The following is a 144179-nucleotide window of genomic DNA, read 5'->3' as shown; positions in this document are numbered from 1 at the left end:
GGATCTTAGATATCAAAACCAATAAATATCAAACTCTTGTCTTTTGAACTTCAATAAAAATCTCACCAAGCTAAAAACTGACAAACTCTAGGCCCATGACCTCTCTACAATATTTCTATGAAGAGACAGTTGATCTCCCCTGAAGTCCTAGACCAGACGTATAAAACTGCTCACTTTCCCCAAACTGAGGCTGCATGGTTCAGAGATGGAAGTGATTTAACGGTGGCAGTGCAGAGATTTTCAGAGAATGTGACAGCAAGAATAAGAGAGGTCACAGAAAATGAGGTTCATCCAAGTAGTTCCACGTCAGTCCCAAAGAGGAACTAATTCTTTTCCCTAGAGCTCTCTAGCTGGTGGAAGGAATGAGTCACAATGCATTTTTACACAGATTATACCTATGCTTTCCATGCAATACATACCCATGCAGCCATCTAGAAAGAGGTCTTCTTTTCATTGCCTATAATACTCCAAATAAACCTGTCCTTGAGATTTTGGCCTTACTGGAAACCATTTAGTCCAAATTATGTCACTATTATGCATTGCAAAACCCACCAAAAGGACCACTCTACATTTCTCTGGATAACAACCAAGCTGATCAATAGGCAGCCTGGCTTCCACTCTAAGTGGCCTTAGTTCTCAGCTTCAGTCTCTGTTGTTTCCAGTATACTCCCCCAGGAAACACAGCCACTTTTAGAACAGGGCTGTATAGTCTCCTTAATGGGATGAAGGCTGGACCACCCAGAAAACAAGTTGTTACTCCTTGGATACATTGTTGTTAAAAGTATCACCTGAAATAATCAATTTAACAAAAAGGGTTTATTTTGGCTCACACTTTTAATCCCATTGCTTTAGTATCATGCTACATCATGGCTGGAGTACATGGTGGAGGAGTCCGTTAATCTCATGTCTGGGAGCAAAACAAGGAGAGGAAAAGATCAACATCCCACAATCTTATTCAAGAACAACACACTCAATGATCAAAGTCTACTATGACCTACTTAATGAAGGTTCTACTACCTCCCAATAGCATTGTAAACGTGAGACAAAGTCTTTAATACATACATTTTTGGGAAGCATTCCAGATCAAAAATGTAGCATTTCATTCTCTGAGAATTCCACTGTTATTCCATGAGGCTAACCAATTAATCAGACATGTGGAAAGACTACACATGTCTCTTATTAATTTCCACATGAGTAAGCTTGAAAGAGAACCTTCACTCCTAGCAAATTTTTTAAATGACTACACCCTTGGTCAACAACTCAGCTGAGACAAAATGTCAACAGAGTCAAAATTAATCATTTAAGCTTTCTCTGAGAAGTGATCTTCAGAAAACTCAGATAACAAGCATGTCATGTTTTACTATTTTTTAAGACGATTTTTTTAACACAGCTATGGATTACTGCTATATATCAGCTCTGGAGTGGCCCAAATCTTGGGAGGGAATAGAAACTTTAATGACTGGAGCAGTGGGAGGTTCTTAGGTCACTGGAGGTGAGACCTCAAAGGAATTTGTGATTTCCTGGATCATTTATCTTTCTCTTTTGTGTTCCTGCACTATGAGATGAACTATTCTGTTCCATCACATATATCTGTCTCCCACGAACCTGAAGGTATATAGGTATACAATTGCTCATCAACTGAAAGCTCTAAAATTGTGAGCAAAGTTAATCTACCCACTATATTAATCTTTCAATTTTCTGAGTTGATTATCTCAGAAATGTGTTATATGCTTGTGGAAATACGTAGACGAAATTCTAAACAGTCTTAGTAAATAAACACAGAGCCAAATACAGTGGTAAATAGCCAAAGAGATCAGAGCAATAGCCACGACTAACTTTAGCTTACCACCAGAAGTAGCTTCCCCAGAGAGAGAGAGTTTCTTCCTGTCTGACTTGTCTTTTTATTGTCTTTCTCTTCTGCGTTCTCATTGGCTCTAAACCCAACCACATGACTTCCTCATCACTGCCTGTCTATACAGATCTTCAGGTCTCTATAGTTGGTACTGGGATTAAAGGTTCGTGTCATCAAGCTTGGCTGTGTCCTTGACCACACAGAGACTCTGCCTGCCCTGTGATTGGATTAAGGGTGTGGGCTACCACTGCCTGACTGCTGTCCCTGGCTTGCTATGACCTCTGATCTCCAGGCAAACTTTATTTACTAACATACAAATAAAATCACATTTCAGCACAAATAAAATATTACCACAGAAATACGATGAACAATGTTAACTAATATCTAGTTTGGTTCTGGGAGTAGGTATTACAACATAATAAAAACAAACTTTTGAAGTAGATTTAGAAGCTGAAAAACATTTAAGGAAAGTGTTTGGAAATAAACCATGACATTTGAAGGGTTAATCACCTTTTTAATGATATTTCAATGCTTCAGATCGTGATTTAAAGACTTAAAATATCACTGGAAACTAGAACCAGGGTGATCTTTGCTAAGACATAGATGTTTGTAAAAAAAAAAAAAAAAGTCACTGGTGATCATGGAGATAATAGAAAAATGCCTGAGTGGTCTAGCCATACAGACTGTGTTTGGTTGAATGAGAAATGTTCCTATAATCACTTGGTCAACAGTTGGTGGCCAATTTTTGGGAGTTTGGGGTGGAACTGCCTTGTTGGCAGAAGTATGTCACCAGAGAGGATGGTTTTAGGTGTCTACAGCCTTATTCTACTTACAGTTCCCTCTCTATTTTGTGATAATGTGAGAGATGTGAGCTCTCAGGTTCTTGCCTGTCACTTGCTGGCATACTTCCCAGTCAGGATGGACTCATATCCTTCTGGAATGGTAAGCTCAAATAGTTTCTTTCCTCTATAAGTTGCTTTTGGTCCTGGTCCTTTGCCACAGCAATAGAAAAGTAACTAGTAAACAAGCTTCATGACAAAGCATTCAAATGCCACCTGTTAGTCTCAATGCTCATAATAAAGTATGAGAAAAGAAATGGTAAAACGAATGGAAACTGTACACTGTAGACAATGATTCACCCACGTGCTGTTCATTTAGTTTTGGCAAGTAATTTTCCAAAAAATAGTGCTGAAACATGCAAATATTCACATTAAAACACTATTAAATTGCACCTGTATAAATAAAAATACTAAACATTTTTGTAAGTTTTGGTTAGGCAAATAGTCTTTAAATTCAATACATATGAATTGCAAAATGAAAATTGATAAGTTGGACTTTATTAAGTTTAACTTTTATCAAAAATAAATATATACAAGAAGGACATTAAATTGGCCTAATAGAATTATTTAAATTTCATGTTAAGAACTTTTAGAATATTATTTATTTCCAGTTTTGTTGAATCCTGTGAAATATTCTGATTGTAAGAATTAACATATGTGCTTCACATGTTCCCACATACTTAATGCATGTTTCTTTTGTTCATGTGAAGAAATAATATTCTATTTTTAAAGTATTTAATTAATTCTTTGAGAATTTCATACAATGTGTTTTGATCATATTTTTTTATTTGGGCATGATGTATTTGATATTTCTTCAGACAGTCTACCTTTTAAATGTTCAGTAAGTCTATTTGCTTGTTTAGATAGTTTCTTTGGTTATTTTAACACAGTCTTGAAGAAAGTATTAGTTTTACTTAGTGGTTTTCTTCCACTTATCTTTATATAATTCTTAGATTTTACAATAAAAAATTGTTCTATTGCTTGCTACTCTGTTACTAGATAAATAGATTTTTATACCTGATAGATTTTAAGCATTAATTTTACCATTTTGTATTATAAGAATGCAGCCATTTCTTTTTTTCAATTACTATTGGTATTTTACAATTTCATATATGTGTTCAGTAAACTTTTACCTCCCACTACCCTTTCTCCTTTCAGTCCTTCTCCCATTTATTCTTCTCAATTAGCTCTTTTCATGGTTTGAGGTCTTATTTGTGAACCACTGAGTTTAATTGTGGTTGTTTGCTTGAGCATGAGTGTGTATGTCTGGGGGAGTGTTATTTACTAGAGCACAGGCAATTTGTCAGTGGCTACACTAGTTAAGAAAATGATACCCTTTGCCTTAGCAAGAATTAACTTTCTGAAGATGTCCAGCAAAGGTGGAGCTTCATGCTGTGGAATAACCCTCTCGTACACTGTAAAGATTTGTCACTCAAATTGGTTTAATAAAACTGAGATTGACCAGTAGCCAGGCAGGACGTATAGGTGGGGCAACCAAACTAAGAATGCTGGGAAGAGGAAGGGTGGAGTCCAGATAGCTCAGTCGGTAGAGCATGAGACTCTTGATCTCAGGGTCATGTGTTTGAGCCCCACGTTGGGCGCCAGTTGCCCCAGCCAGTGGGGTCTCAACAGGGGCGACCCACCTGCGGGAGAGAATGAAAAGGATGGGAGACATGAAGGAAGACAGTAAGACAGGGTTCTGATCAGGCTGCAAATTTTATTTTCCTCAGCAAGGCTTATATAGTATTGCTATATAAGGAGGGGGAGGGGTCAGGAAGGAGGAAAGGGGTGCAGGACGTGCAGGACATGCAGCTGAGGGGGGACGCGCAGGTTGTGAAGTTGCAGGATGTTGTGCTAGGTGATAAGGTCACTGGTCAGGGCCCATTGTTCTGTTGCTATGCTACCTGACCACGGGATGTTCTTTATCTTTAGGGGCATCTGGTTTAGGGCCTGTGGCTTGTTTTCTGGCCTAGCTAGTACTTTTCCATGGTTCATGTTTGGTCCCTGACATCACGCAGAGGAAGCAAGATGAGAATGTCATACAGAGAACAGATACCAAGCCACATGGCTAAACATAGATAAGAATTATGGGCTAATTCAAGTGTAAGAGCTAGTTAGTAATAAGCCTGAGCTACTGGCTGATCATTTATAAGTGATATTAAGCCTTCGAGTCAATTATTTGGGAATGGCTGCCAGGTATTTGGGAGTTGCTGGCAGGATAGAAACTTCTGTTTACAGCCTCATGAACCCCTTTCCCATGCTTGGTGGGACATTGATGGCCTCAGTCATAGCTATAGTGAGCTGATGTGTACAACACCAATGTCATGTCCAGAAGACACTTATTCCTACCACTCATTCCCCTTGTTTCAGTTTTAATCTTTCTCTACCACCTCTGTCATGATGTTTCCTGAGCCTTGGGTAGGAAGGTGGTATACCTGTCTCCTTTAGGACTATGGTATTTCTCTTTTTAATGTAATAAGGCCTTGGTCATTCCTTAATGTTTTAACATTGAACTGGCTTAATCATACTTTCATTTGCCTAACACTATTTTGAACAACACATAAATGTTGTTTTCTGTTAGATCCTAATCACTGAGTCAATGAACACCAATAGATATATTTAGTCACAATTCTTAGAAACACTTGAAGGGGGATCTTATTTTAGATACTTAAAATAAAATTACATCATTGTCCCCTCACTCTTTTCCTTGTAACATCTTCCACAGCTCACCTACTCCTGCTCCCTTTCAAATCACAGCTCTTATTCTTTATTTTTGCTACATCTCTGTGTGTAAATAATGTATAAATGGACCTGCTGAGTTTGTTTAGTGTTGTTCATATGTATATGTTCTAGGACTTACTACATAGTGTTGGATAACCAATCAGGGGGCTCATTGCTAAGGATGAGTAATTCTCCTTCTCTAGGCAGTGTTCTATTGCCTGTAACTTTTCATTTAAGCCTGGGGTCCCATGAGATTTCACCAGTTAAAGTTGACATGTCAACAGGTGTTTCCATTGTTCAAGTCTTGTTTAAGCAGCCGTATTGTTTAGATGCCATAGATTTAGCTTCTTTCTCATGTTCTAAATGATACAATTTCATGACAGACTTTGTTATCCTCTGGCTCTTAGAATCTTTCTGCAGCCTCTTCCATAATATTCCTTGAAAGATAAGGGCAGAGGTTCTTTGTGGATGTGTCAACTGGAGACAGGCACCCCACAGACAGTTGTTCTCTGCATTTTGACTAGTTGTGGCTTTCTATCATAGTCTCTGTTTTCTATAAAAAGGAGCTTTTTTGATGATTGGTCAGACCTAAAATTGTCTGTGAGTGTAAGAAAAAGTACTTAGAATGCAGTTAGAAGTGTAATGGCTAAAGAAAGCTGTATTAGTAGGTTATCCTCTGAGATTTATGACCTCATAGCACAGGCAATTGACTACATTTACATTACCAGGCATGATTTCACTCATGGTAAATAAAGTCCAATTAGACAGCTATTGGTTACTGCCAAGATATGAGTGCCACTGTTCATTTTATAAATATCTTGCAATGCTGGTCATTGTAATGCTTCATAAGCATCATAAGCATCTGCTTAGGACTGTCCAATGTTTTCTTTTCTTAGCAGCTTGCACAACATCTTCCAGTATCATGAAAGATAGTCCTCAAGAAGGAGGCTTGGGGTCATATCCAGCTTGATTCTTCTTTTGTTCTTATGCATGATGTCTTCAGCAATGGGTACTTACGTTCCACCTCTGCGAGGCAGCCAAGGGTGGCAGCAGTAGCTTATATTACATTTTTAATAAAAGGCCTTAATTCATTCTTACACAAGAACATATTACTGTCAAAGTGAAGGGAGTCCTCTGGTAGCCATTGGCAAAACAAACAGAAAGAAAGTGAAACATACTTCCTTTTTTTATACATTGAGAGAAGTAACATTTTTTAAAAAGACTTTTGAAGTTCATGCATTTGAATTTTTCTATTCTTTTTAAACACTTTTTTTTGAGGTCACAATATAATTACAACATTTCTCCTTCTAAACCTTCCAATATATCCCTATCCATTCTCCTTCAAATTCGTTTCCTCTTTTTTCACTAAGTGTTACTGCAAGCACTTTTTTGCTGGGCATGTGTGTATGTGTAACTTGTACATTCACAGCCTGCAGAGGGCAGAAGAGGGCAACAGATAATGAGGAAATGCAAGCACAGGTTTTGATCATCCTGGAAACCAAACTTTACCCTCAGCTACAGCAGCAAGTGCTGACTTCTCAGCCCTCTCTCCAGCCCCTCTAGAAATAATTTTGGTAAGTTTCTGGACTGTGTGTCTTATATTGTGACTTTGCTAGAATTCTTCCTGCATTGTTCACTGTTACCACTTCAAAAAGGGACGATCTCGAAAGCCTGAGACAGATTTCGTTACTTGCACTTCAAAAGAGAAGTTAAGTGGTCAAAACTATAACACCAACACAATGCTGTCTGAAAAGTAAGAATTCACCTTTTTCATGTGACAAGGATATTGTCAAAGGGAAAATAAACCTATTTCAGTGTATGGACAGCCAAAAATTTAGAAAGCAAGTGAATGTGTCTCTTCCTTTGGTTCCCTGAGATAAGCAGGTTTGTTTAATCAGGTTCTTATAACACACCTTACTGGGTGAGTTCTATAAACCATTTCACCATGGATTAGTAACTATTGGTAGAGGCCTGTAATACCACTTCAAAAAGCAATACTCCCAGAAATATGAGAGTGGGTGTGTTAGCTTCACTCCACAAGGGAAGAGAAGTGTCTGAGCTGGGGATTCTATTGCTGTGCTAACCCACCATTGGGTTAGCAACTCAGGGAGGAAAGGTTTATTTTAGCTTACAGTTTATGTTCCATCAGCCAGGGAAGTCAGGGCAGGAACTCAAGGCTAAAAACTGGAGGCAGGACAAATTCCTTCATGCTGAGGCCATGAAGAAATGCTGCTTACTGTTTTGCTGTGCCTGCTTTTTAACAGCACCCCAGACCACCAAACTAGAAGTAGCACCACCCACAATGAGTGGAGTCCTCCCGCATCAATCACTAATTCAGAAAATGCACTACAGACATGGCTGCAGGCCAGTCTTATGAAGACATTTACTCAATTGTGAGTCATTCATGACCCTAGCACAGTAAGTAATAAAGCTCCAAAACTCAGCACAGATATTTTCAGGATAATAAGCCATAATTTCTTGTTGCATGCGAACACAGTTTTGTCAACAGGAAAGAAGTCTTTTGATAGACTTTGAAAAAAATCAAGGTTAAGAATCAAATGAACAAGATTTATTTGGTTGGTTGGTTTTTGGTTTTGGGGTTTTTTTTGGTTTGTTTGTTTGTTTGTTTGTTTGTTTGTTTGTTTTTTTGAGACAGGGTTTCTCTGTGTAGTTTTGGTGCCCTTCCTGGATCTCGCTCTGTAGACCAGGCTGGCCTCAAACTCACAGAGATCCGCCTGGCTCTACCTCCCCAGTGCTGGGATTAAAGGCATGTGCCACTGCCACCTGGCCAAGATTTCTTTATTGACACTTTGGCATAATAAGTTCTTGGATGTTTCTTAATGGGTGACTATTCTATATAAGCATTCTTTCCTTCCGATTTATCACACATGTTCACTGCAGTAAAGAGGCCTGGGTGATTACTTCAAAATGCAGTCCTTTGAGAGTACAAGATTAATTTTTGTCTGGATTCATTACAAGAGAGAAATGGACAAAACTCGAAATTTAGCACAAACACTCCCTAAGGAACAACCCATCATTTCTTGCTGCATGTGAACATGTTACTGTCAAAGAGTAAAGAATTCACATGTGGTGGCTATTCTTGGTTGTCAACTTGACTGTATCTGGAATGAGCTATAATCCAGAAATGGAAGGTAGACCTGTGATCTGTATCTTGAGGCAGAAAGACAACATGCCTTTGATCCAGATCTTGAAGATGGAAGAGATGGGATTTTGATGTGGATTTGAGGTGGCACACCTTTAATCTGGGCCACACTTTTTGCTGGAAGCCTATATAAGGACAATGGAAGAAGAAAGGGATTATTCACTCTTTGCCTGCTTGCCCTTGCCTTGCCAGGACACCCATTCCTTCACTGGCATTGGAGCCTACTTCTTAAGGATTCCAGCATTCAGAAAACCAGCTGGGATACTCAGCCTCTAGGGATTGAGCAACTATTGGATTCTTGGTCTTTCCATTCACAGCTAGCCACTGTTGAATTAGTTGGACTGCAGCCCATAAGTCTTTCCAATAAATTCCATATATATACATATATATACATATCATATACACATGTATATATGTATACACACACACATAGAGAGAGAGGGAGACAGACACAGAGAGAGAGAGAGAGAGACAGACAGACAGACAGAGAATCATTCCATAAGTTCTGTAACTCTAGAGAACCCTGACTAATACACTGTGGAACTGGAGTTATAGGCAGTTGTGAGCCATCACATGTGTGCTGAAAACTGAACCTGGACACTTGGCAAGAGCAACAAGTTTTCCTACCTGTTGACCCATTTATCCAGTCCAAAGAAAAATAACTTGAATAAGTTTCTTTAACGTCTCTCAAAGGTTGATTGTTTTACAGTCTTTCCTTCTGATTCATGATGCATTCTTTACTATACTACCTCTTCAAAAAGAAACAGTCTTGGTATCCCAAGATTGAGTTTGTTACTTGAAATCTCAAAGAGAAGGTAGAAACATAAAGCTGGATCAGCCAGTACAGATGCTTTCTGAGTAATAAACCTCCATCTTTTATTGCATTTGAACATGCTATCACCACAGAGAGAAGAAGCTTTTTGTGGACTTTGAAAAAGAAAAGAGACAGGAAATAAGTGAATGTGTGCCCTTCTTTGACTCTATGAGAGAAGACAATATTTTAAAAGATTTGTTTTTATTCATCTTTTTAAAATTTTGTATGAGTGTTTTGTCTACATACACACATACACACACACACACACACACACACACACACACACACACACACAAGCATGCATGATATGCAAGTACATTGCTCACTGCTGACCTGCAGAGACAGAAAAGGGCAACAGATCCTGTGGAACTAGTTTCAAGCAGTCGTGAGCCACCGTGTGGATATGTGGAAACTAAATAAGAATCCTTGGCAGCTACACTTACGTATGATTTAAAATAAGATTTAGAATATATTAAGTAATTAATGTATGTCTAGCAAAGTGGTGGTAGCAATTGATTTTTCTAAGGTCCATGACTTTATCAGCCCCAGGAAACAAGATGGGCTTCCAGTAGTCAGTATGATTTCCCTCCATTTTAGTGAGTCTCAAGTCCAACTAGACAGTGGTTGATTACTGCCAACATGTGAGTGTCATTTATTGCTCCTTTGCACATACCTTGCCATGCTGGTCATTGCCATCCATGGTCTGAAGGTGTTGCAGTTAGGTAGGACTTTTTAACTGTGTCCCTCTCTTGAAAGCATGCATAGTATTTTCTAGAACCATGGAAGGTGGATCACAGGAAAGAGACTCTCAGGTCAGATATAGCTGAAGCAACCTGAATCATGTGTCCTAAATGTGTGGTATCCAGCTGCAGGAGCTCACTTTCAACCCCTGAGAGGCAACTAAGGGCTACATCAACAAGGGCTATATTGTTTTATTCTAAATCTTATTCCAATACCTAGATAACCTATCATAGAAAACCATTACAGGACACAACACAGAGATCAAGAGATTGTGGGGGCCCCAGCCCCAGGAGATACGTCACAGCTCCTGCAACAAGGTCTCAGGAAAAAAATCTTAGAAGATGGGGTGGAAAGACTGTAAGAGCGAGAATTCCAGAAAGTCTCTGTGAAACAGTCCCTCTTCTAAATAGCTAGATAAACAGTATCTCTTAGATATGCCTACATAAGCCGGGCAGTGGTGGCGCAGGCCTCTAATCCTAGCACTGAGGAGGCAGAGCCAGGCAGATCTCTGTGAGTTCAAGGCCAGCTTGGTCTATAGAGCGAGCTCCAAGACAGACACAAAAACTACACAGAGAAACCCTGTCTCGGCACCCCCCCCACCGCCAAAAAAAAAAAAAAAGAAGAAAGAAATGGCTACATAAACCAGAATGAAACAGTAGTAATATCAATGGACATGTTAACGCAAAAGGGGAAAATTTTCTTTCTCAGAGTCCCACTTCTAGACAAAGAACTACAGGTAACTATTGACTGCTGGGAGGACAAAACCTCTTCTGTGGATGAGCCCCATTATTGGTTGTCCAATGTAGAGTAATCAGACTTGAAACCATACACACATAAACAACAAAAATGAACTCAGAAAGTTTAATATAGATTTACATATGTGTATAAGTATGTAACAAGTACAATTTTAAAAGAGGCTACCAACATTAGAATGTAGGAGGCATGGGAAGGATTTAAGGGAGCACAACTAGGAAGGACTGGAGGGAAGAAAGGGAGAGGAGAAGTGATATAATTAATTCCAATTAAAAGCATTTTTAAAAAGAGTCCTGGACAAGAATGATGAATTGCTAAGCCATTTCTGCAGCCCCTAACAGAAGTCAGTTTAATAAGTTGATTTGATGCATATTTTATAAGCAGTACTTTTATTTCATCATTTTTTTAGTTGCTCTTGAAAGAGAAATGGACATATCTCTTATAGGTAACACAAATACTTTGTGAGTAATAAGCCTCTGTTTCTTGTTTCTTATGAATAGGTTCCACAAAGGGAAATGAAGCCTAATGAGGCAGTTGAACATCATTCTTTCTTTGACCCCTTGAAAGGAGTAAGTTTAATAAGGTTCTTGGATGCACCTCAAAGGTTGAGTGTGTTATAAATGGTCTCTCCTTCCAATTTTCCATGCATTGTGCACACCCAGTGAAGATGTTGATATTATCACTTTAAAAGGCAATTCCCTGAAACCTGAGATTGACTTTGTTAGACGCTCTTCAAAGAGAACTTAAGTGGATAGCTCTAACAGTCCACTCAAATAATTTCTGAGTAATAAGCATTCGTTTCTTCTTGGATATGAGCCCATCATTGTCACTGGGAAGAGCAGTCTATTAGTGTAGCCTTTGCAGTAGCAAATAGAAGGAAGCAAGTGATCATGTTCTCTTCCTTGACACCTTGAGAGAAATACATTCAATGAATTTCTTGAATGTACATCAAAGGATGGCTGTGTTATCAGCAGTCTAACTGTCCAACTCACCACACATTTTTATTGTGGGTGATGTAGTCTATATTCATAATTCAAAAATCAAAATGTGTGTGAACCTAAGGGTGATATTGTTAGATGCACCCCCAAAGAGAGTTAGGAGGACAAACTCTAATACCTGGCACAAGTACTCTCTGAGTATTGGGGCTTTGACTCTTGCTGCATATGAATACATTATTGGCAAAGGTATAAAAGCCTCTTGTAGACTTTGTAAAAGCAAGCAGTTAGGAGCTAAGTGAACATGTTGCCTTGTTTGACTCCTTATGAGATGTAGAGTTAGTAAGTTTCCAGGATAAGTGTCAAAAGGTGTTTGTATTATAAGCAGTGTTTCCTTTTTGTTCATCATGGGTTATTTACAGTAAGTAAAGAGAGCATTGCCACTTCAAAAAGCAATATTCCTGAAAGTCTAAGACTGATTTTGTCACTTGCACTCAGACACAGAAGTTTCATTCTTTGGCACTTTGAGAGAAGTAAAGGCACAACTATTTTTTGAGAAATAACCATTCATTTCTTGTTGCATATGAACATGCTACTGTTAATGGGAAAGGAAATTTTAATAGCCTTTTAAAAAACAAACAGGAAGCAATCAAGTGTACTTCCTTCTCTGTCTTATTGACAAAAGTAATTTTAACATGCATGAAGGATGCGGTCTATGAGTGACTGTGTTACAAGTTATCTTTCCTTCCAATTCACCATGCAGAATAGACTACAGGAAAAACACCTACATTTCCAATTAAAAGAGCAACACTCACAGAAAATGCAGACTGATTTTATTAATTCCAGTCCAAAAAGAAATTAAGTACTCAAAGTAGCCATCACAAATACTTCCTGAGGAATAATCCTTCATGTCTTACTTCACATCATGAAAGAGAAAAGATGCCTATTATAGCCTTTGAAAAGGAAAGCTGTTGGAAAGTCAAGGGAAAAGATTTTACTCTTTGACTGACTGACATATAGTAAGTTTTGAAAAGGTCTTCCATATATCTTGAAGGGTGGCTATGTTAGAATCAGTCTTCCTTCCTCTACACTGTCTTATTTAGCATTTTTTTTAAAAAAAGAGGACCTATACTGCTACTAGAAAGCATTAAGATTGATTTTGTCAGTTATATTTCTAAAAGAAGTTATGTTCAGACAACTCAAATAGCCTGCACAATTATTTTCTGAGTAATAAGCATTCATTTCTTGTTGCATGTTAATATATGATCGTCAACGTGAAAAGCTACATAATGCAGCCTTTATAAAAGTAAATCATCTGCCTACTTCCTGTTGAGCCACTCAAGCCACATGGAATCCAACCTGTACCTATAGGTCGAGAGCTGCCCCAGAGAGGATCCACCAACCTATCAGTGACCCCACCTACTATGCCACTCTGGCACCTCATGGAGTCCAGAAACCTAGAACACCAGTTAGGGATCTCCAGAGCCAATGTGCTTTCCTGCCTGGCAGTTACCTAATCCACCATGCCACTCCAGTTCCACATGGTTTCCTGTGACTCAGACTTCAGATAGAGACCCTCATACTTTATCCACCCATCCATCCACCCAACCTCATAGATCAGCCCAGGAAACTACATGGAACCCTTCTGTCCCTTTCCCCAGATAAGGAATGTCAGAATAGCTTTCATTCCACCTAACTCCACCTGAAGTTAGCATGGCATCCTATGCCCCACCCCCACATACCACAAACCACACTCCAGTGCAAGATCATGCATCCAAAAATATTTGTGCAGCAAAAATTTGTCTTGGAGAAATTTTTTTTAAAGACACTAAGTTAGATGGAGAAGAAGGTGTAGATCTGGAAAAACTGGAAGAACAGGAAAGAATACAATAAACACCCAAACAATGAATAAAAATGAATGGATAAAATATCTTGAGATAAATCTAACTAAGGAAGTGAAAGACTTGTACAATAAAAACTCTCAGACACTGACAAAAAACCTAAAGAAGCATCAGAAGGTAGAAAGACTCTTGGGGTATTACTCAGCTGTTAAAAAATATGACATCATGAAATCTGCAAGCAAATAAATGGAACTAGAATACATGATGTTAAGTGAGGTAATCCCAACCCAGAAAGACAAACATGGTGTGTACTCACTCATAAGTGGATATTAGCTGTTAAGTAAAAGATAATCACACTATAAACCACAGACCCAAAGAGGCTAAGTAACAAGAAGGGCTGTAAGTGGGATGCATGGATCTCCCTGGGAAGGGGAAATAGAATAGATTTCATGCATGGACTAGGGGCAAGTGTGTATGGAAACAGGAGGGATCAGGTAAGGAGGACCGTGGAGGGAATGATTACAGGGAGAAACAACTAGAATTGGAAGGCATCTTGTAGTCAGAGTTTCTCCAGTCTAGCCCAGCCCCACAGTCCAGCAGCCACTTATAAAATAATCACTGAGAAGCTTATATTAATTATAACTGCTTGGCCATTAGCTCAGGCTTATTACTAACTAGCTCTTACACTTAAATTAACCCATAATTCTTATCTATGTTTAGCCATGTGGCTTGGCACCTTTTCTCAGTTCTGCCTTGTCATATTGCTTCCTCTGTGTCTGGCCAGTGACTCCTGACTCTACCCTTCCTCTTCTCAGCAGTCTCCTAGTTTGCTCACCCGCCTATACTTCCTGCCTGGCTACTGGCCAATCAACATTGTATTAAACCAGTGTACAAGAGCATTCTCCCACAGCACCATCTAGGGGATGATGTAGAAACCTAGTGCAGTGGGAACTTTCTGGAACCTATGAGGGTGACCCTAGCAAGGATTCCTGGTAATGGAGGAGATGGAGCCTGAACTTGCCATCTTCTGTAACCAGGTAAGGTGTTCATTGGTGGCCCTGGGACACCCAATCCAACCATAAAACCTTAGACCTACAACCTATCCTGCCTGCAAGATGTGATGGGGCAATGGTGGCTCAGAGCCTGTGGGAGTGGCCAACCAATGACTGGGTCTAACTTGAGTCCTACACTACAAAAGGGAACAAGGGAACCCATGCTCAATACTGCCTGGATGGCCAAGAACTGGAAGCTGGATGGCCCAGAGACCTGAGGTAGAACCAAACACCAATGGCCAACAAAAAGGAAAAAAAGAAAAAGAAAAGAAAAACGTCAATGACATGATTCTAAATGATATTTGCTATACTCATAGTTTGGTGCCTAGTCATCATGAGATAGATTTCCTCTAGCAGCTGATGGGAGAAGATATAGAGACCCACAGCCAAATATTAGGTGGAGCTAAGGGAGCCTCATGGAAAAGCGGAGGAAAAATTGTAGGAGCCAGGGTTAATGATACCAGGAGAATATGGCCCACAGAATCAACTAAGCAAGGCTCATAGGGGTTCACAGAGACTAAAGAGGCAATCACTGAGCCTGCATGAGTCTGTATTAGGTCTTTTGCAAGCATGTTGCAGTTATTTGGCTTGGGGTTTTTGTGGGACTCGTAACAGTTGGAATAGGGGTATCTCTGACTGTTTTGCCTGCACTTAGAACCCTCTTCCTCCTACTGGGTTACCTTGTCCAGCCTTAATAGGATTTGTGCCTATTCCTATTGCATCTTCTTATGCTATGTTTAGATGATATCACTGGGAGGCCTGCTCTTTTCTGAAAGGAAATGGAGAAACAGAGGATATGGGAGAAAGGGGAGGTAAGAAGAGGCTGGGAGGAGTGGAGGGAGGGGAGGCTATTGGGATGTATTGTATGAAAGAATAGACTTTTTAAAAAAGAAGAAGTCGGGCAGTGGTGGCGCACGCCTTTAATCCCAGCACTCGGGAGGCAGAGCCAGGAGGATCTCTGTGAGTTCGAGGCCAGCCTGGGCTACCAAGTGAGTTCCAGGAGAGGTGCAAAGCTACACAGAGAAACCCTGTCTCGAAAAACCAAAAAAAAAAAAAAAAAAAAAAAGAAAAAATTCAAATAGTAAAAAAAGACAAACAAAACAAAAATAAAAACAAAGAAAAACAACAACACAAAAGAAACAAAAAAGACCTCCTATACTCTGGAATTGAATTGATAAGATTAGTATTCTGAAAATGGCTATTTGACCAAGACCAATTTGTAGATTCAATGCAATCTCCATCAAAATTCCAATGCAATTCTTTAAAAGAACTGAAAAAGATAAGATTAAATTTCATACGAAATGCAGAAACACCAGGGCAGCCTAAACAACACTGAAGAACAGAAGAAGAGCTAGAGGTATCGCTGTCACCAATTTTAAGTCACACTACAGAGTTATGGTAGTAATACAAACATCAAGGTACTGGTATAAAAATATACATGTTGATCAAGGGAATAGAATTGAAGACCAACATGGAAGTTTATATACTTGTGGCCCCCTCAAAACACTACAGGCTATTGCCATCACTCTTTACTCTCAAGAACTTGATTATAAGAGCCTGTTCCTGAAGCCACTTGAGTCATAAAACATAGAAAGATCAGATGGATATTAATCAGGTAGTTTCATCTCTACTGGCTACCCTTCTTAGTGAACGATGGTACTATTCATGTTACTGGAGAAGACAAATAGTCATTGATCTTACCCATCTATGAATATTGGGAGCTACAATAGTAACTGACCTGGTAAAATATGCCCTGTGGAATGATGGCATAAATGTTGTGGGAGAAATTACTGCTTTTTGATTGAATCTAAGGCTCACTCCACAAGATGGAACTCATACCTGGAAGAGTTAACAGGGCCAAGAACCTGTAGCTAAATATGTCATAGTATCTTAGGAAGAATCTAATACACTTTGAATCTTCTTATGTCATGTTCAGAGGATATCCCTTGGAAGACTGCTCTTTTCGGAAGAGAAATGTACGAGAAGAGGATCTGGGGGGAATTGGGGTGGGGGAGGGGAAGATTGGGAGGAGTGGATGGAGGGGAGGCTGTGATTAAGATGTATTGTATGAGAAAAAAATGAATATTTTTAAAAGGAAAAAATTTAAATAGTGAAAAAAAGAAAAAAGTTTTAGCAATAGTTTTGCTAGATGGACATAGCATTAAAATGACTCCTAATGACTTGCTATATTCATTTATCAGTCCATCCTTCAACTCTTGTCATAAAAGCTTCTTTCTGCAGTAGGTGACAGTAACACTGAGATCTACAACTGGTCAATGTACAGAGAATGGGAATCTCTGGAGTTCTCAGACCTAAATAGGATGACTTGATATACCTGTGCTGGTTGGTTTTATGTCAACTTGATACAAGCTACCATCCTTTAGGAAGAGGGACTCTCATTTGTGAAAATACCTCTATAAGGTGAGTGTAGTTGATTTTCTTCATTGATGATTGATGTGGGAGGGCCCAACTCACTGTGGGCAATGCCACCCTTGGGTTGATGGTCCTGGATGCTGTAATAAAGCATATTGAGAAAGTCATGAGTAGGAAGCCTGTAAGCAGTGTTCCTCCATGGTCTCCACATCAGCTCTTGCCTCCAGGTTCCAGCCTTAGTTCCTGCCCTGACTTGCCTGGATGATGGAATACAAGCTACAAGCTAAAATAAATGCTTTCCTCTCCAAGTTGCTTTTGGTCATGTTTTATAACCAGAATAGAAATGCTAAGAGAGCATTCCTCCTTCCAAAACTTAAGGATCTTCAGAGAAGAGCTTGGGAATATTGTAAGAGCCAGAGATTGTAGATAACTGCATGGTAACAGCATTTTCCAGCCACATAGAAGTTGCACATATGATCTGACAGTGATTGTGACAATATTCACAAGACCTGCAAACACTCAAACCAGACAAAATCTCAGCACGGGGCAGGGTGGGGGTATTAGCTAGACATGTAGTCCCATGCCAATCTTAAGAGAGATTGATATTTGATAGTTGCTGGGAGAAGAAAAGCTAATTTTCTTTAATAGTGTGACCCCTGGTAGGTTGACTACACTACAACACAGGTCCACACCTGAGAGTGTTTGCACAATTCAAATTGGAATTGATGGGTTAAAAAGAAAAAAAATAGAGGACATGAAATTTAGTGGATAGGTGGGTTAGGGTAGATCTGTGAGGAGATGAGGGAGATGGGTATATATGACCAAAATACATAGAATGAACTTATCAGATAATTAATAAAAATACCATTTTTTATTTCTTTAAAAAACAAAAAGCAGATTGGAAGCAAGTAGATATATTCCCTTTAGTGACTCCTTATGAAAGTTCAGTATGATTATTGGACATATGTCAAAGACAGGCTAAATTTTAAGCAGTCTTTCCTTGTAATTAACCATCATATTACCACTTAAAAATCAACTGTCCCAGAAGCCAAAGACTAATTTTATTAGTTTACTCTGAAAGAGATTGTAAGTATACAAAGCTCTAAGCCAGAAAATAAATTCTAAGTTGTAATCCTTCATTTTCACTCCATATATGAAGAAGCCTATTGCGACCTTAGAGAAAACAAACAGATAGGAAGAAAAGTGAATACTTTTCCTTCTTTGATTCCCTAATAGAAGTAAGTTATGTTTCTAGGATGCATCTCAATGGGCAGCTGTGATATTAGGAGTCTTTCTTTCCAATGCACCTTGCATTTTCATTGTAGGTAAAGGAGCATTACTGTTACAAATGGTAAAAACAGCACTTTAAGAAGACTAAGACTGGTTATGCTAGTTGCATTCAGAAGATAAGTGGACAAAGCTCTAACAGTGTAGGCAGAATTTTCCTGTCCTGGGAACGGCTTCCAAATTACCATACACAGGCCTATTGTAATTGGCTCAGCTGATAGCTCAGAGTTCATACTAGCTAACTCTTACATTTAAATTAACCCATTTCTATTAATCTATGTATTAATCTATGTATTGCCATGTGGCTCATGACTTTACCTGTCCTCTAGCATCTCTTGCTTCATCTGTGGCTAGCTAGAGTCTTCCCAGACTCTGTCCTTCTTCCCTGTCCTTAGTTTGGTTTTTCTGCCTAACTGTATCCTGTCCAGCTATTGGCCAATCAGTTTCATTATTAGACCAATCACAGAGACACACATTCACACATTGTAAAGTAATATTCCACAATATAACAACTACCAAAAAGAGTTTCCAAGCAATATGCCTGTATTTCTTGTTTTATATGATTCCATTATTTTCAAAGAGAAAGGAAACCTGTTTTGAAAAAAGTCAATTAGAAATCAATTAAATATGTTCTGTTCTTATACTAATTGAAAGAAGTAAATTTTGTGGCGAAATATTGTTTCTCCCAATATATTGTGCACCCTAATAAAGTTTACCTGAGGATCAGAGGAAAAAGCCAGCCACTATAGTAAACATAGAGGTCAGGCAATGACAGTACATGCCTTTAATCCTATCGCTGGGGAGGCAGAGATCCATCTGGATCTCTCTGAGTTCAAAGCCACACTTGGAACAGAGCCAGGCATGGTAGCACATGCCTTAAATTCCAGTACTAGTTAACCATAAAGGTCTGGAGGTCTGTACAGACAGACAGGAAGTGATATGAGAGAGAGGAACTGCAATGGCAGAACAGAAAGGCATATAGGCGTGGGTATGCAGGAAGTAGGTTTCTTTGGAGACTGAGGTGTTGATGAGGTGAGCTTGTCTGTGGCTTGTCCTATTCCTCTGATCTCTCAGTTTTTCACTCCAATATCTGGCTCCAGGTTTTTATTAATAAGACCAATTAGCAATTTGTCTTACAAATTTAGTGAGTATCTTGGATGTATATCAAATAGTGTTATAAGCAGAATAGACTTCTAGTCCACCATGCATTTTCATAGAAAATAAAGAGGCCTGTGTGAGCATTTCATAAAGCAACTCTGCCGGAAGCCTAAGAATGATTTTTAGTTGCACTCTAAAGAATAAATTAAATGGACAAAACTTTAACCACTAATAGTAATATTTTTTGAGTAATAAGCCTTTATTTAATGTTATTGTTAAGTGTTACAGAAGCCTACTGAGCCTTCGAAAACTTAACAGGAAGCAAGTTAATATGTAGCCTTCTTGACTTCTGGAAAATAGTGAGTTTAAATAGTTTTGAAGCATCTCAAAGGGTAGCTGTGCTGCAAGCTGTTTTTACTCCAATATTCCAATTTACCATCCATTGTTCACTATAGGTAAAGAGCCTATATCACTCCTACATTAAAAAAAAAGCGTTTCCAGAAGCCTAAAACAAATTTTATTACATGCACTCCAAAACATGATTACATGGTGCCTTAATTAATGTTCTATTGCTATGAAGAGGTACCATGTCAACTCATAAAAGAAAGGCTTTAATTGGGTCTTGCTTACAGTTTCAGAAAGTCAGTCCATTGTCATCATAGTGAGGAGCATGGTTTCACACAGGCAAGGTTGATGCTGGAGGAGTATCTGAAAGCTACATTCTGATCTGTGGACAGTGGTCAGGGAGAAAGAGAAAGACTGTGACTTTTGAAACCTCAGAGCAAACCCCAAGTGACACACTTACTCCAATAAGACCACATCTCCTATTCTTTGTCATAGTTCCACTCCTTGGTTACTAATCATTCAAATATCTGAGCCTATGTGGTCATTCCTGTTCAAACCACCACAGGTAGACAAAGCCCCAACAACTAGCCCAAATATTTTCTTTGTAATAAGCCTTCATTTCCTTCTGCATATAAACACATTATGGTCATTGAGTAAGAAGCCTATCGTAGCCTTTGAAAAACCTCTGACTTCTCAACAGAGAATCTAAAAGCCAGAAGGGCCTGGAAAGATGTTTTGCAGAGTCTAAGAGACAACAAATGCCAGCCAAGACTACTATACCCAGCAAAACTTTCAAACAACAGAGATGGAGAAAACAAAGTATTCCATGACAAAGTCAAATTTAAGCAATATCTATCCACAAATCCAACCCTACTTTCTAGAAGAAACTAGAAGGAAAACTCCACCCGAAGGAGGTGCCTTAGGCAGGTCAGGAAAGACAGAAACACACCTTTACATAGTGTACAAAAGATTATCCCAACACACTATTTATTCAAAGACCTAAGATAGAAAAAAAAGTTATCCTTCATTTCTTTTTTTTTCTTTTTGTTATGGCCAAACCATCCTGAACATTCCTGATGTCATTTATTTTATCCTTTATGTGATAATGAATTTTGTGCCAGCTTGACTAGGTCACTAGTACTGTTTTATTTGACTGCTTTTCTGGGTGTGCCAAATAGGCACATCCCATCTTGGTATTAGATTAGCATTTGAATTAGTAGGCTTAGTGGGTTCATATAATGTAAGAGAAGTCTAAACTGAATAAAAGGCTGAGTAATAAACATATTCTTCTGTGCCACATTATCTTCAAAGACCTCTATCTTCTTTCTCAGACTTGTACTAAGATGGGAATTTACCCTTTTGGTCTTAAGGATCCTCAAACCTTTGGCTGGAACAATATCATTAGTGCTCTTAGTTATCCACCTTTGAGACTTGAGCACTGGACTTTCAGCCTCCATAACCATGCAGCAACTCTCTTATGTTAAATTTATTTCTATGAAAAAGACATATGCATACCCTCTCAGTTCTTTTCTCCTGGAGAACTGTATTGTCTCTGAAGTTGTAGGCAATGGTTCTTGCTTTGTTTAAACTGTGTTCCTCCAACATTCCTATGTTTAAAGTTAATTGTAATATGAAATATCAATGGATGAGGCTCTTTGGTGGGTGATTAAGTCATGAGAATTCTAGTGATAAATATTACTGGCACTATTATAGAAGAAACTTAAGGGAGCATATTTGTCTTTCCCAAATGTTGAGGATGTAACAGGAAAATGCCACCTTCAAAGCAGAGAATGAGGCCTCCACAGAATTGAATTTCTTGATTTTATATTTTCCAGGTTCCAAAAATGTGAGAAAATTTTCTACTGTTTATAAATTGTTCTCTATGAAATACTTTTATTACAGCAGTCTGAATGGACTACAACAACGGTTGGATACCACTAAACTCGAAGATACTAATCACTCTAATTCTATTAGTAAAGAGGTGATGACAATCTATCAAATGATCAAATGATCGGGAAACAGAAGTATGCGAAGTATTACAAATAAGTATCTCCAATTGTCAGACTAAGGAAGTTGCTGCCATGCTGGTTATGATCATTGATCCTAGCTCCCAAGAGGAAATTAACCCTAGTACACAACAGCAGAGGCAAGGAAGAATGAGTTTGAAAGTTTCCTAAACATTTTTATTTTATTACTATTACTATGCCTTACAAACAAAAATAAAAAGATCAAAATATGATCTACTAAAATCTAGTAATGATCCAGTTTTCCTGGCAAGAAAGACTTGTATCACTGCACCAGGTAAAGAAACATGTCTAGCTGCAGTGTTTGTTGAAGACAAAGGAAATACAAACTAGATAATTGAATAAAGAACGTTATACACAGAGCCTACAGCAACATGAACAGTTACTGGAATGTTGACTTAGATTATTATAAGCATCACTTGGTTGCTTGGTTATAAATATCTGTGTACCATCTACCTATGTACCATCTGTCTATGTATCATCTATCTATCATTATTAATCATACATCTATCATCATTATCTATCTCTATCATCTATCCATCATCAATCAATCATCTATCATCTATATCTGTTGTTTATCTATAACTATATATACTATTATCTATATTTACCTATCCATCATTTATCTGTGTATCACATATCAATCATGTATACCATCTACATATCATGTATCTCATCTATCATCTGTCTATATGTCTATATCTATGTATCTCTATATATCATCTATATAATCTATCATCTATCTATATTTTTCTATTTATCATCTATCTGTCTATCATGTATCAATAATTATCTATTGATAACCAACTATTTATTTATCATCTATCATCATTATCATCTATCAACTATCTATTTATCATCTATCTACTTATCAATGATTTATCTAGAGATTGATCTATTTTTTATCATTTACGTATCTATCTGTATATATAAATAGATGATAATCTATCTCCATCTTTTAGTCTATCTATCTATCTATCCATCTATCTATCTAAAATATACTGTTTATGCAATACATTGTTAAACTATTCTTCTAGAGTTAACCACTTGATTCTCATATTCTATAGAAACTAATTGTATTGCTTCACTTTTTATTAGTATAATAAAATACTTGGGGCTGGGAAACTTGCAAGGAAGGGGGGTTTATTGAGTTCATAGTTCTTGAGACTGAAAGTCCAAATATCACCACGCAAGAACTTGTGAGGAACTTGTGTCACATCGCAGTCTATGGCAGTTTGGGCAGAAAGATGTCTGAGAGGAAGAAGGCACATCATGAGAGAGTGTAAAGAGTGAAGGAAAGCCCAGACCTGCTGTACCTCTAGCCATCCATTCTTAAGAACTAACTCAAGTTCCCAGGAGAGCAACCTTCATTTCCTCTGATAACAACCCAGTGATGTCACATTAGGCTCAATTGCCTCTTATATGACTCATTGCTTTGAAGACAAATCTTCCAACATATGAAAAGTGGAGGGACAAACCAGGCCCAAAGAACAACACTTACTTTGCAATGGTACTCTTTCCATGCAAATTGCTTCTTTGAGATTATGTTTGTGAGGAGATTGCATTTCTGTGGATGCATTTTTAGAAGAGAAAATTATAAGTCAAAAGAGATGAATGTTTTATGGTACTTGAGTTACACTGCCAACTTGCCAGAAAATGTGTCGTCTTTTAGAGTTCTTTTTGAATTATTATCTTTTACAAATATTTTACATTAGGTCCAATTTAATATAAATTTTAAAATATGACTGGTAATAGAAGGATTAATAGTATTGTTTTCATTTCTTTGATTACTAAAGCTATTAAGAAAAATGAGTATTTTCCTGTTGCTTTTATCAATTATAAATTTGTGAAATTTTTGACTTTTACTATTTCTTAGTGTTTTGCCGACATATGTAATATTGTATAAGGTTGTTAAACCTATATGTATTTTTATCTACACAAATGTTTTCTTTTAAAAAATGTATATTTTTAAAAAATGTGTATATATATATATATATACACACACATATATATATATATGCATGTATGCATATACCACTTGTGTGCCTGGTGCCACAGAGAACAGAGGAGGGATGTTGGATCCCCTGAAACTGGAGTTATGTAGGCAGTCATAAGCCACCATTTGGCTCTTCATTTGGAAGAGCAACAAGTGCTGTTAGGCACTGAGCTATCTCTTCAGCCTCACAAATGTTTCCTTATGTTCTATTTACATTTCAACTTTAGCAGCACATTTGAAATGCGATAGCTTGGTTGGAGAGATGATTCGGTGCTTTCGAGCACTTGGCGCTCTTACAGTTTCTTGCATCTAAATCTGCAGCTCACAACCGCCTGTAGCTCCAGCTCAAGAAGGTTGAACTGGCTTCTTTAGGCATCTGCACATACATATACATATATACATAGACACAGTCACTCACACGTAAACGGTTAATAAAATAAAAGGTTTAAAGAATTTGAAGTGCAATAATTTACTTATCAAACATTCTAATCCATTAATTCACCTCTTTTGTTATTCCTTCAAATGTGTCTGTACTTACAAAGCTGCACTAAATGTAAAAACCAGATTTCAACCCCTTTTCTCTGCAGAATTTTAATATTTATTCTTTCTTTGTTCTGTATGGCAAATGTGTTGCTGATTGGTCAATAAATAAAACACTGATTGGCCATTGGCTAGGCAGAAAGTATAGGCGGGACAAGGAGGAGAATAAAGCTGGGAAGAGAAAGGCTGAGTCAGAGAGACACTGCCAGCCGCCACGATGACAAACAGCATGTGAAGATCCCGGTAAGCCACGAGCCACGTGGCAAGGTATAGATTAATGGAAATGGATTAATTTAAGCTGTAAGAACAGTTAGCAAGAAGCCTGTCAGGGCCATACAGTTTGTAACCAATATAAGTCTCTATGTTTACTTGGTTGGGTCTGAGCGGCTGTGGGACTGGCAGGTGAGAGAGATTTGTCCTGACTGTGGGACAGGCAGGAAAACTCTAGCAACAGTTTTCTTCTCATTTTAACATTTATTTTTGATGGTTCTGCTTTTGTGTTTAAGGTTTTAATGTTCGGCCTGGGTAGAAAACAGATTCCAGCTCATTGGCAGAGTCTATTTACTGAGCAGAAATGTATTTGTTGTTTGTTGCACATCAGGCACAAGGCTAGATGTGACTACTGGAGGCAGATGTTGGAATAAGTATTAAATTATCTGAAAAGTGCACTTGACAGAATATCAGGATGGGTATTGTGGCTAGAGTTTGAAACACTCCCCACAGACTTGCACTCTAAACTCCTTGCTCCCAGCTGATGTTTATGGAGGCTGTGTAATCTAAATGGAGCCGGGATAGTTAAGCAGATCTCACCAGGGCTGGGTCTTTGTAGACCATAGCCAGGCAGCAGCTCTCAGTTACTTTTTGCTTCCTGATCCATGTCCGCTTGAACATGTGCTGCCACTACTGTGACACTCTGTCAGGCCTTCCCCAAGCTAAAGAACTGGGACCCTCTGAAACTGCACACTGAATTATATCCTTTTTCTCTTGCTTGGCTTCTGTTAGCCACTTTTTTTCCCTTAGAAAGGGAAAGAGGGAAATGTGTGGAATAGTAGCCTAGGTGCTAGGAACTTCGCCTGTCATTTATATGCTATGACATTAATTCATTTCTTATAGAAAACAGGTCTTATAATCAAGGGTATGCTCAATAATGTTAAAACTGCAAATGAGATTAATCTATTATTCTTTTGGACAGAGTGGATTTGCATAGGTTACTGATAATATTATTATTTTTATCTCTTCATAGAATTGCCTAAATGTCTTAAGATTGAGAAAATACTTTTCTACATTATTAATCATATAGTTCCAAAAAATAAACATTGAGGTTGTTCCCTTTAATGTGGTGAAACATTTCCATACATTGCACATGAAGAAGTCTCACCTGAGGATTTTAAGTGCCTAGTCACTGTTTCAAAGCAGATTTTGTTTCTCTTCTGTAGCAGGAATCTTAAAAGTTCTTATTAATAAAATCAAACCTGAGGCCATTTATTGGGGTGAATGCTGGAAGATCAGAGAAGCAGAACAAGCCACAGCTACCTCACCTCACCAATTCCTCAGCTGATCCTGTTTCCTCAGACTGGAAGTTTCTGAGTCCTCATTCAAATGGCTCTCAGCTGAACTGCTGCTCAAAGCCTAAAGGCTTATCCAGCCAAATCCTGCTAGTTTCTGGTCTTCACACCTTATATATCTTTCTGCCTTTTGCCATCACTCCCTGGGATTAAAGGTGTGTGCCACCATGCCTGGCTGTTTCCAATGTGGCCTTGAACTCACAGAGATCCAGAGGGATTTCTGCCTCTGGAATGCTAGGATTAAAAGCGTGTGCTACCACTGCCTATCCTCTATGTTTAATATTGTGGCTGTTCTGTCTCTGACCCCAGATAAGTTTATTAGGGTGCACAATATTTTGGGGAACACAATACCACCACACTCTTCTTTAGTGGAAATGTTGGGCAGATCTGTCTTTGTGATACTGTCACTCACTTATGCCTCAAATTGGGTATACATATTTAATGAAACTGAATAAATACAAATGTCCAACACTTTAAGACATCAAAGTTTTTTTTTTCATTTTTTCCAGGATATATCTTCAATTTGATCTTGTTAATAGTTTTAAAATAACTTCTTGTAGAGCTTCTAGCATAAAACAAAAACCAATCCATACCAGAATGGTCCATACATTGTAGTGTTCACTTCTTAAAATTTTTATTTTGTTTCTTTTTCCTCTTTGTTTCTCTTTAATTGAAAATAGTTTTACACATTATATTCTGATCACAATCTCTCCCATCTCCTCCCAATCCTCCTTACCTTCCCACCATTCAAACTCCATGCCTTCTTTCTCACTCTCTTAAGAAAACACACAGGAAAAAATGTTTTCAAAGGAGTAAAACAAAATGAACAAATTAACACACACCCAAAGGTAGAGAACATGAATTGCATACACACACAAGAAATACACACACACACACACACACACACACACACACACACACACACAGAGAGAGAGAGAGAGAGAGAGAGAGAGAGAGAGAGAGAGAGAGAGAGAGAGAGAGAGAGAGCTCATAAAAACACAAAATCTGAAACCATAATACACAAGAAGATCAGTAAGGTAAAAAATTTAAAAAAAAGAAAAAACAAAGCAATATGAGATAAAATTTCTCCAAAATACTATAGAGTTTGTTTTGTGTTGGCCATCCACTGCTGTGAATAGAGTCTGCCCATAAATGTGTTTTTTGTACACAGTGTGACTCCTTTGGAGAAACTAATTTTTCTGTTGTAAGCAGTTGTCAGCTGAAGATAGTTTTTTGGTTAGGGATGAGTGCTTGTGTCCACTTCCCTGTCTCAGCACAGAGAACACATCTGTTGACCTCTGCAGACTCTGTGCCTGCTGTCACAATCCCTATGAATTCATGTGTTTTAGTCTTGTTGTGTCTCAAAGACACTGTTTCCTTGGTAACATCCATCCCCTGTGGATATTACAACATTTCTGCCTCCTTTTAGGCATAGTTCCTGAGACCTGAGGGGAGGGGTTTGATGATGACATCCTACTTAGCATTGTGTGGTCCATGGTCTCTCACTCTCTGCACATTGTAGATCTCTGTATTCTCATCTACTGTAGGAGGAAGCTTCTGTAATGCTGGCTGAGCAAGATAATGACATATGACTACAGAAGAATGCCATTAGCAGTAATTTTATTGCTACATTGCTGTAGCAGAACAATATTCCCCTATGTCCATGACCTATCTACTCTCAGGTTCTTGGCTGCCCAAGCAATGTCAAGAATGGGTTTAATCCCATGGAGCAGGCCTTAAATCCAATAAGATAGTAGTTGGTTATCCCCACAACACATGCGCCATTATTTCACTATCATATCATGCAGGCGAATTACCCTTATAGATGCAAGAGTTTATAGTTTTGTTGGTGGTTATCTTTTTCTTCTATTAGTGTGAAGAAGACCTTTTATTATCATGAATAGTAGTCTTGGTATAAGGCTCTAGGTACGCACCAACTAGATGTCTACATGTTCAATGAGATATGTTAAGTATCACCAGCAGTGATAGGTCCTTACCTATCAGTAAGAAAGAATAGAGAGCAACCAATAGCCTTGGTATTTAGCATGGGTTGTTTGGGACTTTTCATGGAGCCACTTTGGTAAACAACCCAGTTAGATTTAACACATTTCTTCCACTGGAGGTTTCACTTGGTGGATAAAGATGTCCACATGGCCCTTTGTCTCTTCCACCACTTGGTGGCTTTATTTAAATTTATTTCATATATGTATATATTTTGGAAGCTTCTATTCAGTAGGTCTCTATATGAGCCTTCAAGTGGCCCTTCATGTTAACTATTTCTCCACATATTGCCTCCCTTATTTCCCTCATCCCTCCCCTCTGCATTTAATACTCCCATACCAATCTCCCTCTGTCTCTCTAACAATTTATTCAATTTCCCTTCGATTGGAGATTATCCCCTTACCCATAGTTCTTTAGCCTATGCCTAACCTCTGTGGTTTTACAAATGATAGTAGGCTTAGTGAAGGTTGAAAAGCTAGCATCCACATATCAGGGAATGCACACAGTATTTGTCTTTTGAGGGCCAAGTTACTTCACATAGAATTATTTTTTTCTAGCTCCATCCATTTACTTATGAATGTCTTGATTTCATTTTTTAAACTGCTGAATAATATTCCACTGTGTAAATGTGCCACATTTTCATTATCTATACATCTATGGATAAACATTTAAGCTCTTTCCAACTTCTGGCTATTATGAATAGAGAGTAGCAATGAACATGGATGAGCAAGTGTCTCTGTAGTAACATGTAGAGTCCTTCGGGTGTATGCCCAAAAATGATATAGCTAGACAATGAGGTAAGTTTATTCCCAGCTTCCCTAATGAACACCACACTGACAAGTGTTCCTCTTACCTCACACCCTTGTCAACATGGGCTCTATTTGTTTTATTGATATAGGACATTCTGACTGGTGTCAGATGAAATCTCAAAGTAGTTCTTATTTGCATTTCTCTACTGACTAAGGATGGTAAGCATTTCTTTAAGTATTTCTCATTTATCTATGCTCCATCTTTTAGAACTTTCTGTTCTCTGTACCCCATTTTTAAACTAGGTTACGTGTTTTCTTCATTCCCAGCTTTTTTAGTTCTTTATATATTTTAGATATTAACCCTCTATTGGATTGGATTTGTTACCATTCAATAGCTGCCACTCTGTCCAGATACATTTTTGCCATGCAGAAGCTTTTTAGTTTCATGAGATCCTATTTATTAATTGTTGGTCTTAGTGTTTGTATTTTCTGTGTCATGTATGGAAAGTCTTTTTCTGTGCCAATGAATTCAAGATTATTCTCCACTTTCTCCTCTATCAGATTCAGGGTATCTGGCTTTATATTGATCCATTTGGAGATGAGTAGTACACCACAGGGTCAGAATATGTAACTATTTGCATTCTTCTGCATGCAGTGATGCAGTTTGACTAACACCAATTATTAAAGATATTATCTTTCTTCCAGTGTGCATTTCTGGCTTCTTTATCAAATTTCACATGTTCATAGTTTTGTAGATTTATGTCTGGCTCTTCAATTTGGTCCCGTTGATCAATATGTCTGCTTTTATGCTAATACCATGGTAATTTTATAACTATAGCTTTGTAGGACAACATGAGATTAGAGATGATATATTTCCAGAAGTTTTTTATTATTCAGGATTCCTTTAGCTATCCTGTTTTGTTTTGTTTTGCTTTGTTTTTGTTTTTTGGGGTATGTGTATGTGTGTGTGCGTGTGCGTGCGCGTGCATGCGTGCGTGTGTGTGCGTTTGGTGTTTTTTTTTTTTAATGTTTGTATGTGTTTTCATATGAAGCTGAGAACTGTCCTTTTAAGATCTCTAAAGAATTGTGCTGGAATTTTAAAGGGGATTGCATTGTATCTGTGGATTGTTTTGGGTAGGATAACTGTTTTCATTATGTTAATCCTACTGATCCAAGAACATGGGGGATCTTTTCATCTTTTGACATCTTCTTCACTTTCTTTCTTCAGTGTCTTAAAGATTTTATCATATAAGACTTTGACTTGCCTGGTTAGAGCTACCACAAGTTATTTTATATTATTGATATTATTGTGAAAGATGTTGTTTCCACAATTTCTTTCTAAGTCTATTGGACATTTGTGTATAGGAAGTCTACTAATTTTTTTTTTAGTTAATTTTGTCCCCTGCTGCATTGCTGAAAGTGTTTATCAGTTCCAGGAAATCCCTGATGGAATGTTTAAGGTCATTTACGTACAAATTGATATCACAAATACTTACATAAAGATAATGACTTCTTCCTTTCCAGTTTGTGTCTCCTTGATCTCCTTCCATTGTATTATTTCTCTAGCTAACACTTTAAGTACTATATTAAATATGTATATAGGGTGTACATCCCTGTCTTCTTCCTGATTTTAGTTAAAATGCTTTGTGTTTCTCTCTGTTTACATTGATGTAGGCTGTGTGCTTGTTATAAATTGCCTGTATTAACACTGAGCTAAGTTCCTTGTATTCTTCGTATCTCTAGGACATTTATCATGAAGAGATGTTGGATTTTGTTTAAGGCCTTTTCTGTATCTAATGAGATGATCATGTGATTTTTGTCTTTCAGCTTTTATGTATGTAGTGGGTTGCATTTATCAGTTTACATATATTGAACCGTTCTGCATTTCTGGAATAAAGCCTACTTCATCATGGTGGATCATATTTTGTTGTATTCTTGGATTCAGTTTGCCAGTACTTTATTGAGAATTTTAGAATCTATTTTTATTAGAGAAATTGGTCTGCACTTCTTTTGCTTTGTTGAGTCTTTGTGTGGTTTCAGTATGAGGTTAATTGTGGCCTCATGAAAAGAATTGGGACAGGCTCCTTTTGTTTCTATTTTGGGGAATGACTTAAGGGTATTGACATTAATTTTTTTTGAAGGTCTGGTAGAATTTTGTGCTGGATCAATCTGACCCTGGACTTTCTTTGTTTGGGGAACTTTTAATTACTGCTTCTATTTCACTAGGGGTTATAGGCCTGTTTAAATTGCTTACCTTGTCTTGATTTAGCTTTTTTACATCATGTATATCAAGCAATTTATTCATTTCTTTTAGGTTTTCCAATTTGGTGGAGCACAGCTTTTTTTAAAGTATGTCCCCTGGATTTCAATGACATCTGTTGTTATATTCCTTTTTTTGTCTCTAATTTTATTGATTTGGATCTTATTTCTCCATCTTTTAGTTAATTTGGCTAAAGGTTTATCTATCCTATTGATTTTCTCAAAGAAACAATTCTTCATTTTATTGATTTTTTTGTCTCTATTTTATTTATTTCATCTCCCAGTTTGATTATTTCTTGCTATGTACTCCTTGGGGGGTGTTAGTTCTTTTTCTCTAGAGTCTTCAGTGTGCACTGCAGTTGTTAATATGAAATCGCTCCAACTTTTTATGTAGGCACTTAGTGGTGTGACTTGTCTCTTAGAACCTCCTTCATTGTGTCCCATAGGTTTGGGTACCTTGTGTTTTACTTTGATTCAATTCTAAAAAGTTTTAAATTTATTTCTTAATCTGTGTCTTGACCCATTTTTCATTCAGTGTTGAGTTGTTCAAGTTTTCATGAATTTGTAAGAATTTCTGTTGCGGTTGATCTCTAGCTTTAATCCAAGGTGATTAGAAAGACACGTGATATAATTTCAGTATTCTTGTATCTGTTGAGACTTGCTTTTTGTCCAAATATGTGGTCAGTTTTGGAGAAAGTTCTATGACTTCTGAGAAGAAGGAATATTCTTGTTTGGGTGAAATGCTCTGTAAATATCTGCTAGAATCATTTGATTTATGACATTATTTAACTCCAAAATTTCTGTACTTAGTTTTTGTTTAGAAGACATGTCAATTGACAAGAATTTGGTATTGAAATCACCCATTATAACTGTATGGGAAAACATGATTTCAGCTGTAGTAGTGTTTCTTCTATGAACTTGGGTGCCCATGTGTTTGGTGCCTATATGTTTACAATTACAGTATTCTCTTGGTGGATTTTTTTTCATTTGTTGAGTATATAGTGTCTTTCCTATCTCTTTTGATTAGGTTTGGTTTGCAGTCTTTTCTCATGCATTAAAATGACTTCAGTGGCTTGCTTCTTGGGTCCATTGCTTGGAATGTTTTCTTCTGTCATCCTTTCACCCTGAGGCGATGTCTGTCCTTGATAAGGTGTGTATCTTGGATGCAGCAAAAGGGGCGGGAACAGCTTTATAAACCAATCTGGTAATCTATGCCTTTTGTTGAATATTTTCTGTGCTCTGACCTGAGTTTCTTCTTCTAATTTTATTATTTGTAGGTGTATTCTTTTCATAGTGTCCCATATTTCCTCAATGTTTTTGCTTATAATTTTTAGATTCAAAATTTTCTTTGATTGAGGTATCCATGTTTACTACTTTGTCTTCAACTCCTAAGATTTTTTTCTTCCATGTCTTATACTCTGTTGATGAGGCTTACCTCTGAGATTTTTGTTTGACTTTCGAATATTTCATTTCTAGTTTTATTTCAGTTTGAGGTTTCTTTAGTGATTCCAATTTTTTGTTAAATTCTATATGGTTTACATTATTTTCATTATTTTGTTCCCCATTTCATTGTGTTTTCATGTACTCAATTTAAGGATTTATTCATATTTTCTTTAAGGTCCTTGAACATAGTCATAATCGATATTTGAAATCCTCGTCTTGGGCTCCCCCTATATTGCATTTCTCAGTGCCTACTGCTACTGAGGGTTACTGAGTTCTGTGGGGACATACTGTCCTGACTGGTCATGTTTTTGTTTTGTGCTGGTGTTTAGGTATCTGAGATTAGGATGACTGTGATAATTTTAAGTGTTGGTATGTCATCGTGTCTTTGTTGGGTAGGTGCTCCATTTCTTTGTTCCTGTTGCTTTCTCTGGGTCTTAGGAAAGTATGATGGCTATGGTTTGCCTGGTAGGGAGTGCTTCTGGAGGTCAGTGGGTAGCAGATAGAAATAGAGGTGGGCTAGGAGAAAAGGCTGAGAGAAGCTTCAGGAAAGATCTAAGGGGATCTTGTTCACTCCTGGGGATAAGATCCCCAGGGATTCTGGAGGTTCATTATAAAGAGGGGATCTTGCATGTAGGTTGTGGTAAGGCACAGAATTGTCTAGAGAGACGAAAATGAAAGGACCAGGGGGTGCCTGGCGGTGGTGGCACACGCCTATAATCCCAGCACTTGGGAGGCAGAAACAGGCGGATCTCTGTGAGTTCGAGGCCAGCCTGGTCTACAAAGTGAGTTCCAGGAAAGGCACAGAGCTACACAGAGAAACCCTGTCTCCAAAAACAAAAACAAACAAACAAAAACAAAACAAACAAACAAAAAGGACCGGGGGACCCTGGTTCTGAACCAAGAGTTGGGGTCTCCAGTGGATGGAGCTGAGGTGGGAGGAGGGGCTCCTGCAGGAATGTTGTTGTGGGCTGAGCATCTGAATGGAGAGATCTTGTAAAGGAGGACAGCAAGGACAGTGTGACTCACCTGCCTGAGTCCCTGACAGTGGTGGACACTGGACATCTTGAGTAGAAAGTGTTTCTAGGTGTGAGGCCTGACAGAAAGGAAGCAGATGAGCTAGAAGGAGTGGGGGTGGGGCCAAGAGAGAACACTGGGGTTAGTAAAGCTGAGTCCACACCAAGGTTTGGGGTAGCCACTAGGGGATGGAAGTTGGGATTGAGGAGAGGCCCCCAGAAGCAGTCTGCTATAGAGCCTGGGAGACACTGGAGATATTGTAATGGCAGACAGGAAGAAGATGAGAAATCGCCTACCTGAGTCCAGGTCCAGAGTCACCACGGGAGATACCAGGTAGAAAGTGTTTCTAGGTACAGGCAGCTGACACAAGGGAACAGGGACACCTCAGAATATATAAATGCAGCACATGGCATCATTAATCTGTCCAACTCTACTTACTACTTCCTCCTTTTCCCCAAATCAACAAATATGTCCTATCTACCAGCCAAAAGCAAAGGGAAAAGCAAATCTCATAAAGAAAACCCCAAACTTTCTCTTAAGCTGGTTTCTTCCTGAATCCACACTCAGTTTTCTCCCCTTTCAGTCAAGAACCAGAAAGGTAGAGTCTCTGCTACCCCTAAATTCCTACTACCTTACATACCTTTGACCTTTTCATTCCTCAATCCTTTTCAATCGTTTATATCACCCATAGACTTAGCTTTTGTTTTAAAAGGCTTTAGTTTTCTTTCTTATCAGTAACATGCCCACCCCTTTCCCCTGAATGGTTCTCTTCCCAGTCTCTTTGTGTTTTTGCTTCCTTCTTTCCCTCTTTCTTTCTTTTTACATTTTATATATTGTGTGTGTTTACATGCATGTGCAACGGGGAATATGTGCTTACAGGGGACAGCTATTGGGAGTCAATTCTTTAGTCCTGTTACGTAAGTCCTGAGGATCAAATTCAGGTCATAAGACTTGGTTTTAACTGTATTTCGTTTCTGCATCATCTTGGTGGCCCTCTCCCTTCTTCTTCATTATGGTGGTATTTTACTTGTACTGAAATGTGATTTTAATTGTACGTTAATAAATAAAGTTGCCCGGGGGTCAGAGCTATTAGAGCCATAGCAAGAAGTGGCGGTGGTGACGCACGCCTTTAATCCCAGCACTTGGTAGACAGAGCTAGGTAGATCTCTGTGTGTAAAAGGATACAGCCAGCATTGGAGACACACGCCTTTAATCTCAATTCCAACCATAGAAGACCTGGAAGTCTTTACAAACAGGCAGTGATGAGGCGGTCATGTGGTTGGGTTTACAACCAATGAGAAGGCAGAACCGAAAGTCTTTATAAAGACAAACACACAGGAAGTAGCTCCCTTTTGGAGAGCTCTCTTGGCTGAAGAAGGAAGGGTAAAGCTCTTAGCTCTGACCTCTTGGCTTTCTTCTCTGAATCGGCTCTGTGTTTCTTATTTAATAGACGTTGGTTACATCTACACTTCATGACTGGTTTATCCCTTTACCTCACTAGCTTGCAGAGTAAGGGAATAATTGCAGGATATAACTCCAACAAAGCAACTCATTGGTTTAAAGGAGGTTCTTCCCTATGTGGTGAACAGGTATACGAATCTTCTCCAGAAGACCACTGAGGACCACAGAAGGCACATCAACTAAAACCTTTAGGGGCCTGTACTTTCCTACTGAGCTAGGTAGAGACTGCTGATGCTCTGATAACTGATTATGTAATTTCACTCTCTCTTAGTTGTGTGATACAATTCAATGTTATATAAAGCAAGAAGTTTGGAAGTGAAGAATTAGTTGTTCCTATAGAAATTCAGATGAATGTTTTGAAAGCTCTACAGAACTGGTAACTTGAAAAAAAATCACAGCCAAATTAGGTGAAAAATAAGACCATGAAAAACAATTTCAATCTGGCTTCATTTTGCACTTAAATCATCTTACTGGGGACTACTCACGGAAGCTACAACTAGAAATCGCGAGTGACACACTAAGGCTGAGAAGACTAGGCTGAGTTTTAACTAATGATGGATTCAAACCTGCAAGCCAAGGCTTGGCCTCATATTAGAGGAAAACTTAATGAAAGTACACATATATGTTTTAAGGTGTCTGAATGTCACTTTAATGATCCTTGGCTTTCACGGACCCTAATTAACCAACTGTTTGTGCTAATTGCCATGCCTCAGAGGCTGCCTTCCCAGGAGACCCGACTGCACCATGAGGCTACTTCTGTTGCTCTTCTTTTTCTTTGAATGATTAAAATCCCAAGATCTTCAACACAGCATTGAAGATATAAACCCCACACCTGAAGGTTCCTGGTAACAAAGCCTCACTTCATTCGGTCACCACATCCACTACTTCCCTTCTGTCCTTCCACATGCCATGCACAGTAGCTGTTTTTAAAAAGTTGAGATGTAATGTCTACTGAAAATATCAGTCCGTATACTGAAACCTAAAAATTAGAGGTCCAGCTTTTATGAATAGAAGTCCCACGTAAATCTTTGTGTTGTGAAATGACACTTCCACAAGTGAAGAAAAGATGCTCAGTTATGGAGTAGCATTATCATTTTGATTGGCAAGTTGAGCTTAATTTTCAAAATATGGATTTCCAGGACAATTTAGATATGGATAGATGCCATTACAGCTCTTAGTTCGATCTTCAGTCTGAAGATTTGCTTCCATCTTGATCCCTGTGGGTCTTCTGCAGTGCATATGGGAATATTCTTTTTATTTTATAAACCCTGGAACTAATTGTCTTAATCGTTACAGACTTACTCATGATGTGGCAGATAATGTGTGACTAAATGAGGCTTGAACCTGGCACTGTGCATCTCAAGCCGCCTTTGAAATGTTCCCAAGCATCTTTACAACTGGCAAGGAGCATTGTCAGGGACTCAGTAAGAAACCATTAAACCCTATGATACAAAAACCATTGCTTGTCTATTTTCTAGCTGTTTTTAGTCATAGCAGAGTTTAGCTTTTTATGTTCTGCAGTGTTCTTTGTGTGTGGTGGGGTGGGGTTGGATAGATGCATGTGGGTTCCATAGCATACATGAAGAGGTCAGGGGACAACCTTAAGTGGAGGTCCTCTCCTTTCACCATTTTTGAAACAGGCTCTCCTTTTTGTACCTGCGTAAGCCAGGGTAAGCCTATGAGCTAGAGAACTTCCTGTCTCCACATCCCAACTCAGTGCAGGAGTGCAGAAATTATAGATGCGTGCTACTGATCCTAGTGGCTTTAAGTAGGTTCTGGACATCAGAACTCAGGACCTAATTCCTAAATGACAAGTGCTTTACCCGCTGAGCAATCTTACCAACCCAGGTGGCTACTGAAAAGGACTTGACGTACGAGAACTGATTACCCCTTTACTCCTTTTCCCTCTTTTAACTCCTCACATAGTTGAAAATTACAAAGATAGCCATTCAGAAAACAAGCCCAAGAAAGGCACCAAGACATGCTGAGCAGGATAAACCACTCAGTTATGCCCCCAGTCCCGTGCTTACCTTCTTGCTTCATTAATGTACTGACAGTTACTTCAAGGTCATTAACACAACCTTGAGAAAAAGGAGTTTCAGCCTATTTCTCACAGAACCCTCAGAATGACAGAATGCCCTTATTCCTAGAACAGGTCTTAAAGGTGACAAGAAAAGAGGTGAATGTACTAGTTAGGTGTCAACAAATGGGTGAAGCCGCAAAAAAAGCAACAAGACACAGGGTGAAAGTTCTGGGAAGAAAGAGAGGAGAGTTATTTCTGTAACTGTTACATGACACAGTTCAAACTGTGAGTTATTGACACTTAAAAGCCATGTTGCATTTTGTGGACTGAGCTACCAGCTACTTAGTTACTGTTCTAGTATCCTTTGTCTGGCTGTGATAAAGCACCCCAGCCAAAAGCAAATCTGGGGAAGAAAGGGCTTATACTTCCAGGTCATAGGCCATCACTGAGGGAAGTAATGGTAAGAACTTAAAGCAAAAACCATAAAGGGGCACGGCTTGCTGCCTTGCCCACTGCTTCATGCTTAGCTAGTTGTCTTACGCAGGACAATCTCTGTAGGGATGTCATACTTCCTATGAGCTGTGCTGTCCTGTATCAATTAGCAATAAAGAAAATCCTCCACAAACCTGTCCAGATCAATCTGAAGTAGGCTTTCCTCTCAGATGTCAAGTTTCCAACTAGACTAGGAAACATAAATGCTGGAAGTGGAGCCCCCAGGTCTGCATATGCTAGACAAGCATGCTAACAACAGCCCATATCCTGACTCACCATTTTAAAGTTGAATACTCAGCACTCCTTTTGGGTGGTGTTTGTTTCTCCAACAAGTTAAAACGTATTGAGTTCTATTTGTAGGAAAGATATTTCAATAAAAGTTTTCATGCAATGGAGATTACTCAGACTACATTACTAATGATAATTAGATTATTCCAAATTATGCATCACCTACTTCTCTCAAATTTATTTTTCTTAACCTCCCCTCTTGGGAACATAAACATATCTGAATACCATGCATTTAAGGTAGAGAACATCTAATGTTCTCAAATGGATGTAAGGTTCTGGTTGTCTTTTTCCTGACTTAGAAACAAAATACTAAATGGAGGAAATTCCTCAGTATTTGTAATTTCTAAATTATATCCATATACTATGAAATATATTGTCTATGGATATATAATTATGAAGGGTTGTTCTTTAAAATACTAAAGAAACAAAATAAAATAGAACTAACAATAGATCTTCCAAGACTAGTGTAAATAGCTCATATATTATAAATTCTACCCAAAGGCAGTGCTATGTAAATTTAATTTATAGGCCCTGGATGTTTCCCATGTTAGCTGCTCAAAAGCACTATACTTGTATATTCAAGAATCCAGAGGCAATGTTCACCTTGGAAATGTAATATTATAAAGACACTGCCATTAGTGATTTTATGTTCTTCTGCAAACCCTTCTTGAATTTGAAATAATGAATAAGTTGAGGTAATAACTTTCTTCTCTTTCAAGTTTTATGACTAAAATATTGAGCTGTGTTTTATGGCCTTCATTTATTATATTCTATAGAATCAGTTGTCCGCTTAAGGCAAAGAAGACCTTAAGAAAGTGAAATGAAACTGATGTTAAGAAATCAGAGGTTTAAAACAAGGGATCATGAATTTAAGAAGCTCAAGATTTTCCAAAGGTTGGAAATACAATTGAATACCATGTACTGTGTAACTTGTGAACAGACTTTCCACACCTCTCTACTATACAATCCTCTCTCTCTCTCTCTCTCTCTCTCTCTCTCTCTCTCTCTCTCTCTCTCTCTCCCTGTGTGTCTGTGTGTGTGTGTGTGTGTGTGTGTGTGTGTGTGTGTGTGTGTCCAGAATAGTCTCATATTCGAATACAGGCTAAGATTATTGCTGAAAAAATCTGAACATTTCATTTCCTTTAGAGAAGTTTGCACAGAGATTTTGGACAGCTTATGAGCAAATTTAGTTCTGAGGAATTCTAAAGGAATCCTACTAATTACTCCCAATTTCTGTGAGTAAAACAGAAAGAGGAAACCTTAAACAGTGGGAAATTCCATAAGACTCGTGACCATGGGAGTTACACCATCACCATGGAACAAAACTAAGCTTCTTTAGTCGGCTTTTAAAAAAAAAATTGGGCATTCTTGTCTTTTTTTCTGGGAGTGGGGATTGAAGTCAATGTCTACTATGTGCTAGGTAAGTGTTCTAACACTAAGCTACCATCCCTAGCTTGTTTTTCACTTTTGATTTGAAACAAGAGCTCTCTAAATTGTCCAGGCTGACTTAGGAATCCTGTTGCCTTGATCTTGCCAGTAGCTGGGATTACAGGTTTGTACCATCAGGCCTGGCATAGGTTCACATTTTAACAGAATACAGTTCTTGACTACATGTTTAAATGGAGTGACGGTTTGGTTTTTGTAGAAGAACAAGGTGGAAAGGGCAAGATTCTGATAGATTCTCTTGTTGTGAGTAACTTTTCATGAGAACTAGATAGTCCTAGAACTATTTATGTCAACTTGGTCAAATTTAGTTTGTTTCCAACATGTAACTAGAATACCCTAAGTATCCCTGTAAGCATTTTGAACAATGTAACGTGCTTTTTATTAGCTAAGTGCATATACCAATTCTGCTTATTTTTCACAGTGAGATAAATGCCCCAGCCTGCCTGTGTGGCTCTTGTTAACTGATGACTTCATAGTTGACCTAAAAACATTCAGGACAGGGACTATCTTTATGAACCTGGCTTAAGCAGATCTTCCTTCATCTTAAGCATTCTCTCTCCCATAATTGATGGCGATGACTAAAACCCAGTCAGGATATCACAAAAATTATGCAGAATGTAATAAGTGCCACTGCACTACTGATTCTTTTCAGAAATAATGTATTTCCCTTAGACTCCAGGTCAAGAGGGGAAACAAAATTATCATTTATGTGTAACCTCAATTCCACACACCTTCTCATTAGATGGAAGAAGCAAACGCACCATGGATTTCTTTGAAGCGGTTTGGAGTTATTATGCTTGTCTAGCTTTTCTAGTTAGGATTTTTTTGTTGGCCCTGAAAATGTAATTTTAAATTGTAACTGATGCATTTCTGTCACCATTACGAGAAATACACATAGCAAAATGAATGCATACTCATTTCAGCCTCTGAGATTTGTTTTTAAATTATTCCATTTGAAGCCAGAGGAAACATATGAGATCATTTCTTTCCCTCTGCCAACAAAGTGATTTCCCCACCCCACGTGGACAGTCAAGTGAGCTTCGGGGTTCCAGCTTGCTTCCTACCATCTATGAACACAGGCTAGTGTCCATGATGGGAGAAGACTCAGTAGGCAGCCCTTGAGAGATTGTGCCTACTGTGCAAAGAACAGCACTGTCTGCAACCTGAGCTCACTCTGTAGGATAAGAAGTGAGCAGGACTTAGCAGAGTGCACGCCCTGCTGCTTTGCGGTCGCGTGTGTAAGCACTGTACTCTTTCTCCACGTGCATTCCAAGTGCCGGCACACACATGCACACACATGCGTACACGTGCGCAATGAGCATCACCAAGCCTCAGGCCAGGACAAGTCCCCAGCACTCCCAGCCCGGCTCCTCCGCCTATTCCCACCCACCCGGGCTCCACGTGGGCGCACCCAGGCGCCAGGCAGCCGCGCGGCCCACGGAGCCCAGGGCCTGCCCGGAGCTGAGAGGGAGGGCGCGGCCCGGGGCGGGACAGACAAAGCTGGCGTCCAATGGAGCCCAGCACTGACTCCCCGAAAGGAGGGAGCGGCGGCTTGCGCGGACCCAATGAGCTGGGAGCCCGAGTGAGACTTCCTCCCGGAATCCCGTTGGCCATGATAGCGGGGCCGTGGGTGACACGTAAGTTGGGTGGGAGGTGGCGGACCACTGGAGCCGCCAGATCAGTGACACCGGCCCTCCGCCTCCCCCTCGCCCTTACCCGATCAGAACAACCTGTCCCCCATCTCTCCACCATCCGAGGTGGACCGCTCGCTGGGACACCGCCGGGAGCCAGGTCCCTTTGTTGGGTGCGCGTCCCCTACCAGCGGTAGCCACAAAGTCCAGCAGCGGGAGCCGGCGCGAGGGGCGGGGACAGACGGTGGGGACAGCGAGGCCAAAAAGTGAGGAGGAAGGAAAGCGGGGCAGGCGGCGCGCGTGGAGACCTGCAGCAAGGGCAGCGGGCTCTGAAGTATGCAAAGGGACCCCACGGGGCCCCAGCCACTCGCAGAGCTCCGACGTCGCAGAAGTTTGGTGGCCGCTGCCCGGGTGGCGTCGATGGCCTGGCGGCCCGCCGCGCGCGGGGGCTGAGCGGCCGCCTCTTCCCCTCTGGCCCCGCTTTTGTGTCTCGCGTCTTTCTGCTCATGCCGCGTCCGGCTACTTCCCGCGGTGGCCGCTGCTGAGCCGCCCGACTCCGCCGAGGACCCGAGGACACGACGGCGCCCGCCGCCGCAGCGCGGGGCGCGGGAGGGACTATGGGAAACGGGATGTGCTCCCGAAAGCAGAAGCGGATCTTCCAGACGCTGCTGCTACTCACGGTGGTCTTTGGCTTCCTCTATGGCGCGATGCTCTACTTGGAACTGCAGACCCAGCTGCGCAAAGCCGAGGCGGTGGCGCTCAAGTACCAGCAGCACCAGGACTCGCTCTCTGCCCAATTGCAAGGTACAGGGAAGGGGACGCGCGCCGCCAACTTCGCTCCACGCTAGTGCTGGGGCTGGAAAAGTAGTTTGATGTGCAGTTGGCCTTGCAGGTGTCATCCGTTGACCTTCTGGGACAGCAGCACGGGGCTGTTGGCTCTGAGTGTGTGTGGAGAGGTAACATCCCGGTTTTCCTTCTTCCTGGCAGGAGTTATCTTTGAAATCCACAGCACCAGCCCATGATCCCGCTTGGCTTTGTGGGGGTTACATACAATACGGGATATTTTGCCCGAAGCACTTGTCAAAGGCCCAGCTGCAATCTAGGCAAACAGCCCTCCTGCCACATCTGCCAACCCTTTCCCAAGAGGCATGCCCTGGTTTGTAGATATAGAGAGTTATGCAGACACTTAACTGGTTCGCGTTTTCAAGAAAAAAAAAAAATTAGGCTGTACATTCGTGGCTGGTGAATGGAACTGGCTAGCTTGTATTGTTATTATTATTTTGATTTAATAGGTAACTTGAGAAATACCGGGTGTGATGGAAAAGTCCACACTACTTGACTAATTATCCTCCAGATGATTGTTTTTTAAAAGGCTGGTCTTCTGTGGATGCCTTTAGCTGATCACAGAGTTCTGTGTGTGTATATGCATGAATGCACATGCGTGTTTCACAGTTAGCTTTGGGAAGTCAAAAAGAAGAAACCTAAGATTTCACGTTGCCAACCACAGAAGACACAACTTGTGCAAGATGTTCGAAGCTTGTATCCTTCTCTTTTAAAAATCACACGGACTGTGAGTTTCTAAGGCCGAAATGATTCGTGAGTGAGTGCATGTAAACCCTTGGTGGTTCCCTTAGGGACCTGCTCATTGTATATGTTTTTTATAAATGCTTCTACCTGTCCTGCTCGTTTGTTTTCAACACTCATGCAACTCTCTCTCCAACACAAAGGAAGCAAGAAATAAAAGGCCCTATCTAAACAGTCATACCACAACTGTCCTTGTTGATAATGCAGATATGGCTTACTGATTCTTCCTGGGCGCTTATAAGCAGAAGGGGTGTTCCTGACAGGGGAAGTGTATACACATATAAAACAGATGCTTTTGCCTTGATCCAGCTATACAGAGCGTTTTCTAGTAAGACTTTTCAGATAGGAGAAAATGATATGCAGCTATTTGCTTGGTCTGATTTGTTCTTCCAAACTTAGAAGAAAAGAAAGTATTTTTAGCTTCTTCAAACTGCACTGCCCCAGGCAATGAAAATATGTGGCTGGGCTTTTTTTCAAAAGGAAAGCCTGTTTTGACAGTCTCTTAGATTTAAAAAAAAAAAAAAAAAGTATAGGTATGGGAATTTACCTGTGAGTTGTTGGTATGAGAAGGGTGGATACTTGGTTTATTTATTTAGAAAGTATCAGTGGATTCCCCATGAGCTTCAGTGTGGGTGTGCTTGTGTGGATGTGCCGTTTGCACATGTGAGGGTCAGAGGTTGGTACTAGGAAGTCATCCTCGATCGAGTCTCTACTTTATTTTTCTGATACGGGGTCCCTCACTGAAAGTTGAATACCTGTTTCGGCTAGATTGACTAGCCAGCTAGCACCTAGGATATGTGTGTGTGTGTGTGTGTGTGTGTGTGTGTGTGTGTGCACTAGCCTATATGTATGCTCCTGTGTGGAGGCCGGAGATCGATGTCCAGTGTATTTGTTTTTCACTCTCCACCTTATTTCTTGAGACAGCCAGACTGTCTGGCCATGGAGCTCCGTGGATCCTCTGTTTTCAGCCCCCAGCACCCAGATTGTAGGCATACACCACCATACCTGGGTTTTTACATGGGTCAGAGGGATCCAAACTGAGGTCAGCAAGCAAGCGAATGACTGGCTGAGCTGTACACCCAGCCCCTGAAATATTTATTTATTTGTCTATTTCTTTATTTATTTTTTATTAATTTTGGTGTTTTCAAGACCGGGTTTCTCTGTGTAGTTTTGGCGCCTTTCCTGGATCTCCCTCTGTAGACCAGGCTGGCCTCGAACTCACAGATCCGCCTGGCTCTGCCTCCCAATGCTGGGATTATAGGCGTGTGCCACCACCGCCCGGCTGAAATCTTTCTTAATAGATGCTTTTTTGCCATTTCCTTTTGGCGGGTAGCACAACAGTTGCAATGATTGTGTAGAAAGGAATTAGTTCACAAGCTGGCTGGAGTTTCTGCTTCTTTCAAAGGAGGCTTCAGACTCGCCTTTAGCAACATCCATTGTCACCTCTGCAGGCTGTTTAGTAGTGAGCATTTTCTGGGGGCATATGGCTTTTGTTTCCTCTTCTCCAGGACAAATGACATTTTATCTAGTGATGCTACGTCCTACCTTCATACACAAGTCTTTAGAGCACCTCACTCTATCGTTTTTTGGTTTGAGTGTATACGTCTATGTGTGGGTGTGCATGAGTGTGGAGGCCACAGATTGATACCAGGTGCCTTTTCTCATTTACTCTCCACCCTTACTTTCTGAGATGGGGTCTTTCTCTGAACCTGATGCTTACTGACTCAGCTAGGCTGATTGGCTTGAGAGATCTGCTTGTCTCTCCTCCACAGTCAGTGCCTTACAGAACAAAAGGTAGGTCTCGGGGCTGCACAACAGGGACTTTACTGACTGGGCCATCTCCCAACACTCTCCCTCCCTCTCTCCCTCCCTCTCTCCCTCCCTCCCAACTTTGTTCCTTAAGACCTCTTTAGTTCAGGGAGATCGCTTTATTTGGCTTGGATAAAAGTCAGAGTTAATTCTGAGTGGTCTTTTAAAACATAACTCTTGAGCAAGTGTTTCTCTATCAAATGGTACACATTTGTTAAGTGAGCACGGTTGGGTTATCTTCATTTGAAGAACAGGGTGTACTCCAGGGTCCTTTGGACAGATTACTCTTTTGTATAATAGCCCTATAATTGGAACTGGAGAATGACATGGAAAGGCTCAGAGACCAGATGACCATCTCCACAAAAATCCATGACACTATCTTCTGCATCTATGTATGTATGTATGTATGTATCATCTATCTATCTATCTATCTATCTATCTATCTATCTATCTATCTATCTATGTATCTATCTATGTATCTATCTATCATCTATCTATCACCTACAATTCATCTATCATCTATCTACAATCTATGCGTCTATCAATCATCTATGTATCTAGTTCTCATATTAGTACCTTAATTATACCAAAGAATGGGGCAGAGATCACACACTAGTAGCAGAGGTCGTAGCAACCTTTGTTCCGTGCACAGTTTAGTTAACATTTCTAAGTTTCCTCTTGCTGCTTTCAAATGAGCCGCCTGCCACCCTGTTCCGCAAGCAGCCTGCCTCTGGCTACACTGCCCGTTTGGCGCACCTTGCAGCTCCCACATCAATTAGATCACATCTGCGGGGGTGGAACCCAGGCTTCAACCAACAGTCTTTAAGGCTCCTTAGGTGATTGCAGAGGCAGCCATGGTTAAGAGCCCCGGCTCTCTAATCTTAAAGCTAAGCCACTTCAAACATCCTCCTTTTCACTTGCGTGGCCCCAGGGGTGTTTCCATCGCGTATCCTAGGCGTGTGATTAAAAGCAGACTGGCTTCTGGACTGCGTTCCAATTCAAGTTCTCCATTTTATGTGTGTGTGTGTGAAGTTGGGCCTAATTTTTCTTACTTATCAAATGGAGATTAGAGTGACTCATTTCATCAGGGTTATTGTGAGGATTAACCAAAATAATTCCCAGGGAACCCTCAGCACCAGGAGAACTGTGTGATCATCCGGCTCCCCATTTGAGGTCGACCATCCATGTCTTTATCTCTCCCCAGCTTGGCCCTGGGCTGTTTTGAGATTGACTAAATTTTTTGTTTGGTTATCTACCCTCCTTTGTTTCTAAGCAGGTATGAGAAAAGTAGATAAACTGACATGAACCGGTGCACTCTACCCTGGAGAAGGAACGGCTCTTCCCTGACAACTTAAAACTCAGAATTCGAGTTTCGTTACTGATTAACCGCTCTGTGCCACATTAGATTAGGAAAGGTGTGCAGCTCCCGAGGCAGTGACTATGTGCAGTAATTTCTGGAATAAGATGTAACGAGCACATGTTTAAGAATATTAAGGGCCGGGGAGATGGCTCAGCAGTTAGAAGCACTGGCTGCTCTTCCAGAGGACCTGGGTTCAATTCCCAGCACCCACATGGCAGCTCACAACTGTCTGTAACTCCAGTTCCAGGGGATCTGACACCTTCACACAGACATGCACGCAGGCAAAAACAAAAAAAAAAAAAACAAAAAAAACCACCAATGCACACAAAATAAAAATAAATAAATTTTTAAAAAAAGAATGTTAAGTGTACTCTCCCGAACACTGTGCCACAATATGACATTGATGACCAGATACCACTGAAAACAATTAATACAATGTCTTACATGCTCTAAATTCAAACAGGTATGTTGTAATTACTTAGAAGAAAAGAGTTTGAGAGTTTGTTGTTCCTTAAGTGTGCTGCCACCGGGGACAACACCCTAGCCTGACCAGGAAGGTATCACATTGTGTTAACGGCCTTTTTGTTTTCCAAAGCTCCTAGATTTGCTATAAAACAAAAGCCCTTCAGTTCAAGCTCAGGCCTTTGAAGTCCTTCCTCTTTGGTGCTGGGCATATAATTAGTGCTCAGTAAACAGCAGGTGTATGTCAATAGACATCCTTAATGACGGTGGGTGGGATAGTGGTCCTTGATACTGGCTAGTGAGGCAGAGGACATCAGTCTGTTGTGCTTTCTTCTAGCTGTGTGATCCTGGATAAGTAGTTTAACCTCTCCATGGCATTGGTTTCTTCTCATATAGTTATCAAGATAGCTCTCTTATAGGTCTCCATGTGGTCCATTACCGAGTGTTCTAGGCCAGATGAGTGGAGCTCGCATTTGGACTACCCTTGAAGGCTTCTGGGCAACAGAGTCCTTGAGAGACCTTGATAATTCGGTCTTTAGGTGTGCGAGTAGGGATAATGTTTGGAAGGTAGAATCATTTCCGTGTTAACGCAAAGTTAAGGTGTGCAACAGCAATCAAACATTTCTTTTAAATGACCATCTGTAGTAAAGTATATCTAACATGTAAAAAGACACACTTTCCTTAAAAATGCTGATGTGGCTGAAGTGTGAAATGTGCCCCTTGGGTTTAGGTGTCTGAACAGTTAGTTGATTGTCAGTCACTGTCAGTGACAGTGATCTTAGCAGGTTGTGAAACTTTAGGGAGTGCAGCCTAGCTAGAAGTGGGTTATTGTGTGGAGGGGATGAAGGTTATAGCCCACTCTGATTTCAGGGGAGGTCTCCCTGCTCTATCTATGGTTTGTGGGATAGGAGGAGTCCCAGACTCTCTATCCCATCACCAGGCTTTCCTGAACTTGTTGGACCATGCTCTTGCTAACCGTGAGGCAAATAAATCCTTTCTCCTTTAAGTTGCTTCTCTTAGATCTTTTGCTACAGCCACAAAAAAAGGCATTAATAGATGTTTGCATTTTTACATGTAAAATTCATTCCCTAACTAAAAGATAAAACTTTTAAATATTTTGTGCAACTGCCAAGTAAAGCATTCTGTCCCATGTAAATGATGGATACAAGAATCTACAGCCATATGTCATGCTAGCCTAGCATCAGCCATCCCTGCAAAGGGAAGTGAGCCTGCTCTGTGATAAGGGAAACACTGGTTGAGTATGTCAGAATTGTGCATGACACAGAGACCTCCTAGTGTGAATTCCAGAGAGATGGAAAACCTCACCTTAATGTTGCTCAGTTTTCCTGTCTTTGCAAGAACATTGTCCCCTAGACACTGGCTGAAAGACTAGAGAGCTGGAGTTGGGGAAATGAGGACTAAAGATGAAGTGAACTAAAAATCAGAGCTTTGGAGAAGAACCAGCATATGGGAGAGAGTGGGAAAGGGATTGGTAGCAATAGGACGGCAGTTGCTCGATCTATTGGACTTTGTTGACTAGTCTGCCTTTTACTACATGTACTTGGTGTGACTAGTTCCGGTTTAAATGGAGCAATTTTGGAACTTTGTGCCCAGTTTTGCTGTAACTTTATGACACTCTTGTTATCTTTCTTTTTACTTCTTCCTTTTTTAACCCTATTTAGGGGAAGAAAAATACATGAAAGCATTATATACAACAGTGACTAAGAACTATTGCTTTCATTTTGACCAAAAAGTGCTTGTGTTCTATCATGGAGGACAAAAGGTATTTGTGACTTTTGTTTGTAGTTGGTTTGTGCGGTTCATAGCCTTGTTTAGTAGTGAAAGTTTCATGTGTCTATCATAAGGTCAACAAAGAATGGTAAACCCTTTGCTTCTGAGCATAAATTTGTTCTGGTAGAATTTCAGAGTCTATTTCTACTTTATTGAGTGCCCATCATGCCAAGGTGCTCCATTGAGCACCACTTCAGACTGAAGGAGCAGTCTGGGATTTGGGGGGATAAGTACCTTGCTGTGTCAAGATGGCATCTAATGAAAGCAAGTGTGGAACACTGCTAGTGATGTCTTTCTGTATGCTGTGAATGTGTTGCTCTGATTGATAAATAAAACACTGATTGGCCAGTAGCCAGTCAGGAAGTATAGTATAGGCGGGATAAGCAGAGAGGAGAATTCTGGGAAGTGGAAGGCTGAGTCAGGAAATGCTGCCAGCTGCTGCCGCTATGAGAAGCAAGATGTAAAGTACCAGTAAGCCACGAGCCGCGTGGCAACTTATAGATTAATAGAAATGGGTTAATTTAAGATATAAGAACTAGATAGCAAGACGCCTGCCACGGCCATACAGTTTGTAAGCAATATAAGTCTCTGTGTGTTTACTTGGGTCTGAGTGGCTGCAGACCCCAGCAGGACTGGAGAAATCTCCAGCTACAGAATGCTAGTATAACTTCCTGTCTTGGTTGCTTCCTCCATGATGTTAGTGCTTCTCATGATGAAATGAATGTGTTTTGAGAAAGTCATTTCTATGAAGATTGAAATAAAATTTAGACTAAGAAGTAAGAGGTGTCACCATCCTCGGCAGCATGTTAGGGTTTAGGACATGGGCTGCCACTTGACTTTAGTTGTTACCAGATGTAGCAAATACTATCTGAAATAACACTGGATCACATGGTACAAAACTTACTATTCCTACTTAATGCTTTCTTGACAAGTCAAGGAGAAACTCTTGGTTTGATGTTAGCATCTCTCTCCAAGATTGAGAGTCTCCTGTTTCATAAAAGGAAGCAGACTTCAGTCAAATAACAACCTGGAAGCCAGAATTTGTTTTATGATATGTAATCTTTTAATTAAACAATCTATTAATTGTCATTCATTAATGCTGTGTACATCACAGTTTTCATTTACAAGGCAATGGGTAAAGTTTTCTTTTCAGAAGTCTGTTGTAGGGCAAGACAAACACTTGGCAACCCTCTTTAGTTGACAGGTATAGACTGTCCTGGTGAGAACTCATGTGAGGTGGCCTTCATGCTTGAGATTTAGGAATGCAACTAACTGAACAGATCTGATAGGAACATGAAATTTTGCAATTCTGGAAATTCTGAGATGGGTCACTCACTCACCCTGGTTCAAGCTGAGCCCAGAGCCAGATCCCATGACTTCTAGTTGAAGGCAGCATTCTTCATTGGCCTGTGCTCTCTGAGGACCACCAGCATCCATTTCTCAGCTTCAACTCTCTTGGCATTGCTATTTTTTAAAAATGCTGTGCGCTTCTGAATGGAATGTTTATGCTCTATGTTTTCATTGGCCCATGAATGCTTATGCTGAAAACATGTCTGTCAGTCATTGCCCTTCACTAATAGGCCTTTACTAAATGGCCTTGTAGCCTAGAGGGACAAGGCGATGAGATAAATTGCTCTGTGACTGTCTGACATTTAGAAAATATTTCGGTAACTATTTTTCACACATGAAGTGCCACAATGTGATAGTGAGTGGAACACTCAACGATGTGGTGTCATTGTGAAGGATAGACACTGTAAAACATGTGAATGATATAATTTGCTTTCCTTTGAGGATAAGTGAATCAAAAAATGAGAATCACTTTAAGGGAGTCAAACACTCCATCTTCCAGTTTTCATTTCATTAACCATGCACTTTTTAATTGAGGTTTTTGTTACAAACCACAGAATCTTTTATAAATAATGATCTCCAAGAGAGCTTTGATGTGGCTTACGAGCTCTCTTAAATATAGGTGCAATGCTAAAAATGAATATAAACAAATTACAGTTGGGCAGATGATAATTATTTGGTTACTTAACTTTGAATACAACAATTTATCATGTTTATATTAGGGTGATTTTATGTTATAAATCTAGTTTCTGTGACACTGATTCAACTACTCAGCCATTTTGTGTGTTTGTCTCTCTCTGTGTTGGGAGGGCAAATGTGCACATGTATGTGCCTGTGTGTAGAGGTCAGACCACTGTACTCAACTTTAAAAAAAAGTGTGTGTGTGAGTGTGTGTGTCTATGTGTGTGTGTGTACACATGTTTGTGATCTCTGTGTGAGTGCAGGTGCACATGTGCTACAGCACGCCAATAGAGGTCATGGGTCAGCCCTGGGTACCGGTCTGTAACTTCTGTCTTGTTGAGGCTGTTCCTTTTGTTTTGCTTCCGCATTACACTAAGCTGGCCGGCCTTCAGACTTCTATGGTTTCTCCTGTTTCTGCCTCCCATCTCACCATAGCAGTACTGGGATTACAGGTGTGATCTACTGCATCTGGCTGCATGTGGCGTCTGTGGAGTCCAACTCAAGTATGTATGCTTGTGTGCCCAGCATTTTCACTCACTGAGTCATCTAGTCCTTGTCTTGTTTGCTTGCATGGGTTTTGGGGGATCAAACTCTGGTCTTCATGAACGTTACCAACTGAGTCATACATCTAGTTTCAGTCACTCAAGCGTTTCATCATCATGGAGAGAGATTTTTTTAAACAGGCTAGAAGTTCTATTTAGAGGTCTAGATGATGCTGTAAGACAAATTAAGTAATACTGATGTCAAGGATCACTTTTATCCAGGCAAATGTGCCACCCATGCAACTTCCAAAAAGCAATCCTTCCTATTGTATAAATGAGCAATGCCTCCAAATTCAGAAACCATCCAAGTTCCGTCTTGGCGTGGATGAGGCTCCTTGGGTATCCTTTGATACAGTTCTTCAGTGCAACACCTACAAGTTTAGTCCTCTTCTCCTCTGGAGTGTCAAAACCGAAAAATGGCCAATTCTTAACCCCGTCAACATTAAGAAGACAGACAGGAGACACTGAGATATTTGCATTCTGAAGTGTCAGTGGAGGTTAGGAACTAGGAAGTCATAGCAATCCTGAAACCCAAGCTGACATCCTCAGTTAGGTCCCCGGGCCTCCACATCACTCTCCAGGTGTTTTGTAGCCGGAGGCTCTTGATTGTACTTGTTAATGCTTGCTGCTGCTCTGGCTTTACCACAGCATTCCCTGCCAGTGAGAGGTGGGTGGGTCTGTAGTGTCCTCTCATCGAGCCCTGCCTCTTTCCCCTTCCCTCCAAGCTGGCAGTATTGCTCCTGATAAAATCTTCTCAAAGACTTTGTGAGTGGCCTGTGACATTTTGTAAAGTTTTGTTCCCTGGAGCCTGCCCCATCTGCGCAGCCTCTAGAAAGGAGTCCTTGGCTTTGTGCTCACACCAGGACAGATAGAGGCAGTTCTCTTAAAGGTCTGACTTTGCTTTGAGCTCATCCATAGTGCACAAAACTTCTTAAAACCCAAACATCTGGGAAGAATGTGAGCCAAGCTTGTTACACTTCTGTTGAGAGGATCTGTGACACTCTTGGAGGTCATGTAGTATGGCATTCTTTTTTAAACTTTCCATGACCTTAGCAGAATGATTTTGTAGCTACAAGTTGGGCTTTTATCTAATGTAAAGGTTTTCTTGTAGTGCTGTGGTATGACCTTTTTTCTGATCCTGTCTTTCAAAAAAAAATAGGTATTTCATTTTCTCTCTCTCTCTCTCTCTCTCTCTCTCTCTCTCTCTCTCTCTCTCTCTCTCTGTGTGTGTGTGTGTGTGTGTGTGTGTGTGTGTGTGTGTGTGTGTGTTCCAGAATATGTATATATACACCAAATGCGTACAGGAGCTATAGGGAGCCAGAGAGTGAGCCAGATCCCCAGGAACTGGAGCTAGAGATGGTTGTGAGATGCTATATGGGTATGAGGAGCCAAGCTGCATCTTCTGCAAGAGCAGCAAGTGTTCTTAACTACTGAGCCCTCTCTCCAACTCTGGTGTTGACTTTTTTATTTTTACAACTATTTGGCTGTCTAGAGGGACTCAGAATCTTAAATTCATCAAGCCATGGATTTTTTTTTTATTAACTATCCTTTCAATTTATCTTTTCCCTACAGTTTCTTGTAACACAATAAAAAGAAATCTAGTGACATTTCAATATTTTTTTTTCTAGGAAATCTCTTTAATTGCAACATTCAATTCATTTGACAATTTTTTGCTCCCAATATACTTGCAAATGACTGGATCACATAACTACGTGGAAGTGTGGGCCTTGCTGAAAATTCTATGCTACATCATTTCTAATTTCCAATGAACTTTTTCTTACATTAAAAAAATGGCTGTCTGTCCATCCATCCATCCATCCATCCACCCACGCATATATCAAAATTAAATTTCAAATTTCTCTAAACCATGTGATTCAAACTAGCACTCTTATTAGCATACATAATTCTAAGCCTCTCTCACATTTATATTTATTTATTTTGGTGGTAGGGTCTTACTGTGTAGCCCTGGCTAACCTGGAACTTGTAGATATCTGCCTGCTTGTGCCTCCCGAAGTGCTGGCATCAAAGGCGTGCACCATCATGCCCAGTCTCCCACCTTTAGATTTTTATGGTGGCATAAAAAATTATCTTTTTGCAAAGCACATTATCCTCAAACTAACTGGTTCCAAAAGATAACCATTGGCCCAGGAGTTCTGTAGGAATTGAATGAGTCAGTCGCAGCCATATTGTTAAGCAAGACATGGGTCCTCTCAGAACTCCACTGGGATTGGGGCCAGCTTCAGGGTTCACTTGGGTTGTTGAAAGGCAAATTCGCTTCCAATCTTATGCTCATCTAGGCCCTTTCACAGCGCTATCTCAAACATAATAGTAAAAAGAAATCCTAGAAACCCAGAACAAGTGAGGCACAGTAAAAAGACAGGCAAAATTAATGGTACATGGAAGAAAACCAAACTCTTTATCTTGGTTTGTGTTTCCTGCTGGCAGAGGGAGGGTCAGGAACGTCAACATAACCAACAGACTCAGGCATTCCCTTTTCCAAGAGATAGAAGGTCTTCCAACCAGGACCTTATAAACAACGGAAGAACTATACTTGTTTAGAACTAGAGTGTTTGTGACCTATAAGTGTAACCATACCCACACACCTCCTTCATCCCTCCTGAATGATGTGCCTCCTGAAGCCACATTTACACAGAGGAAACACATTAGGAGAAATAAGTAAACTCGCTCGTACTTTTGTACCTAATTTCCGAACTTCACGTAATCTTTAAACCACAGTGTGAATTGCATCCTTTGAGCAATGCAACTTACGCCACAGAATCACATATATATAGCTCTTACAAAGATGTCTACGTGTGACACTCATAACAAGCCTGTAACTACACTGGAGTGCACACTCTCCTTTCTTGCATGCATCAGTTACTCAGTGCTGGCTCTTAAGTCTAAACCAGGCACCATCCTTGATTTCTGCTGGAAAAGTGTGTGGTAGTGCCATTCACGTTTCTTCCTCATTTGTCCTGGAACTCTTCCCTGTGACATATTCAAAGCTTTGTCTTTACCTGGACTAGAGTCCCTGCAGGCAGAGCACCGCAGACTACCTGCAGCAGTGCTGGATGTGTGTCCTCCAGGTACCCAGGATGAAAGTGGAGGCATTTCCATAACTTCGCATCATTTTGCCATATTCTGTTAGTTTGAAATGGACTCTTAAGTTCTGCTTACAGTCGGGGGGGGGGGGGACATGACTGAAGGATGTGGGTAATAGAAAGCCAGGGCCATTGGAAACCAGCGTAATGTGAGATTTATTTAATTATTGCTTGTTGTTATTTGGCAATATCAATAAAGCTTAAGCCATCGTGAGATAGCGTTTATGGAGCTCTGCATGGATACCAGTCACTGTTCTAAATCATTTTCCTGGATTTATTGACAAACGTTTTTGTAAAAATACTTTAATATGCGCTACAATGTGGATTTTAATTAAATTTGAAGCATATTAGCAATAAGTGGATAAGGAAATCTCACTTTAGAGGGCAAGTATTTGATGTTTAAAACATTTAGACTTAGAAAGTTAAAATTCTGCGTGATTGATTGAAGTTTTAACACAGATGGTAGGTTTTTGCAGTAAATATTAAAGGGGAGGTCATCGCATACCTGGAAAGTCCATAGTCCCATGGTAACATGTGTGTGAATATTTGTCATGTCTAAATGTGACTGGATTACTTTGGCAGTAGAGAGGAAAGCAGTGTTTTGTGTGTTCGCTGAGGATGATCTTCTTCTGCTTCTGGCTTGGGGATTACAGTCCTTGGTGAAGATCTGATTTAGCAGATGCTTTTAGAAAGACATCTTTGTCCTGAAGAAATAGCATTAGTTGCATGACTAGTAATTTCAGTTTATTCATTTACCCTTACTTTGAAAAGCAAGTCTAAAATTTTGTTATAAACAGTCTTATATAATATTAATAGAATCAAAAGTTCAGCATAAAAGCTTATTAAGGAAAAAGTCATTTGATGTTTTCTGAGTAGTTGTAATTCTAGGTCCATAGTTTTCTCATTCTCCTAAGCATATTTTTATAATTAAGAACATGTGAGATAAGTGTTTCTACTTTCCATTTGACCTCTATTGAACTTCCTAAATATATTTTGCTCTTTCACTGCTTTCGGCTCTGCTGAAATGTTTCATCTGTTCTTATCAGGTTAATATCTGATACGTCCTTTATCTAAAAGTATTCTTTTATTAATTTTCACGTCATCACACAATGTAATGGATTTCAGTATAGCATTTTAATAATAAGGTATATTTTGGGTCTGGGGAGACAGCTGAATGGATAAAGTGCTTGCTGTGTATAAGCCTGATGACCTGGAGTTCAAATCCCCACAACTCACTTTAAAAATCAGATACAGTGATACATGATTGTAATCCTGTAGCTGAATATGTATTTCTGATCTCCACATGTATGCACACACAGAAACCTGTATACACACACACACACACACACACACACACACACACACACACACATCTATAAGCTTTGAGAAGTGAGTAGATGGTATTTTGTTAAAAGTTGTATGGTGCTTCATTCTATTCAAGACTCAAGGAGAGTTGTACTCTAGTCAGTGAGAAGTTGCTGTTGGTTTTCTGTAGTATCTACCATTCAACTCCTACCAGATAGCACTGTGTCTATCAGATTGTTGCTATGATACCAGGTGACACCAGTCTTTGGCTTGCTGTGGTATTAACATGGATAACTTAGGTTCCCCTGTGTGGTAATCTTTCTTCTGTTCTGTATTCCAGAAGTGAAAATTGGGAACAATTCTCTGTTTTGTAATGTTGTAATGTTTTGTAATATTGTATTGAGATTATGTAGTATGGCTTTTAGAGAGACTGACATTTTTCTTCTTGGTTCTGTAGCTGGCAAGGGTCCACTTGGCTTAAGCTCCAGGATGCTTGGATTTGTTGAAACTGTCCAAGGAAGAAGTAGCAATTAGCTAGCTGAGATGATGGTATTTGTGAATGCATGTGAGATCTTGTATGTAAATTCCAAGAAGTCAAGTCACTCGAGGACTCTACAAGAATGATGTTGTGAATGGGCTTTTTGGGTGGGGCTGGGTCTTTATAAAGCAAGTCTGTTTGGTTCTTACCCTTGGCCTCCAGATATTCTCAAAACACCTCCTATTTCAAGACAGCTATTGCATAAGACCATTCTGAGTGTCTGACCTATAACCTTCTCTCCCTTAGAGGTGACATTCTCAATGTAGGATCTGTGAGAATCCTTGAACCATCTAAAAATATGTGTCAGTTCTCTATAGGTGCCCTTGTCCAAGACAGAAACCGATGTTTCAATCAAATCCTAAAAGCATCAGTGACCTGAAGAAGGTTAAAAACCTACTGCTTTAGGGCAAATTCCTCCTTCTCAGGTTTTTCAAGTGCATCTTAGAATTTTACCTCCTCTGTGTCCAGCCTGTGGACACATTGGACATGGCTTCCTGGAGCCCGAGTTTGTAATGGATGGTTAGTGTTTTCTGATATTCATTAACTCAGAGCCTTAACCATCTAATTACCATTCCTATCCCCAGTTAAATAAGAATCCTGATGAAAAATTTGCATGGCATTTAATGAACTGACTGCCTAGAATTGATCAGTAACTGCTTAGTAATTTAATAACAATAAATAATAATGAAAGAATTGAAATTTCATGAAAAATTTATTCTTTCAAGTGATGTTATTTGACTTGAAAACAAGCCCCTACATTATTACTATTTTTAAATTTAGGAAAACTGCAAACACACAGCAAGATACTGACATGGAAAACTGCTGTGCAGGCTGCCTAATTTGTAGTAAGGTTCCTTACTAATAGAATCAATCCCCGGTTTCCAACACTCCCTCATCCTGGAACTACAAATGAACCTGTAATAGTTTTCACAAAAATGAGATGGCTTTCTAGCTTTGACTCCTCTGAGACCATGTTAAACTTCTCAGAATCTGCCAGGGTTAAGGATATTCACAGAGTGAGGTAGGCAGAGCACACCTACACATACCCTCAGCCTTTAAGAGTTGAAGGAAGGAGGGTTACGAGTTTATAAGTTACATGCAGTAGCCTGAATTCCATGGTGAGGCAACTCATCTGCAGTTACGTTGAGTGCTGGTCTCCTGGGAGACCCCTTTCCATTTTTAGTAGCTGCGTTCGTGGACAGTGCTGATGGGTACTCCAGCTTCCAACAAGGACTCACTTCCATGGCTTTTCACTTCCTGTTTCATCTATGCATGGCTTTTCTGGAGATCCCATATGCCTTCTAGGATCCAAGCTTGCTTCCTAGGGACCAGGTCCTGGGACAGCAAGGGTAAGAGTCCCTCTGGTGAACTCAGCTTCACCATCCTTTCCCTCTCCCTCCAGTACGTTCTTCTTGATCCAGGATTTGTATAGGCTTAGACTGTTCTTTAACAATAATTCTCTTTCAAACACCTGTCTGCCCTGTCTTGTGGTCAGGCATTCAGCTCCTCCTTATAGACAATATAGACTGCCAAGTACCTTCAACTTGACACTGAGTTCACAGGGGTGCTTTGAAGCTCACCTTCAACTGATTGTCCTGCTTATAAGTCCTATCACTGGAGTCTGTCAGATTGGTAGAGTAAGAATATTTCTTAGAGCTCAGGTTGCAAATGCCAACTCATATGGATAGGTTTGGGTTTAGTCCCTAGAGTACCCTGAAAATTTCACATATCATCTTGATGTGGAAAAAAAAAAAGAAGATTTTTAAACACAAATATCTGGCTTTCCAAGTTCACTGGAAAAGCCATGATAACCTTGTAGCATTGTATCTGCGTTCCTGTGTAGTAAGCAATTGTCTTTCTGCTTCCTTTGGCCAAAATCCCAACTGCCATTACTTGGGGTATTTGTATGACTGGCTGAGCCTTCCTAGGCACCTGCATTTGAACCTCTGTGTCTTGACTAACTTATCAGTGGAGACAGTGAGCCCGAGAGAGATGGAATGACTTAACAACTGGTTTTGTATTTTAAATAAATGTGACTGAATGACATGTACGCGTACCTGTCTCATCTCTCTTATGCTGAGAGATCCACCCCAAATTGCAGGTGGTTGGTATCTTTTGGGATGCCACTGTGTAAGTCTGCCACATTCTGTCTGTTTTATCCATTGATGATGTTTGGATAATATCAGCTAGTGCTAAGATGAATGCTGTTGTTCTTTTAAAGGCTAACAGCGTCTTCATATGCAACCATTTTGTGGAAGATAATGCCACTTAAGGATTGCCTTTGCAAGTTATCTTAGTGTTCCCTTGCTAGTAATGCAACCCCATGCATTATGTATACAAGCACAGGGCTGTTTATTAGCACAGGTTTTAAAATATGATAAAAAGGAAAAACAATTAAAACTTAAATCACAAAACAAGCATGTATGGTACTTTTAAGCCAACAGATAAATTACCCTTGTGATTGCCTGGGTATGAGTGGCTTGTGTGCTCACTATTTACCATTGGGCATACTCATTCTGTATGTGGATTTTCAACTTGTATGTAATTAAGAGGTCATTTAAAAATTATGTATAGGACTTATACAATTATTTATATCTATGGGCTTAAAGAGCTGGGGAAAATGCCTAGTTGGTAAAGAGGACCTGAGTTTCATCATCCAGAACTCATATAACAGAAAACTGAACGTGTTGGAGCAGGCTTGTAAGCTCCAAGCTGAGGGGCAAGAATAGAGGAGGGTCCAGAGAGTGGCCTCAATCTTGCAGTGGACCTGAGTTTGGGTTTGAGCACCCACATCAGATGGCTCACAACTACCCATGTAACTCCATATCCAGGAGATCTGATGCTGTCTTCCGGCAAATAAATAAAATAAACTAATAAAATAAATAAAAATAATAGAATAATTCTTTAAAGAAAAGAAATAGAGTATAAACCAGACCTTGTGGTGCATGAGTGTAACCCCAACCATTGGAAAGCTGAAACAGGAGGACTGTGAATTTAAGGATGGCTTGAGCTACAGAGTGAGTTCAAGGAAAGCCTGGCCAATTCAGTGAGACTGTGTCAAAATAAAAAAGTACAAAAGTTGCTAGACTTCTCACGCAGTGGCAGTGGCCGAGTACTCACCTAGTACAACTGAGGCCCTGGACTCAATCCTAGGATGAAGAAAAAAAAGTAACTAGTTAAATGCTTTCCCACGGGAGTTTACAACAATTCTTTTAGTGATAGAGAGTAAGTGGAACGTCTTTTCCCGATTATTCTGTCAATTAGTATTCTGATTTTATTAGCATAAGATTTGCTAAGGCATTGGGTTTATTTTATATGCGAATATATAAAAGATAAAAGAGAGTGTAGAAGGTTAATGCGTGTGTCTACAGACAGGTTTGGACATTGGAAAGTTATGCAAGATTCTCCTGGGTAAATGCTCTGCTTTCCTTTAAAAGTAAATATTCACTGAAATTATTGATGTCATTGCTGTTTATTTATCGTTTCCGTTCCTATCGCGGCCGTCATGTCTGCTTACATGCAGAGCCTTGGGGAAGGATTGTGGGAAATTCAGACATGATGAGGCCTTGACGTTGTCTGTCTTTGAAAGAGCTCGGTTGATTTCGAGCATTTCTGCTTTTCAAGTTGTACATTTATTCTTGGCATTTTCTGTGAGAGTTCTTCGTGTATCTATGTAATGTGTGTGTACACCAATGTGTGGTTATCATTTTTGTATGTTTATGGCAGTTATTCAGCCATCACATTAGCTGGATAACCCTAACAGCAGTCTGTTTACCATTTCTTTGTAAACTTCAGTTCTGTATGTCTCAGCCTAAGAATGTCAGAAGCTCAGTGCTGCTCTCGGTAGACAAATAGAGACTTGATTTGTAATGGATATTTCCTATTAGTCATCATCATATGACTTTTGTATATGCAATGAGAAACTGTCTTTTTAATGTCCTTTTTGTGAATACTGTCTTCTAAGAATGCTTTCAGAGTGGGAACATGTCTGTTCTTGTTAAGCCCCACTGTGTGGAAATCTTAAGTCCTTTATCAAAGCAGGAGCGACTCTCCCAGGACTCAGGGTACTGAACTCTACCTGGGAGATTCCTGTCTTTAATTCAGTTCCTTAGAAATGCGCTGATGTGAAAAGAGAAATCTAGCCTCACCTTTGGTATCCTTCATCTTTATTTTATTAACTTACCTTTTCCCTCCTTCCCTTTGCTAGTTTTTCCTTAAATGTTTATTCAACAGTCTGGTTGGCACCAATTACAACAGACTCGAAAAAGCACTTTTCTTTAAACCTTTTGTATACAGAGGTCTTTCTTTCTATGCCCTACAACATTTTAATTACAAGAGATAAGTTCCCATTACCACGTCTACAACTTGTTTGTGTGTCTCACGGAGTGACATCTAATGCTAACGTTATCTAGGTTTATCTTGTTGACTGAGTCACGGCAAAACCAGAACCTCTTGGCTGGGTAGAGGCTACTGAGTGAGATCTTCATATAATTATATTGCACTTCTTTTAAAATATAGATGTATCATATGCATGCATGGAAATGACTGATAAATCCATTATTTTATGCAATAAGCTAATAAAAATAGAGGGATATGTTGCATATTACCAACCTGTAATATTTTTACTGATAAGATTTTATATGTTGGTCGGGGAGAGGCTGGCATGTGGAGGCCAAATGAGAATCTCAGGGGTCCTTTCTCAGGCACCATCCACCTTGTGTTATGAGACGGTGTATTTCTCTAGTCTGGAACTTGCTAAGTAGGCCAGGCAGGCTGATCACTGAACCTCAGGGATGTGCATGTCCTCGGCCTCCCCGGCGCTGAAATAGCATTGTCACACCTGGCTTTTTCCTCATATATATGTGAAATTGAAATATAACCACATCATTTTCCCCTTCTTCTTCTTCCCTACATCTCATCCACTGTACCCCCCTTGCTGTCTCAGATCCATGGCCTTTTGGCCTGTAACTAGGTATAAGTATTCCTAAATACATAAATACAATCTTAATAATCTTGCTTGTAAGTATATGATTTCAAGGCTGACCACTTAGCTTTGGAGAACCAATTTATGTGACTCTTCCCTCAGGGGGACTATTTCTCTTGCTCTCAGTATTTTGTTGCCTGTAGTTCTTTGTCTAGGGTTGGAGACCCATGAGATTCCCCTCTTCCCGGTTAGCATATTGTCTATTGGTCTAGCAATGTCAGGGAAGCTACACCCATGAAGTCTCAATAAAATGGTTGCCTAAACCAGACCTCAACATGAATATCTTGCTTTTTTACCTAGGTTTTCAGGACTTAATTCAGGTCTTCAAGCTTGGAAGGTGAGCCACTTTACTGTCTGATTCAGCTTCCCAGCCTATTTTTAAGGTTTTATTCTGAGTTAATGAGACAAGTATGATCATCTTTCAACTAGACTAAGCAAATAGGTGTCCACATAGAGTTTTTTTTTTTCTTTGTTTATTTCCATTACTTCCCACATAGTACCCCAGGACTTTATAACAATTGGTTATAAATATAAAATAGGTATGCAATTTTTTCATTTCTCTTTAAAATTTATTTTGAAGTTTATTTTACTGTATGGTTTTATTTAACCAACATGATTCCCTCAACATAAATCTGTCAGCTATTTCAGGAACTTCCGGAGCTCGTGCCCTTCTCAAGATCTTAAGACCTACTCCTTGGTCTTTCTAGAATGTTCTTCCCTGTTAACCACTGGCTCTTTAGCCCTCAGCTCCGATTTCCACCACATGGGCCCTTCCTTGCAAAGGAAGCTGGAATGATCCATTGCTGCATAACAATTACTCCAAAATATAGTTCTTTCAAACGACAAAAAGTACCACATTTGTTATTTCAAGCACTGCTTTGGTTTTTGTTTTTCTCATAAATCTAAAAGTGGCATTTCTGAGTTGTCCTAACTCAGAGATTTTCATAAGGTCATCTTACTTGTTGCCTATCTTATTTGCTTTCACCAGGCTGCAAGGACTGTCAGTGTGGAAGACTGATATTTCATCTCAATATTCCACAGATCAAATTTAGAATAATGTCTAAAATATAGTAGGCAATTAGTACTCTTGATAAATACATGTATGTAGGTTTATATTTAAGCCCAATTTTATTTTTTTATTTCTAAGGTTTTCTTTTTTACTTTATTGAGAATAGATTTTTTTCATACAATATATTCCAAATATTTTCCCTGCCCCTACCTCCTCACAGTTCCTTTTTACCTCCTTTTCCATCAAGATCCACCCTTTTCTGTCTCTCATTAAAAAACAAGTAGGCAATAATAAAACAAACAGGATAATAATAAAATAAAATATAATAAGACAAAAAAAGCCAATTGGAATAGGACAAAACAAATAAACAGAAAAAGGGCAAAGAAGAAGCATAAGACATATAGACACTGAGACACTCATGTTCGCAGCCAGAGGAATCCCATAAAAAAACAAAACTGGAAGCCATAATATAGATACAAAAGACCTTTAAGGTTTAAAAAAAATGCCAATACAGCATTATGAGAAAAATACTCTCTAACGATGTCATTGAGTTTGTTTTCTTTTAATTCACCCCTGCTGGGTCTCGGGTAAGAGAAGTTTGTTTCCACAGTGAAACTTCCTTCTGGAAATTTTTTTCACTTGCAAGTGGCGATAGCTTCTTGGTTAGTGGTAGTGGTATGTGCCCTTTCCTCCTTTCAGGTCTAGGTACAGACACTTGCTGGCTTTCTGAATGCTCCCACAGTCGCTGAGAGTTCATGGGGCTTTTGTCCTGCTGTGTTCAGGCCTTGTTTCCTTGGTGTTTTCTATCCCCTCTGGCTCTTACATTCTTTCCACCATCTTTTCAGTAGGGTAGCCTGAGTCCAGAGGGGAGGGATTTGATGGAGACATTCCATTGAGGGCTGAGTGTTACAAGGTCTCTCACTCTCTGCATTTTGTCTGACTGTAGATATTTGTATTTGTTCCCATCTACTGCAGGAAGAAGCTTCTCTGATGATGGCTAGGAACGGCACCAAATTATGAGTATAACAGAATGTCACTAAGAGTCTTTTTATTGCTATATTTCCTTAGTAGAATAGTAGTACTTGGTTTTTCCCTAGGTCCCTGGACTATCTAATCTCAGGTTCATGGTCGCCCACGCAGCAACAGAAATGGGGACTGTTGTGGATATCACTCTGTGTAAATAAAATGCTGATTGGCCAGTAGCCAGGCAGGAAGTATAGGTGGGACAAGCAGAGAAGAGAATTCTGGGAACAGGAAGGCTGAGTCAGAGAGACGCTGCTGGCCGCCACCATGACAAGCAAGACGTAAGGTACCAGAAGGCCATGAGCCACGTGGCAACTTATAGATTAATAGAAATGGGTTAATTTAAGATATAGAATAGTTAGCAAGAAACCTGAGCCATTAGGCCAAACAGTTTAAATAATATAAGCATCTGTGTGTTTATTTTATAAGTGGGCTGTCGGACTGTCCGGGGCTTGGCGGGACTTGGAGAGAAAACTCCAGCTACAGGGGACCATCTCATGGGGTGGGCCTTAAATCAAATCAGACATCAGTCGGTTAGTCCCACAAGCTTTGTACCATCACCGCACTAGCCTATCTTGCAGGGGAGACACCCCTGTGCAGCAAAAGGTTTATAGCTAGGTTTGTGTTTTATGTTCCTTCTTTGTTAGTTTAGACATCCCTAGATCAGTGTGCCTTAAGAATTAGATCGCTGAGTGATGATTTTAACACTATTCTGTGTATTCACTAACTTCTTATTGTAGCTATCTCTCCTTAAGATGATTTGTCTACTATAGCCATGAACTGGAAAGTCACATAACCATTCTTGATGCAATTGTATGTAAGAACACACAAAACTACCCCTCAAAGTTTCTTTCAAGAAATAAAGTTAAGGGAGATGAAGTCTTTAGTTTCTCTCTTTGTAGGCCATTTTTACATTGCTATAGAACTCATTTATTTTTTATTTTTTATATTTATTTATTTATTTATTTATTTATTTTTTGGTTTTTTGAGACAGGGTTTCTCTGTGTAGCTTTGCGCCTTTTCCTGGATCTCGCTCTGTAGACCAGGCTGGCCTCGAACTCACAAAGATCCACCTGCCTCTGCCTCCTGAGTGCTGGGATTAAAGGTGTGCACCACCACCGCCCGGCTCTTTTTTAATACAACGTTTTTATTAGAATTTTATACATTCATAAAACACATTTCGATCATATCTTCTCTACTCCTCCAATTTCCAGACCTCTACCACCACCACATACCCCTCCCAATTTTGTGTCTTCTTCCTTTCTTAAAAACAAACCAAAAAACAAAACCAGCTCAGTGCCTGTATGTGTATGGATGTAGGATCTACCTTTATTCTATTTTTAACATCGTTTAGCAGACAGATGTAGGAGGCACAGAGGTCCTTATGCTCACAGACAAGCACTGGGGAAACCGGGAATATTAAACACTGTCTCTTAAAAGGGAAAAACAACATATAACCTGTTTTCTGCCCAGAAGGCTGGGAGTAGAGGTAATTTATAGTCTGGTGACATTTGCATTATCTGTGTGCCTGAGATCACACCAGGTCCTCCCACAGACCCTTATCATTAGCTTGTTTTTCTGAGTCAGTCTATAGAACCTATCTTTAAAGAGGCTGTCACGTGTACTTTACATAGAGTTTCGTGTCTTAAGCTTTATTGTGCACACAGAATTGAGTTAATTATCATCAGGAATCTTTTTCCACATCGTGTTGCACTTGAATACACCTAAAATAAACTACTGGGCGTCAGAGTCAGAGTTTGAACCAACCAGCTACTGAGTTGTACTGAACCACATTTTCTTTTGCCTTCCCTGAGTTGACAGTCTACTGGCCATGGTGTTGGCAGAGAACCCCACAGACAAGGTGTTATCCTATTGAAGTTTTCTGTTTTACCTTTTGTCTCTGATCAGTATCATCCTCATAGCTGCACCATGTTCAATTAATTGTCTGTCCTCCACAACTGTTGAATCTTTCTGACCTTCATGTAAAAATACCCAGTGGTATAAATAGTAGATGAGTAAGTGAAGGGCAGCATTCTTTTGGGCAGTTCATTTCCTTCCCCATTAGTTCCCAACCAGGGTGATCTGAATTTTGCCCTCTAACCTGATGACTAGTGAAATACCTTCAGAAGCAGCATCCCAAAAGCTTGCCTCCTTGTTCTGCAGGGATGCTCTGCTTTGTATCCTGCCATGTAGGGCTGGACCAGAATACTTGTCTGTACGGCAGCTTTCTTTCCAAAGACTGTGGTGGTCAATGTTGATCCACTCGACAGGATCTAGACTCATTTGGTTCTGTCTGTGAGAGATTATCTGGCTTGGGTTAGCTGAAGTGTGACGCCAGCATCATCCTACGGGCTGGTGCCTTGGGCTGAATAAAAACGAGAAAGGAAGTACAGCACTAGAATTTTTCCTTCCCCTCCCTCTTCCTGGCTGCACAGACCCTGCGAGCAGCTTGCCCCGAACTTCTGTTGTCTCCACTTCTGGGTTGAACACTGAGCCACATTAAACCCTTTCTTCGTTACGTTGAACGTCTTGAGTGTTTTGTTAGAACAAGGAGAAAAATATGAACACAGGAGCCACTCCAGCTGAATTTCCCTGCGGTAGTATCAGGCATCTTACCCTATGCAAAATTCCAAGTTCGGGGCTGACCATGACATCGGGCTCACTCTTTCCCTTACCTTCAGAGGGTAGAAGCTTGTTGAACAGTTGCATAGCACTTTCGCCTCCCCTGGCGAGAATAGCAAGGGCATTGGCCAGGCATCCCAGGCTCTGAGAGTAAACCCATGAGTGTTTCTGTAGGAGGATCTGCTGCTCACAGCAGGTCCACAAAGTCAACAAAACATTCAGGGGAAGGAATTTTTTAATTAAATTTCCACACTATCCATTAATTACCTACATTTTCCCACTCCCTTCCCATATTTTCTCATGGTTCCCACCTGCTTGACTCACTTGGGAGTGAAATCAAATGAAGTCAGCATTTTCTTTGGGTCATCAAGCTGAACCGGGTTCATCCGTCTGACTTACTGGATCAGCGTGTCTACCTGAGAGTCTCATCTCTGGCCGGTCTTCTTCCTGCTGCCATGTTGCCTTGGTTTCCCTTTGGTCCAGTTTTCATCACCCCTCAGAATGTGTCACCATGATTACCCCCCTTGAGAACGTGGCATTTCTTAGTCTTTTGTCCCCTGTGTGCTAGGGACAGTGTTGAGACTCTGTTCTTGTCCCACTCTAAATTTAGCTGAACTTCACTGTGTATCTGTTGTGGGTTGCGCAAAGAATGAGAAGGTACTGGAGACTTACATCTATCATGAGGAAAAAACAAAACAAAAAGCAAAAGCTCAGAAAGTCTATGTCCGAAATCACAAATATCTAAGCACAAAATTACAAAAGGCACCGCCAAGGAGGTGTGCAGCTGGATTCTTGGCACAGGGACCTTCTTGAGGCAGGAGATTGGATTTGAGACCAATTTGGCCTACATAGCAATACCCATCCTCAAAAACTCAGAAGTATAACAAAACCAGCTGTAGCATGAAACTTTTCCTTGGGAAACAGGTCACAAAGAGGTCCTAGTCACCCCAGATGGGAAACCTACAACAGACCAAAGTAATAATTCTAAGTCCAACCTGTGTACCAATGAGTTTATTGGAGTTACTTACAGAAGTCTGCATGAGGAGCTCCTTACAGGAGGAGGAATAACTCAAAAGCAACTACATCGGGGGAAAAGTCTGCCCCAAGGCTCGTGATGATTCACAAAGTTTCAGCCATGAAGTTCTCTACACAATTTTCAGACAGGCAGCTAGACAGCGCAGAGAGTATCCTCCAGGCAGCTAGGCTTTCCCCCAGCAGCTGAGGTGGCCAGAGATTCCTCTGGCAGTTATTTACTAAGTCCTTCACCTTGGGAAGGGACTCTCGTGCATCATCATATGTTTCCACCACCTTAAGGTAATTTCCATGGGTGGAAAAGCTGACAAGTTATTTAACTGAGTTAGTGAAAGATAATTGTAACAATATTTCATTCTGAGTTTCTTTTGTGTATGTTTTTAGTTCATCTTTGAATCTGTATTTGGCAAGACATATCACTTCAGAGATTTTGCAAGCTTCATATGCACTTAGCCTGTACCACTGTCCACTAAGGTAAAGACTGTGCTTGTTTTTCTAGAGTTCTGGGTATTGTAACAGCACCAACACTGTGCATAACCAGTGATCGACAGAAAAGCCAGTCAGCAGCCCCCTTCCCGCCATCGCCCCTTCTAATTCATACAGTACAACTGAGGAAAAGCCAAACCAACAGCGTGTATTAGGAATGCCCCATGAGTTAATACCCTCATCTTTCTGTTCTGGAGCTTCATAGTTGCCCTTGAATGTTGAACACTAGCCATTAGATGGAATGGGTTTAAGTGAGAGTGGCTTAGGAAGTAAAATGGAGATTCCACAGAGCTCTAATGATGTCTTAAGATCTCCCTTAAGGATTGTCAGTTTAGTATATTCTAACACATGATGTCTCCAGCTGCATATCTGAGAGCAATCTTTGAATGCCTGCTGTTCCTGTCATTAACTCACTTTACTCATTGTGAGCATCAAAGCAACAAAACTCAATTAAGTAGAGTACTGAGGAAGTGGAATATTCTGATGAATTTTGGTATCTGTATTAAATAATAAACATACTACCTTCTGTTCCTGGACAATTTCTGTCTCAGTGTTTAAATAATTCTATTGCATTTGAGTTTATATCGAAAGTTGTGTGACATCCTTTTATTCTCACAAGTCTTAGTGAAAATCCTTAGAAGCTTTATTAATTACTTTGTGTCATTGGAAGTAAGGCTGTTATCAGGAACATTGGTTCTCATGTTGTTGTGTTAATATAGGTCAGATGGGAAGGTTCAACACATTGTGGATTTTCCTCTGGGTATGACACTTAACTGGCGTTGTTAATAGATAGACATCAGTCTTTTTCTTTCTTCTAAAAATTGCATGCAAGAAAATTAAAGCCAATCAGCTATAACAAAGTTAGAATGACAATATTAACAATTCAGTATAAAGTCAGAGCACTAGTTTATGCTTGCATAGAAATTTTAATGGTCTGGAGAGTTCTAAGAAGTAAAGGGTTGTCACTGTATCTTCAAAGAGCTGGACTTTTGGTTAAATTTTAGGGTTTGTTCTACTTTTTATCTCCAGAATAAAGTGGATAAATAGATCTTCTTCTCACCCCAAGGTAGTGTTTTGACTTATGTATCTTATTTCCAGTTTAAATTGTAGCAAAATTATGGTGAGCGTTAGAAGGACAATGGAAATAAAGCATCTCTCTGGTTTAAATGTCTCCACTTACTCAGTACTGCAATGCGCTGTTCAGCGTAGGGAGAAAAGAACAAATGCGGGGTGGACACTTGGATCCCACACTGAGTTGATAGACTAAAAAAACGATACTTGTTTCCAGAATTCCAAAAATAGTCATTCTGAAAGTGGCGTCATTCAAAAGCCACATTTTAATACTTCTTTTGTTTTCTCTGCTGGGAGTGTTAAGTGAGCAATTTTAATCCTCACCTTCTGTTGGTTCTCTCTTGTGCTCATCATGGCAAAGAACATAAACCTTGCAGGAAAATTATTCCCACATTATGAATATTTGGGGAAAGCTGTTTTAAGTTTTTGGTGCAGTATTAAATATATGCCTTTCTACCTGAGAGTGATATTTTGTAAACATATTTAAATTGAGAATGAAAAATTTTGATAGCATCCTCTATTTTTTAGTTCTGTAGTTCGAAGAACTAAAAATATTTTGTGTATTTCTAATGAAATACCAGGATAGAATATATAAATATATTTCGTTAAATTTCATCTCTATTCTTTTTTTTTTGAGTCATGAGACTCTGGACATTTGATAGAAATATTGCCCTCTGCCCCATCCATAAATGTCATATATATTCTGCATATTGAAAATGTAGAGCTGTCTTTCCTGCCTTAGAGGAATTCTTTATGAGAACTGGTCTCATTTTTTGATTTCTCAAATGTCTGTCATACCCTCTGACAGGTTTAGTGTCAGTCTTATTTACTGAGTTCTGTCAGTATTTTGACAACTACTTTAGATCAAAAGGTGTCTTCATCTTTGTGTGTATGCGTGTGCTGCAATAGTGGAATACCCGAGGATGGATAATATATAAGGTACACAAAATTATTTCTTAAAGTTTTGGAGCCTGAGAAGTCTTGAGGGGACTGCATATGGTGTTGAACTCCATGCTATATAGCATACCACAGTGGAGGGCAGAGATGGAGAGAGGTGGGAGATGGAGAGAGGGGGGAGGAGAGGGAGGGAAGAAAAGGGGTGGAGGGGAGAAGAGACAGAGAACATAACAAACAAACAGAAATGAGAGACTGAAGCTTCGAACCCTTTCATACTCACCAAAACTGTATGCATGAAGTAGGGAACACGTATGACCTAAACTTGTTAAGATCTTCTACCTCTTCTATTATAGAATTCATGATTAATTATCTAGTACATGCTTTGGGGGAGAAAGTAAAATAATGTAATTCTGCCCTTTACACTGCAATCTCATGTCCTCTCACAGACAAAAAGCTTTCATGCCATTGTGATAGTCTCCAATGCCTTTAGATCTTTCTTGCATCAACCCCAAAGCTCAAAGTTCATGCTGTCTTCTAATTTAAGAACAGGTAAGACTCTATGCACAATTTATCCTGGGGAATGTTTCTGTCCAGCTGTGAGCCTCTGACATTGAACTGGTTACCTGCTTACAGAATACAATGGTAGATATACATCCATACACCTGAAGGGAAAATCAGACAAGAGCAGTCAATCCTATGGAAATTCAAAGCCCAACAGAGGAAACAACTTGAAATAAAAGTTGCAGCTTAATCTCCTTTGGTGTCATAACCAGCATCTTGGGCACATAGCAAGAGGTTTGGACCCAAAGGCATCCTGTGGCCTCGTCCTTGTGTCTTTACAGGGCACGCAGTTCATCAAAGAGCTCCTGGGATTGGAATCTTGGGCCACAGCTTTCGCAGGCTAGATTAGAGTGCTGTAGCTCTATAGTTCTGGGGACTCTTGGGATGTTCCACTCTTGGACTCCACTGGGCACTTCTCTAGTGGGGGTTCTCAATTCTGACTGTGTCTTTGGAGCAGGTTTTTAATAGGCCTTTCCATATGGCCCCTGAAATCTAAAAGTCACTGCCATGGACCCATGGCTCTTGCGTTCTGCACATGTGCCTTCTGGAGCTGAACCTGGGACTCTCTGGGCCTCAGCTGCAGGTCTGAGGAGCACAGCATCTGTATCTGGTCCTGGGCAGTGCATGCTTTGCACTACAGATGGTCCTAGAACTTTTGTCCCAAAGTCTCTTAATAGTTATACCTATGGCACTGGGAATTGACTTTCCAACATATGTCCAGAGGAAAGAATCAAACCATTCCAGAAAAGGCTTATTTGTACTTTCTAAGATTTCTATATTGGGTGAATGTATTAATTTCTGAAGCAAAGCTATCTTTCCAGGATTTTTGTTTGCCTACGTATATTGCTGATTGTGTCTTCATTTAGATACCTGCTTAATGTGTGTTCCCGGGCTCGTTGATTTGATTCAGGATAGGGGGATTCTTGGTTCATAAATCTATTATAATGAAGGATTGGACGACTTGCAAGCACAGTTATTCTCATTTCATAATCAAATAAGAAATAAAGGAGCCACAAACTTATCGTTACTAAAATTAGCAATCAAACATGGGTTGGTTTACAATGTCAAACAGAAATTTACTGAGTACATTCTCAAAATTCTAAAGCAAGGATGCAAGTGGCAAACATGAACGTTAACCGCATATTGTCCTGTCTTTCTTACTTGCGTTAATGCATCTTTATCATCTGGGTGATGTGGTGCATAAACAATTTAAGGGTAAATTGGAGGGCAATTTGCCCTTTCTTCTCAAGTTCTCCATGACCCAAATTTGCCATAAGGCATATTTTAAGCAGAAATTGAGAGCAATAAAGGAAGACCTAAGCCATATTGATTCACTGCCCCCTAATGGAATGATTTTTAAATAATTGCATTTTTAAGTACTGTAAATATAAGATGAGCTAATAGCTCAAGATTGGCCCAAGATCCTCTAATGAGCAGATAGTCGTAACTTCTAATTATCATCTTCCTTGTTCCCCCGCCCTTAATTAGACTGAATCGGACATAAAAGTTCTTTGTATACACACTGAAATGGACCATGAAAGTATAATTTATTGTGATTACAACTAAAAGATATTTTTCTCCTGAATTCATGGACATTCATCTCCAAATATATTTAGCCTCTTAGGGATAGTTATCTACAAGGTGATGAAGAAAAGGAGAAATTCTCATTTACCTCTTGTCCATGGAAAAATAATGTAAAATAAAGGTGTGATGTTTAGTGTGCTAATGAGCCTTTGCTTTAAAAGCCTTGGCTATAATTAGGTTTACTGTGGATTGCTTGAAAATGAATACGTAACATAAAAATGAATGTCTGCTACTCCACATGGATGTTGAACTGGCAGAATCTGGAACCGCTAAGCTTATTTTGTGCCAGAGCATTCCTGTTTCCACCTTCTCCCCAATTTTTTTTGTAGCTGTTAAAACAATACTTTGCAGAAGAAAGGGAACCACAAGTCATTTACCTCTCATCATTGACCTTAAACTGACAGCTAAGGAGATGTTGCTTCTCTTAGGCTTGACTTTTTTTTTTTCTTCTCAGGCTATCGTTCTTTCTGAGCTGCACTATTAATTTGAAAATCAAACCATTTACCCATGTTCTTTAACAGTTCTGGTGTCTGTATTTTTGCCTGCTAGACCATCTCAAAGAATAAGAGAATGCCCCAGATAGAGCAAGAGGAAGTCCCAGAAGTCACTTGCTAGGGTCTTCTGTTTGTCAGTGATGAAATTCGAGGCATTAAATACTTTAATACTTGGATTACATGCAAATTAAACATTAAAGCAAATCTCTGGACTTCTTGTTTTCAGCGTGTCTTGCTATGCCACATGGCCCACAAAGCCTGCAATTTGACATGCGAGGATCTCTGCTTGCCCTGTGGAGAAGTACTTCTCATTGTTCTGTTCCTCTGTCTAGGCTATCTGCCTCATGGACTTGGCTGTTTCTCAACACGTGATGACTAAATTTAATTTTAAACTTGACACAACTGAGAATCACCTGGGAAGAGAGTCCCAAAGAAAGAATGTTTGCACTGTATTGTTTTTTGGAGGGCATGTCGCTGGGGGTTGTTTTAATTATTTGATGGGAATACACAGCCAAGTGTAAGAAACACCAATTCCTAAGCAAGGAATCCTGAACTGTATGGGAGTGTAGAATTGAGCTGAGCACAAGTAAGCAATCAAGAATGTATGGATTTTTTTTCCTACTATTGACAGGAAATGTGATATAACTGTCTGAAGTTCCTGACTTGACCTATTCACAATAATAGAATTATAAGATGAAATAAACCCATTTATTCCTAAGGCTGCTTTTTGTCAAGGTATTTTACTACAACAACAGAAATTAAACAAGGACACAGTATGTAAAAGAGTTTTCATGAGAAGAGTGAGTGGAAACTTATATGTAAAAAAGGGAAAGTCCAAGAGGGGCCACTTATTCAAACCACTTTCAATTAAAGCAGTTATATTTGTATGCATCGGTCATTGGTTATTCCTTGTCAGCAAAAGAATAATGTGTGTGTGTGTGTGTGTGTGTGTGTGTAAGATATATAAAGTATTATAATTATATATATAACACATATGCAAAGTATTATGTATATATAGAGAAAGAGCATATATAGTAGTATAGAGACACACAAATGGGCATTTTAAGAAGGATAGTCTTAGATTGTGTTAATATTATACTAATATTTAGTAGCTTTTAAGTTACTATATTATAGTAATCATAGGTGACAAATAAAATAGAATGTCTCACTTTGTCAGAGCCTTCAATGTTCTGATAATCTGGCTTTTTTCCTTTCCTGTTCAAATGTAAATCATCAGGAATGTTCAAAGCCAGTTTGAATTGAATTGTTTCATTGGTATGGTGGTTGCTAATGTAGGAACACCTCAGCCCACAATGTGATCACCTGATAAACCCATCATGAGTTGAAAATATTACAAGTCAATAATGCATTCAACACACCTACCCCAGAACACAGCTGAGCAAAATAGGACATTGCTGAGTATCCATTGTTCACCCTTGAGACCATGTGACTGGCTGGGAATACAGTGGTTTGAATGAGAATAGCCGCGTAGGCTCATATAGTTGAATAATTGGCTCCCAATTGATGAAACTGTTTGGGAAGGATTAGGAGCTGTGTCCTTTTTGGAGGGTTGTGTCACTAGGGAGGAGCTTTGGGGTTTCAAAAGCCCACACCACTCCTACTTAACTCTTACCCTCTCTCTCTGCCTCATGGTTGTTGTCTCAACATGTAAGCTCTCATCTACTGCTCCAGCACTATGCCTTCCACCATCGTCCCTACCATGATGATCATGGACTAGCCCTCTGAAACGATACGCAAGTCTCCATTTCAATGCTTTCTCTTATAAGTTGCCTTGGTCATAGTGTCCCTTCACAACAAGAGAACAGTGACTATGACAGGGAACTTCATCTCTAGGCTTCTAGAAAGCATTACCATAGTATTACTGGCCTGGGAAATGATCAAAATTTGAAGGGCTCTTCCCAGTGAATGAGTATCTCTTCCACATAGTTGTAAAGTTGAAAAATCCATGCTTTGTTAAGCTGAGTTCCACCATCTGCATAGCCACTTTTTCATTACTACAATTATGTGTCATCAGATTTTAGCATTGGAATGATGTTGATGACTCAACTGCCTACCTACTTAATTTTATTCCAGAGAAAACAGACATGAAAAGGTGGAATTTCTTAGCCCTGTGCTCAGAACTGATCAGTGTCAGGTAGACCTTGGCTCTGGCCAGTGTTATTTTCCTTAGACTGCCTGAAAATCCTCACTTAATGATCTCTTGGCACTGTCTGAGTCTGTCTGTTTTTCTATTTCTTTTTCCTTCTGTTCTTCATTCCTAGCTTACTCTGTGTTATTCGCCTTCAACTTATTTTCAGTAAATTTTATCTGAATTCTGATTATGGAATAAAGTTGAAAAGAAAACTAGGAAGTCTTGCTGGAATGCTGATGTCCTCAAAGAAATAATTTGTCTTTCTTTTTTATTGTCTTGTCATATGCTTTCAATGGATCCCGTTTGTTGATTTTATTCTACTTCTTTCAAAATATCCCCAATGTACTTTGTTAAATGATGGAGGGATTTTCTCTGCCTCTCATATAGAAATATTAGAAGTTGCAGAATATTATAGTGTCTGTGTTGGTAGAAATAAGCTGTCTCAAATTTAAAGTTTATTTAAATTGGACTCAGAACTCTGTCTTAATATGTAGCCATCTGTGTCCTTCATAGGTAAATGTTAGAGCTACAGATTGGCAAGAAGAGTGAAGTGCTCAGGTTTCTCTTTGGATTCAGGCATTCTGTCATTTGTATTAGTCCAGTAACTTAACAAACGTTCTTTTATTCTAAAACTTATTTATTTTGTGTGTGTTTATGCATATACTATGGCACATAGGGAAGTCAGAAGACATCACTTGGATTCCAGATATACAACTCAGTTCATCAGGCTCTGTGACAAGAACCTTTACCCAAGCTGAGCCATCTTGCTGGCCCCACTTAACAAATATTCTACAGAAAATTGCATTGTTCTCCACTCAAGGTTACCCAATAGTACAGACTTGTAGAGACTGACATTTCCTAAGTAATCCCACAGTGCTGTGGAAATGACCAGTACATACATGAAGTACTGTAAAAAGGTTCTGCATAGAGATGTGTAGGGCCCTAAGGGGACTGAGGAAGAGAACTCCCTGCAGCCTCTCAAAGCCTGGGTGAACTCCAGTCAAGCTTGTAACAAGCTTCCTTATCAGAGACTGTCTTTGGATCATCAGACCCCAAATAATGACAGGGAGACTTATTATTAATTATGAAAGCTTGGGCCCTAGATTCCTCCTCCTCTTTCTCTCTCTCTCTCTCTCTCTCTCTCTCTCTCTCTCTCTCTCTCTCTCTCTCTCTCTCTCTCTCTCTCTGGAAATCCTGCCTAGCCTCTCCTACATAGCAATCAGCCATTCAGCTCTTTATTAAACCAATCAAAAGGCACCTTAAGCAGAGACACATCTTTGCGGTGTACACAAATACTTTGCAGCAAAAACTGACACAGATCTTGCATCTGCAGTCACTGGTGGTTTACTCTGTGCATGCCAGTGTGAAGGAAGTACTCAAGCCTGCTCAGAGAAAGCTTTCCAGAAATCCTCCAAATCCTCAGATCATCGTGGAGAATCTCCTCTAATCCTCTCCAAAACCCACACCTCCTATAAAGACTATGTCCTTTCTTAAGGAAAGAGAAAGAGAACTCTTGTTTTTGACCTTCAGGGGTGTCACGGAGTGATCTCAGCCTTCTACACTGTAGGGCTTTCCCCAGCAGTGTAGGGATTAGTGGCTGACATGTGCCCCTTCCCCTCACCAAGCTCTGCCTGGGATCTCAGTGTAGGAGTCAATCCTATTCATAGAGCCCCATGTGTCTGCAGAGAACCATCAAGAAAATACCCATTTTCTGTAGTAAGTTAAGAAAAAGAAAGAGTGGTACAGAGAGACGTGGGGGAGCTCTGTACCTTTCATGGAACTTTGTTATATGAACCTCAACATTCTCTTTCCAAAGTCTTAGAAGGTGTTTGCTTAAGCAGCCTGTCATGCCAAAGGAGAGTTTGCATCGAAAAATGAGCCAGGTGTGAAGGATGTACTGGGAATTTTAGTCAAGCTGTTGAAATGAACTTTGGGTATCTAGTGCCAATTTGGGCCTCCTGTGTTTACTCCCCCCACCCCCTGCCCCGAGTTTCTTCTGATTAGCAGGGTTTTAAGACTCTTCACTAGTGAATATTAGTAGCTAAGCAGTGTGGCCAGAGTGGGACATAAACTGCCAGGAAGAATAAGCAGTTGCTGTGGGCAGACAGGCCTTGAATTCCGAGACTTCTGTGCTAGGCCTCAGCGATGCAATGGGATGAGGAAACGCACCCGGAGAGTTCGAGTACTCTATGCTTCTGTGCCCATACCCCAGCAAACATAAAGTGTGACTGAAACTGAGTGCATCATGTGTCCTCCCCTTCCTCATCCTTAGTTCTGGTTACAGTAGTTCATCCAGTAGCTAGGCTAGAAATAGTAATCCCACCCTTGGATCTATTTTCTTTCATAAATTTTTTTTTCTTGAAGTTTTTGTGCATTGAGTATCTTCTCTCTCAGACCCTGGTACTGTCCTTTTTCTTATCCCTCCCCTCCTGTACCTCTAGAGAATTTTACTTACTTTAATATCATTTAGATAAATAGGTAGGTAGATAGATAGATAGATAGACAGACAGGTAGGTAGGTAGATAGATAGATAATTTACATAGTGGCTTGTTTTTTTAATGTATGAGACAAGGTCTCAGGGATCCAGCACCTTGAACTCACTGGGTATATGGCCAAGGATGACCTTGAACTCCTGATTCTGCTGCCTCTACTGTCTCTCCTTGCAGAGAGCTCTACCTCCCAGTGCTTCCTGCATGCTAAGCAATTACTTTGCCAAACACACTGCATCCCCCACCCCATGGACTTATATTTATAGTGCGCTTCAAATCGTTCACTCGGGCCCTTTGATTTGTTTGGCTAAAGATATCTTACTTCTGTGTATTCCTCTCTTTGTCAGTGGTTGTCATCCATGCTCACATACTAGATCAGGTTCTCCTCTTGCAAAATCAGTCCTCTAAAAAGCATTCATTTCACACTGGAATCGGGACGGAGCCTTTGCAATCCCTGGGTACTGTCTCCACTGCTTCATTGCAAGTGGCAGAGCTCTGTGAGGAAGACACTTGAGCTCAAAATGACCTCATTTAATGCAGTTAGATATTTATGGAAGGCACCTGACAGAATCTTTTTTTGAAGCCTGCAGGAACATTTAAAAACAGTGGGTATTTATTCCCAGGAATGTGTCCTCACAGTTGCATATACAAAACGTCTTTGGAAACAAAGCTTTCCACAAAAATAAAACAAAATCAATCCGTCTAGGAGTTGGCCAGACAGAAAGCATGACTGTGCTCTTACAGGACAAATGGAGGTGACAGTCATCCTAATTTTTGTCAGGTCATCCTGAGACTTAGAGCAAAGTTTCCAGAAAGGCACCAGACACAAATCCTCCTATGTTAATATCTAGAGAAGAGTTGTTTCCTCTAAAAACTCCCAGAGAGCTAAATACTCGGCTTATGTTGATATTGATGTCACTCATGTGTATGACAAGTTTAAATCTAATTATGTTTACAGAGAGAACGAAAATGACCCTTTAAATGTATTTTTAATTCTTAATTTTACTCACATAATTGCAATAGCATGTGCCATAATTTTGCTTCTATTTCCTACCAAGATTATTTTCATTTTTGTAAAAGGTAATTTTTTTCTATTTCAAGTGTTTTAAAACTTCCTGTCCTCAGTCTTTTTGTTTGTCTGTCTGTCCTTGAGAACTCCTCTGTTTTTCTGCCATTAAACTGAAGCCTTGATGCTAATGTTTGTGTAAGTCGGGAAAGTAAGATCCAAATGTCAGAGCTGAATTCAGTTCTCTGTGTTTGAAGAAGCACTTCCATAAATTCCCTGTCAAAAGCCATGATGCTCTTGATGCCAACAAATACTTTGTTTGTTGAAATGGTCATTTGTTTGATTCATTTTTAGTTGTTTAAAATTTTGTTGAACTATTCCTTATATACAGCACTGTGTTACATGCAAGTATGGATTGTGTGTTTATTATATCTTCTCATAACTCACCTACCCCCCTGGCTCCCCCGTATAATTGTTCCTCTGGACAGATTCACTCCCACCTTCATGTCATATGTTCATGCCTGACTTTATGTATCTGCAACTGGAACACCATATTAAATCAATTAAGCCAGTCTCAGATACTGTATTTTCCCTGTATGTGTTTTCTAGATATTTATATAGATATGATCTAAGTTTTTGATAAACTATCAAATTCTACACTTATCATACTTGAATTATGAAGACAGAACATAATGACTTTGGGAAAGACAAGCAGTTCAGCTGGCCCTTTCACTGAGGATCCAAACCTCCCCACCACTGGAAACCTTTGCCCCTGGCTGCCTTACACAGCCTACCACACATACAATATCAGCAGTAGCCCATGACCATTAGTTTGCTTGCTCTTGAACTTTTTGTAAATAGAATTATTTGGTAATTACCTACTTGCTGCCTGGCTTAATTTTTTAAAAAAATATTTTACTATTTTTTGATAACTTTATAAATATGTTTTGATCATATCTCTCCTTAACTCCTCTCAGATCCACCCCAAACTCATGTCTTTTTTTTTTCTTTTTTAAGTTACCGACAAACTCGAGTTTGTGGTGACCATATATTCGTAGGTGTAGAGCTATCCCTTTGAATGTACCTGCCCTACCAAGAGCTGCAAACTGAAGCAAAACTGACTGTCCCTCCTGAAGAAGTCATCAACTGTTCCCAGCTCTTCAGTAATGAGCACGCACGGACCCCTTCCCGCTGTGTGCTAGAATGGTGACTGTCTTGGGCTAGCTCAGTGGTCTAGTGAGATACTTGGGGCTACTTACGGGAACATGAATGAAAGGTAACATTGTTGAGCATGCGCAACTAACGGGCAGTTACATCAGCAAGCAGCCTACTCTCACATGCATTAATTCACAAAGCCTGCACTCCTAGACCGTTCTGTGTGACTGACAAGCAGTTCAGTGAAGAGCATCTCCTCTCTGCAACAGTTCTTACTGCTCTTCCCTGGGGAGGAGCCGTGTGGATTTTGTAACTGACTGAGCTCCTGAGCCTTGCAAGTTATGTTAGCTCCTGAGTCTTGAACCTCCTTCTTTCCTCAGGAGGTAATGTTTCAATTTGGAGGAAATAGCTAGACAACACCCTGATTGGATCTTGTACCCCATGTAGTCTCATTCGTATAATGTTCCCATCACATTTCTGTTCAGATCAACCCAGTTGATCCTCATGTCTCTGTGGATAAAGGTCCAAGTTAGACCTATGGAAAGTGTCCCCTTCCCTGTCCCCAAGCCTTTGCCCTCCAGGCTGGCCATGATCAGGTGCTCTGACCTCTGACCTTCTGTCTTTCAGTATATACATGCTTGTAATCAACTTTCTGTATCTGCAACACTCTTTCTCTCCATGTCTGTAAACCTAGGTCCTTCTTAAAGAGGACTTACGTCACCTTGCACTTAGAAGAGAAACTTACCTCCCATCTCTTTCCACACTTTCAATATCCTTCAGTCTCTTTTTTATCTTACTCTTTTGATTACCATCTAATATAGTATTTATTTTGTTAATTATTTATTATTTTATGTGTCTCTGTCAGGCCCAAATATTAGTTTCTTTTTTTTATTTTATTTTATTTTATAATTTAATTTAATTTTACATATCAGCCACGGATCAAATATTAGTTTCTACGAGGCAGATTTTAAAAAAACAAAAATCTATTTTGTTCATGACACCGTCCCAGATGTCAGAACAATGCCTGGCATGTAATGTGTACTCAATAAATATTTGTTTATAACATAGAAACCACTGAGGAGCTGGTATTTGAATACTGACTTTCCATCTTTGGTAGAATTATTTGCCCTACCAATTGGCAAATTCTCATGAAAAAAAAAAGTTAGGTGACTTTTAGGCTTGCTTCAAGCACATCAGTTGTGAAGAATATAGATCCATTATTTCATTATAAAATCCATGCACCCTTAATACTGCATTGGACACTTGTCTTATTGATGTGACCAAATACCTGAAAAAAAAACAACTTGAAAAATGAAGAATTTAGTTTGGCCAATGTTCAAGGAGACACCACCCATCATGCTAGAGAAGGCTTGTGGACAGTAATTTTAGGCAGTTGGGCACATTGGCTGTGCAGTAAGGAAGCCTTGAGCAGACAGCACGTGGGGCAGGCATGTGAAGCTCTCTTCTTCCAGTCTTCCAAAAGGTCATCATTAGCTAGTTGGGGTATTTTACATTCACACCACAACATAGGTCTAGCCCATCCCATCTTAAGAGGGTCTGTGTGCATCTCTGCACAGGTTTGAAACACTAGAAACAACCCCTCTCTCCCGCCCTTCATTCACCTCCTATTTCTCTCTCCTTTTTCTCTCCTCCGTTATCTTCCTGAAATACTTTGAAGTGGTCTGGCTGAAATCCTGCTGCTGGATAAGAAGATTCCTGTATAAGGTCTATATATACAATATATCTTTCTTTGGAGTAGCTTTGCTTCTATTACCACAGCTCATAAACTTCTAACCCCTGTGCCTGAACAGCCATGCATGTCTTTGAAAACGTAGCTTTGCCCCGGACAGTGCAAGACTCTCACGTGGCAAGACATTTTCCTTTCAGCTTTGAAGACTTTCCATAAACAGTCCACCGGCTCGGTCTCTGTTCCTTTAAGGGGGTTTCCAGATGGGTCCTCATGCTTGTCCTGTAAGCCCTCCTGCCTACTTAGCCGTCTCCCCAGCCCGGAGGAGGTGAAGGGAAGGCAGGCACTGTTTATGCAGGTACCTGAAGAAAAAGCAGTTAGTACTCAAGAAAAGGATGGTAAGCTGCTGAGTTAAATGTGCATCTTGCGTGTTCAGGAAGAAGCAAGAAAGATGTGGGGCTGGAATTTGAACAACAAGGAGGAGCCTTTTGAGGCCTTTGGGTGTCATTCGGCATGTGAACGGAAGAGAGGAGAAGGCACTATCTCAAGTCTGGGCCTTGAATATAAGGGGAGTTAGATAATAACTAAATTAAAGTATAAATTATAAATCAAGCAGGAAAGGTTGTATTGGAAGATATGTGTGTTAGCTTCCTGCCACCGTAACAAATACCTGAGACAATTAACTTATCTAGAGAAAAGGTTTGTTTTGGCGAGCAGTCTTGAAAGTTCCAGTCTGTAATGCTTGGCCCTGGTTTTTTGGCATGTGGTGGTGGAAAAAAAAATCTGTTCACTGATAGCCAAGCAGGTAGAAATCACTTTCACAGGACACTTCAGTGACCAAGGGACCCCTCACTAGGTCTTACCTGCTAAAAGTTCCCCACCTTCCGTGTAGTGTCACTCCAGGACTGAGCCTTTAACACTTGGGTCTTGGAACACGCTCAAAATCCAAACTGTAGCAGTCTGAACTCGGAATGCACAGAGGAAAATGCTTGACATTAACAGTGTAGGAGTCATCTAAAAGAGAAACCAGGAGGACAGACCTTAGCATCTGCCTTAGTGGTGCCTTCTCACTCTCCTGGGATCTCTAAGAAAGGTCCAGTATGAAGACCAGATGGTAGCTGTTACGTCCTCCGTTCCTTTATTGTTTGCTGTGGATTTTCTTAGGTTTTCTATATTCATCCTCAGACTTTGTGTGAAGTAAAATTACTAAAGCAAGAAGAAAATATAACAGAGAAAGACACCTGTAATGCTATTTTCATGTTAAGCCACCATCATCTGCACAGAGAAAAGGCTCTGGGGCTGGCCTCTACCCCGTTTACAGTGAATTAGGACTACAGGTCAAAGTGGTTCTGAAAGGCTCTCATCATGGGGCTGGGGAGAGAACTGGGTTGGTGAGGTGCCTGCTCCACAAACGTGAAGGCTTATGTTCAATCCCCCAGCACCCACATAAAGAGCCAGGGCCAAGGGAGCATCTCTTAACTTGGGGGTATCCCAGGTGGATCCCCTGGAGGTCATTGGCTGGCTGGCCTAGCTGAGTGGATAGATTTCAGGTTCTGTGAAAGGTCCTTTCTCAAGTACAAGATGGAGAGCTGTGAAGGAAGATGCCTGATATCTATAATCTCATCTCTACATGCTCATGTGCACCCAAACACATCCATAGAAACGTGTATGAAACACACTCACTCACACACAGATTGTCACAAATACCTGATTTTAGTCCTAAACTTACCCACAAGCCTTTACGACATTCTTTTCTGAGAACTATATGTATTGCCTTGGATTTATTTCCCCTCTTCTTTTTTGTTAACTGGCTGTCTTTCTATAGCCACAATTTTTGAAATTCTAAATGTATTCATTTAAAGTTGGATTACTGACAAACCTTAATTATTCCACCGGTTGAACTATGTGACTCTTAACCAAGTTTTGGCAAAATGTTGTACTGTAGGAGGATCTGAAGGAGGGGAATCAAAAAACAAACAACAATAACATAAAACTCATGGGCTATTATTGGATCTGCTAAAGAAGCAGTTTCCGTCCCTTGGTTTAAGAAGTCAAGACATCTGGTCGTGCTTTCTGCAGGATTTTTGACTGTTGCTTTCTTTTAAATTCTTGAATATTTATCTATTTTTTTGTGTCTGAGTGTTTGTGTGCATGTGTTTATGTGAACCACAGGCATTATAGTGCTTGTGAAGGTCAGAAGGGGGTATCCTGATCCCCTGGACCTGGAGTTACCAGGAGCTGTGAACCATCATGTGGGTGCTGGTGACCAAACCTGGGTCCCCTTCCCGAGCGGCAAGAGCTCCTAACCCCTGAGCGGTCTCTCCAGCCCCGGCCAGAGTTGCTTCTCAATTCTGAGTTGGAGCATTTTACTTTGAACTTCTGAGAATAGACCTTCTCCCAGAAGTGAATGCACACAGCATTTCTTTTGTAACTTTTAGATGAAAGACAGTGTTTAAATGCCAAATGGCTACGGAAGCTCGCATGTTGTTTTAAACTCCTAAACCCTCTTTCTGTTCTTTGCTGCATGGAAAATATTACATCCTCTTTCAACAAGCCTGGGAGGAGACGAGTATTACAGAGTTTTATTTATTTTATTTGTTCTTCATGAGTTCTTATGTTTCAAATCTTATTCCTGTGTAGGCTTGCATCAGATTAAAGAGTTTGAATGCCAGGTTTGAGCCATTGTTTTAAACTTCCTCCACTAGACTTGCTTGGTGCTGTGAGAATATCCATTATATGCCATTGTGTAGCTTTAGTCCATCTTGAATGATGCCCTTGACTTCGAAGTATAAATAGAAAACGGGGACAGGTGACAAGGATTGATTAGCAGTCTTTCTTCTAACAGAAACAATAAGCACACTTAGATGAATTGCTAGCTCGCAAACCTGGAAAATACCTAGTGAAAGAAGTGTGCGTGCGTGCGTGTGTGTGTAATAATGATTGCATTTACTAGAAGGACTTAAAGAGTCTGTCTGGTCTTATCTTTACTACCTATGAATTTTTATGGAAAAATAGGCTTCCGGATTCTAATGAACTGAAAAATGCTACTTGCCATCTCTTCAGGGGGATTTTTCCAGGTAAAAAGAAATAGGCCAATATTATTGCCAATGGATAAACAATATGCATATCATAATTACTACTATAACATTTACCTTTTCCTGCCTTTCTGGTTCCAGAAAATCCCTCAGGGTGGGGTTTTTAGTTCAAATCCAGGCCACAGAGGAAGGAGAGCAGCCGTGATAGAGAGGGCAGAGGGCCAGGCAGTCCCGTCAGCAGCAAAGGCTCATGGGAGGAGAAAGAGGAGGGGGGTTGCTGGGATCCTGACAACTTTGGCAGCAGCCAGTTGTGTGGAGACAGTTCTTGTGTTGGAGATAGACAGCTGTTGACCAAAGCTGATGGAACTGTTATGTAACCAAGGGGTGCTTGGGTCTGATCGAAGAACGGGATAACGGAATTGGCTTAGTTTGCCGGAGAATGAGATCATAGTTGACATAATGCTGGACAAACACGAGTTGGAGGGTACATCTGAAATTGAATTTATCCTCTTCCCAGCCCTCACTGCCTGTTCCAACCACTCTGCAGCTGAGGCTTCTGTTCCCAGATAAAGTCTGAGACACATTTGGTGGTTTCTCAGGCTCCACTGGGAATTAAAACAAAATCAAGTGCCCCTGAAATTTTCAATAGCGTATACCTATACACGTGGCATTAGTTTGTTGATTGTTATGTCTGATCTAGTCTAGTCTAATATATCATGTTTCATTCATTCCAAGGTGAGATGTCTCTCACTTTCAGCTTCTGCTTGCTACAGATATGTATCCACCACTGCATTAAGAGCTGTGGTGAGCATTGTTCCCTCCACAGGCCTGTCTTCCTCCATAGTCTCCAAGAATGTCTTGTCTGACTTCTTCATAGTATTTGAATAAACAGAGAGCATAGAAGGCGGGAAGACTTTCCAGAATGGACATCTGTGTGCTCTCGTGGATGAGAGTGAACTGACTCTTTCTTTGTGGACACTTTTTTGGGGTCTTAGGGGAGTCTCTCCATCCTCTTTCATTGTGTTTCTCTTACGTGTTAGCTCCAACATGAAGGAAGTGGAAAGAGATTCTCCTCTTAGTGGAATCATAGTAGCGTGCTGCTTTTCATGGCAGCTGCTTTTGGTTGAGATGCAGGGCACACTGACTTGGCAGATAAGAGATACTGACAGGGAAATGCTCTTCTGGCACTTGCCAGGGAAGTGATTGCAGGGGATGTGTATGAGGGTGCAACTCCTGTGTGGACTGGGGCTGAAGTCTTGCAAGTGGACGCCGTTGACTGGGAAAAGATGTGGTGGGCCTTCTAGAGACATAATGCATAGTTAAGAGGCAGCAGACATCTTAAGGAATTGCTGGCTAACTGACATATCAGCTTTGGCTAGGGAGTCCTCCTGGAATTGTGCCCAATACCATATGTATTACTTGTGCATATTATTTGCACAGAATCTGGATCTTTGAATACATCCACCTGTTTATTCTTTACCCCAGATGTGAAACTTTATATTTCTACCTTAATTGGATGTGGGCACTGGTTTATGTTTATACTGGTTTATGTTTTTAAAATTGTTATTAACTTTACCCTGGACCTCTTAGTTCTCTGACAAATTTAACTCTATCTTTTCCAGTTGTATATGAACACAGATCAAGATTAGAGAAATCTTTGCAAAAAGAAAGGCTCGAACACAAGAAAGCAAAGGAAGGTAAGACAATGTGAGCTTGTGTCCTTTGGTTTCCGCCTACCCCTCTTTGATGTACCATTACTTGGCCTAGGATGCTTTTCAGTTTTGTATTTTTGTTGTTGTTGTTGCTGAGTTGTTTCTCAAATGAGCCTGAAGCCAGTGCTATAGGTGGACAGAGAAAGAGCTGTCAATAGATGTGTTAGGCGTGGCGCAGACATTTTATATAGTCTCAGTGACGGGGAAGTAGCCGTTTCTTCTTTCGGAGCTCAAGTCAGATAGCAAGTGGAAGATGTGCAAGCTTTATCATCCAGGTCATGACTCAAGGGTCTTTACTTCCTTCCATCCCACAGAGAAGCCTTTGCATCAGAGGCTCAAGTGTGGGTTTAGAAGCTTCTGCTTCGGCAGCCTTCATGACGGTCGCACATCGGCACACAAATTATTTCAGAAATAACACATGAGTTCCCTTCTACATTACATAGGTGTATTTCTAATGCATCAAGCCTCTGTCCACAGTTGGGTTTGGGAAAATATGCATTGTTTAGAACACGTTTCGTACACTCCATCTTACGTCTGTAGCATAGTGAGTTGACCCACTACCTGGAATCTTTTGAATGAAGCAGTTGTTATTATTTCATAAAAAATTTTACTGACACAGTTGTTCAGTCAGAAATTAACAGGCAACACTGGCAATGCTGTCAAATGTTGTCAGAGCTTTTTAAGAAAGCATGCATTCCAGCATCTAGCAACTGAAAGTTATCTGCATTCTTATTTTTTATTTATTTACATTTTGTGATGAGTCTCAGAATTTAAGCTCTTGGCTCCGTCAGTGGAATAAAAGGGTAGGTGCCGTGGTAGATGCGTGATACCATGCAATGCTCTCCTGGCTCTTGGGTTGAGCAGACTTCAGAATCCTGAGAGATGCTCTGAGACTTATCTTTGCCCTGTCTTCCACTGCAGAGTGATTTTATAGAGCCATCTAGTGGATAATAAAGTTTTCAGAGCATTGAAGAGGGCTTAGATGGCTTGATTGTCTTTTCAGTTCCTGAAGGAATTTAGTGTGCCCTCTAGTGGGTAGCGATAAATCACCCTGTCTCCAGATGCACCCGCTGCCTCTCAGTTTCAAAGGCAGCTTTTCACAGTGCTATTGTAAGTGTGCTATTAGTCACTTGATTCAAACACGGATTCTGGTGATGCAGGCTTCGCAGAGAGAAGGGAAATCGGAAGACTGCATGCTTTGTCATCCGCTTTCCAAAGTTTCAGAGGTAAAATGAAATACATAAATCACTAAATACATTAATTTGAACTGGAAACACTTTTGCACGTCTGAGTAAAGTATACCTTTTTTTCTCATGGATGTTTAAAAATGTTTAAATGGATTAACTTATTACTTTCTTTCTCTGCATTTTTATCTTTCCTAGATTTCCTTGTTTATAAGTTAGAAGCACAAGAAACACTAAACAAAGGAAGGGTAAGGCTTTGCTCTATTTTGGCTTTTAATGTATTTTCATGAACCTTGAGAGAGATGAAAATATTACTGTAAAAATTTTTCTCTATCGATCACTAGCATTGTAGGTTGAACATGCATTCTTGTTACAAAAATAAATAATAAAGAAATCCTAAGAGGAAAACTTGAAGCATTGCTCATTTAAAACCTACCTTTTCTTGCATCTGGATACATCAATGATGATTAGTGATAAATTGAGATAGCATCACTGTGTCATATGAAGTGAAGGCTTTGTTTGGTTGATTGGTTTAGCTCTGGAGTTTTGAGATAGGTTCTCTTCTCCCCAAGAAGGCCTCAAACTCATTGTGTAGGAATGGATGACCTTGAACTCCTGATCCTCCTGCCCCTACCTCCTGCCTCTACTTCCTTGGTGCTGGGATTACAGATATGTGCTAGTCTGTGTGGCCAGCGGGGTGGGTCATTTTTATTCACTCTTTTATTTGCTCGAGGTGTCTCTTTTCTATGACATGTAAGACTTCTGTTTGCCTTTACAAAATCCTATCAAACAGGAGATCTGCCTTAGTGCTGACATTTGCAAGTATCTGAAGAATGAATTATGGACAGAATGAATGATGTTGGCATTTAAAAATACTTTAAAGTTAAAATCAGCTGGCAAAAAGCCAATCTTTCTCTTAACACTAGAAAAATGTATGAGTGTTAGTTGAATAAAACATTAGTGTTTAGGGATTTCAAAATGGAGAAAAGTCAGTTCTTTGGATTGCCTGGGAGAAGCTTTCAGCTTTCAACTCCTACTTGCTTTTAGAAGCCCCAGCCAGACCTGTGTGCATACGGTCATATGATTGTGCATTTTGTAATATAATTTCTTTATAAACTAAAAAAAAGAAAAGAAAAGTCAGGGGATGAGATGATAAAGCAAAAATGTAGCTTATTTTAGGAGCTATGAAAAGAAAACACAGGTGCGCACCTGTGTGGTGACAGAGCACAGCAGGGGTATGCCCTGTAAAGATAAATCAGCCTAGGGAATGAAGGGAGACCGAAGGTTCCAGGTGTCTTCAGTAAGTTGATTGAGAGTGGCAGCCTAGGATGTTGAAACCGGGAGGCCGGTGTGGACAGCTGCTCTGCTCCCTTAGGCTGCAGGGATGGTCTAGAACAATGGGTTGGGAAGGGAGAGTTCAGCCACCATGAATTTGGGCTCCATTTCCCACTCTGCTGCTGGTTGCTACTTGATCCACTTCTGCCTTTTCACCCTGGTGGTAAAATGAAGATTATGTGAGTGCCCATTGCAGTTGAGGAAAGAAGGGTCTTTCTCTTCCTCCCTTAAGACATGCTGAGTTTGTGAGGCCTGCTCTTAATTGGTGTATCCCCCATCCCTCCTAACCATCCTGGGCATTAAACTCTGTAGTTAGCCAGAATGGTGACTTTCAGAAGTGCACTGTGTGTCTGGGCCACTAGGCTTCTTTAGATCATATGAAACAGAACCAAATTCTCTCTAAGAGCCCTGTCCACTCATCACATTATGATTCTATTCCCATTCTTTACGTTACTAACTCTAACAAACCCAGGAGAAAAGTGAAACCTTGTTTCTGCTCTTAAATGAAGAAATAGGAGTTCTTAGGGGGTGGCTCAGTGGTAGAGTGATTGCCTAGTATTTGCAAGGCCCTGAGTTCAATCTCCAATACCGCTAAATAAAGAAAGAAAAGAGATGGCCCTCAAGATATACCGTCTCTATCAGAGAATTTATATTAGCTTACCAAGCAAAACTGAAAATCTTTTATTAAGCGAGTCAAGCTGTCCTTGGCAAAATACCCAGATCAGCTATCTTTTGTTGATTTGATTTTCTTTTTGTTTACAGCAAGATTCCAATAGCAGATACAGTGCACTGAATGTCCAGCATCAGATGCTGAAAGTAAGTAACCTAACGTGTCCTGTATGAATGAAGAAAGGAGTAGGCAATATTTGAACTAATTAACCATCATTAATGTAATAAAAGAGAAGGTTTGTAGAAAGTTGACTTAGTATATAGAGTCATAGTTGGCTAAAAATTGTAGTTTTAGTTCCTCAACATGATTATTACCTTTATACAAAAACGGTGGCTAATATATTGCCCATTTTCTTATTCAATAATTGGGCTCTCTGGTCCTACTTTTTAAACGTTGTTCTCTTTGGTATCTTTAAAGTTCATTGTTTACTTGGTCTCTCATGGTGGTTTTTCTTTTATGTTAGACAGACTGGAGTGTGTACAACTCAAAAGCTTCCTTTTTGTTGCTAATGTTTAAGAGATGTATTTTTATCTAGCCCAAGAACACAGTTTATTATCTAAATATCTTCCTTGGGCCCTGGGTAAAACTCACTATCAAGTGTCAGGAAGACCAAAACCACAAAAAAAGTGAAGGGAGAGAGTCATTGATTCTGTCAAGCTGGGAGAGAGGAGTAGCAGAGCGTCCAGCGCTGTGTGCAAATCCTGCCATGGTCTCTGCCCATGTATTAGTTCAGTGTTTTCTATGTTTTCTCATCAGCAGAGCACACACTTTCCACTGAAACCAGAGAGCCTCTCCCACATTCAAGAGTGCAGTCCATGACTTCAAGCAGGGCATCTTCCACATAACTATTTGGAGAATGTAGAATTTAAATAACTCGTGATGTCTGTGTAGAATTATAATGTAAAATCAAATAAATAAAAATTAATTCTAGAAACAGTTCATCACTTTCCCCAAAGGGAAGAGAGTCAGTTCCCTCTCCTGCTCCATCTCCTCTACACCCACCACTCTCTCTCAAACTGGATTACTAGAACACTGAAAATCAAAGAGATATGGAATAAAGTGGTCCTTTGGGGTCAAAAGCCCTGCCTTTGTATATTTCTAAGATGTCTAGCAGAGAATTAAGTGCATACTGAACATAATCAGACTGTCTCTTGCCTTTTCTTGGTATTGCAGTCAATAGTATTTATGGTGAATTAGGTAGCATAAGCAATCTAGAAATGATTGAAACATGGAAGTGAATATGTACAAATACTATCCTATAAACAGTCTTGAGCATTTTCAGATTTAAGTAGCTTAAGCTTAGAGTTGCCCTGAATCGTCCCATGAATACTGTGGAGCCTTGATCTTGCTTGTTAAGTCCAGAAAATACACAAAATGGCTAAGGTTAAGTTTTATTGTTAATGTACTTTGTTTCTACAGTAATTTGAATCCAAGGAATACCCTCAGATTCCCCACCCCACCCCACCCTTTCTCATCTCTGACGCTAGCTTCTTCCTCTTAGTGACGTTTAGAAGTAAGGGGAGATTTGTGTTTTCCCCTGGTCTCAATTGAAGAGGAAAGGAAACAAAAAGGAACTACACAAACAGAACACAACCTTGCCTGAGCTCAAACCTTCATTCACTCTCTCCTTCTGGTGAGAGAAAGGCCATGCAGAACACAACCTCACCTGAACTCACTCCATCATTCACTCTCTCCTTCTGATGAGAGAAAGGCCATGCAGAACACAACCTTACCTGAACTCACTCTTTCATTCACTGTCTCCTTCTGATGAGAGAAAGGCCATGCCGCCAAGAAATAGACTCTCGCATGATTTCGAGAACGCGTCTTTGCTCAAGTATTCATCTTGCAGAGTCAGCATGAGGAGCTGAAGAAACAACACAGTGACTTGGAAGAGGAACATCGAAAGCAAGGGGAAGACTTCAGCAGAACGTTCAATGACCACAAGCAGAGATACCTGCAGCTTCAGCAAGAAAAGGAGCAAGAGCTTTCTAAGCTGAAAGGTATTTGATAGGGCTAGAGATGCCTTTGTCCACTGTTTCAACAGGGCTATACACAGGTGCTGGGCTCCTTGGAGGTCTTTGTATTATGTAGTGCAGTTAACTTTGGAAGTCACACTGATTAGCAGCCTCTCTTATGCACATAATCCATTGGGTTTTTTTTTTCTATAGTTCTTGTTTTATTTATATGGTGTTTCGTGTGCACATATGTCTATGCACTGTTAGCCTGTTAGCATTCCTCATGCTTCTGGAGGCCTCAAAGGGGCATTAGATCTCCCAGAAGTGGAGTTACAGATGGTTGTGAGCTGCCCTGTGGGTGCTGGGAATTGAACCAGGATCCTTTGGAAGAGCAGTAAGTGCTCTCAAACTCTGAACCATCTCTCCATCTTCTTTCTCATTACTTTTAATGCAAGATACATATATAGTAAAATTTTGGTAGTCCATATAGAAGAAATCAGAGCTACAGAAAATAGGAGGATACATGTATGTGATTCTGACTACTAAGGTATTTCAGCCTCAGAACTTTGCACCCAGGACATAAGTGGAAAGGTGGGATGCCTTAGGGAGCTGGTCATCCTTAAGAAAAGACATTACACACACACGCGCACACACACACCCCACTTAGGAGAGATAGAAAGTGAAAAACCACACTTGCAGAATCAACTTTTGGAAGAAGTTTCTTGAAGGGATCCGAAACTGAGTTGAGTAGTGTCTCAAATTGATTGTGAACAGCATCATTTCATGGGTTGAGTCCTGGACTGAATGAAAATGATTGAGGGAGCGGAGTCTAGATCTCGCTTCCTCTCTACCTCCTGACTATCAATGCAGTGTGAATAGATGTACCAAGCTCTGCTGCTGTGACTTCACCACAGGGGTGGAGTGTAACCTGGCACTGTGAAGTAAAGTAAACCTTTTCTCCCCTGAGGTGCCTTGGCTAGAAGTGTTTTATCCCAGAAGCCGAAGTGGAACTAAGACATGACTCTGGGTAAAAGGTTTAGGCAACAAAGTTAAAGCATTTTGTGATCGATAAAAGGCAGCAGTGGCTAGGTGATGAAGCGCAGGCAATGTTGGGTAGCTTAATGCGACACAAGAAGAGTATCTAGACCTCTCCCTATCTCTCCCAAGGAAGGCTGACAGCATGGAAACTTAGATAATTGCTCTTGATTATTATGAATATAATAGCTGATAACACATTTGTGTAATGTATTAGGACCAGGTGAAATCCTTCCAGTGGATGGTTCTACTGAATTCTCATCATAAACCTGCAGGCAGGCAGCCAGGTGTCTTGTTTTCTTTAACATATGAAGAACTGGAGGGTGCTGAGCAAAACTTGCTGCTGGCAGAAACCCAGGGAAGGCATGGAAGCCACTGCCAATAAGTTTACAAACTAAAATTCACAACTAGCTAGTCAAGTTGAGGTAGTTCAAGTGTTGAAAGCCCCGTACAGCCTGTAGTACACTAAAGGTCCTTAGAGATGGCCAGTGGTGTCCTGTTTTGACTTCTGGAAAAATCTACTGTGATGGGAAGGCCCGGTCCTACTTTGTTCTTAATATTTTTTCCCCCAAATGTAGACATAAATCCTGTGCCCAGGTGTCGAGAAGGGGCGGTAAGAAAGTAAATCTGTCCAAGGGGACTGAAACTCTCCTTCACAGCTTAACATACCCTGCAGAGATGGAGCCTTGTCTGCTGAAGTATCCCTGTACGGGCACGGTTTGCCTGGGGCAGTCTAGATTTATATAATGCCTGCTGTCCTGGCTCATGTGTTAATCGTGCCCCCTTTCTTTCTCACAGCATTGCCTCTTCCAAAATAAGTTATATAATCACCCTGCCAGCATTCAGCTTCCCTTATGTTATTTATGTATTGCTACAAAATCATTGGCCTAATATTGCCAGATATTCTTAGATCCGTCTTTCAACACTGATGAATATTCAAATATGGAAAAGACTATGTAGACAAAATTTTCAAAAACCACTAAGTTTATGTGTTTGAATAGTACTTGTAAGACACATGGAATGATAGAATTTCTAAAACTAGAGAGGTAGATCTAGAATTTGCCAGAGGAAGCTGGTAACTGAACTGAAGGTTTTAGGTGCTCACTCTGATTCCACACTCTCACATTTTATCTCTGAAAAGACCTACTCAGAGTAGAATTTAGATTAACCAAGAACTCAGTGATAGCAGTAAAAAAAAATTAGAGGCTATCAGTTAAGGAGGGTTTCTATTGTCTCTAATTGAAGTACCTTGTGAGGGGATGTGAAAATTATTCATGCTATGAGAAAGAATCTGTTCTGTTCGTAACTATTTTTCATTGGTAAAGATCCTCAAATCAGAGAGCACCTGCCCGTACATTTAGTCCCAAGGGCTCGTTTATTAACAGCAATGTTTCATTTTCAACACCTATGTGATTAACATTGTTGACTTCATATGTAATGCATAGCCTGTTTCCAGAGCCTTAAGCCAATGAACCAGGTCATTTTGCAATGAGCCTTTGAACCCAGGCTGTGCACCAATATAATACAGTCTTTTGTTGATTTGGAGTATTTTACTGTTAAAGTTCAAAACACATTCTTAAATAAGTTTTCAGGTTTCAAATAATGACATATAAAACTAGAGAATTCCCAGTATTCATGTATGATTGTTCTTGTTATAAAACAGAAACTGTCTATAACTTGAGAGAAGAGAATAAACAACTAAGAAAAGCACACCAAGACATTCACACACAGCTTCAAGATGTCAAGGTAAGGTGAAATCAGACTTTGGCTCTAGGGAACTTGTCTCTTTTATTTTGCAGAATGGCTTCAAAAGTCATTCCTGGAAGCTGAGAAGATAGCTCAAAGATTATGAGTGTTTGCTGCTCTTGCAGAGGAACCAAGTTTGACTCCTAGTACCATAGCTCACAACCAACAATATCGCCATCTCCAGAGAATCCAATGTCCTCCTCTGTCCTCTGTAGACACTGAACTCACATGCGTACCCCATGACCACCACCACCACCACCACCACCACCACCACCGCCACCACCACACACACACACACACATACACACACATTCTTAAAAAATAAAAATAAAGTTTTTTTTCTTCTTTTAAATTAATTCCCAATTGATCTGCTTTGCAAACCCAGATTACTGCCATAGGCTTGCGTACCTGGAGTATATCTGATACTTTTGCCACTTCAGCATCATAAACTAAAAGTGGCCTAGGGTGTCTGAATATTTGTATAAAAAATACTGAACTCATTCTTTTATTGGCTGATTACACTTTAAGATGGTTTTTATTTACCAAAGCTGATGATGACTAATGAAAGGTTTATTTGGGTAGCCCTTTTGATAGATTTCAGAATACCCCATACATCACACCTCACTCTAGGGATTTTTTTAAACTTATAACAAATGCTGCTACAACAACAAGCAAATAACATTTGGGAGCCCGCACCAAAGAACTGTGTTTTGTGACGTGAATTCAGCTCAACGTGTAAACTTCTTTTTTGTGTAGCAACAGCATAAGAATTTACTCTCCGAGCATGAACGGCTTGTAGTGACTTTGGAAGACCACAAGAATGCACTGGCTGCTGCTCAGGTTAGGAGGGAAGCAGCCGTTGTTGGGTCCTTTGAAGGTCTGCTTACCACTTCTGAATTCCTTTATGCATGGAGGTTTTCACAGCACAGTCTTCAGAGAGTTACTTCTGACAGCACTCCTAATCCTGGGGACAATGCATGCTTTTTCAAAGTCACCGAAGAGACTACTAAATAAACTTTCCATTGCTTTTGGTACATGACTGTTTCTGCCTCTACCACATCCTACAGGAAAGGTTCTGATACTTCACTCACAGCGTGGCCCATGAATCCGGTCTTTTGCACCTCTCTGGCCTGGGTCCTGTCTTAGGAAAGGGGATATAGGGCTGTGTGATGCTGACTACCTAAGTAAATCATCCCCAGACCTTTTCTTTTCTCCTTCCCTTACTCCCAGTATTGCAGGCTGTATGTATGGACTCCTTTTGGGACAGGACTTAGATAGGGCTATTCATATCCCAGAAAAGCAGAAGGGTCAGTGAAAAGTGGAAAACAAAGAGTCATCATCTCCATTTGTTCAGAGACTAGAGTAGCCCCTGACATAAGCCATGCTCTTGCTGTATGTCTGTTAACTGAATGAACAATCAAATACGAGCTATGGAAAGCTTGTTAAGGAGAAATCTAAATGAGAAGAGCTTGAGAGCCAGAGAATTAGGAGTGCCAAGCTTAGTCACTCGCTTTTATTATTAAAATTATAAACAGCTATAATGCATTGGTCTCAGACCTATTTCAAAGACTCATTTCTTTTTCCATTTAGGGGACTAGGGTTTTTTTTTTAACATAAAAGTGATTCATTTTGCTTTTTAATTTTGTAAGGATGCTCTCACATTAATTTTCTTCAATATTTTAAGTTAATCTCTGATAATTTCCTATATGTATACAATGCTTGATGATATTCACTTAGCATTTCCCCCTCAAATTCCCTTGGACCCCCAACTCATCCCCCTCCCAACTTTATGTGCTCCATTTTCTTTTTACCTCACTGTGCCTACTTCAGCTTTCTGTATGTGCACGGGTGTGGGACATACAGTGGAGCACTGGAAACCTAACACTCAGAGAATTCGGCTGCCTATAGCTTCCTCAGCTAGGGGTAGGGCCTTGTGAGCTGCCCCTCCTTGGGGACCTTTGTCAAATGGGTGTCTCTCTCCTACTTTGTTGCTCATGATGATTTTTACCTATATGTGAAGTGGTTGACTCCACACACTTGCGTTCCATGTCTTCTTCATAAGATTTGTCAAGTGCTATTTTCTGTGAGGTTCATGGAGCAAAATGGGGTAAGCTGATTTGAACACTGTGCTGTAATAGTCATAAATACTACACTAAGCATCAATCTGAAAATGTGCAGAAATAGAATTAAAAGGGTTGGTTTAATGACCCAAACCAAGTTCTTGACACTAAGCACATTAGCAGTATTACTGAGCCAGTTTTTGAACTTTCTATTATTATTATATGGATGTTTGTGTGCACACATCTGTTGGTGGAAGCTAGAGGGTCAAGCTAAAGTATCATTCCTCAGATCATCCTCCACTTTGAGACAGTCTTTCGTTGTTCTGGAACTCACTGATTCCAGTCACCTCCAGGAATCCACCTGGTTTCCTCTCCCCACCCCTGAAAGAATTCTACAACAAAAAAAGTAATTTTATATACACACAAAAAATATGTATAGTTTTCTATTTAATTATTTAGTATATTTAACTGCTTTTATAACTCTAAGTATTTTGATTGGAGGGTGATCAAAGTTCTGCCTTACGGAGGTTTTTGTTGTTGTTTTTTCATTTATTTGTTTTGTCTTAATACTTATGCTATAACTTAGTGCACCCCTTAATTCCCTTAATTAGAGTCACATGTCTCTATTAATTTGCGCTGATGTAAAAAAAAATATCATTGACTGGCAGCTTAGACACAACAAAGTTGTCATAGTTCCAGAAGCTGGGAGTCCCAGATTCCAATGCCTATATTCAGACTCTTATGAGGACCTTCCTCTGGGTTGTTGGTTCCTGGCTTCTTGTGTTGTCTTGGATTCTTTTTATGAGGGCACTAACTTCATTTATGAGGATTCCACCCTTAGGACCTGAGTACCTTCTAATATACCAACCTTCTGTTGCCATCACAAAAGAGATCAAACTTCAAATGTACACACATTCAGTAAATAACATCATATCAGAACTTTATCCAAATTTCCAAGGAAGGGAAAATTGCTATTTCTGGCTTCTACACCTTATGCAAAATCCTCTTTCGAGATTCTTCCTTGACAGGTTCATTTTTAAATATGGTTGAGAATTTTATTTAATCTTCGTAATCTTGGGCTTATGGATGGCTCAGTGGGCAAAATGCTTGCCACACAAGCCTTTCAAGCAGAGTTTGATCCCCAAAATCCAGTAGACATGGAAAGAAAGTCCTCTGACATGCACAGATGTGCTGTGACATGCAATCACACACACACACACACACACACACACACACACACACACACACACACACACACAAAGAGAGAGAGAGAGAGAGAGAGAGAGAGAGAGGCTGAGACAAAGAGAAACACACACATATATATCACACATTGCACAATAATAAAATTAATGAAAAAAATCTTCATAATCTAGTATATTATATACCCTGTGTTCCTTTATAACTAAGTAAACTGGTAAACTGAGGTCAAAAGGAAGTTAAGTTGTTAGCCTGAGAAAAGTGCCTACCCACCAAAAATTGTAACTCCGGTGCCTGGTATCAAAGTCACATTCTTAGTTGTGTTGATGAGACTTATTTATTCAGCAGCACAGGTGTGTGGGCCCTTCCTCAGACCTTGTGGACTATAATAGCTTAGGTCTAGGGAGATGGTTAGCAGTTAAGAGCAGATACCTCTCTTGCAGAGAACCTAAGTTCATTTCTCAGCACTCACATTCAGAGACTTAAACTACTTTAGCTCCAGGGGATCCCACATCCTCTTCTGACCACTAGGCTCTCTTGCATTCACTGCACACATATCTGCACAGACACACAGACACAGACACACACACACACACACACACACACACACACACACACACATAATTTTAAAAAATGTTTTTTAAAAGTATAATTTCTGGATTGGAGGCTACAGACTCTATGCATTTTAACATGTTCCTTAGTACACACTGATATCAAAACCACAACTTGACTACCTTCATGGATTGCACGTCTTAGAGCAGTGGGTTCTCAACCTTCCAAATGCTGTGACCCCTTAATACAGTACCTCATGTTGTGGTGACCCCCAACCATGAAGTTATTTCCGTTGCTACTTCATATATGTATTTTTGCTACTGTTATGAGTCGTAATAAATTCCTGATATGAAGATGACCTTGTGTAACCCCAGTGAAAGGGTTGTTCAACCCCCAAAGGGGCCACAAACCACAGGTTGAGAACCATTGCCTTGGAGGAAGAGAAAAAGAATGCAGGAAATTGAATTTTATATATCCCACCACATAAAAGCATTACTATGTGAATGCCATTGGTTTTATCTTGTTTGATCTCAACTGTTGATTCCTAAATGTTCTGACTGATTTTTTTGAGGTAAAGGCCACTGTCAGCTACATGTTACACTTTTATACAAATTATAAGAGAGTACTCCTCTGATACATAGTTAGGTAGCTAACATCTTCATTCTTTGAAAACTAGAAGAGACAAAACAGAGCTGGGAGATGGCTCCATCAGTATAATGCCTCCCATGCAACCATGAGGACCTGGGTTTGGATCCCCAGTGCCCACAGCAAAGGCCAGATGTGGAAGCATAAACATAGTTCCAACTACAAGTTGGTTGGAGACAGGTGGACCCTTGAGCTCACTGGCCGGTCATCCTAGCTGAATCAGTGAGCTTCAGGTTTATGAGAAGCCTTGTCATAAAAAAAATGAGTAAGATAATAGCAACAGAGGAAAGCCACCTGATATTGACCTTGGCCTTCACATACATGAGCCCACATGTGCTTGCACACTTTTATGCATATTTGCATATACCCTGTATGCATATCATATATGTACACAAAAACACATACACACACACACATTTTTTAAAAAGGAGGTAAAACAGTGCTTCTCCCTAGTCATGGAGGAACAGAAGTTCTGTGTAAGTGTTTATTTACACAGTAATTCTGGTTTTAGGATAACAGTGGTAGTGTACATGAAGTGTGTATGTGCAATATCTACTGATTTTGTTAAAGTTATTGGCTTATTTTCTACCTTTCTAGGTGTTTGTTAAAAAAAAAATAAGGAACAGACTGTTGCCCGTTCCACATCAAACATTCTTAGATGCACCACTGTGAGAGCATTCCAGTCCTGTCCTAGTCCTGTACTCACCACACTTGTCACTTTAAGCCTGAAGGACATTCGGAATTGATGAATAAAAATCCAGCTTCATTTCCCCCCTATTTCACTGCTCTCTGCTACCTCTGAGCACAGTATAGAAAGCAATCTTGAAAGTAGCAAGTAAAGGACCTGACTTGAGCATAAATCAACTAAGGAGAAGAGGGTAAACATAGATTGATAGATAGATAGATAGATAGATAGATAGATAGATAGATAGATAGATAATAGCTAGATAGATAGATAGATGATAGGAGATAGATAAGATGATAGAAGATAGATAAGATAGAAGGTAGGTAGATAGATGGTATTAGATAGATAGATAGATAAGATGATAGTAGATAGATGGTAGATAGATAAATAGATGATAAATGGTAGATAGATAAATAGATAGATAGATAGATAGATAGATAGATAGATAGTCCATTGGAAGTTATAACTCAGGACATAGTGTTAATGGGTCTCAATTTGAATAACCATGTAAGTCTTAAGCTGATATGATATGATAAATAGGATAAAACATTGATTGCATAGCTGTCCTTTATTAATGATGTTTATAATAGAATGATTGACAGAGGTCTGATTTTGACTCACATAGCCCGGGCAACTAACATGTCTTGGATATTTTTTCCATTTCTTAATTCTGACTCTAATTTGCATGTGCTCAGAGATGGTCAAGCATGACCAAAGAGGAAGTCCTAGTGCATGAAGGCCGTCTGCAACCTTGCTAACAAACTTAGGTTTAATGTTTTTCTAGTCATCCAATGAACCTAAGAGCCCATCTAATTAATTAATCTATGAACGTTGTCTCCTTTTTCTCATCAAATTGTGCAATTTTCTCTCAACTGTACCATTTATATGCAGACTCAAGTTGCAGAATATAAACAGCTGAAAGATACTCTGAACAGGATTCCGAGCTTTCGAAATCCTGACCCAGCAGAGCAGCGAAATGTCACCTTTCCCCGCGGGACTCCACAAGGTTACAACATAAGAGAGAAGCCAACAGGAGAGCTACGAGAGGTGAGGGGTGTGACCTGGGGGTCCCTGATAGGTGGCGTGCCCTGTGGAGCTGTCCGGAGGAGAAATGCTCTCTGTACAGCCCACTCTTCCTTCCATGCAGATTCCCAGAAGTTCTTATACATTAACATCCTTAGTGCAGTATGTTTAAATGCAGGCTTCTCAGCCCCAGCTCCACTTTCCAATTCAGTTCCTTTGAGGTTTGGCCTGGGGATTTATATTTCTAACCAATTCAGCTGGTCTGGGGAAAAACACTGATAAATTAAAGCTGTAGCATTTACTGGGAAAGGCTTTCCTGGCTTTGTTTTTCTCTATGTAAATTTACATGTGTTAAAGGAGCTCTGGTATCTGAATATTTGAAGGTGAGATGATTTTTCTCTCCTTTGAGTAGGTGAAAAGGTTTTAAATGTCATGAGAATTGTATGTGGCAGCCCACTCTGTTATCATTAATACAATGGAACTTGCTACACTGCTGGGTCTGCATAGAGCATGGCAAAATCATATTAAAACACCTATGTGACCCGACCGTGAGCCACTTTATTCTTGTTCTTCACGAAAATCAAGGCTTGCTTGAGTGTGTTTCAAAAGGGGAGCATCACCAGTATGGTCTTACTTATCACTAATTCTTACAAGTTACTTGTATGGATTGGCAAATGGCTCAGCAGGTAAAGACCCTTTCCCTCGGGGATTAATGAGCCGAGTTTAATTGACAGGACCCAAATGGAGGAAGGTAAAGAGGTGTTCTCTGACCTCCACATGCTTGCTGTGATGGGTTTGCAGTAAATGGTTGAGAGTCTTGTCTCCGAGTGACTAGTTTATGGCGGTAACGAAGTCAACATCGATGGAGTTCTCAGATGAGTGTTTATAGCATCATCAGAGCAATCCTTCACAAACAGGCTTGAGGTTCTTGCAATCTGGTCCTTTCTTGGGGATTTATAACCACAAGTTTAAGATGGCAGGATGGGATCACATGACTGTCGTTTGACTCTGTGTCCTGTTAAGCTGACTTCCAGCTCATTGGGTTCACTGTCTGATGACTGAGAGTTTAGTTTGTTCCACCTGTGAGCTGGAGATAGTGGTTATCTGCCCCTAACATTCCTCACAGGGACAGAGTGGGGATAAATGGCAGTGTTTGAAAGTACTTAGAGCCCTTGAGAGAAATATTTTCTACAAGGCAGTTTTGTAGCAAACTTGCCGGAAGACTTTGTCAAAATGTACACCTGTAGACATTCCCAGATATTCAAGGAAGAACTTTTCTCCCCACTTCATGATTTACTCTCTTGACTTTTTCAAGAGTGTTAATTATATCCCTGCTAGCTTCAGAGTAGGGCTTCCCATTTCAAATTGCTCATGGTGTGGTCCCCAAGGCATCTAATTATAAGAAATTAATCTGACCAAGGAAGTAACTTTCTTTTTGATGAAGAAGAGGGAAAAGGCACTACAGATTTTCCTATCAGTGTTTTTATCTTCCTAACTAATGTAGATCAAAGAAAGATTGGAAACTTACAGAAAATATGGATATGACTCAACAGATTTTAGAGAAGACATTTTCTAAAAAAGCTTTTTTTTTCTTGGTTTAGTTTTCTGTATTGACAGAGTAAAATAAATACACAGACCGACTTCGGTTTACAGAAGATGTAATAAAAAACATTAATATTTTATTGGGCCTGGGAAAAATAAGTCAGCAAAATTCTTGCCACGTGCATACGGTCAATCCCTAGCACCCATTTTAAAAGCCTAGCATTGTAGCATGTACTTAGAATGCCAGTGCTGGGAAAACAGAGACACGAGGATCATGGGCTCGTTGACTAGCCAGTCTAGTCTGATTCGTGGGCCCGTGGACCCGAAGGAGGGACCCTGTCTCAGCATCCAACATGGATAACTCCTGAAGCTGACCTCCAACATCAACAGCTGTGTGTCTGTACACTTATAAACACTGGCATAAATTGAAACGTTGTAACAAAGAACATTTTGTGTCTTGTTGAGCTGAAACTATTTTAAACTACCATGGATGTCTATTGGTAATGCAAGTCCCTCTGATTACTAGTTAATGAAGCTAATAAGAAACCAGCCTACTCCTTAATCCACTGAATATTACATCGTATCCTAGTCCTTTCCAATATCTGTTGAGAAGGCAGTTGACCTTGAAGAAACTTTCAGAAGCAGTAAGCGGGAAGATTGAGGGTTTGGGATTTTGTTGTTTATCTCCTTTCTGTTCTAAGGAAAGCTGGAGTCAAGTTGCCTTTAGGGGAAATTTTCTCCTGATGCATGGTTGCTGGTAGGCTTCGCTTTCCTGGTCACTGACTATTCTCTGAGATAGAATTTTACCTAAATTATTTCTGTCTTAAGGAGAAATGACACAGTGAGAATTAAATCATTCCATCACACCTGTTTTCTTTTTTAAGTCACAATTGTATATATTTCTAAACTCTAGGACTTTGCTTATGCTGTAGCCCTTTAAAAGTGGTATTGAAAGAATAATGTCACGACTTTTGATATAAAAAGTGGGTTTTTTTGTTTTTTGTTTGTTTGTTTGTTGATGTGTGCTGTGCTTATCTTAGGTGTCTCTAAATAACGAGGTGTGGCAGAACCATGAAGCAGCGCCTAGGAGAACAGAAGAGAAACCTTTCTCTTCCATGCAGAAGGAAGCAGGATTTCAGGCTCCAGCAGAGCAGAACCAGGTGGAACCCAGAGAGCCAGAGGAGCGTCAGGTGGAAGAGGAGCACAGGAAGGCTCTGGAGGAGGAGGAAATGGAGCAGGTGGGGCAGGCAGAGCATCTAGAGGAAGAACATGATCCGTCACCAGAGGAGCAGGACCGGGAGTGGCGAGATCAGCAGGGTCAGGATGCAGCCCACCTTCTGGATGGCCGCCCTCAAGCTGAGGTGCATGGGTACTCGAAGTTCTCTCTGATGGGGAATTTGGCTTTGGTTTTAGGTACTAATGAAAACGTAATGGGGTTGTGGAGATGCTCAGTCAGTGACATGCAAGCGTGAGAACCTTAGTTCGGTCTCCAGATTCCATGTAAAAAGCTGGATGTAGTGGTGTGCTCTTAGAGTCCTGCACTAGGGAAGCAGCCCGATGCCTCCCTGGGGCTCACTGGCCAGCCTAGCCTAACTAGAAAGTCCAGGTTTCGGAGAGAGATCGTGTTTTTAAAAAGCAAGGTGAATAGCACTTAAAGAAGGACACTAGAGGTATACACATACACACACACACACACACACACACACACGCAGAGAGAGAGAGAGAGAGAGAGAGAGAGAGAGAGAGAGAGAGAAGCCTCCCTATGAATCAGTCTCTACAAATGTTTTTGAAAGATTTCACTGAATGTTCTTTGCTTGTATTTAAATATTCTGCTGTAAGACTAATGGCACAGTATAGCTCCAGAAGGTGGTTGGTGATCAGAGCAATTGCTCCTTGTAGACCGCTATATCTCCCCATTGTCAGTATTGCACAAGAGACTGGTCCTCACATCCCCGCCAGTGCAGCAGGGAAGCTCCCAACTGGGTGCCTCCCCAGAGAAGCCTAAGTCCCACCTGGAGTATCCTGATGTGAAAATACTTTTCTGTGATAAAGAGTCCTCCTTCTAGTCATTGACTTCCAGTTACAATGCCAGCTTTTGCCCCCATTGCTGTCAAAGATGACTCAAAAGCTCTTACCTCTTTACTGCTTACTTAACCACTTACCACTTTCCCACATGCCACTTATACACCTACACACTTACCACTTACACACATGCACGTGAGTGAATACCTTTACCAGTCTCTCCTCAGGAACTGCCTCCTTGGCTTGTCGCTGACATCTGAGCCACATTCTGACCTTCAAAACAAACAAAAGCAGCCAGTGTCTTTAAAGGAACTTAGTGTCAACCGGCATTGAGGGCAGCCAGGGACCTTTCTTCACCATCTCTGAACTCATACCCAATGATAATGCCCATGGATGCTGATGAGTTCTTTGTGACGCTGAGGCTTTATTTGTCCACCTAGTCTCTGAGACATGAAGCCGTGTGACGCTTCAGCCTTCGTAGGTGTGAAGACCTCTCTTGTTGCCCCTCACATCCTTGCAAACTTTGTATCACAATGCCATGGCCATCCTCCCCTAAGCCCTGTGGTCCTCAACTCTGCCCTTTTCCTTTTGCTGACAATTAAATGTGTGTATTTTAATTGGGGAGGGAAGGGAAGGAAGATGTATAACTCATTGGGGAGCAGGATTTGAAGAACTGCTGTGTTTGATTTTCCTCTGATCAGAATGCATTTCTGCATCCATGCATAGTTTATTTATATAAAATCTCTTCTCTGGGGCAGGCATGATTGATGGCTCAGTCAGTAATTGCCTACCTTGCAAGCATGAGGTCCCGGGTTCGATGTCCAAGAACCCAAATAGAAAACAAAGTGTAATTCAGTCCCAGTTCTGGTGGCAGATTCCTGGGGCTCACAGGCCTTCGTAACTCAGCAAGTCCCAGGCCAATGGGAGACCCTGTCTTAAACAAACACAAAACAAAACAAGCATCTACAAGGTGGCATTTGAGGAATGACAGCTGAGGAGACACCCACACTCACATCTGAACAGCACAACACACAGGCATTCTCTCTCTCTCTCTCTCTCTTTCTCTCTCTCTCTCTCTCTCTCTCTCTCTCTCTCTCTCTCTCTCATCTCTACCTCTATCTCTCTTTCTCTTCTCGGCTTCCTCAGTATAAGCTGAGATTTGACATTTTGTTTAGCCTGAGACTGCCATGCCCATTGTTGGAGTTAATTAGCATCCTTGGGTCTTTAACTATTCCTAGGCAAAGCCTTAGCCTCACAAATTGTGCAATTAGTGTGGGGTTACCAAGTGCCAACTTGATTCAGAACCTCTGCGCATAAATTTAATTAAGGGTGGAACTGATTTCTTGTGTTGTCCTCTGTTCCATTTGAGCTGGAACACACTGAAAGACGGCTTTCCAGCTGGCAGGTCTGCTATAAGACGGCCGAGGCCATTCAGAGAAAGATGGAAATTATGAGATATTGGACTTTATGGATAACTGGGGGTCACCTGCCGTAAAGTGTTAAGAAGCCCACCCTGCCTCCTGCGTTTTTCCTGACAAGAAAACGAAGGGAGTGCCCGGAGGGTCCAGCCCCTCTGGTTTAGCATCAACTCTTTTTGCTCTAGGTGGACCATTCAACCAAGGCAGTCACAAAATTCCGCTCCCCGTATGAGGAGCAGCTGGAGCAGCAGAGGCTGGCGGCAAGGAGGGATGAGGAAGCCCAGAGGCTGAGAGAACACCAGGAAGCTTTGCACCAACAGAGGCTACATGGACACCTGCTGCGGCAGCAGCAGCAGCAGCAGCTCCTGGCCAGAGAGATGGCTCAGCAGAAGCAGGCAGAGCATGAGGACGTCCAGCAGCCGCAGCACCCGCAGCAGCTACGGTAGCCTGCCCCATCCCCTGGGTGGGTGTAGACAGTCCTTCCTCTGGTGTCAAATCAGCTTTGTGTATGTGTAGCCCTTGAACCTGTGGCAGGCGGGCAGGCTCATATTGCTCATGTAGACAAGGTAGGAAAAAAAAAAAATATTGGGGAATTAAATGCTAGCTACTTAATTTTAGCATAATTTTTTTCTTCCGAAATGTAGTCGTTATGGGCTGAGAAGGTGGCTTGGTGATGAAGGGCTTGACACACAAACATTAGGACCTAAGTTCAAATCCCCAGAATCTTTGTCAATCTAAGTGCCATGGCATACAGCCTGTAATTCCAGGGCTAGTACACCAGGGTGGGAGATGGGGAGAGGAGACTCTCTGGAAACTCGCAGCCAAATAGCCTGGAGTACTTGGAGGCAAACAGCAGGGGATAGGGGGTGGGGGGGTGGGGAGAGAGGGGGGCTTGTTTCAAACAAGGTTGACGTCAAGGACAAGTGTGCAAGGTTTTCTTCTGACCACCTGGCATGTGCTGTAGCATGGTGGTACACCGCTCACAAAACTTACACGCACACACATCATATGCAAACCTCACAAAATAATAAATAAATAAAAGTAATAGATCTCAAAATAGACTAGTTGACTTAGTGCTAACTTTATTATTCATCATGAAATGACATTTTACCTCTTCCTGGTATGCTTTGAAAACGTATCTGGTGTCACTACTATACTTTAGTGTGTATCTAAATCCCAGAAACAAGTTATGGCTCATTTTAAAAGTTGAAAATCCCTTTTTATCCCTGTCTTGAAAGATAAATGACCTTTCCAAGCTGTGGCTGTTAATTTTGATTTCTGAATTTATGTCCCTGGCAGGCAGCAAGTTAATTACAATGCTGTAGAGAACGACGTCGTGCAGGGAGCCGAGGACCAGGGAATCCATGAAGAAGAGGGAGGAGGTGAGACTCTTCAGATGGTGACCCTTCGTCCAATGACTCGGTCATATCACACCACATCGAGGAGCACATTCCGTAGCATCCACAGGCAGAGTGCATACCTGTGTACATAACAGAGAGCAGCTGTGACTCACGCTTATGCCGTTACTACGTTTGGTCTGAGTCCTGGCAAAAATACTTAGCACTAGTGAAAACTGGTGAAGAGAATGGCTTTTTTCTACAACATTCTCCCTCTGTTGAATCCCATTGTGTGCTTAATGGTTGTTTCTGACAATCATAGGACTGGTATTCTTTAGGAACTTTCTCTGTTTTCTACTTAGCTTGGAAATCTTGTGCCCTTGCTTATGTTTATGGCAAACATCAAGTATGCAATTTGTCAAATGCTGCTTCCTGGGGCAGTAGAGCTGAAGTTAACTCTGCTTGGTGCCAGTGACTCTTACAAATGTTTGATTTTCTAGAAAGTGTCTAAAGAAGAGCAAAGGCATGCCCTTACTCAATCAGCAGCCTATTGTGGTATTTTATAACCCTAAGAGTCAAGAAATTGTCGCCTTCACATCCCCCGTGGGTCACTTTAACTTCTTCCATTTGTTCGTCATAAGACAGGGAGCTGTTTGCTCCCTTCTTGTTTAATAAGTCCCCCTGTGCTCTTGCGTCTGGCCAGCAGGCTCCCCTGTTTCTTTATTATGTCCAGACTAAGTAACTCTCTGTATCCTTAACCTTCTCTCTTATGTCTTACTTTTAAATGATTTACAGTTTTTGTGTGCTCTTATAATTCTGTTAATCTGAGTACTCCCCCCCCAACAAAGAATATCAAGTAAACTCTTATGTCAATATAAGCACAGGATGTGTTTTTCTGGCAGCAATCTGTCTGCTTCTGAGTTCACAGTTGTTGTTGTCCATTTTCAAGTGTCCTAATTTTGGAAAACTCTCTTTTTCTGACATTAACCAAAAAATTTAATCGTATAGAATTTCTTTTATTATAAGAGTTTTGATTCTACTTTTCATATCTGGTGGGGAAATGTCAGTGTCTGCTGTAAACATCCCTTAACAATGATAGAATGGGACATTCACCCATCCATTTGACATACAGTCCAGAAAAAGGACAGAACTGCTCAGAAAACAAAAATAAAAACAAAAACAAAATAAGACAGAGACATACCGCTACCCAAGACGGAGGTGAGATAGATTGATGTGATCTCAGGGAAGCCACTGTCGGCTGCTTTGTGAGAGGAAAATCCTGCCTGATCCACTTAGGGCTGATTATGGTTCCTTTGCTTTGTTAGCCTATGAGAGAGAGAACCAACGCCAAGATGAAGCTGAAGAAGACGCAGGCAACAGACAGGAACCTCACGAACCAGGACCCCAAGAAGCTGACCCCGAAGCTGAGGCAGATGTAAGTTTCCTCTGCTGGTCCCAACCATTAGTAACTCATGGGGCAGGCGGGAAGAAAACGTGTCTGACTCAGGCTTCTGGCTCCAGATGTGCTTTCTCCTCGGACAGAGGAGGACATCTTACACAACTGTGTAGGAACGAAACACAGTGTTTCACTGAAAACCGTGAGGTAGAGTGTTGCAGGGTCCCTGCAGGAATCACAGCCAGCAGAGAAATGAACAGCAAAGAGGTGAGAGTAAAAACTCAGAACCGCCGGACTCAGTCAGTCAAACCGGATCAAAACATCCAGAGTCTGATCCCGTGGTTTAATTTTCTTACACATTTAAACACAGTAGAACTTTGGGGCGTAAGTTTCCATGTGACAATTCTTATAACAAAACTTTAGGGTTGGCTACAATAGAAATTTCCCTTGCAAAATACACCACTCTAGCAAAGTACCTGAGGCCTTTATCATAAGAATGAGTTCTCCTGACTGGCCAACAGTGCTCAAGGCTGGGATCTAGAGAGGAAAAATTGTAATAAACGGAAGTCTGAATTCTATTGATAGAGGATGCAGAGTACATGGGGCTTCTTAAGGGTGCGTTCTATTCACTGAGAGGCAAAACCCAGGATTAGGGCCTGAACAGTTCTCGAGATCTGGGGGAAATTCAGGTGAAGGCTGGCTCCAAAAGGAGTGGCAAAGGATCACCAGGTTGTCTGACCACTTTCACTCCAGCATTCCAAGTGAACAAGTGGTGTTTTTTCCTTCCGTTGAAGAAAGCAGGCCTGCGTGCTTAACAATTCTGGTTTCTCCAAGCTGTGCTTCTGACGGTGGGGGTGTGAGGAGATGGGCTGGAGGTTGCTCTAAGGATTTAAAAAAAAAAAAAACCACTTTGGAAGCTTTTAGGTTGAGCAAAATTGAAAAGCATTGAAAAATATAGTGACTCGTAAAGACTGAGAGGAGAGGGCAAGCCAGCTTAAATGTTAGAGAGAGGACCAGAGAAAGGACTTCATGTTTGCTGAGCATGTTGTGTGGGTCTATTGGGATGCGTCACGTGACCTGATTTCTACACAGCTGTCCAGTGACCCTCTTAATAACAGTAAATAAGGATGTATGGCTTAGATTTGAAAAGAGGGTCTCAGGTGCCAAGATAATGTCCACAATTCAGAATGTAATTATGTAGATGCTAGGTTAGCCTTTGCATTGACTGAAAACAAGACCCTCACCCTTCAACCTGGGCAGTCTAGGTCCTGAGCCCTACTCAGGAGCAATGCAAGCAATTGTGGAATGAATCCAACCCTGTGTTTTGTGCAGATGACGTTTACAGACTACATTAGTTGTCTTATTTTATATATATACATGTATATATGTATGTATATGTATATATACAAAATATTGCTAATAATATATATATATATCTCGCTAATAAATCAATACTCACATTGGGTAGCATTCAATCTCTGATATTTTATGAGTTCTGTCTAAATTAATCCAGGGACCTGGAAGGAAGAGCCAGGTCCTTTATGATTGCCAGTGCCGAAGTCTTTCTTGTCATTACCTGGAGCCCTTCGATGCAGAGGGCTTTCTGACTTACCTAGCACTAAGGTGGGACAGAATACCTTCTCTTCCCCTCTTCTGCAACAACATTTAGGAAACTATGCAGCTGGGAACCTGGCTCTGAATTTTTTCCAGTAATTGAAGCAGGAACACATGAGGGAATGAGAAAATATCCCTTGAGAGCAAGAAAGCCGGAGCACAAAAGGCTGCGAGTGTGTAAGAGGAGACAAAGGCCGCCAGTGGGAAGGGGTGGGTATGACAGACACTTGCCTTTAGGATCTGCTGCAGGACCCCTCGCTGATGGGATCTCCTGACATCTTTTTGTTTATTCTAGCCAATGCACTCCACTGGAAAAGATAGGCCTTTTAACTAGACGTTGTGAATCACCTCTTGTCCCAGGCTGCAGTCATTATTATATTTGATGTAACATTTTTTTTTTCCCTGTAACCCTCTCAACTCTTGTTTGGTTGGAGTTGGGACTAGAATTTCCATTTTTATGAACTTTTTTTTTTTAATGAAAAAGGTGCTTAGTGTTTTTTTGTTGTTGTTGTTTTTTGTTTGTTTATTTGTTTTGGTTTTTTTTTTACAGGGATTACATTACAGTTTCTTTTTTGTCCCCCACACAAATGACCAATAATTCATACAAGAAAGCCTATAAGGCGAGAGATTACAAAGTAATTGGAACTGGGTGTGAAGGGGATGACTTCTCATTTATATGGAGAGCAGTGTCATTTGCACTTGAAGCTCCCGGCCAGGGCTATGCAGTAATAAGCCAGCTGACACTGCAGGGAGCTCTTGACCATGCCCCAGCAGCTCGGTGAACTGTAGCCAGAGCCCCTTGTCTGCACAGCGCTGAGAGGCTGAGTCCCACTCCATGGCTTCGGCGTCCCATGGAGAGCAATTCCCACTTCAGTGAGTGTCCCATGGCTTACCAAGGGATTGGGGATGCCCATCTCAGGATCACTGTAAGGATGGGTATTATTTAACAGGTGTGCTAGGGTCTTAAATGGATAACCGAAGTAATTGCGATGTCACTTCATTTGAAAGGCGTTTGGGGAACACAATTACTCAGAACTGCTGTGGAAATACCTTTGACAGTGCATCGTCTGATTTTTCCTATCCCTTTCTAAAGCAATATTACTCTGCTTCCTGGTAGCCCTAGTTGATAAAAGAAATTTGGCATGCTACACCTAAACCATTTACTGTGGAGTTCTTTCTCTGCCCTGCCTCTTTGGTAGGTCTTCCTCTTGGGTCCTTCCACTATGGGCTTTCTTTCACATCAGCTACTTTTTCCCTATTTACGTGTTCAAATGATCTTGCCGGGAGCTGCAGAGATACCTCAGTTAGTCAAGTGCTGGTTGCTTCCTCTCCAGCACTGACATATAAAGTCAAGTATGGTGGTGCATCTTACAATACCAGGGCTGGAGAGCTGGAAACCGAATGCCCAGGGTTCCATAACAACCCAGTCTAGCATAGTGGATGGGCCCCACGTCTCACTGTAAGATAGCCTATCTAAACATAGAATGTGAACTGCTCCTGAGACATGACACCTGAAGTTAACCTCTGGCCTCCACACTCGTGTGCACTCCTGGGCAGCTACACATAGGTGCAAGTGCACACACTTGTACACGTGCAACCAACACGTCCACCTCACACTCACAGATTTCTCTCCCAGGGAAGTGGGTGTGAAAGTCAGTGTAGCAGTGAAAGGAGTTACTGTTTGTCCCCTAACTCTCCCATCTTGGTTATTACTGATCGGTTTTTCTCCACTTAGCCCTCAGACCTGAATGAGCACTGTTGGCTGCGTAGTGAAGCGTACATTACTTACTACTAGAATGTTGAGGAGTCACATGCACATATGAAGTGCCCCTCCTCCATCAATCTGTTTCCTCCTACTGACAAAGCAAGGGGAGCTCCATCTTGGACATGGAGATGTTTCATGCTCTGCGAGTCTTGGGGAAAAAATTGATTTGAACTGTCCGGCGAAGGACAATTTCCTTTCCTGCCAGTGTGTGTGTGACCTTTGCAATGAACTTAATCTTGAGCCTCAGTTTTGAGGCGGTGGGTGCTTTTTATGAACGTTTTCCAGAGGGCGGCTGTGGAGGACATAAACCCAGCAGATGACCCCAACAATCAAGGGGAAGATGAATTTGAGGAGGCTGAGCAAGTGAGGGAAGAGAATTTGCCAGAGGAAAGTGAGGAGCAGAAACCAGGGGAAGCAAAGCAAGAGAACGCAGAAATGGACGAGCACTTGGTGGTAAGATGATGCCTTCTACAAAGGGTGGGTTCAGCCTGAGCGGTTCAGTAAATGCCTAATTGATGGGAAAGGCACGTGCTTATGTGGGTTGAGAGACGATTTGCCACATCAGCACATCATCGGGTTTTGGACCCTTATGTAAGGTGATATGCCTGTACTCCAAGAGGGAGATAAAGAGTGACACACACTTCTTTTGAGAAATGAACACTCAGCATTTTCTGGCTACTGATGCCTTTTGCCAGGACGCTTTTCATCCTGGTGTGCGCATCCTTTGACCCAGCATCCTGTGAGACCCTTCTCCAGGGTACAGTAACGTGAGCCTCTCCTTTTGTTCCTACAGATGGCAGGGAATCCAGACCAGCAGGAGGATAATGTTGATGAACAGTACCAGGAGGAAGGAGAGGAGGAGGTATAAGATTAGTGCATGTGACTGGGCACACTGGGCATACTACCCTCAAACAAACCTCAGCTCTGTTGACTTTGACATTCAGACTTAAACGGAATGAGAAAGGGTTGGGAGCTTGAAGAAGAAATGGATCATAGCAGTCGAAACACTTAGAAGATAAGAAACCAGAGTGATTTTAAATGACCAGAAGTTTGGAATCAAGAAGACCTCTGGCAGATGTAGATACATGTGATCTTTTTGAGAGTATCCATGCTTGCATTTTCTTGCATCCAAGAGAGAAGAACAAGGCTCTGCACTTCCAGGGAGTGTGTACTGACCCCTGTATTTTTCTCTCTGGAATCTTCCCCATGCTGTCTCAGGGGGACCCTACAGAGTAAACTGGGACTCATCTAACCCACTCCAAGTATTTCTAGAGATTCACCAATCTTTCCTTCTGACCTCTTCCCTAATATGAATGCAGAATCTTAATTAAGCTTAAAAATGAGGGCAGGGTCACCTGACAAGTGAGAGGTCTTGAGTTCAGTCTCTAGCACACCCCCTCCACCAAAAGAAAAAGGGAAAGAAAAAGAAAGGAGGAGGTAAAATATGGAAAGGACTGGATTCCATTTGAATTAAGATGCATTTAGATGGAATTTCTTAATATTAAATTTTAATTTCCTTTCCATTGTAGATTTCTGACATATTACCACTAATGAATCTTATATAAAACCTATCCCATTGTCTTATTCCTGTAATGAATCAGCTGGTGAGTGCAGTGTGTGAGGGATTGTCTCTAGCAGCTGTCTCTCTAGTGAACTGTATGTGGGAGTGTATTAAAGTTTCATTACTGTGAAGAGATGCCATGACCACAGCAACTCTTATAAAGGAAAACATTTAATTCAGGCTGGCTTACAGTTCAGAGGTTTAGTCCGTTATCATCACAGTGGGAAGCATGACAGCACACAGGCAGATGTGGTGCTAAAGAGGCAGCTGAGAGTTCTACATCCCCATGGGCAGGCAGCAGGAAGAGAGTGAGCCACTGGGCCTGGCTTAAGCTTCTGAAACCTCAAAGCCCACCCCCAGTGACACACTTCCTCCATTAAGGCCACATCTACTCCCACAAGGGCACATGTCCTAATCCTTTCAAATAATGCTGCTCCCAATGAGCCTCTGGGGGCAATTTGCACTCAAATTACCAGAGGATGTATGGTTTGCATCTGTTCAAGACCTTACATTTACTCCCTTCATAGACAAGTCAGTAAGTTTAAGCACTGGTTAAGGGCCACTTCATAACAAGAGTCTTGCAAACAGAAGGCTTTGTCCCTGGGGGAAAGGACAGGTGAGATGGTAGACACAGACAAGTGACATGACGTGACGACCTAAAGCCAGGCCCCCAGGAAGAGAGCAAGCTCAGAGTTTGTGCTCCACACTCACACCACACCCTCCGCTGCCTTCATGAATCACTGCCTCATTCTTACTGATTGTCAGCCTTTTAGAGCCAATGCTAGAATTGTGCTTATCCCAAGAAAAGAGAAAAGCCTGCTGCCCTTTATGACCACAGCCGTGTTCTCTGTAACAGGCTTGATCCTTGCATTCCCTTGCATTTCCCCTCCTGCTGTTCATCTTCATGAAGACCCAGAGATTAGCTTTTCAGAAAGAGCGCTGGAGAAAGTAGCAGCCTTGAATATTAAGACATTTGCAGGAGAAAGCTATTCCTCAGGACTGCTCTTGTAACAGCATGTCTAGACCAATAGTCCTTTGTTTCCTCAAGTCAGATCAGGGGGAGCTTTGAGGGATTACGAGAGAAACGGTTCACCTTGGCTTCCTTTTAAAAATTCAGAAGGGTAAACATAAAAGTTTAATCACTGTTTGCTGATTCCTTCTCAGCTCGGTAGTATGATCAGTTAAAGGGAAGGATAGAAACCCTGAGATGTGAGAAGGATGAAGGACAGTAAGAAAAGACAGACAGGCTAGGGCAGGCAACAAGGCAGAGGCTTGGGCAGTTCCACTGAAGCGGTCACCCAGAGGCCGTCCTTCCGCTCTGCTGTTCTGTTGTTCCTCTCCTTGGCTGCTAACACTGTTCCCGAAGCTCTTGAGGCCTTGTAACAATGTCTCTATATTTTCTAACGCCCTCTTGCATTGGATCTGGAGTCAATCTCTCTCTCTCTCTCTCTCTCTCTCTCTCTCTCTCTCTCTCTCTCTCTCTCTCTCTCTCTCTCACACACACACACACACACACACACACACACACACACACACCCCTGTCATTTAGGACTACTGCCTAAACTCTCAGAAAGCTTTTCTTCCCAGTCTTAACTGCCTCCCTGTCCACTGAGCATCCCTTGCACAGGCTGTGTTGAATTTTACCAACTCTTTCCATTATGCCAAGGCCTTCTGTGGAGGTGGGGAGAAGAGCAGATGCCACATTTCTTTCAAACACAAATAATAAAGATGAGGTGCTGAGCAACCTGCGGCGAGATGAGCAGTGAACTAAAAGCATGGATGCACTGCATAGTTTTAGTGGCGGGGGGGGGGGGGCTTGGAGAGGAGCAGCATTCATGGACACACTTTAACAACAATGAGAAATACTGAGTGGCTTCATCCCCCTGGTCTCTTTTTAGCCTGAGTGTCCCAGCTGTTCTAAAATGGCTGGGCTGTAGACTTATAATAGTGCCCAGTTTTCTTCCCTCCCAAGCAAAACTCAGAGGTGTAGGTGTTAGTGTATTACTGTGTTGGTATTAGTGAGGGTACACGTTCACGTCTATACCCATGAGTGTAGTGGCCAGAGGGCAACCTTGGGTGTCATCCCTCAGGTGTCATCCCCCTTTATTTTCTTAAATAAGGTCTGTCATTTGGCCTGGCATTCACTAAGTAGGCAGGCTGCCTGGCCAGACAACCCTGGTTATCTGCCTGTGTCTGCCTCACTGGTGCTGGGGTTATGTGCACGGCACATGAGCTCTGAAGATTGAATTTGAGGTCTAATTGCTTACGCAGTAAACACTTCAATGACTACTGTATGGCCCCGGCTTTCCACTACCTTCTTTTGTCTCAGCCATGTTATCGTTCTAAGACAAAAAAAAAAAAATGATGATTCCTGACCATCATTTTTTTTCTTTATTTGTTTAAGAGTTTTAGAGTGAAAATACTTATTAAATTATTTCTCCCATATTGCTAGCATTCCAGATACTTTATTTACTTTTCAGTGAAGAGACATATTATGACATATCTAAAAAAGTTTATGTATTTTAAAGTATTTAAATGTTAAAAATAGATTAAATGACTGCTTGAAAAATTTGGATACTTTAATGTCTGTAGTACAACAACAAAAAAAAGCAGATTAATATGAACATTCAAGAAAGAGAAGTAAAAGGTTGTTTGTCCACCTTCTGTAGACAGAAGGTCACACACCTGAAACCAGAAGCGACCTGAGAATCAGATTCCCAGGGCTGGGCTTAGCTGGTAGAATTCTGGCCCAGCATGCAAGAAGCTGACAGCTCTGTCTCAGACAACACATGAACTGGCTGTGGTGGAGGACACCCAAAATCCTGGCACTTTGGGAGTAGAGGCAGGAGGATCACAAGTACAAGGTTGTTCTCAGCTACACGGCAAGTTTGAAGCCATCCTTCAAACTTGAAGGGATGAAAGGTCCTGCTAGGAAGGGAGCAAGGGAGGCCTTTTCAATGGGCACCGATTCTTTTAAACCTTGCTGAGCAGCCATTGTAGCTAATGTTGTTGAAGGCCTTTGACTGTCTAGCATGCCACTACTTCCGGATCCTCCCATGCTCAGCTTCTTAAAGTGAAGCCTCCTGGTTCCTAGCTAGGTACAGTTTCTCTCACATGTAGAAGTATTACTACATATGCTAGCACAGGATAGCTAGCCAACACTAAATTCAGGTCCGGAGTTTGCTTTGTTTTGTTCAACCGTTAAGCAAGGTTGGCCCCATTTGGTGGGATTCTTTCCTGAAATTTCTAAAGCACAGTTTTCGGGGCTACAAATGAGAAGTAGCAGTGTTGAGATGTCTTTGATAAAGCATGGTGCCAGCTGAGGCAGGATATTGAGGCAGACTGTTGTGGAAGACATACATGATCAAAGGTGAGCTTTTGATCTGGGGCTATCAGCTTCAGCATATTGTAAAGCTCAAGAATACAGTATCATCTGTTCTTCAGTAATGCAGTTAAGATGAGCTTGGATTACTTTGGTCTCGAACATGATAAATGCATTAATATTATATATGTAAGAGTCTGTTGTCTCTATGGCTAGAATATTACAGACTATCATTTCTTGATTAATCAAAGAGCCATTTACATCATCAGTTCACAACTATAATTAGAATGACAACTAGATCATAAGCTAAAATTTGTACAGTAGGTCCACCGAGTAGAGAAAGGGAGAAACAGTCTTAGAAAATTTATTTCCCCAGCCAGCCATTCTTAACCAATATCCATTGTACTAAAAAAAGTAGTGCCCTGTCTCAGCTGTGACCAAAAGTCACCTTAAGAAGTTCATGAAAAATACAAACCCCTACACCAACTCTACCCTGCAGATTTGTATTTATCTTTTGAGGGCTCTAGAAATCTGAACCCTTCAAAAGCTCCACCTTCCAAGCAGCAGATATTGATATTTTGGGAACCTCTGTTTAGATAAATAGTCCTAGGGAAAGCAGCTACCTAGATAGTCTTTGGAAAGTGTGACCTCTTAAACTAATGTGAGTGGTCACACCCATTTGCTAAACATTTTTTCACTAAATGCTTCAAAGGACCCACAGCTCTCACACCACTCCTCCCTGAGACACACATATAAACACCAAGGGTCATGGACTTTATTCAACATTTTTATTTCGTGTATAAGAAATTTGAGCTTCAGAGAGGTCAGTTAAGTTTTTCAGAATCACATAATTGGTTATTTATTGTTGAATTCTAACCATGGCTTACCCAGGGCTGGCGTGAGGTTGACATTATTTAACATACCAAAAACTGAAAGTTAATGTGGGAGAGCTCTTGATGGAAATTAATATGGAAAGAATGATATAACCAGAAAGTCACCACGTTGTGACCCCGAAATCAAACAATCAACTTAAGATGGAATCATCAATGAATGATGTCACTACATGAACAGAGCTCAGGGAACTTTCTATGGAGCATGGAGTGACAGGGCAGTCAACATCTGCTGTCACTGACCAAGGACAACCTTACTGTTAATAGGACGAGCATGCACAGGGTGCCTGCTGATGAGATGAAAATAGGGAGTTTTCAGCACTGCCTCTGAAATGCCCCTGGCTCTTAAGTTGAAGCTGAATTTGTTCACACTTTATGAAAACTTCACTCACACACAATACAAGGCCCTAGAGGGATGGTTGAAGGGGTGGCTGAAGGCTTAGCAGACAGAAGTGAACTTAGAATTTTTTAAGGAGGAAAGGAAGCCCATGTCATGCATGATCTTTGTTCAGATTTTGATCAGGACAAAGTGACTGTACACATATCTTTTGTGACAACAGCCAGGTGTGGTGACTCACAGTTGTAGTCCCTGCACTCAAAAGGCGATGGGACAAAAGGACCACTGGTTGATGCCAGATTGGGTCACTTAGAGAGTGTCCATGTCTGCCTGGGTGGCAGTATAAGACTTTAATCTCAAAACAAAACAAAAACATTTTCAAAAAGGCAGTCAAGAAAGAGTATGAGTGTGGTCCAGCCAGTAGACTATAGCACAGGGTTGTGGAAGCTATCAGATGTCTAGAAAGACATGCATTGCCAGAGATGTATGCTGTGGAATGTAAATGGCTTTACATGGAAATTGCATGATGTGTAGAAATTTTAAGACTAATTCAGCAAAGGCCTGAGGAGATGGCTCAATTGGTAAAATATTTACGATATAAGCTCGAATGCTTGAGTTAGGTCTACAGCACTCCTATTAAAAAACAAACAAACAAACAAACAAACAAACAAACAAAAAACTAACAAACATGATAGCACACACTTGTTTTTGTTTTTTTTTTCCTAGATAACAATTTCTTTACTGCTGTTAATTTTTTTATAAAGTAGCTATTCCCATAGTGTTCATGGGAATCTTGGGACATCCTGAAGACATTTACATAAGGTTAATGAGGGTTAATGAGGTTATTTACATTACAAACAATGTTTATGGGTGAGGTCAGAGTTTCTTCACATATGTTAACATAACACAACACACTGTAATGAATTATATGCAAGAACAGTTATATTCTTAAAGTGTTTTATTAATATAATTTTTTAAATTTTGTAACTTTCTTTTTTTAATGTTTTTCTATTAAGAAATTTTTTATTCATTTTACATACCAACCACAGATCCCTCTCTCCTCCCTCCTTCTGCCCCCAGCCTTCCTAAGCCAGCCCCATTCCCTCTTCCTCTGACAAAGTAAGACTTCCCATGGGGAGTCAGCAGAGTCTGGAACATTCAGCTGAAGCAGGTCCACACCCCTCCCCCTGCATCAAAGCTGAATAGCACACACTTGGAATCCCACCACTGAGAAGACAGGCAGGAGCATCCCTGGGGCTCACAGGCCAGAGTAGGGAAATAGGTGACCATCAGGATCAATGAGAGACTGGGTTTAAAAAAAAAAAATAGGGTGAAGACCTGAGGAAAACACCTGACATTGATTTCTGACCTCCAACTTCCGGTGCACCTGCACACACACACACACACACACACACACACACACACACACACACATATACACATATGCACACACACATGCACATATACAGGTGTATACATAACTCACTGAAAAGGGTAGGCATGTCATAGATGATACAAGTATGGCCATGTTGACATTAGTGGCTGTAAGAGTCTTAGTAAGTTATTCTCTTTATTGGCATGCACTTGAGGGTTTTCATAATGAAAACTGTTATCCCAGTATGCTATAACAGATCTGTAATCACAGCACTCCAGGGGCTGAGGCAGGAGGATTGTGAGTTTGAGATGAGACCCTGTCTAAACCAAAGCAAAACAACAAAATTGACCTCACTGTTTATATAGAAAGAAATATTCAGAGGCAAGCCTTTGGTTCAGGTTGGTCTATCCACACAGTATATGTTAAGAGGTGGAAAACTCCCATAAGCATAGTCTGTTTTGTAAATAAAGTTTTATTGGAATAGAGCCAGGCCTATTTATTTGCATATTGTGTACAGCTGTTTTGCTCTACATTGGTAGAGTTGTGTTGCGTGACAGAGACAGAATGGTTGAGGAAGCCTGAGCAGTTACTGTTCCCCACCCCCCAACAAAAAAGAATTCCATCCTCTGATTTAGGGATTTTTCTCACTGCACTGCATAGGTTCTAAGCACTTCTTCTATTCTCAACTAACTCACTTTTTAGCCAAGTAATGCATTCTTCATTAAAGTTACAAAAAAGTTGTCTTTGTTGGTTGAAGTCAACAGGAACACTTGAGCAATTTAATAATGCTTCTGTTTGTCAGCCCTGAATGTGATGGAGAATATATGTTCCACTGCCCTCGTCCCAGTATCCTATGGAATGTCACTGTGAGAGTCTACGACTAATGGCAGAAGAGATGTCATGGACCATTGATAAAGACGTAAAGTGAGACACAGATACTTCAGCTCACCCTATCAGAAATTGTGAATACAGAGGAAGTTCTATGCCTCTGATCTAATTATTTGGAATGAATACAGTATAGGAGCTCTAGGTCCAGCTGATGAAGACTTCCCTCCGGCCTGGATAGCTTGAAAAAGACATCCTTTCGGGCTACAGACAGGCCAGCGTCTATCCGCAGCTCCTTGGGAGGCTGAACTGTTCTCATTTCCCTCATCCTGTTTGGATGCTTTGACTGTAGCACCTCACCCATTTTGCACAGTGCCAACAGCCACTCCTCCAGCTCTTCTTCTCCCAAACCTCTTACTGCCCCGTGCCGTTCAAGAGGGCTTAATCATGTGCTATGATCCTAGAAGAGACTGGCTTGGTACCAGCACAGTCTTCTGAGACTCTTCGTAATGTATGCAAATGACTTCTGTCTTTTGGCATATATATGATTTCAGAAGTTAACAAGTTAGAAACTGCATTATCGTCTATTTCTGTAAGATGCGATCATTAGAGGTTATTTAGTAAGAGTATTTGGATGCTTTCTTTGATTTACATTTTCAGATAAATGCTTTCAATCAGTGAAACTATGGTAATAGTGAACACAACATAAAACAATTTTCAACAGAAATGTGCTAGAACATTAGAAACAGGGATTTGGGAACTGTTTAATAGAATATTTCATGAAAAAGTTATGGTTATTTTGTCCTATTTTCTATACATTTTAGCTAGATAAATTTATTCTTAGATATATCAGTTTTCTACCTCATTTTACATAGACAATGGTATTTTTTGTACCTATGGAGAAGAGATATTTTGCATTTATTTATTCATCTACCTCATTGTTCAGCTGTTACTTATTAAAAAATTCTGACTTGGTGATGGAAGCAGATGCAGAGACCCACAGCCAAGCACTTGGCTAAGCTCCTGGAGTTCAGTTGAAGAGAGGGAGAAGGGATTATAGGAGCAAGGGGGTCAGGATTATGATGGGGAAAACCACAGAGATAGCTGACCCAAGCTAGTGGGAGCTCACAGACTCTGGACTGACAGCTGAGGAGCCTGCAGGGGACTGCACTAGGCCCTCTGAATGTGGGTGGAAGTTTTGTGGCTTATATGTTTGTATATCCCCTGGCAATGAACCAGCGCTTATCCCAGGTACAGGAACTGGCTTTTTAGAGCCCATTCCCTATGGTGCGATGCCTTACTCAGCTGTGATGCAGGGGGGCTTGATCCTGCCCCAGTTTAATATGCTAGCCTGTGTTGACTACCCAAGGGAGGCTTTACCCACTATGAGGAGTGGATGGCGGTGGGGTGGTGGGGGAGAATGGGGGAAGTAGGAGAAGAGGAGGAAGGGGAGACAGGGATTGATATGTAAAATGGAAAAATGTCTTCAATAAATTAAAAAAGAAAAGAAAACATTCTGACTTACCTGGAACATACCTGGTTATTGATAACAGCAAATAAGACAGGCTGTTTTGCCTTTCTAAGACTTCTGTCCCATCAGCCCTGTAGATTCCTGGGTTTCTTCCATTTGAAAGTGGAAATACAACAGTTTGTAAAGAGAGCTGAATCCCTTTATCGGTTGACTTTGTAGAGCTCACCCATATTCAAACAAAACAGAAATCAAATCCACGGGTCCTTCTTTGAGAATCACATTGATTTTGAGACTTTTCTTCTTGACAATTTCATATATTTATATAGTGAATTTTAACCATTTTCTTCTCCTTTGCCCTTTCCCATCCTCCTCCCTGGCCTCACTCCCTTCCCCTCTAGATGCTCCTTTTCAACCAGTCTTCCTACGTTCTCGTCTTCCTTTGGGGTGTAGCCCACTGAGTCTCATTAGTGTTTCGTGCCCAAGCATGAGTGGGAGTCATTTACTGGAGCAAATGTTTCTTCTTCTTAGTGCTCCACCACTGAAGAGAATAGCACCTGTCCCTCCAGCAACCATTAACTGCCAACACTTCCTACAGAGGCACATCGCACATCTCTTTACATTCACAAGACAAGTCCAACTTCAGACTTTTACCACTTTTCAACTTGAATTTTAGTTCCTTTTTTGCAAAGATGTGCAATTTTGAATGAATATCTTAGAAATCAGATCATTTTGTTACAAGTGTTTAAATGGGAAAGCATCATTCAGTCTGTGTGATTGTGTTTTAGGTTCAGGAAGATTTGACTGAAGAGAAGAAAAGGGAATTGGAACATAATGCTGAAGAGACTTATGGTGAAAATGTATGTTTATTTCTTTGAATATGTGCATGAGTGTGTATGTGTGCCTGCATGTATATATGTGTGATATATATATATATATATATATATATATATATATATATATATGTGTGTGTGTGTGTGTGTGTGTGTGTGTGTGTATGTATGCAGGAATGTGTGTGTTGGCCTACTCAGCCCTGGAATGTCACATTTCCATATAGAAGTCACACACATGCACACAGACAGGGACCAGCAGCTTATTCTCTGCACCTCTAAGGCAATGATAAATTTAGCAGGCCCACCTAGAATAAAGAAAAGTTATGATAACTGGAATATTGAGAGGCTGTAGTATTGCTTATGAAATCATTTTCTTCACACCTTCTTTTCCTCCAAAATGAATTACTTTCCATCTTTGTTGAATAGAATTATCGGCCACGAAGGCTACATCCTCTCTTAGATTTGTTTTATCTCTTATCCTTTAGGCTGATGATAAAAATAATGATGTCGAAGAACAAGGAGCTCAAGATGGTGCCCATCCCAAAGGAAGAGAGGAGCATTATGAGGAGGAGGAAGATGAGGAAGAAGACGGAGCTGCCCTCGCTGAGAAATCACATCGCAGAGCCGAAATGTAGCCGGACCCCATTTCTAGACTACGCTCAGCCAACACATTTTTTTCAAGCTGCTCTAAAACGAATCCCGCCTACTGAATTCTAGAATATTTAATTACATACAAAAGTGAGGGTTTAGACTTTTTTAACTTTTATATTAGAAATGCTATACATTTATATGAATATATTTTGATAACTTAGCTTAGAACTTCTTTTATAGTCAAGTTAAACATGGACAAGAAGATAAACAATGAGACATGCCCTCAGGTCGGAATCTCATTCCTCAGAGATGGTGTGATGCTGTAAAGTGCGTGGCTTTTGTGCATGTCTCGGCTCATTACTTTTTTGTTTTCTGGCTTCCAGGTAGTCTACCGTTTATATTGGATAAAAGGCATGGTTGGATTTAGAAACAAGGCATAAGGAAAAACACAGTGCAAATGTCGAGGGAGTGACTGGTAGCCAAGTGGCTGTTCTTGCAGGTTCTTATGTACAGCTCTGATAGGATGTCACTACTGCAGGCTGTCTGGAAATGAGGTCCATCTGCACAGTTGACATGCAATTGGAAAGACTTTTTTTGTGTGTGTGGCGGAGCAAAGATGTTGTTTTTTAAACTTTCAGGTCAGTTAGAAGAATATTTACCATTGCTTAAAAATCACAGCTGTCGTGCTTGAGGGGAACCAAGTATGAAAGTTGAATAATATTAATATGAAAGTATCCTGGACTTAGTCTTCTGTTACAGAGGCCAAACAGGGGCTGACATGCTTAAAAACTGATGTAGTATGTGTGATGGTGCTTCCTGGGTGAACTCCCAGTTTCCCTCATTTCTTATCTAAATTCTCTTAGTTCTAAGCTCATCAGTATCCCATTTCTACAGCATATGTTTCTCCCTTAAGCTCTGTGCCTTGGTGTGTAACTATTTGGATCATAGTCATGGATATGAAAGCATGTAATGCTACAGTTTAATAAGATTATTTTTCAGAACTATATAGTGAAATATCTTTAGCACTATGATAGGAATTCCCCTCTCAGTGACTTTACTATTTACCCAGAATTGACCTGCCTTTGCCTATATATAAGGTATTTTAATGGCTATGAATAATAATATACATCCCTGAGGAGAAAATTCAAAGTGGAAATTTTTTCCTAAAATGAGCACATATTTTAGTTTGTACCATTAATATTGTTAAACACATAGAACTGGGCCACAATTCATCTTTGGTGGTTTTTAGATACTACTTTCAAAATAATAAAAATGAATTTCATTTTCTGCTATTATTGTATGAATGTAATTTTGGTTTTTAATAACCACACTCATGTATGGTTTTGATTTTCCCAGCTGAGCAATTGTGTATGTGTGCATAGAAATGTTCTGTTCAAATGTATTTTGGATAACCAGTAACCATAAATCAAATCTCATCTTTATGTATAAAAGCCCCTTATGTAATGTAAAATGTATGATATTGTACATAATACTCAGAATACAATTATTTTGGTAAATTAGTTTGTATTTTAATGTCCCAGTTACAGTATTTAATTATTTGAAACTTGGGTAATAATCAATAAAGCTATGAAAAGTGATGGGTAAGTCTTCTAAAGCATATAATTTCCTGGTTTGTGATCTATGGTTTTTCTTTATAAGAAGGATATAAATTAATGAATTATTAAATGCCTTTCCCAAACTGCTTCATTTTCTTTCTTTTTCTACTTTGATTGGCACTTGATTTCTCATAGCCTATCCTCTTCCCTAAAGAAGAAGCTAAGAACTTTTGTTGTCTTTAAGCTAACTTTGGGGGCTAGAATGGTCTAGAAAAACATGAGAAAGCGTGAGTATCATGTTCACAATCCATGTGTAAATCTCTCTATTAAATCACCAATCACGAACTATTCTGGAATATTTCTAACTCCATGTTAGAAGAACATTCTAGTGAGAACTAAACCAGACCTGATCTCCTTTAATGACCAGAATCGATGTAAATTATCACTTAGATTCATCTTGCCAATTAGTGTATAACTTTGGGTTGACCAAGAGTCAGAGGAGGGCTGGGAGCTGATTCAGTTGCTTCAGGACTTGACTGCCCAAGTATGAGGACTTGAGTTACATCCCTAGCACCTAGCATCTTAGCATTGGGAAGGTGTAAACAAGAGGATCTCTGGGGCTTGCGGGCCAGCAGGGTAGCCAAAAAAAGTGAGTTACGAGTTCAGAGAAAGACTCTGCCTCAATAAATAAGAGAATGAGAAATGAAGGTACTGAATGTGGAAGTCAAAGTATTCCATGCCTGTGCATTTATTAGAAGGACAAGAAAGCACTGAATTAGGCATGTGTGCATACAAAAGAGCACAGATGTGATGACTGGTTCTTTGCAATGTGATCAGAGAAGATCTAGCAATGTAGAGCATAACCTTAGCCACAGGCACCAGTGACTCACTCTTACCAAGGAAAAGGACTGACATGTATTGAATGCCTTCACAGTGTGAGAAGTATTTGACCTGGACTCTTCAATTCCCGGTGCCCCCTTGACACTGAAGGCATTTCCCTTAAGGTTGATGGAGTGGTCATTGGAACATTTGACATTATTTACCTCTCTGAGCTTATCATTTTGTGTGTTTGGCTCTTTGGACACTTTGTGATCCATTATCATTTTGTGTATTTGGCTCTTCGGATACTTCATGATCCACTCATAATAAGGCAGGTTGCACAGGAGTGGCTTACATAGCCAAACACTTTTCTCTCTCCCACCCCGGTCCCACAGTCATGCAGCCACTTTTAAAATCATTACTCAGAGACTTAATATCAATTACAAACTGTTTGGTCTATGGCTCAGGTTTGTTGCTAGCTAGCTCTAACATCTTAAATTAACCCATTTCTATTAAACTATATTTTGCCACGTAGCCATGGCATTACCGGTCTGCTGGAATATTTTCCTTGGGTGATTGGATGGTGTCTGTCCGACTCTGCCTTTCTTCTCCCTGTTTCTCTTTTGGATTTCCCACCTGACTATAACCTGTTTTGCCATAGGCCAGAGCAACTTCTTTATTAACCAATGGTAGCAACACATATTCACAGCGTACAGAAAGACCTTCCCACAACAGGGTTACGTCGCTTCTATTCAGATACCTTCCTGCAGCTCTTCTGTCTTCTCTGTTTCCTTCATGTGTACTTCTTGGTTGCTTTCTCAGTCAATGGCATTGCTTCTTGAACTTCCCCTTAAATGCTGGTGCTTTTCAAATTTATTGCCAGAGATCTTGTCTCTGTTTGACCCTTCTCCCATGTCTCATTCATTTTCTCAGCCTAATTTTTTACATCCCATTCTACCCCCAAAGTCATAATTGTCAAAACTTCATTTTCTTATACCTTATGGAACCTACTTCTCTTTCTAAATTCTTCTTTCACTAAGTTTTACCAAATAGAGGCATGAAGTCCATCCTTAATTCTGTCTTCCCACCCCACAGCCTACTACCAACCTACCTTCCATCTGCCCACTGTCCTGGTCCAGGCCCCACTTAGCAATATTTACCTGGAGAGTTCCCTTGCTCCTTTTTTCACTTTCTTGTTCCTAATCCCTAAAGCCTGAGCCAGTAGGACTTTTAACGATAACCTTACCACTACAGTATTGTGCAATCATTTAAGAAATTTCCATTGCATGGGAGAAAACCTCCCAAATCTGCTAATATGGTCTATAAAATTCTTCATGATCTACCCCCACCTTAATTCTTCAGCCTAGTAAGTTACTTTTTAATATGAACTACAATAAGTATGATTTGTGTATGTCAAACACATCCTCCCCCAATTTCCTTGATAGCCATCGTTGGCCCTGGTCTCTGGATGGAAAATTGACTAGCAGAGCTGATGGTACTCCCTCATCTATATGCAAAATAAGCACATGATTCAGGCAGGACAGATAATTGACTCAACACATATCAATTAGATTTCCTCTCTGGGATGTTGTTGTTGGAAGGCAATTTCAATATCGTATCCCCGAGCACCTTGTAACAGTGTTTATCACACACTCTTTTTTCAAGGGTATGAGCAGAACAAGCAGCCTTCTGGGCCATAGAGTGGGTTTGTCTTCTGGTTTGCCTTCAGGCCAAGATTTGAACAAGTTTGCTAGAAGAACCTTTATAAAGTGAGAGCTCCCTAAGATGGGGCATCATACGTTATGTCAGGAGCTTACAAGGGTACAATATGCTCTCATCCCATGACACTTAGAAAGGAGGAGATTGATGTGGAGGTGAAAAGGGAAAGCCAGTGCTGCCTTGGATCCAGCTTTGCAGAGTTCTGTCCTTTTCTGGATGATTTCGTTGAGTCTCACTTTAGCTAACTTGAAAATTCAGGAACTGATTTTCAAGTTGGAATATGCTTAATGAACAGTTGAGACTCATAGAGACTTGTCATGAGGAGTCACTACCACACAGTGAGAGCTGCTAGATACAATACAAAGAAGTTTCAGCATGGCTGTATTCTCCTAAAACTTTATGTGAGCAAAGCAAGGTGCCTCTACAACTACAGAATGCTGATCTACATGGCCCAAATACAGTAAAAAACAGTATTTCAGTAGTAAACAAGATTTTGAGGTCTTCAAGTGTTATGGATTTCTATTCCTTTGTTATTATCCCTTTCATTTTTTAGTTGGCAAGCACTCAACAGTATTTGGGCTGCTACATCCGTACACGATTTTAAGTAATTGGAAATGAAATATTTTTGTCCTTTACCATCTTGGCTGACCTTGTTCTCTCCATTCCCTGTATGTTACTAATGGAGCTTGAAATTAAATGTCATTTCTGTTTATCTCTTAACACATTTCTGTTTTTATATTAACACATATACAGTATTGCCCTGAAAGTACATGTCTTCTAAAGACCTGGTTCATTGGACAACATGAGCTTGAGCAAGATGAGATGATGTCTTTTTATCTGGTGTGTTCTCTCCTCTCTGAATATATGTGTACCAATTATACTGGGTGGCCCATTCACTCGTTACAGCTTTGAAAGTTTGATTTTTGTGGTTTTTTGTTAAGTTCATGTACTCTACTAGAATTAGTCACTAAGATTTTATTTATTTATTTATTTATTTATTTATTTATTTATTTATTTATTTATTTAAATTTTGACACACAATCCTGCTAAGTTGCCCAGGATGGACTTGAAGGTTCAGTTCTCCTAGATTTCATCTTCTAGTAGTTGGAGTTAATGGTCTGCAAACCCTGGGTCTGGCTTAGATACATGTGTGAGAGTATGCACATGTTCATGTGTAGGTCCATGGCAGTATGGGAGTGCATAAGCATATGTACATACATGGTGCAGAATTCAGAGGCCAACCTCAGATGTCATTGCTCATGAGTTCTCCACCTCTGTTTTCAAAAGAGGATCTTTTGATGTGTTTTTATTTGTCTAGAACTTGCCAACCAAGTAGCTAGGTTGGCTGGACACTGAGTCTCAGAGACTTGCCTTTGTTTATATCCTTAACACCGGGATTACAAGTGAGTAGCACTATTCCTGGCATTTTTAGAATATGGGTCTAATAATCAAACTCAGGTGCTCACCCCTGTGCAGCATGCATGTAACCTACTGAGGTATCCTCCTTTCCTTGCCTTAAACATTTCAATACATGCAATCAAGATATCTATTATAACCCTCAACCCTAGCCAATTACTTTCTGTGATGGTTTCAAAATGTGTTGAGGAAATCTTCTGGAGTCTAGCTTTCCTTCTCTTGAGTGTGTAAAAGATTTATTTATTGACTTAAGAAAAATAAAATTTATGAGCAGTAACTATGTGGGACACAGAGGTCAGATCATAAAAGATAATGTTACCTCCTTTCTCTGGCTTTTGGATCACTCCCTATGAAAGTACCAGCCACCACAACTCGGGAGCTATTCAGACAGCCTTTGGAGATGCCCTACATTCCACATAGAATGGAACTGATGCTTCCTGACAATGGCAACATGAGAGAACTTGGATCGAGTAAATCCTCAAAATCCTGTCAGGCCTTCAAGTGATGCAATTTCATTGTATGTCATGAGAAACTCAGGCAGAACATCCCAGAAAAGTCATTACAGACTCCCCTAGATCTTGAAGAACTGGGTACACAGCAGTAGCTAAGGCATCCATTTTCTGAGCAGTTTATAAGTCAAAAGAGGGTAGTGTATGGCTACACTACCAGTGCCTCTGGCCATCTAACCAGGTGCCCCACTGTGTTAGTGTGGAAGGTGGCGTCAACCCAACGAACCGAACAAGTTTAAGCCAATTTATTTGTTGAAAATTATTAGATATTTAATAGATGTTGATAGCCTCTTGAGCTTGTATATACACTCGGTAATTTTTTGTTTTATTTTTGTTTTTTCTGTGTTGTTTTGTTCAAGAGATTTCAAGCCTTTTCTCAATATAATGAGATCAAGATCTCTAAGAGAAAAGCCTATACACTACTATTTATTTTTTTTAAAAAATTATCCCCACAAATTGTCATTGCAGGAACACTGATTCTAGGTGAATACAGCAGGCAAGGCAGTTTCATGGGGGCCTAAATTCTGACTGTAGAGGTGGTTATACAAATCTATATGTGTAATAAAATTCATAGAATTGCCCACAACAAAGAAAATAAATGGTTCTTTTACTGAATGGTAATTGAAAATGAAATAATGTAGCCTGTACAATGTTTTTGAAAGCCCCCAGATGATTGATGTTCAGCCAGGATCAATTGCCTGGATCTGTGCTTTTAAGGAGTGATCAACCATCTCTGGTGTAGGCATTCATAGCTAGGGTACCACCTTTGTTAACATCCCCCCGTAACAAACTGCCTGTATCTAAACACACACCCCAAACCTCCTATATGGATGTATCAAATTATCTATGCTGAAGTATCTTACAGTAAATGCTGTAAACTTGAGCTGTAGCTGTCTGGTGGAGATTCACACTGGGGAATTTCAGAATACTGCATGGGGGAAATGTTCAAGCCAAAAGTCCTATTAGTCTCTACTCTTAGAGGAAAAACACAAAACAGAAGACCTCATCACATAATTGCTTTGCCTCCAAACATTGCTTTGCAGGCCCGTAAACTGTGGCTTTCAGAGAACAACAAAGAATTCCCAAAGAAGAATATTTCAGATGTCTCATCTTATTTCTGACTAGAACAACAGAAAGAAAGAAATGTATCACAAAGCTATAAAATATGTAAGTATGTATTATTTATGTGAGATACAAATTTCAAGAACCAATACTCTGGCCTTCTGTATTTCATCCAAGGTCACCACCATCTTGTAACACATCTCTGGAAAAGAAATCGTAACTAATATTCCCTGGGACATCTTCACTTCTTCCTGTGTAGAGTACGGTGGCAATACTTTTATCACAAGTGGCTCCAGGCCTTGCTGGTGAACATTGCACAAACTCCTTGGACCCCTTGTACTTGCCTTATTAAGTATAATTTTGGCATAATTGCAGCTTCATTCAGATACGGGTTAGAGGCTACTAAATCATCTGACCTACTCACTCAATTTCTTCATTTCCTTCCCTCCTTTCACATTCTTACTGAGCAAGAAGCTGGAAATCAAAAGCAAATTCTTGTTTTGAAGGCCCCAGACCCAAATCTGGCTATGTCATCTTCCTGAGTAAGGAAATGTGGTGGTTGAAGTCTCCTTAGAACTTTCATTGTATAAAATACTGAAAGATTTCAAAAGAAGTAGAAATTCTTTTTGCTCTCATGATTTGAGGTATTCTGTCTGGAAGAGTAAGAAAAGCCTACGTAGTTTGTTGGACAAAAGCTGAAGAATAAATAATCCATGCAAACCTGCCCCATTCATACCCTTAACCTTAAAATAACCAGGCAAGTTTTGCTTTTATGGTTTTCACCTGTGACAGACTAAGAGAATATATTAGGGAGAATGAAATAACTCTCTGTGCTAAGTAAAATCAGACAGTTTCCCTGGAAAGATAACACACTCCAATAGCCCTGGCTGCTTTCCTGATCCTTCGTTCCCTATGGAGGCTTCTGGGGCAAATCTGGAGTTAGCAAAGTCAGTTTATTTGGATTATTTACTAGGGAACTTCAAAAACTTTAAAGGCATGCAAAAATATGCTCTGCACATATGAAAATAAATCACTGCAAATATAGGTAAATATCAAAAAGTAAAACTGCAAGTCACTCGCAGCTGTGTTTTTGGCCTGTTGATTCTGTTATTTCTGGCAAGAGTAAAGAAGGCATTTCTCCCAGCAGCCTTTGCTGCTGCTTGTTCACACATTAACAGCAGGTCAAATTCACAAGCATATGCTCTCAGTCCAACATCTGTCTGTTTAAGCTCAAACCAGACACTATTTTGGGACATGGAAGAAAACGTTTTGATTTTTAATGCAAAGAGTGTAAATCTAGGAGGACTTGAGGGAGGGGAAACCATAATCAGCATATATTGTTTGGAAAAAAAAAAGGTTTGGTTAAGTTTCTATTTTACTAAGTGAAACCTCTATGGCAGTTTTTAGGTTGTAAAAGCACATGCAAAATTTGATACATTAAGGTAGCGAAAAGCACAATGTCTGTTTAATAAGAATTAGAGTAAAAAAGCCTGGGAAAATAAATGGTTAAGTTAAACATTTAGAAAGGGAAGTGATGCTAGGATTTAACTTGAAATCAATTAAGTTATTCAATTTGGGGTAATGGAGAGGACTCCATGATAAAATATTGGCTTCTGTCTTAGAACATGCATTTTATTTAATATGCACATGTTCATCAAAGTTTTGACCTTTGGATAATACAAGTTAGTTACATCATAACATAGTCCAAGGGGTCAGGTTCATCTATGTCCAAATGCTCCAGGAACATTTCCCTGGCCTTATGAGTAATATCACAGAAGATTATTGCAAATGTCAGTGAACCACAATAACTTATATCCCCATTTTTCATTTTTTCTCTTTTTGTTAATGAGCTTACTGAGATTTAGAATTTTCTTGAGTGGTCATTAACATTAGAAGACTTAAAGTTAACAACTGGGTCAAGCTGGTTGGCCTAGGGCTTTACCTGTTTGTCCAGAGCAATGAAGAATTACAAAGCTATCTTGTGCTGAAGTTCAGAGACTGTGGGCCTTCGTAAATTCTGGTTACTTCCATCCAAGCCATCCCGTTACATGATCTTGATCTGGATGTTTACCGGTTTCAACAATGTTCTTCTGCATTTCTCCTTCACAGTAGGCATCCACAGCCCTTGAACCTTCTGCCCTCCCTTGTTGTAGCCTTTCAGCTTCCATTTCTTCATTGCTGTCAAAAGTCACACAGGCAGAGGCCGGAACAATGGCAGGGAGACCAGGATACTGATAATTCTCCTCCCTTCAGCTCCATGTCTATGAATGTCCTTAGTTTTTTATAATAGACCCACTGAATTAACAAATACCTGTATGTCTGTACATGGAGCAGATTACACATGTGGAGATTAATTAGCCTTCTGGCACCTGCCTTGGCATAGTCTTAGCACTTGATGTGACATGTGATCTGTACTTTCCAGCAACACTGGCCGAGGCCCACTGCTGCCCACCCTTCCTCTCCTTTTCTTAGACAGTTCTACTAAGTCTTTGCTCAAGACACTGTGCGTACCATGGGCTCCTGAGTGTGTTTATTTTTCAGAATTTTTAACTTAAATTTTTAATTTTTGTGCATATGGGTGTTTTGCCTGCATGTATGTCTGTGGACCACTTATACTCCTGGTGCCCATGGGTACTAGGAAAGGACATCAGATCCCTTGAAACTGTAGTCATAAATTGTTGTTGTTGTAAAAAGTCATGTGGATCCTGGGAGTCAAATTCAGGCCCTCTGGAAGAGTAGTCAGTGCTCTTAACCACTGAGCCATCTCTCCAGATCTTTTTAAAATTTTTATGCTTATATTTTTGTATACTTAATTTTCTGTCATATATTACATACCAAATGTCTTTTCTCTTCTTTATTCCCCTCCCAACCCCTCTGCCTCCCCCATCCACTCCTCTTCTGCATCACAAGAGTAAGAATAAAAACAAAGTCTATAGTGGGCCATAATTTACCTCTTTTTCTATTTTTAAACAACTTAGGAAAGCAAATGTTTGATATCAATAATTTTTACATAATATCATTATAGTGAAATTACTTGTGTATATAGAGCTTTTGGTAGCCATTAAGGATAGTCACAGACATTGTTGTTGATGTTTTTCCACAGACATGTTAAACTAGTTCCATAAGAACTTCATCATGCATGATCACTGTGACATGTAGCTGGGAACCTGAGAGAAGCACTGATGACTTTGACTAAAAAGGAGACTCAACAGACCCCATCTGAATATGGGATGGAGGAAGATGAATTTGTTCGCATATAGCCCCCAGCCTAAAATTTGAAGAGGAAATCGTTTTATCATTATACTGTATCACCAAGTGCTTTTTGCTGCTGAGAAATTATAGTCATACCATTATCTTACATCTGAAAAATTAATGAAATATCATATATATTTAAAATTTTTATTGTAATGATCTCACAAATAAAAAATTTATATTTTCATAGCTAAAAAGGGAAACATTCTGAGTCTTTATTGCATGTTCTTCTTCGCATTCTTTCCCTGATATTGTCCATCAGGGACACAGTTCCAGAATATCTTCATTTGTGTGGATGATACCAATAACAGACAGCCTTTTCCAGGAATTTAAGCATAAGTCATCCCAAATGCAGTCACCAAAAATACTCAAATAGTAAAGATTACTTTTATACTAATTGGAAAATGACCTATTTCTCCCTGTTACATGGGAATATATTTAGTCTCTCAACTAATACTTCTCAAAAGAATATCAAGGAAAAGGCTGAGTAACTATAAGTGCTAGTTAAAATTGCCATTGTGTTTAGTGTCTTTAGACTATGTTTTTGTAATTTAATGTAGTTTTCAAGTTATAGTAAAAACAAAATATAATTATATGAATATCATGTTTATACTATCATTTCAAAGTAAAAAATTTTAGAGTGAAGAAGAGGAACATGTGTCAGAAAATTAAATGTTTTTGTGTAGCTACTAGAGGGCCTTGTGTGATCAGGACTGATGTAGCAATTTCTTTTGTTTCCTTAATAAACCGATTGTTGAACTCATCATCCAATAATTTCATACTCAATTGATGACTGGGTTAAATTCAGCTTTGGAAATTGTTAACAAGCTGTTCTGTGATCTTGAATGAACAATGGAGAGAGCAAAGTCATTGTTTGGGAAAGTCAGTGTGCAGGTCTGCCATGCCCTTCACTAAGGACTCTATGAAATTTGTGGTAAAGTAGGAGAATCCGAAAACATGTTCCTACCAGCCAGGTAGGAAACAACACCACAATCCATCATTAATGTTAGTGGAGCAAATATAACTGCATACCATTGTGCACAAAGAATTCATTGATGGAATTATTTACTTAAAAGTCTAAATAAGATGTTTAAGTCATGCTTTGAACAAGCTCATTTTAGATAACCTAAGATAACATATGTATAAAAAAGAGTGATGCTTCAAAACTATATGTTTTGCTAATGCTTAAACAACAAATGTCCTGGAAAATTTCCACCTACAGATGGACAAGTGTTGAAAGCTGACATTTGTGTCTCCTTTCTAGCATTTCCATGACTACTTAGCCAAATAATGCCTCAAACAGTACCTATTTATTTATTCCCTCAAAGTTTTGAAAGATAGGCATCTAAAAACCAGGTATCTGCAAGATGGAGTCCTCTACTCTGGATTTGGGGGGGCTGTGGCCACACTGCCTATGTGCACTTCTTTACAGATGCCTTACAGCAATCTCTGTCAGTAGATTTCATTCTTACTTAGTCTTAGTCAGGTATGTCTCCAAAGATCACATACTCATACTAAGAATCTGGTTGAGCACTAAACTGGAGAAACAATGTTCAGCCCAACACAGGTTTTTTTGTTTGTTTGTTTTTGTTTTTCTCTCCAGATGTGTGTTTTAACTTTTACAATGAAAAAATTTACTGTTAAAAATAGTCTACTTAAAATGAATTTGGTTTAAAACAGTTAAAAAATAGTCTACTTAAAATGAACTGTCGGCTTTATTGAGGTAATATGCTGCCCAACTTTTATGAAAATTTTTGGCAAAGAGGTAGAAAAAAACTCAATACTAAAGTCTTTGAAAATGTTTGCAACATTTTTATATTTTATAGCAGAAATAATCCCCCAAGTATTTATTGATTTTAGTGTGTCTGGAATATATTTTCATAGACTACTGGTCTTCTAGCTGTCTTAAAAACGACTACTGATGACTTTGTTATTGTGTCTGCTTTGACTGCTACTAATGCCAAAAGAAAGGCAGGTGATGTTGGAGACAGCAAGGCATAAGAGTCAGTGCTCACAGGAAATGCTCAAAAGATACACTACTGCAGAAAGAGCAGTCTTGGGACAGACTTTACCCTTCTGCCACCTACCAGGCCACTAATCACCTCAGAAATTGGTCAGCTTCTTCTTTCCTCATGTGTAAGTGGCATGCTACTGTCTGTACTTATCTCAGAAGACTCTTAAAGGGCCTAAATAAGATGTGTGCAAAGTGTTCCAAATAGTGCCTAGATGTCTGAAAACTTGGTATAAAGGTTGAATGCTATTTCAAAAAAAATTTTAAAAGGTTAAAAAAAACTTTCTAAAAAGTTTCTGCACAGCCAAAGAAAGGGACAGCCACTGAATGGAATGTATGTACATCCATACATAGGGCTCCTCCTTTCCCGATAGCAAGGAAAGAAGCCTAAATGTCTATCAGCTGGTGAATGGATGAGGAAGTGTGGCACACGTACACAATGGAATTTTATTCAGTTGAAAGGAGAAACAAATCATATAATTTGTTGAGAAGTGTGTGGATTTGGTAAGTATATTAAGTGAGATGACAAAAGATCAGAAAGACAAAATCCACATTTCCTCTCACATGTGGGTCTGAGTCTGTGATATACAGGCACATAGAAAGTGGGTATAAATGGAGGCAAAACAGAGAAAATTAGAAAGGAGATGAAGAGAGGGTAAGAACAGGTGATACAGAGGACAGGGGTGGCCAAAAGGACCTGTGATTTGTGAAAGAGGAAGAGACTTTGGGGTAGCAAGGAGGGGAGAGGAAGGAGAGCCTATTATATTTTGTTCAAAATTTCCGTAAAGATAGAGGAGGGGGATCCCTCACCAACAAGAAAATGGAAAGGTAAACCAGCCCCTGGGAGTGTTTAACGGTGATGATAATGTGGAATAAACTGGAAAGTTCATGAGGAAACAAAATTGGCTTCCAGGTGGCTTCTAGGGACACTAAGTAACTTGGTAGTTACAAACCTATTGGAAACCGCAATTGATTTTCTTTTCTTTTTTATAGAAGGCTTTGCTAAAAAAGAAAGAGGTTCTGTATTTATAAGTGTTTTCCTCTGTGGATGTCTGTGTACAATGTGCCTGTAGTGCCGAGGAAGCCCAGAACAGGGTGGGCATCATCCCTGGGAACCAGAGTTACAGTAGGTTGTGAGCTGCCGTGTTGGGGCTAGGAACTGAAATCAGGTTCTCTAGAGGAATAACAAGTGCTCTTAATCACAGAGGCATTTCTCCAGCCCTGCAACTCATTTTCTTATTAGCAGGAATCATGTACCAACATAAGTGTACTGACCAGTTTTGGTTTTTTGTTTTTGTTTTTTTGTTTTGTTTTGTTTTTTGTTTTTGGCTTGGATAGTATAAGTATGTGTTTTCTTACTGTCTTTGGTTTTAAAGTTTAAGAGCTTGCTTGGGCTACTTTGCCTGCATCACATGGTGTGTTCTAGGCCAGCCTGGACTCCAAAGTAAAAACCCATTTCAACAAAAGCAGAAACAGTAAGCATACAGAAAATAATATAATATTGGATATTAATGGTATTGGTATGGTTTTGGCATGTGTGGGTTGATGTGGCTCCCTAGATGAGGTTCTGTGATACTGGTCATAACAGCTGTCTGATTCTTCCTCTTAGAACACATCAAAGTGATACTGTCTCAAATAAAATGTGACAGTTACCTTGAACACACCTCATTATAGGTTTCTGTTTCGAAAGAGAAATCCTCTGCCGCGGTTGGTGGTACTTCCTGGGTCATCTGCAACAACAGACAAAAATAGGCCACCCAGAGCAGACGCATGAGTGGTCTTGCATGAGTGGCCTTGATGGTGCTTCCCTGACCTAGACAAACTGGCATGCACAATGGATGGAGGATGGAGGATGGCAAACTCCCCATGGTTCTGACTCCACCATTCAGTGCTGGTCAGCGCTAGGGTGTTGATGCTGATTAGCAATGTAAGAGCGAGGAGGAGGAGGAAAGGACTGAGTAAATGTGGATGATCTCCACAGGAGAGGAAGCAGCTGCTGAACCTTGCTGCTGCAGAGCTCAGCTGTAATCCAGCCAGTCTATTTGTTGTCATGCAGCTGTCCTGGGGAGGGTTCCACTCTTCACTACAGCGAGGTGGACTGGATGTGCCTTAACTCCAATTCAGCAGTGTCCTCAGCCCAGACAAGGCCACACACTCACGTTCCTTTCCCATGTATGTCCAAACTTTCTTCTCTCACATGTGCTATCTGAAAGTGAGTTTTATAGTCATTGCCAAAAGGATGCCAATAAATTCTCATAAAATTAGAGTAATAGAAAATATTATCTTAAGTACTAATTAGGAAAGCTCTAAATGGCACATCCTCGGGAGGTTGGTGAGTGCTGAGAGAAGAGTGGTTTCCCTGGTGAAATAAGGTTGGAAAACGGTAGCTTAAACCATGTTACTGAAATTATTGGGGTGTGATGAGGATACTTGTTGGAGACATGGAAGACATACTTGTAGCTAGAGTTTTCCTGCCTGGCCCATAGTCAAGACAAATCTCTCTCACCCACCAGTCCCACAGCCTCTCAGACCCAAACCAAGTAAACACACAGAGACTTATATTACTTACAAACTGTATGACCATGGCAGGCTTCTTGCTATCTAATTCTTCTATCTTAAATTAACCCATGTCTATTAGTCTATAAGTTGCCACATGGCCCGTGGCCTTCTGGTACCTTACATCTTGCTTGTCATGGCAGCGGCTGCCAGCGTCTGAGTCAGCCTTCCTCTTCCCAGAATTCTCTTCTCTCCTTGTCCCGCCTATACTTCCTGCCTGGCTACTGGCCAATCAGTATTTTATTTATTTATTTATTTTATTATTTTTTGTTTTTTTGTTTTTTTTTGTTTTTCGAGACAGGATTTCTCTGTGTAGCTTTGTGCCTTTCCTGGGACTCACTTGGTAGCCCAGGCTGGCCTCGAACTCACAGAGATCCGCCTGGCTCTGCCTCCCGAGTGCTGGGATTAAAGGCGTGTGCCACCACCGCCTGGCAGTATTTTATTTATTAACCAGTCAGAGCAACACATTTAACATATAGAACATCCCACAGCACATACTGATAGTGACTCTAGAATAAAGATAAACATAGGAGAACTCAAGGCTGCCCCAGTTGTATTCACTATACTTTGCATTGCTGTGACCAAATGACTGAGAAGTAGAAATTTAAAGGGAGCAGTTTTCTCTGACTTAGGGCCCAGGGGAAGCTTTCCATATAGCATCAAGATCACGGAGTTGGCTACTCACACTGAATTTCCAGTCAAGAACCAGAGAGAGGACAGGAGTGAGGTGTAACCATAAAATCTCACTGCCATCTGCCAGTCACCCACTTCTTCCAGCAAGACTCCACTCGTAAAAGTGCCACACCTTTCTCAAACAACATCATCCCCTGGGGGCTAGGTATCCAAATGTGTGAGACTATGTGAGTTATCTCACATTCAATCCACTACATTGGCAAGTACTAAAGGATTATAAAAGAGGCCACAGTTGTGTCTAAGATTCTACAAGATTGATTGACTGACTGAACTTCTGTCATGTGGAGAGTTAGAATGTTGCAGATCTAGAGTCAAATTATCTTGAGTTATCTTTAACCTTCTTAATAGTCACCCATTGCCCATGTATTTCTGACATAATATCCTAGTGACTACCACATGAAATACATTGATTTTTAGATGTATGTCTTAGGGTTTCAATTGCTGTGAAGAGACACCATGACCATGGCAACTTTTTTTTTAAAGGAAACCATTTAATTGAGGCTAGCGTACAGTTTCAGAAGTTTAGTTCATTATCATAATTGTGGGAAACATGATGAGGTGCAGGCAGGCATGGTGCTGGAGAAGGAGCTAAGAGCTCTACATCTTGATCTGTAGGCAACAGAAGTGGACTATCTACCACACTGAGTGTAGCTTGAACAAAGGAGACTGCAAAGTCCACCCCCACAGTGACACACTTCCTCCACAAGGCCGTACCTACTCCAACAAAGCCACACCTCCTAGTAATGCCACTCTCTTTGGGGGCCATTTTCTTTCAAACCACTACAATGTATTAATGTAAAAGACTACTAGCTTCTACCAACCCCAAACCTAAGGATGTTATGTTACATAGTATTTGAAATCTACAGCAGAGATTTCTTCACTTAGCTATAACCCAACTACCTGATGTTTCCACCAAAAGTATATGAAAAGTGTCTTTAGCTCTGTATGCACAAAAACTTCGTGAAGCTATTAGGAAGTTGGAAGATGGAATTTGGAGTGATCTGAATCTGTGTTTCTGGACACAGTCAGATGTACTGACTCCTGAATGATCCATCATATTCTCATTGGAGTAAGATCGGTTTTGTGTGGATGGCTTTATTTATTTCAAATCCAATTTATTGTATATCCTCCTAGAATCTTTTAGATGATAATAAATGCTTTCTTGGCAAAGAAATAGTGGACAGAATTTCTCCATAATACATTTGTGACATGTCAAGGGTCTGGATTGAACTGAGTGAACACTGCTTTAAAAAATGGACCTAGGACGCAAGGCTCTGTGTTCATATTCTTGGCTCAAATGTGAAAAGGAACTTCATAAAGACATAAAGGCAAATTGCCATCTCTCTATAAATTTAAATGCCTATGGATGATGCTAAATTCTTTAATGAGGAGTATAATGATGTAATATAAATCCTTGGGAATTAAGGCTTTTTATGATGGCTGATGTCATTAACATTTTAATAACTCTGACATACACCAGGAGGAAATCAGGTTTATTCTTAAAACTGTTGAAACATCAGGCCTGCTTGGCCTACATTTTCTTCATGGTGACTTTTGATTCTAAGAATTTTCAATGATTGTTTCAGGGAAAAGCTTTATTGTGAGTCCTCCCATGTTTAGACATAAGACCATCTAAATGCAGACTCCCTGGCTGCAGAAATTGCCCCTTCTAACTCTAGTGAGTGCTTTCAACTTTACCAAATGAGAATGTGAGCTTAATAGATCTCTTCACCCTCAAGGAAAAATGTTTTCTAGCACATTAGAAATGCCGAGATGGCTTTCCTCAGAAGATAAAGAACAAAATTGGCCCCAGTCCTCGAACCATTGTTATCCAGTAGATAATAGGTCATTATTTCTTAGCCTGTTGCAATCTGTTTCTAGAGAGCCTGAATCCACTAATTAAAATTTCTTAGGGGGAAGAGGACAGAATCATAATTTAAATGAAATAGTGAATCAAAGAGGACACTAGTTTACAAAAGATTCAATAATCTTTCAAGTGATGCAGTGCTGTGAACAGACTGTTGTCTGCTCTATTTAGGTCACTGGGTTAAGCCAATGAAGATACAGGAAGGTTCAGAGTGGTAGCCAGTGGAAGGATGTGAAAAGGTCCTGCAAGTGGGAGTGGAAGAAACAGGCAAAGCGCAGACTATCTTAGGATAGCATCTGAAGTCTAGCAGTACTCATGGGCGGCTCACTGTTCAGCGAGACAGTGAAAGGCTCACATCAATTAGTCCTTCCTTGTTATTCTGCCAATGCTAACACATTGAGTGGCAAATTTTATCTGAATATGAAGAGAGGACAGACTAAAATAGTTTATTTTTTCTTAAATCATAAAACTGTGAAGAATAAGTATACACAGCCATCCCTTTCCCCTTAAGCCAACCATCAAGATTCAGATTATTTCCAATTTTAGACAATTGTATTTTGTTTACCTTCCCCAGCAGACTGAGAAACAAATGATATAGTTCATTTCTATGGATTGTGCAAGCATGCTGGATTATTATTATTCCTTAAGGGAATACCAATGATTTCTTTTGCAAACCTAATTCTCATTGAGTAAGTAATGAAACATCTACTTATGAAGGAGATGCTGCCTTTCTCAGATGCAATGTACTGCATGTGTGTTAGCCCTTAATAGAGTCACATGGGTGGAAGATTCTGAACTTCTCAGTGGATTTTTGAGTAGCCTGGATAGCATTTATGTTTGTCTATTATTTCTTTCAAGAAATTGATTTAGCTAGTCATGATAGGCTTAAGGCATTGGTATGTTTTTAAAATCCCATGGCCCTAGTGGATAATTCTAAAATTCTTTCTAGATAATTCAGTTATTGAATTCATTATAGGCCAAAGATAGAGTGGAAAGAATATAAAAAGAAGACCTTTATTTCTTTGTCAAATATCTGCTAAATATCTAAAAACTAAAGTTCTAGCCACTAGAATGGGTCACATTGATAAATAACACACACAAATGTTTTGTCTTTTTTGACCATATATTCTACTTTGAAAGATGGTAAATAAATAAAACTTTTGTTGTTGTTGCTTCATTTTTGTTAAAGTATGATTGAAAAATTAAATACGTATGCTTATTGTTCACAATATAATACTCAGATATATGTTTACACTACAAATGATTAAATTAAGAGATCATACCATATGCTCATCATTTTTGTGTGTGTGACAAGCACATTCATGATCTATATCCAGCAATCCTTACCTGTATAAGACATTGATAGTAATTATAGTTGGCATACTATAAAATAAATCTCCTAAACTTACTCCTATCTGATTAAAATGCTATACACTTTGCCCGACACCTCCTCATTAGCCCTAGTATAAACATTACCTGCAACTGCCATTCTGGTCTCTGTTTATATAATCTTGACCTTATTTAGGATACACATGTAAGAAAAACTATCTTTCCACGTTTAGCTCATTTCGTTTAGCATAACGCCCCCCCCCCCCAGGTTCATCTATGTTTTTGGAGATGAGAGAATTTCCTTCTTGTTTAATGATGAACAGTACACATATGTATCACATTGTCTTTTCTTGCTCACTTTTTGATGGACACTCAAGTTGATGCTACAGCCAATGAAGCTAGAGTAGAAAACTATCAGCAGTTTTCCTGTTTTGTAGATGAGGAATCTAAGGCTTAGAGACAGGAGTAATTTATCTAGATGCCAAAAAAAAAAAAAAAAATGAAAGAAGAGCTGGGACAGAGGTCTAAGTGTCCTAGAAGCCTTCTCCTTGCACCTAAAACAAGATATCGAAATGTATCACTATAGCCTTAAGAGATAAACAGTACCAAACCAATTTCTATGCTTTAAGAGAAATTTAAAGACAGCATACTAAACTTTGATTCCTCTTTGAAATCACTTTTGGCTGACACAGCTGTTTTTGCAGTGTTCCTCAACATAGACAGCATGAAGGTAACAGCACCCTAGGGCCAAATCATTCGTGTGCTCCAACTTTAATGTGTTTATGTTATGTACACAAACATTGTGGGATGCAGGGAATCCAAGCCAATGCATTTCTATTCTGTTATTGGGCATTTTTAATCTTTTATAGTTCATTCCTTAAAAAAAAGGATATTGGCTTTATTTACTAAAATAACATGCTATTATTTCAGTGCTGCATCAGAAGTAACATTGAAAAAAACAGAAATAAATCAAATTGTTGTGTTCTACTTTAAATCTCCTTTGACTATTTTCTGTGAACACAATAATAAAAGGCATTACAAATCTTGCTAAGCACACCCAGGGTGGAAGAGGAGGTTATATTTATGTTTTCCTGTTGCTGTTAATAATGGAAATGTTCCAGTATGCTTCACTTATATGCTGTCTGGGTTTTTTAAACTGATGAATCCGAAGGTGATAAATATGCGTATGACTGACATTATGATAAACAGCCTGTGTAGTGGTGCTCATTTTCTGAAATTGTCTTCAGTAGAGCAGTTCTTCACTCAGCTTTCTACTGAAAAAATTACTCTCTGACGTGAGAGATACATAAAAGTTTGTTGGCTTTTGGGTATGTTAGGGGAGAAAAGCGAATGTATTTTGTTTGTAAAGGGTGGTGGAATGAAAGTCTCTCTCTCTCTTTCTCTGTTTCTCTCTCTGTGTCTGTCTGTCTGTCTGTCTGTCTGTCTCTCTCTCTCTCTCTCTCTCTCTGTCTCCCTCTGTCTCTGTCTCTGTCTCTCTCTTCACTTGCACATATGGAAATTATTTACATTCACATATGAGTGACTGAGCTGTTTTTGTGTTGAACAAGCATTATATCCCAATGCACAGTGGGGCCAACTTCATGAAATCAGCTACACTTTCTTGCAAGTGTACATCACAGTCAGGTCTGTGGACTGCTGACAGTCCCTCCTAAAGGGATGGGAAGGGTTATCTGAGTCAGCCTCTCCTCCAGATGTTGGCTTCTGTGAACTTACTTATTTGTAGCTATTTTAAGAATGCAGAACAAACATTTACTCTTGGCTCAACACAGCAGTTTTACTTGAACTGAGCTTCTTCTTTGAACATTTTCTGATTTTTTTTTTCAGGTAACATTCACAAAAAGCTAATTTAAGCTTGTTCTTAATGCAGGTGGGGTTGCTTGGACAGATGTTTGACAGTCATGAAAAATGTAATTTAGTAATGACTCAGAATTATGAAGCATAGCTACAATCCCTAAAACCCTGGGTCAGAGAACCTCTTAAATATAATTACATATCTTGATAAGTGTTTTAACCCATAAAATTGTATTAATTTTTAAAATTGTTTTATATAGAAACAAATGTTCTTGTGCCTTAATTGGATGTGTATTCTCACTTCCATTATTGTGTGTGTGTCCTGATTATCTCTCTTACTAGATGGTCAGCTGGGATATCATCGGCTCTGCCTCACTGTGACTTGGTACTAGACAAATTTCCATCATTTTAGAGGCAATTGTCTATAATTATTAGTTATAAGGACAGCAAAAACCAGAATTCCTTTTTGTGGTTATTTCATTACAGGTATAGCCTTTCATCTATAGAAACAAAATATGGATGTTTACTACTATGAAATAAATAGTTGAAAGAACTAAGCCACATCTGTCAAACCCCCTTGAGCTGTGACAGACATCCATCCATATGTATTCTTACTTGTTAAGCCATAAGTTCCTAGACTCTTAGTATTTTTTTTCAGAATACTATATCTCCTAGGACTGACAAACTCTAAAAAGATGGTATTTGTTTATAAGATTTGATTTTTTTTCTTTTTAGATAAGTGTCTGGAACTCACTGTGTAACATGAGTAACACAATTTTTTCCAGATAAATATAAATTTACTGTCTGCTCTGAAATTATCTTTCTCTCTCTTTAGAGATTAACCTCTAGCTAGCACTGTCTCCTGGGTATATATTAAGACAGTACACAATGTGGAGCGGTGTTTAACCAGAGATCTTTGGTACTGTCACATTTTAAACTAAGATTTAGAATTCCCTGTTTTTTATCGGTTTGGGAGACTGTGCCATTATTACTCATGTAAAAATTCTGCTAATGTAACTAAAGAATTTCCTTTGGTTTCCATTCCTTATCACTTCACTGGCTTCATGGATAATGGTTGCATTTTATAGGAACTAACATATTAAAGAGAAGAAGATGTCTAAGAGCACTTGTTAAGGATTCAGGTTGTTCTGTTTGAATGTAGACAAGGCATCTACTTGCATATATGTGTCAATACCGGTCCTTGCACATGCTAGAATGAGTGGACCTCCCTTTATGGCAAACAGAGACCAGAACCATCAGCCACATCAGCCTGCCAAACACTAACGTCCTCAGGTTGACCAAAACCAGCTTCCATCCAGAAGTCAACAGAGCTGGACAGTGGCTAATGAAAATGATTGTGATGGTGTGTAATTCCTCACTGTAGAACTTTTCCTTATGCCTTTCACTGGAGAGTCCTGAAATGTAAGTCTGCTTTTCCTCAACTCACAAAGCCTGTGCATCCCAAGATTCTTCTGTGAGCACTGGCTCAGCAGTCAGTAGCCATAGGAGTAGAAGAAACCCTTCCTAAATAAGCATTATAGGTACACACACACACACACACACACACACACACACACACACACACACAAGCGCACGTTCACCTTTACTGAATATACTCTTTTTTTTTTTTTTGACAGTCAACTCTTGACACTCATTTTCATGAAATACTTTTTAGCAGTGCAGAAGCAGCAAGAGCTCCTGAACCCTGTTGAACAAAGACAGCTTTGGTCACTGGGCCAGCATTTCTATAACATCAAACACATTTATACCATTGTTTCCAAACAAGATTATTTCACATATACCTTTTTAAATTTTATGTTTATAATTATTAGTGATATTTGAATGAATGTGCTCTTATAGTCTGTAGGGACTCAGGAGAGAAATTTTTCATCCCAGATCACATCTGAAACCCAAAATAACTCACTTATTTCGATATTTAAAGTGTCCTTTTCACGTGCTTGCTACATATCTCCTGCTCACTATCTACCTGAGAATTTTATTTAGGAAAGAGGAAACCCCAATGTAGGTTATAATAACATACACACAAACAAGCACACATGATATGCACACATGCACACAGATATTTCACATGTATCTTAAATATCTGTTTACATTTATTGGCAGCATTGATGTTGTAAGTCAGTCTCTGTCAGTAAATACTTGTTTTTTTAGTTTATCCTCTGAATATGTTTGACAGCATAAATTTAACAAAATATTTGCTGACAAAATTATAAATTGAAAATACTATGCCTGAGAAATGTCTGTAATGAAAAATATATCATGATGTCACAATGTAATTTGCAAGAATCTGGTGTGTGAAAATTTCACTGACGTGTGCTTAATACCCCTTGCCCTTTCTGGTTCAAGCAAATCTTTATCCCAAAGGTCTAACCATGCCACCAACGCCTGCTTCTTTCTTTCCCAGTCCAACCTCTTATTGCTCAACATGCAGTTTTTCCCATCAGTTCCTGAAGCTTGTCCTCACAAGGAGAAGCCCTGGCAAGTGTAGAAAAATGAGATACATTTCAAAAGAGTGAAGCAGGAGCAAGAGGGATTTCTGCATTGCTCTGTGAGGCTTCATCACTTCCTTAAATGGCTCGTTTTTTACAGAGGAAGAAGCCCCAAAGCTGCAGGCAGTTCTCTTAAATTTGCATGTAACTTTGCCCTACTCACACTGGGTTGCCTGAGAGGCTTTTGGGGGAGGGCAGTTGTACTGGGGAGCACTATGGAAGCCATCATCTGTGTCTTTCACGCAAAGCTGAAGAATTTGCAGCACACCTGCTTTGGGGGAAACTCATTAATCTGTAAATAACCCTTTACTGGTGCTCTATATTTAGACTCATGAACATTGTTTCCACAGGGCAAAATGTGGTGGGATCCTACTTTAGTTTGTTATTAAGACCTTAGGAAGACGGAATAGACAGTGTCCA

General features: G+C 40.2%; 1 protein-coding gene across 3 annotated transcripts; it reads left to right on the top strand.

Annotated features, from left to right (window-relative positions):
- The first annotated feature begins 40721 nt into the window (after nt 1-40721).
- Golim4 (golgi integral membrane protein 4) lies at nt 40722-122246 on the top strand. Of its 3 annotated transcripts, none has more exons than XM_059265504.1 (16): nt 40722-41550; nt 84176-84250; nt 85648-85697; nt 87547-87600; nt 89304-89454; nt 92108-92190; nt 92947-93030; nt 98221-98376; nt 101016-101255; nt 103520-103776; nt 104634-104716; nt 105997-106106; nt 109732-109899; nt 110240-110308; nt 120013-120084; nt 120543-122246. In XM_059265504.1, exons 1-16 carry the CDS (start codon nt 41364-41366, stop codon nt 120690-120692), a joined length of 1989 nt encoding a protein of 662 aa, XP_059121487.1. In that variant the 5' UTR covers nt 40722-41363; the 3' UTR covers nt 120693-122246. The 3 variants fall into 3 exon arrangements, with proteins under 3 accessions (XP_059121487.1, XP_059121486.1, XP_059121488.1); XM_059265503.1 differs by having other exon boundaries at nt 100935-101255; XM_059265505.1 differs by lacking the exon at nt 92947-93030 and having other exon boundaries at nt 100935-101255.
- Nucleotides 122247-144179: the final 21933 nt, after the last annotated feature.

Source organism: Peromyscus eremicus, chromosome 6 (assembly GCF_949786415.1).
Source record: "Peromyscus eremicus chromosome 6, PerEre_H2_v1, whole genome shotgun sequence".
Classification (NCBI taxonomy): domain Eukaryota; kingdom Metazoa; phylum Chordata; class Mammalia; order Rodentia; family Cricetidae; genus Peromyscus; species Peromyscus eremicus.
Note: the sequence above shows the minus strand (reverse complement) of the source record. Positions and strands in the feature narration are given on the sequence as shown.

What these genes read in the sequence shown, in the direction of transcription:
- Golim4 (XM_059265503.1), top strand. Translation starts at nt 41,364, where the DNA reads ATGGGAAACGGGATGTGCTCCCGAAAGCAGAAGCGGATCTTCCAGACG. An exon ending in ACCCCGAAGCTGAGGCAGAT is followed by an intron (nt 106,107 to 109,731) that starts GTAAGTTTCCTC and finishes AACGTTTTCCAG; the next exon opens with AGGGCGGCTGTGGAGGACAT. An exon ending in AGGAGGAAGGAGAGGAGGAG is followed by an intron (nt 110,309 to 120,012) that starts GTATAAGATTAG and finishes ATTGTGTTTTAG; the next exon opens with GTTCAGGAAGATTTGACTGA.